General features: G+C 44.7%; 3 protein-coding genes across 10 annotated transcripts; 1 reads left to right on the top strand and 2 right to left on the bottom strand.

Moving 5' to 3' along the window:
* Positions 1-22,803: 22,803 nt before the first annotated feature.
* Positions 22,804-33,813, top strand: DNAJA1 (DnaJ heat shock protein family (Hsp40) member A1). The gene is made up of 9 exons (XM_033857998.2): positions 22,804-22,961; positions 24,063-24,204; positions 24,357-24,534; positions 26,769-26,873; positions 27,859-28,086; positions 30,735-30,849; positions 32,165-32,280; positions 32,578-32,678; positions 33,431-33,813. Exons 2-9 carry the CDS (start codon positions 24,073-24,075, stop codon positions 33,647-33,649), a joined length of 1,194 nt encoding a protein of 397 aa, XP_033713889.1. The 5' UTR covers positions 22,804-22,961; positions 24,063-24,072; the 3' UTR covers positions 33,650-33,813.
* A 5,270-nt stretch (positions 33,814-39,083) lies between these two features.
* Positions 39,084-59,748, bottom strand: SMU1 (SMU1 DNA replication regulator and spliceosomal factor). 3 transcript variants are annotated; one of them, XM_019934941.3, is made up of 12 exons: positions 59,591-59,748; positions 56,311-56,521; positions 54,596-54,748; positions 53,429-53,539; positions 50,244-50,372; positions 48,419-48,538; positions 46,858-46,974; positions 46,102-46,229; positions 45,181-45,307; positions 42,687-42,854; positions 40,902-41,054; positions 39,084-39,601 (listed from the first exon to the last, which is right to left on the bottom strand). In XM_019934941.3, the coding sequence occupies exons 1-12, from the start codon at positions 59,614-59,616 to the stop codon at positions 39,503-39,505; spliced, it is 1,542 nt and encodes a 513-aa protein (XP_019790500.1). In that variant the 5' UTR covers positions 59,617-59,748; the 3' UTR covers positions 39,084-39,502. The 3 variants fall into 3 exon arrangements, with proteins under 3 accessions (XP_019790500.1, XP_033713888.1, XP_019790501.1); XM_019934942.3 differs by having other exon boundaries at positions 39,576-40,348; XM_033857997.2 differs by lacking the exon at positions 56,311-56,521 and having other exon boundaries at positions 59,591-59,702.
* Positions 59,749-67,723: 7,975 nt separating this feature from the next.
* On the bottom strand, positions 67,724-118,451 carry B4GALT1 (beta-1,4-galactosyltransferase 1). Of its 6 annotated transcripts, XM_019934943.2 has the most exons (6): positions 117,801-118,395; positions 90,839-91,074; positions 77,185-77,372; positions 74,581-74,703; positions 70,874-70,978; positions 67,724-70,637 (listed from the first exon to the last, which is right to left on the bottom strand). In XM_019934943.2, exons 1-6 carry the CDS (start codon positions 118,228-118,230, stop codon positions 70,505-70,507), a joined length of 1,215 nt encoding a protein of 404 aa, XP_019790502.1. In that variant the 5' UTR covers positions 118,231-118,395; the 3' UTR covers positions 67,724-70,504. The 6 variants fall into 6 exon arrangements, with proteins under 6 accessions (XP_019790502.1, XP_033713881.1, XP_033713882.1 ...); XM_033857990.2 differs by lacking the exons at positions 67,724-70,637; positions 70,874-70,978; positions 74,581-74,703 and adding an exon at positions 84,631-84,709 and having other exon boundaries at positions 77,191-77,372; positions 117,801-118,433; XM_033857991.2 differs by lacking the exons at positions 67,724-70,637; positions 70,874-70,978; positions 74,581-74,703; positions 77,185-77,372 and adding an exon at positions 84,716-88,815 and having other exon boundaries at positions 117,801-118,448.
* Positions 118,452-124,816: the final 6,365 nt, after the last annotated feature.

The raw sequence follows: 124,816 nt of genomic DNA, 5'->3' as shown, positions 1-124,816 counted from the left end.
GGTATGATGGCGATATCAGAGCTATAAAAACAGAGTGGGAGGATCTTCCAGGAAACACGGAAGGGAGACTTGGCAGTTGTTAGCAGAGAAGATGCAGGTTTATATTAGGGTCACACCAGTAAGTGGAGGAGCACAGGAAGCTTCTCAGCAGCCACGCAGGCCTCATGGCAGTAGAATGTGGTTCACATTGCTCGAGGTAAAGAGTGGGTGTTCTGGTGACCTGACCAGTTATTTCCTCAGAATTAAGCTTCTCTTAGCCTCTACTTCAACCTGACCTGCCTATGTTGTGTCTTGCATTCAAAACTGGATTGGATTATTCTAATTGGATTATTCAACATATATTGTGCAAAATTGGGCAGCCTATTAGGTCTAGTTGGATTATTCAACATATACTGTGCAAAAATGTCCAGCCTATTAGGTCTAGCCATTTCTCTATAGCATACTACCGGCCCAAGAAGCAGGGCCACATGGCATAATGCACGGCTTCGGGGCATGGCAGGCACAAAATTTTCAAGGACTCCAAAGCCAAAGATTTATCACAAACACATATATAGAGATTAATAGAGAATAAGCCTGTGGTATTATCTAATGCAGTAGCCCTCAAAATATAATCCTTAGATCAGTAGGAGTAGCCTCAAAACACTTGGGAACTTGTTAGAAATGCAAATTCTCAGTCCTCACCCCAGGCTTACTGATTCAGAAACTCTGGGGGGCGAGGCCCTGCAATATGTTTAACAAGCCCACCAGGTTATCCTAATATTGTACATGCTTAGATTTGAAATTCATTGATGGAAGGCAAAGGCTTCAAACCACACTGTGATAAATGTGTTTTGTTAGTATACTCAGAGTTTTGGAGTTTTTTTGTTTGGTTTGTTTTTTTCAAATAAAATTTTTTTTTCAATTTTTAATTGTGGCAAAATACAAATAACATAAAACTTACCGTCTTAACTGTTTTTAAGTGTATAGTTCAGTAGTGTTAAGAATATTCACATTGTAGTAAAATCTATCTCCAGAACTTTTTTTTTTGGCTGCATTGGGTCTTTGTTGCAGCGCACAGGCTTTCTCTAGTTGCCGCAAGTGGGGGCTACTCTTCGTTGCAGTGCACGGGCTTCTTATTGCGGTGCCTTCTCTTTTTGCAGAGCACGGGCTCTAGGCACGCGGGCTCAGCAGTTGTGGCGCACGGGCTTAGTTGCTCTGCGGCATGTGGGATCTTCCCGGACCAGGGCTCGAACCCGTGTCCCCTGCACTGGCAGGCGGATTCTTAACAACTGCACCACCAGGGAAGCCTCCCAGAACTTTTTAATCTTGCAAAACCAAAACTCAAACAACTCCCCATTTCCCCCGCCCCCAATCCCTGGCAACCACCACCATTCTACTTTAAGTTACAATGAGTTTGACCACTCCAGATACCTCATGTAAGTGAAATCATACAGTATTTGTCTTTTTGTGACTGGCTTATTTCACTTAGCATAATGTCCTCAAGGTTAATTCACTTGTAAGTGTCAAAACCTCTCTCCTTTTCAAGGCTAAAAAACATTCCATTGCATGTATACACCACACTATTCCTCTGCTTCCACCTTTTGGCTATTATGAATAATGCTGCTGTGAACATCGTTGTACAAGTATCTCTTTGAGATCCTGCCTTCAATTATTTTGTATATATACCCAAAATTGGGATTGCTGATTCATAATTCTGTTTTTAATATTTTAAGGGACCACCTACTGTTTTCCATAGCGGCTGCACCATTTTACATTCCCACCAGCAGTGTACAAGGGTTCCAATTTCTCCACATTCTTGCCAACACTTGTTATTTTCTTATTTCGGTTTTTTTTCTTTTAATAGCAGTCCTCCTAATGGGTGTGAGGTAAGGTGATATCTCACTGTGGCTTTGATGTGCATTTCTCTAATGATTAGCGATGTTGAGCATCTTTCCATGTTTTTTGGCCATTTGTATATCTTCTTCAGAGAAATACCTATTCAAGTCCTTTACCCATTTTTAAATCATGTTATTTTATTGTTGTTGCATTGTAGAAGTTCTTTTAATCTTCTGGATATTAACCCCTTATCACATATATGACTTGCAAATATTTTTTCCCATTTCGTAGGTTGCCTTTTCACTCTGTCAACTGTGCCCTGCACAGAAGTTTTTAATTTATTATTAATATTATTATTATTATTTGGCTGCATTGGGTCTTCGTTGCAGTGCGCAGGCTTCTCATTGCGGTGGCTTCTCTTGTTGTGCAGCACAGGCTCTAGAGGGCAGGCTCAGTAGTTCTGGTGCACAGGCTTAGTTGCTCCGCGGCATGTGGGATCGTCCCAGACCAGGGCTCGAACCCATGTCCCCTGCACTGGCAGGCAGATTCTTAACCACTGCACCACCAGGGAAGCCCCAGAAGTTTTTAATTTTGATCTAGTCCAATTTATCTATATTTATTCTTGCTGCCTATGCTTTTGGTATCATATCCAAGAAATCATTGGACGCTTTTCCCCTATGTGTTACAGTTTTAGGTCTCACATTTAGGTCTTTGATCCATTTTGAGTTTTTTTTTAATATATTGTATAAAGTAAGCATCCAACATCATCCTTTTGCATGTGGATATCCAGTTTTCCCAACACAATTTGTTGAAAACACTGTCTTGCCTCCATTGAATGGTCTTGGAATACTTGTTGAAAATCATTTGACTACATATGCAAGGGTTTACTTCTGGGCTTTCTATTCTATTCCATTGGTCCAGTACCACCCTGTTTTGATTACTGTAGCTTTATAATAACTTTTTAAATCAGGAGGTGTGAGACCTCCAACTTTGTTTTTTTTTTTTTCCTTTTTCTAAGATTGTTTTGGCTATTTTGCTCAGGGGGGGTAATTTTTTTTTAATTATAACAGTTAGAAATTAGAAAATCTTGCATGAAAATCAGGATTCTTGGTCTCTTGGGAAAGAAATCCAGCAAATTCTGGCAACAAACAGCTGGAACTGGAGTGGCTGCCAAGTGCTCTCTAGTTGCCATTGTCTCCACCCACTCATTTACATAATCTGTCCCGTCCCTTAAAGGCCCTTCTTTCTTTGATACTTTGAGACTCCTGGTCTAAGGGTAAGGCTGTTGGAGCCAGAGGACCAACCTGGGGAGGCTGCAGTGGTCTGGTTCAGAGATTTTCTCAAAAGGAAAAATACAGAGTTCTGAGAGAAAATATAGCTAGGAAATTTTGTTTGTTGCAGGAGAGAGGGTAGAGTGGGAGGGGTTGGGGAGGGGTGTCAAGAAAGACCTATCTAAGGAAAGGACAATTAAACTGAGTCCAGAAAGATGAAAATGAAACAGACAAGACTTGGTAGAAGAATATTCTAGGTCTATAATATAGACTGAGGAAAGGGCATGTACAAAAGCCCTACAGTAGGGCTTTTAGCATATTCTTTCAGGCATGACAGAAATCCAGTGGAGCTCAAGAGTAGTTCGTAAGAGGAAAACGGTGATATATGAGCGAGGGTCAGATAGTAAACCATTCAGGAACTGTATGTAAGCTCATCCTATAGTCAATGAAAAAACCCTAAAGAGTTAGCCAGGGAGTGACATTATTTGATTCTCATTTTATGAAGATCACTGTGGCTGCTGTGAAGAAGAACAGATTGGAAGGGAGGATGAGAACAGAAAGGCTGAGAGCAGTTAGGAGTTTACTGATGTAGCACAAAGGATGTTGGCAGCCTGGACAAGAATACAGAAGTGGACTGATTTAAGAGCTATTTTGGAGGCAGTAGCAACTGGATAAGACAAGACATATTCTTCTCTGTAGGCCAACCTAGGTCAGATGGCAAATAACAAAAGTCACTTAGTGGGGATAGGACCAAAACCTAGTGAGCTATACATGTAGTTGCATCCTTCACATATCCAAAAACTTCTCACTGCAAGTACCTACGACTCTGCCTGAAGGCTTCCTCCGGCCCCAAGAGCCTTCTCTGACTGCATACAGGCCAGAAGGGATGGGATTTACACTCCTGGGAGCAGTAGTGAAAATGATGTAAAGAAGTGAATGGGTAAACTTGTTTCCACACCCCTGGGGCAAAACAACTTTGAAGCATACACTACTCTGTCTCCCAGAGGCTCTCCAGCCCCAGTTGTCTAGAGGGGTAACCTGTGCATTAACCCACGGGTACTACTTCCCTCCCATCCCTGTCTCACTTCTCCACTCCCCTACTGATCCTTCCTGCTATCATCTCCTAAACAAACTAATTGCACTCAAATCCTTGCCTTGTGTATGCTTCTGGGGGAATACAACCTATACACTCCTGTTGAATATTTTCTTTTTTTTAATTAATTTGTTTGTTTGTTTGTTTATTTATTTATGGCCGCATTGGGTCTTCATTGCTGCGTGCGGGCTTTTCTCTAGTTGCAGCGAGCAGGGGCTAGTCTTTGTTGCGGTGCGTGGGCTTCTCATTGCAGTGGCTTCTCTTGTTGCAGAGCACAGGCTCTAGGCACGCGGGCTTCAGTAGTTGTGGCACACGGGCTCAGTAGTTGTGGCTCACAGGCTCTAGAGCGCAGGCTCAGTAGTTGTGGTGCACGGGCTTAGTTGCTCCGCGGCATGTGGAATCTTCCCAGACCAAGGCTCGAACCCGTGTCCCCTGCATTGGCAGGTGGATTCTTAACCACTGTGCCACCAGGGAAGTCCCTAAATATTTTCTAATGATATTCTATTTCTCTTTTTTAGGTAAGTTAGTAACTCCTACTGCTTCCCAACTTTTTGATGTCATGGCACAAAGATAAAATTATATATGCGAATCATACTGGGGTCACCTTAAGGTCTATGAGGAACTTGGTTTAAAAAAATCATTATATTTTCTTTATAATTATATGTGATAAAAATTTAAAATAGACCATTTGAGAAAATAACATTGATTCTGGCTAAATATCCAAATAAAATATTTTAAAATTTTTCATGAGAAAATTGACCATGTTTCTGTGAATATTACCTTTTTGACATTAGGTTTCATGGCGAAATAGCTATGTCATTTCTGATTAAGTTTTTAATGATAATCTTTTTAAATTCTTAGAGTCACACCCATAATTGGCGCACCAGTAGAGAAGTTCTGTTCTATATATCACAGAGTAAACATGCTAATGTATCCATAAACTATACCCTGCAATTTACTTTAAAATTTTCCACCTATAATTTACACTTTATTGTTTTCAACTCCTACTTTCAATACTAGTTAACCTCTCCCACTATGTGTTGATTTCATAGCTTAACTCTCTCAAGAATCTAACTTTGCAAGAGTTTAGGGGATCGTCACTGTAATCCCAAGGACTAACATTCATACCATTGATGGTTCCTGTTAGAACTTTCATTTCAATTCATCAATTCTTATTTGTGTAAATTGCAGATGTTGTGGTGGTCTCTTCTGAAATTTCTTATAAACATACTAATTCTAACTTATCCTGCTTACCTTCTATCATCTCTTCATTGCCAGCCTTATATGAGCAATGCTGAACTTCTTACCCTTCCATCCCCTCCTCCTCAGTACTCTAGAGAGATAGATGAACTATCCCTGCTAAGCCCTGGCGCAGCTGTAATACTCTATTGCATTCCTTGATGTTCATGCTATTTCCTCTGGAATGTTCTTCCTTATTTTCTCCCTAATTCACTCCAGCCCCCTCCAATCCATTTACATGCAACTAGAGAAAATATTTCAAAACACAAATCTGACTAAACTCAGTAACTTTTAGTCTTACTTTTGAATGAGATGTTATCTATCCCTCATAATCCTATCTACCACTTTTTCCTTGCCTATCCACATACCCAACACAGGGGGTTTCTTTCAATTTATTGAACCCATTCAGTCAAGGTTCTCTGGTTGGAAGCTGGAAAAGTACTCTAGCTAACTTAAAGACTGATGCAGCTGCCCTTGGTACCATTCCCAAACCATATGAATCCTGTACTATCCAGGCCCTCAACCTCACAATTACACAGAGTTAACAGTAACTCCAGAACAGGAGGGCCTGGGCTCCTGGCACTGTCAAGATCAGTTCTTCCCTCTGGTCAAGTAGGAGGGACATGGATTTAGGAGCCCACATGGACACTTGCATCCCACTAGAGGCCAAGATTCTCCAGGGTCTTGGCCTATAGCCAGATGAAATCAGAGAAGCTCTAGCTTTCCATTGCTTGGTACATTTTTTTCATTCATTCAAGTATTTTTGAGCAGCTTCTACATGTCAGGCATTGTTTTAGGTGCCAGGGCCTATACCACAGTGAACAAAACAAAGCTTCTACTTTCAAGGAGCTTACAATCTAGTGGGGAGAGGCAGGCCATAAAAAAGAAATATATGGATAGGGACTTCCCTGGTAGCGCAGTAGTTAAGAATCCGCCTGCCAATGCACGGGACACTGTTCAATCCCTGGTCCGGGAAGATCCCTCATGCGCAGAGTAACTAAGCCCATGTGGCACAACTACTGAGCCTGCCCTCTAGAATCCATAAGCCACAACTACTGAGCCCACGTGCCACAACTACTGAAGCCCGCGCACCTAGAGCCTGTGTTCCGCAACAAGAGAAGCCACCGCAATGAGAAGCCTGCGCACCGCAACAAAGAGTAGCCCCCTCTCGCCGCAACTAGAGAAAGCCCACGTGCAGCAACGAAGACCCAACGCAGTCAAAAATAAATAAATTTTTTTAAAAAAGAAGAAATATACGAGTCATGTGGGGATAAATGTTATAAAGAAAAAGCAGGATAGAAAGTGATGAGGATACTTTGTTTATTGTTGAAGGCCTTTTTTTGAGTACAGACCTGAAAGAAGGAAGGAAGCCATGTAGATATCTAGGTGGGAAGGGAAGCCATCAAAGGATTTTAATCAGAGGAGTGACTTTTTGAGCCCTGCCACCTCCAACCACCACAGAGTGACATTTTTTTTTTTTAATGCGGTACGCGGGCCTCTCACTGTCGTGGCCTCTCCCGCTGCGGAGCACAGGCTCCGGACGCACAGGCTCAGCGGCCATGGCTCACGGGCCCAGCCGCTCCGCGCCATGTGGGATCTTCCCGGACTGGGACACGAACCCGTGTCCCCTGCATCGGCAGGCAGACTCTCAACCACTGCGCCACCAGGGAAGCCCTGAGTGACATATTTTTTAAAGGGTACATAATTTTTAAAGAGTCATTCTAATTATTTTATGGCACCAGGATCTTAAAGAGAGGGAATGGTTTACAACCTGCAGTTTCTTCAAACCTCAATGTCTATATCCATTCAACAACCGCTTGGAGTGCCTCCTCTGTATTTGGCAGTGAGCTAGGTGTTGAGGACAGAGAAGGCAACAAGCCAGACCCAGCCCCTCCCTTTAAGGAACTTTCAGTGCTGGGAGCTCAGTTCCAGCACACACTCAGCTTTCACAGACTCACTTTTGAGCTCTTCTACTCTCCTGAACTTGTCAGTGCCCTTCAGATACTGACCTACCTGCGATTTCTCCCATTTGTCTTTCTCACTATACTTCAGACTGGATGCCCAGTGGCATTTTCCTGACCGTGGTTTGGCTCCTCTTGACAACCAATTTGTATGTCTATACTTTTACACTATTCAGACAACCCTGGGACCCTCCTACTTTGTCACTCTTTTCACTAGCAAAGATCCAGCTCTGCATATCAAATTAACACAGTTTAATTAAATTTACTTTCTTTCTTCACCATACTTTCAATGAGTAAAACATCTACTTAACATAGAATAATATTGGCCTAAATTATATGGCCTGTAACAGAAGTTTTTAACCACTCTCCAAAGGACTTTTGATACAGAAGAAACCTCACTTCCCACATATGTGACTTCTCCCTGATGTCTCAGAGATAGGGGATATGGCATATGTGATTAAGGAGAAAAAAGGACAAAAAATTTTTTTAGAAAATATAGATTTAGTCTTTCTCTCTATGGTAGTCTATTACTTTTCTAGACCCTATTGATTCTCCCCTCTCAGAATTCTTGCCCTTGTATAGTCCCCTCCCACACTGACTCTGGTCTTGGCCAAGGAACTGGCTTTGGCCAAAGGGATATTAAGAAGTAGGATGTGAGCAGAGCCTTGATAAGTGCTTGCACATTGTGGCCTATCTTTTCGGCGTGCTTCTCTTTAGAACCCAGCTGCCAGGCTGTGAGAAGCCCAACTTAGCCACATGAAGAGATCCTATGAAGGAATACTGGGGTCCTGGTCAACAACCCCAGATAAGCTCCCAGCCAACAGACAGTATGTGAGTGATCCAGCTTGGATGGACCCTCCAGCCCTAGTTGAGGAATCTCAGTAGTCACCACACAGAACAAACATGAGCTATCTCTGATAAACCTTGCTCTAATTGCAGAATTTTGAGCAAATAAATTACTGTTGTTATTTTAAGCCACCAATGTGGGGGGCATTTTGTCATACAGCATGAGATAACAAGAACACTCTTTTTTTAAAAAAAAATAAGAGGTGCTGTTTCTACTGTATGTTGGAATTCTTAAGACTAAAATGCCTGAACCCTGGGTCAAGGTTCAACTTCCGTAATAAGAGAGATGCCGGTGTACAATTATACTGGTGTAACTGTCAGTTTAACGTCTGTGGCCCCATTCATCTGTAAGCTCCATGAGGGTTATGTCTATCATGGTCAACATTGTTTCAATGACCTAGAAAAGACCCTACCACATAGCAGGCACTCAATCAATATTTTAGTAAGTCAATATTATGTTGATTTACTAGCTATATTAGTTCTTCTGTTCGAATAGGACAGTAATACTTGTTATTTTATTATTATTATGAGCAAACATTATTATATAATGTTTACTACATGTAGGCACTGTTCTAAGCAATTTACATGTATCATCAAATTTAGTCCTCACAATAATCCTATGAACTTGGTACCATTATTATCCTTTTTTTACAGATGAGGAAACTGAGGCACAGAAGGAATAAGTAACTTGTTTGTCACGGGGCCAGGATTCAAACCCAGGGAGTCAGCTTCCAGAGCCCATATTGTTTGCCACTGCACTGCCCCTCCCAGTTTCCTGTTCTAGGCCTGGCAGTGCCATTGCTGTTGAAGCAAGAACAAGGAAAGGTTTCACACCAGAAGATGAAGAGTTCCCTCATCATGATGAAGACACCCCTGTGATTATGCAGGTGGAAAGCTGCACAGAGGGACTGCGTTCCTGCTCTAAAACACCTTTAAAACGTCAATGACAACAAGAAGATGACAGACAGGAATGAGAGATGGTGACACACACCAGGAAGAAAAACCCTTATACCAGGGCCTAACCCAAGCCTCTAACTCTGCCAGCTAAAGTGACTGAACTCCAACCCGTGAGCTCAGCTCAATCCCAGTCACCCTACAGGACTATAAGGAGCCCTGAGTCAGGAGCTGCTAACTCAGCGCTGAGTCTCTTTTAATGCCAGTGCCCCTGTGACTTGTTACTGGGTCTTCCTTATGCTCAGCACACAGACCAATGACAAAGGCCCAATGTGGCACCATCACCAACTCTGCCTCTGCTCTGAAGAACAGCCTGGATGTGGGAGTCTGGATCTAAGCCAGTAGCACTGTGAAGGTCACTAGCAAACTGACCTCCCAGTTTGATGAGTACCTTCTTGACCCAAAACTACCACTACCACCACCAGCAAGTGTGTACACCCACACACAAATGGCCCAGCCTCACTCCCATATTTGGAGAAGACATGATAAGTTTAATATTAAAATTGAAATGGCAATTTACCCCAACAGTAGAAGAAATATTTCATAACTGTATCGCTTGATAGCTAAAAAGGGGTGCAGAGTTGGGGAGCAGGATGTTAGGTCTTGGTAATCAGCGGGGTCTTTTAGAGGGAGCCTTTGAACTATGTCTTCTCCATTTGACATTCACTCAACAAATACTTTTTGACACCTGCTATATGCCAATAACTGTACTAGGTGTGAGAAATAAAATGTTGCGAAGCCATGATCACTGAGAGTGCTCCACCTCAGAAAAAGTGCTTTAGCCCATGAATCCCTTTTTGGTGTGCTGCCATCAGGCTGTAAGAGGCATCCTTGTGAACTAGACACCCTGTCAGGGATGCTGTCAAGGGCACTGCTCCTCTTATAACACAATGTTCTCTTCATAAGCATCCCTGGGAGACAGTCCAATCTGATCTCAATTCTGGGAATAGTTTTACTTCTCCAGAGTAACAGGTTTGTTTTTTACCTATGGACACCACGAATTGTAGGACCAATGAGGCTGTCAGCTTAGAGACAAATTCATGGCCCAGCTGTAGCAAATGTGAAAGTCATTCCTATCTGCATTTTTAGCTTTGTCCCTGGCTCTATTTTGTCTCTAGCCATGTTTTTATTTCTTCATTCTCTGCACTTTTAATTTATGGCAGCGTGTGTGTGTGTGTGTGTGTGTGTATATGTGTGTGATTTTTTTGTTTCAGAGATTTTTCTTGTATCCTTGGAAATGTCTATGAACACTTTCTAAAAGAAGACATTGGCATCAATGTTTATAATACATTATATACATTTACATAAATGCTATGATAGAAGTGTATCTACAGGGTGATGTTAGCACACAAGAGGGCTTATAAATCAGTCAAAAGCATTAGAGGAGGGCTTCCCTGGTGGCGCAGTGGTTGAGAGTCCGCCTGCTGATGCAGGGGACACGGGTTCGTGCCCCGGACCGGCAAGATCCCACATGCCGCGGAGCGGCTGGGCCCGTGAGCCATGGCCGCTGAGCCTGCGCATCCGGAGCCAGTGTTCCGCAACGGGAGAGGCCACAACAGTGAGAGGCCCGTGTACCGCAAAAAAAAAAAAAAGCATTAGAGGAGACCTTGCATAGGGGTCATTGCTTGAGTTGAATTCTTATTTTGTATTGTTCTTTGTTTTGTTGAGGATCTTGTAGAGTTTATTCACAATGCAACAATTGTTAAACAAAGTTAAGTTGTTATCTAGTGCAAGACAATAATAAAAATATGGCAGAGTAAATTTTTTACATCATATCATGAGTTCATGGGACACCACAGAAATATTTGACAATAGATTGAGGCTACCTCTACAAGAGTTTCCTTTCATCTATTTTTTTCTGACAAAAAGATCATGGGCAAAAATAATTCATATCTACATCAGAATTTACATGCAGATAAAGAAATTAAGGTGGAATATCAAACTTAAGTTAGAAGATATTTGATAGCAAAGTGAGGTGAAGAATTAAAATAGTTATTTAGAAGACATATGTACACAAAATGTTATCAACTGGATTATTAAAATAAATGAGGGCAAACAGGATTTGGGAGTTTAAATTATCAAGATCAATAGTCTCCATGTGGAAGGGATATTAAAAATCATTTAGTTCAGTTGCATACCTGCGCAGCAGTGTTATTCCTTAATTCTTTATTCCATCTTGCAGGTAGGCCCCCCAGCCTTGGACGGTCCATGGATTGTGTGGTTGCCTGTATGAGAACAGAGTGAGAGAAAGAATAGCTGCTGACGCATTGTTTTATGTGTGCTGGGTCAGCAGATTATTTTTAAATACACTCAATTTGAGCTCTTTTTTCCCCTCTTTTCTTAAAAAAGAGTTCTAGCAATATAAAAACTCATATTGACCAACTGCATATAGAGGACCTGAAGAAATAGGTCAAGATCTCATGGATGAAGCATTTCACAATTTACAAAAAGACAGCAATAAACATGTTTACTGCACATCTTTTCATTTTCAATGGCATGAAAAATTACAACCATCTTTCTTCAGGTTAAAAAGAAAGAAAGAACGAAAAAGTAAACTAGCTATACTCCATGACCTCTTTCAACAATCTATAAGGCCCGGCGCTTTAAAGAGGATACTGTTCTGCCTTGCATTGGGGAAAATTGTTGACTTTTAACTTAGAATGACTAAAGAAAATGCATTGCTATTTCCACCCCCCTCTTCCTTTCTATCAGAATTTTTTTTAAGACTTAAAAGCAAAATTATCTGAAAATTGCTCACTGCTGAGCAGAAAGGCTACTCTGAACTCAGAAATTAGTCACTGACATTTCCTGCAGGAGGGCAGCCCAAGCAGGCAGAAAAACCACTACAGTGCTAGGCTGGATGTTCCATGAGGGCAGGAACCATCTCTGCTTCTTCACAACTATCTACCTGGTGCCTGGCTTAAAGTCTGGCACAATGCATATTCATTCATTCACTCATTCCATAAACTTGTATTGAGTACCTACTCTGTACCAGGCAGTGTTCTATATGCCTGGGATACATCATAAAACAAAACAGACAAAAATCTCTATCTAAATGAAATTTTACTTCTATTGGGAAGAGGGTATAGCGGGAAGAGACAATAGGTAAGTAATCTGTTATGTCATGAGTGTGAAGTGATATAAAAAAGTTAAGGGGGATTGGGAGTGCTAAAGAGGAAGAGCAGATTGTGATTTTGAATAGGGTAGACATTGTAGGCTTCATTGAGAAGGTGATATTTAAACAAAGCCTCGAGGCGGGTGAGATGCTCAATACACACTTGTTGATTACACAAATGAATGAGACCAAAGTTAAGGAAGCAGAAAAGTACAAGGGATGTTCAGGAGGTGGTGAGAAAAGGAGTTGAGAAGGTAGGCTGTTGGAGATGAACTGGGAAGGAGACGGGAGGCTCACTAAGAAGGCTGCAGAGCTAAAGGGTATGAATTTACAAAATTTAGAGTTTACAAAGAACTTTCACTTATAATCCTATTTAATTCTCACATTCCCAGTAAAGTTAGTCTTGTCTCTACCAATAAAGAAACTATACTCAGAGTAGCTTGGTAATTTTCCTAAGATCATACAGAGATACAACTTAAGAGTAAAATTTTATGTACATTTTTTAAATTATACACCCTGTAAAGCAACCAATAGATTGTGAGTGCTCAACAAAAAAATTAAAGAATAGTAAACTAACAGCCTATTTTGAATCATGTGTATGGTATTACTGGCAACAGAAAATATGCAGCTGCAAATCTATTTCTTTCATAAATGCCTCTCTTTTTACTAGTGTAAACTTTTGCAAACTTTTGCTTTCAGATTCAATCCATTTCTCTTACAAACACAATAATACTTTGTGACTTGATTTTCATGAATAAAAATATTTCTCAGTTATACAAGAAATACATGGATACTTTCTTTAAAAGGTTAAAGTTGGGCTTCCCTGGTGGCGCAGTGGTTGAGAGTCCGCCTGCTGATGCAGAGGACACGGGTTCGTGTCCCGGTCTGGGAAGATCCCACATGCCACGGAGCGGCTAGGCCCGTGAGCCATGGCCGCTGAGCCTGCGCATCCGGAGCCTGTGCTCCGCAACGGAAGAGGCCACAACAGTGAGAGGCCCACATACCGCAAAAAAAAAAAAAAAAAAAAAGGTTAAAGTCCCCACCCAGTGGCCACCCTCCACCCTGATCCTCAACATCAGAGATAAGTAAGTACTATCAGTTCTGATTGTATCCTCCTGCTCTTTTTCTATGAATACTTGTATATCCAAGTGTTGCCTGAATATCCACACTCGGTTAATATGTTGAAAACTGAACTCATTATTTTCCCCTCAGAGCTAATCTGGTCCTCTGATTTCCTGTGTCAGTGAATAGTATTACCCCATCAGAAACTTTACATTCCATATTTTATCCACCCACTCACCTATCACATCCAATCATCAACAATCCCTGTAGGTATACCTCTTTAATATCTTGCGTTACCACTATTCTCCAATCCTACTCCCACAGCTTTAATATGGGCCCTCTTTGCCTACTACTTCTACGGCAAGGCCAGATTCATGGCTGTGTGATGTGCAGTCACACAGGGTCTCACGCTTAGAAGAGCCCCATGCTAGGTTTAATGCTCTGCTGTCACTGTCTCGAATTCCTCAATAATCTTTTTTTTGGCTGTGCTGCACGGCTTCCGGGATCTTAGTTCCCCAACCAGGGACTGAACCCGGGCCCTGGCAGTGAGAGCACCAAGACCTAATCACTGGACTGCCAGGGAATTCCCATCTCAATAATTTTTGACAAGGGACCCTATGTTTTCATTTTGCACTGAGTCTTACAAATTATATAGCCAGTCCCATACTACTGTAATAGCATCCTAACTGGTATCCATTTTCCCAGTATGGCCCTGCGGCAACCCACCCTCCACAATTCTGTAGGGAATTAAAAAGAAGACATTCCATTGGAATTGGATCAAGCAATACAGGGCACAGACGTCTCCCCTTTTCAACGCTAAGAAGTCTAAAGTACAACTTTAAATTGAAAAGATGAATTATAGGAGAATGAAAGTTCCATATACGAAGGATCTAACCACATTATCTATAGACACTTTTGTATTACAAGTACTTAGGGAAGATGGCCAAAGTAAATACAAGTCTCTGTGAAGCCAGAATGGTAAAGACCACAGGCTTTGCATTCAGAAAGACGGGGCTCAAATTCCAATTTGACCACTTAATGTGTGACTTTCAGGAAGTTACTCAAATTCATTAATTTTTATTTCATATTGATAAAACAGAGAAAATTATCTGTCAGGACTTTAGTGAGACTCACAAAATAACAGGGAACCAGTTAAGTTCAACAAACACTACTCTGTGCCAGACCATGCCTTCATGCTGATGATATCAAGATGAATACGACTTCCTTCTGAAGCATACAGGATGGAAAAAGGTGGCGGGGGTGGGGGGAGAGTAACTTCACAATATGGAGAAATCTGGCAAATGCTACCTCAGCCAGGTGATCAAGGTCAACATCAACAGTGATGAGTCATGTTCACAGTATGTACCTTGGATATATGATGAAACTAGCACTTTACCTCTGTGGTCTTTCTCCCCAAAACCCATAAACCCAGCCAATCCATGAAAAAAACATGAGACAAACCCATATTGAAGGACAGTCTACAAAACACCTGGCCAGTACTCCTTAAAACTGTCAAGATTATCCAAAATAAGGAAAATCTGAGAAGCTGTCACAGTCAAGAAAAGCCTAAAGAGACATGATGACTAAAAGTAATGTGGTATTCTGGATGGGGTCCTGGAACAGAAAAGGGACATTAAGTAAAAACTAAGGAAATCAGAATAAAGAATGGACTTTAAAAAGGAAAAAAAATTGTAACTTTGTATGGTGATGAATGGTAACTACACTTACTGTGGTGATCATTTTTCAGTGTATACAAATATCAAATCATTCTGTTGTACACCTGAAACTAATATAATATTATATGTCAACTATACTCAATTTAAAAAAAGAATGGGCTTTTGTTAATAATAATGTAACAATTTTAGTTCATCAGTTGTGACAACTGTACCATTTTTATTAAGAAGCTGACAACAAGGAAAACTGGGTGCCAGGTATACAGGAACTCTCTGTACTATTCTTGCAACATTTCTGTAAATGTAGAACTATTCTAAAATTAAAAGTTTACGTAAAAAATAACAGGGCTTCCCTGGTGGCGCAGTGGTTAAGAATCCACCTGCCAATGCAGGGGACACAGGTTCGAGCCCTGGTCCAGGAAAATCCCACATGCCACGTAGCAATTAAGCCTGTGCACCACAACTACTGACCCTGTGCTCCAGAGCCCACGAGCCACAACTACTGAGCCCACAAGCCACAACTACTGAAGACCGGGGGCGCCTAGAGCCCATGCTCCGCAAGAAAAGAAGCCACCACAATGGAAAGCCCGCGCACCACAACCAAAAGTAGCCCCTGCTCACCGCAACTAGAGAAAGCCCGCACACAGCAACGAAGACCCAACGCAGCCAAAAATAAAGAAAGAAAATAAAGAAAATTTTAAAATAAAATAAAAAATAACAACTGGGGGTTGGGGGTTGAAAGGGAGAACAGTTCATAAAAAAGACTGAGACAATGTGTAGTCACAGAGATAAGAGGAGAACCAGAACAAATTGGTGACACTCAAAAAAATATATATTTCAGCTCCAATAGGCCCCACAGTCAATTAAAAACTAAACGTTGCAAGAAATTTAAATTAATTCATACAAGCATTTAAACTAGAATTTTAGCTAGAATTTACTTTCCATTTTGTACTTTCTAATAAAATTTTTCTTTCCTTTTTAAAGAAAAAAACTATAGCAGTAATTCTACACACCCAAAACTCAACTCATCTTTCCTCCCCTCCAACTCTGCCCCCACCACAGCTTCCTCTTCCTCCTCTTTCAGGTCTCCCCATCTCAGGAAGGACATCTCCAACCTCTTGCTCAGGCCAGAAAGCTGGAAGTCAGCCATGACTCCTTCTCCATCAACTCTGCATCCAGTCAACGCAACCTGCAGATTCTACCTCTATACTTATATTTCCCTCCCTCTCCATTTCTACTGTGTAGGCCTTACCAATTATTTTTTTGTTTTGTTTTGGGGTTTTTTTGTTTCTGTTTTTGTTTTTGTGTTTTTGGCCATGCTATGCGGCTTGCGGGATCCTAGTTCCCCGACCAGGGATCAAACCTGTGCCCCCTGCAATGGAAGCATGGAGTCCTAACCACTGGACCACCAGGGAAGTCCTGGCCTTACCAATTCTAATCTAATCTCTCATCATAAAAGCTTCCTATGAATCCATCTTCCACATTAGCACCCAAATGGTTGTTCTAAAATGTAAATATGATCAAATCATCTGTAAAACAAGGTTGATATGATTAAAATATGACATTTATAGAGAGTACCTGACAGGCACTCCTCCCAAAAAAGTCAGCTGTTAGATGTTATATCACCCCATCCCTAAAATCTTCCAGGATCTCTCAAGAGCTTTCAAGATAAAATTCAAGCTCCTAGCATAAGTCTCAAGCCCTTAAGAAATTGGCTCCTACCATGCCTCCAGTCATCTCCAGCTATCTCCATGGATACTTGTAATCTGGCAAGAGTTACAAAGCACACCACTGAAATAAAATATAATGGTAAGAAAAGAGACCATTCGTGATAGAAACAAAAAGACAATGTCTAATAACATCTTTAAGAAGAAATGATCAGGACCTGGTTTAAAACAAAAAGCATACAGTAATCAAAAACAGTTTGGTATTGGTACAAAAACACAGATATGGATCAATGGAACAGAATAGGGAGCCCAGAAATAAATCCACACACCTACAGTCAACAATTCTTTGTTGAAGAATTAATCTTCAACAAAGGAGGCAAGAATATAAAGTGGGAAAAAGTCTCTTCAGCAAGTGGTGCTGGGAAAGTTGGACAGCTGCATGCAAACCAATGAAGTTAGAACACACCCTCACACCATGCACAAAAATAAACTCAAAATGGCTTAAAGACTTAAACATAAGACATGACACCATAAAACTCCTAGAAGAGAGCATAGGTAAAACATCCTCTGACATAAATCTTACAAACGTTTTCTTAGGTCAGTCTCCCAAGGCAATAGAAATAAAAACAAAAATAAACCAATGGGACCTAATCAAACTTACTAGCTTTTGCACAGCAAAAGAAGCCATTAAAAAAAAGACGACCTACAGAATGGGAGAAACTATTTGTAAATGATAAGACAGACAAGGGCTTAATCTCCAAAATATACAAACAGCTCATACAACTCAACAGCAAAAAAACAACCCAATTGAAAAATGGGCAGAAGACCTTAATAGACATTTCTCCAAAGAAGACCTACAGATGGCTCGTAGGCACATGAAAAGATGCTCAACATCGGTCAGAACGGCCATCATTAAAAAATCTACAAATAACAAATGCTGGAGAGGGTGAGGAGAAAAGGGAACACTTTCACACTGTTGGTGGGAATGTAAGTTGGTGCAGCCACTATGGAAAACATTATGGCGGTTCCTTATAAAACTCAAAATAGAATTACCATATGATCCAGCAATTCCACTCCTGGGCATATACCCAGACAAAATTATAATTTAAAAAGATACATGCACCCCTATGTTCATAGCAGCACTATTCACAATAGCCAAAACATGGAAACAACCTAAATGTCCATCAACACATGAATGAAGAAGACGTGGTACATAATATACAATGGAATACTAATCAGCCTTAAAAGAACAAAATAATGCTATTTGCAGCAACATGGACACAACTAGAGATTATCATACCAAATGAAGTAAGTCAGAAAGAGAAAGACAAATAGCATATGATATCACTTATATGTGGAATCTAAAATATGACACAAACTTATCTACAAAACAGAAACAGACTCACAGACATAGAGATCAGACTTGTGGTTGCCAAGAGAGGGGAGGGAGAGTGATGGACGGCGAATTTGGGTTGGTAAATGCAAAATATTACGTGTAGAACAGATAAACAACAAGGTCCTACTGTATAGCACAGGGAACTGTATCCAATCTCCTGCAATAAACCGTAATAGAAAAGAAAATTATAAAAAGAATGTCTCTATGTGTATAACTGAGGCACTTTGCTGTACAGCAGCAATTGGCACAGCATTGTAAATCAACTATACTTCAACTTAAAAAAAGCATAAAACACAATAAAGAAAATGAATATACAGTTATATGCACAATATAACTTGTTTACAGAGAGGACGATTCAACATTATAAACATGCTAGTTCTTCCCAAACTGACTGATATATAAAAGCACTGTAATGACAATAAAAATCATGTCGGGATTTTGGGTAATCTGCCAGAAACATTCTTAAGCTCATCTGGAAGAAGAAAAATACTAGAAAATGCCAGGAAAATTGTAAAAAGAAGGAGCAATGAGGAGAAAGAGGCCTACCAGACATTAAATTTAAGTAAATTTAGTACATAATAAGAGTGGCATCTCACACGAGTTAGGAGAAAGAGTATTAAAATATTTAGACAAACTAGCTCACCATCTGCAGAAAGATAAAGCTCAGTTAATTACAAATAACCCTCAGTCCTTTCACCAAAAGAACTTCTAGGTGGAAAAAAGATTTAAATATGAAAAATTAAACGATGAAAGTGCTAGAAGAACACCTGGGAGAATATATTTACAGTGTTGGATTGGTGAAGTCTTTTAAACATAGCAAATGAAGAAGTAGGAGGGGAAAAGAAGAGAGGAGAAGAAAAGAAATAAGAAGCCAAAATAAAAAGTTGAAACTTACCTACATAAAAATTTAAAACTTTATATGGTCCAAATATATACACATATAGTCAAAAGCTACAAAACACTAGAGAAAATAACTGCAACACACAACACATTAACACCTACTATCTGTCACAGATAAAGGTGCTATTATATATCATTAAAACAGTGGAGGGACACCACAGAAAAATGGTCAAATGAGAGGAATAGACAGGGTGACAGAAGAAGAGTTAGTAAACATTTAAAAGATGCTAACCACACAATTCAAGAAAGTCAAATTAAAACAATAGATATCACTTTTTAACCTTTAAGGTTAGACAAGACAAAAAAAAAAAAGAGAGAACTCACATTGGCAAAGTCCACTCATACACTGCTGACAGGGGTACAAGCTGATATGGAAAGTTATTTATTCAATTTTAAATTTGCATTCACATTGACACAGCAATTTCAGTTCCAGATGTCTGTCTTACAGAAATACTTTCATGAGTGCCCAAAGCTGTTATTTGAGAATATCTCAGCAACATTGTTCATGAAACAGTGGAAACTACCAAAATGCTCAATAGGGGAATGGTTAAATATGGTGCCTGCATGCTATACACTATAAACTCGTTAAAAATAACAAGCTAGACTATTTATCCTAACATAGTAAGATGACAATAAATTAAGCCAAAAGGGCAAATTGCAAACAGCATGTATAATATGATCTTATTTCTGCACCAAAAAAGATCACATTCTAAATTACTTCTAATCTTTTCGCATTTTACGTAAATAATGTTTCTTAAAAGTGTTAACTTCTATTACTGAAAAACCAGAATATTTAGCAGCACATATTTTCAGCACCACTGACATAAGTTTCTATGAAGGAAAAACCGTCAAACAGAACATACGTAATGATGGGGGTTTTTTTGTTTTTTGCGGTACGCGGGCCTCTCACCGCTGTGGCCTCTCCCATTGTGGAGCACAGGCTCCGGACGCGCAGGCTCAGCGGCCATGGCCCACGGGACCAGCCGCTCCGCGGCATGTGGGATCCTCCCCAACCGGGGCACGAACCCGTGTCCCCTGCATCGGCAGGCGGACACTCAACCACTGCGCCACCAGGGAAGCCCCATAATGATGTTTTTTAAGGCAACTAAAAATCACCTAACTTGCTTCTGGAGTGATGATACTAGTTCAAAGCTTGAATTGGGAGGAGGGAATTTTATACATTTTTAAGTTTTTTAAATAAGTACTGCATTCAAATGGATTAAATATTCCAAAATTACAAACAGGTATATCGTGAAATTTCTTCCTCCCATCTGCCTCCCCCCAGCAGCTAGCTCTCTCCACAGGCAACCATATTACTAGTTTTGGGGTATCTTTCTGAAATATTCTACGCATATACAAGCAAATGAGTACATAGTTTTCTTTTTTAACCAAATTTTATGCCCTTTATTTTATTCTTAATAAAGAATTAACTTGTAATAATCTATACTCGAAAATAATCTGAAATATATATATATAACTGGAAAAAAGGAATTAAGCTTAAAGAGCTTGCAGATTTTAAAAGTATTTTCAATATCATATTTCATAGTCTTAATGTTTCAGTCTCAAGACGGTATCTTCATGTTTGTATCACACTTTCACCTTTCTAAAACGTGTGGGAATTTCAGTTGGGTTCCTCAGGTAAAAAGAAACACTAAATATGGTAATACTTGAGAAACACTAGCCATGGTAATATTTATTGTGGAAACTCTCCGTTGAAGTGATTTGATATACACCATACTGATGCTTATTTCATATGCTTAACCAATGTTAGACTCACAAACGCACAGTTCACGTTACACTAAAGTAGGGACTTGAGGACTTCAAAGCCTACATAACACATGGACGATATTTATTAGCTGTTTGTTTACTGTTCTCTTTTAATTGTTCATGTTTTCACAACTGTTGGTCTCTCCGCCTGGGATACTCATCTGGATGGTGCAAGGTTCCCCCTACTTGGCACCCCAATACTCTTTTGTCAACATTTATCCTTGACAGCAAGGAAAACGACTTCTGTGATTTTTATATTATCAAGCCCTAGCTCGCTGCCTGGCAGCATTGGAGTTTTAGTGACTGAAGATTAAGAAAACAAAACAAAACCCTTTACACCTGAGGTGATAATTGAGAAGGTAACATCTAAGATTAGAAACATTAGGTGTGGACTTCCCTAGTGGCACAGTGGTTAAGAATTCACCTGCCAACTCAGGAGACACAGTTTCGAGCCCCGAGTCCAGGAAGACCCCACATGCCATGGATCAACTAAGCCGGTGCACCACAACTACTGAGCCTGCGTTCTAGAGCCCACGAGCCACAACTACTGAAGCCTGCATGCCTAGAGCCCGGGCTCCGCAACAAACCACCGCAGTGAGCAGCCCCTGCTCACCACAAGTAAAGAAAGCCTGCGTGCAGCAATGAAGACCCGACGCAGCAAAAATACATAAATAAAATTTAAAAAAAAAAAAGGTGTTTCTCAGCCGTACCACAAGCACGAACAGGTGAAAAACTGCATTTGGGAAAATGCACAAAGCTACAATTTAAAGAGATAAGGCTGAACTGATAAGTATGGGATGCCTCCAGGGTAAAGTTCAAAATTCTTATTTTAGTAACATACACCAAGAGGTGTTTGCCAACTAGTTCTGAAGCCTCACCTTCCGTCACTCCAGCTTTCAGCTCTAGCTATATTCAAGTACCTGCAATTTCCTAAAAACATATTCTTTCACACCTTAATCATAGCCTTCCCTTGCACTTTGTCCTTGCTGGGAATACTCTTCTTTCTTCACAACTCAGCTCAACTGCCACTTTCCCAGAGAAGCTTTCCCTGTTTCATCAGATTAATAGGGTTCCCCTACAGTTCTTTGGCTTGCCTGTCTCCCTACTAAAGTCTGAGTGAACCAGGCTTTTTCAGCTTTGCATGTCCATCTTCCTTGGTGCTAGGTCCTCCTGTGTTTGTTTTGTTATTGAATAAGGAAGACAGACCCCATCTTCCATTATGTCCTGAACTCAACATTTGAAAGCCTGAAGGACTCATTCTGCAGACTCTAGATCCAGATCCACAGACTAGTAGGACTTACACGTTAGGTCAAATAATTAAAACTATTTGCCAGTTAGCCACTCTTGGTGTTACTGTGCCCCCCGCTAGCCAAACCCGGTGAACGCCTGGCCAGAGAGACTACTGGCCCACGGTTTGCACCATGGTAATGCAAACGTTTCCCCATTGAGCACCGCCTGAGCCCGACGTATGGCAAGGCCCAAAGCAAATAACGTGTGTATACGGGTCTGGACTTGCACTAAGAGCTCTTCCAACTTCGCAGTTTGGTGAATTGCGAGGCCTTGGACCGCATGGGTGATTGCTCTGAGGCCCAGGCCCGTCTTGCTCAGCATTTCGCACTCGGCGGCTTCCCAGAATCTCAAGTCTAAAAAACTAAGCCGGTTAGAGACGCCAAAAGAGGTGAACCAGGCGCCGACGGGGGAAGAGGTGCGGCAAAAAGCTTTGTTCTGAGAGGTTCCTGTTCAGCGCACAGGCCCTGCCCGGGCCCAGTTCTCGAGTCTTCCACGCTCCCGCAAGCGGCGGCGGCCCCACAGATTTGGGAATCCCTTGCCGACCCAAAATCGCAGCGCTCTTAGGTAATCCCAGTTCCCGCTCGAGACTTCTGCACTCTCGCACTCGCTGGGTGGAGGATAGGGCTCCAGAAAGTTCCACAAACGCCAGACCAAGGATTGCGCACAGCCCCTCCCAGCCCGAGCGCCCCCGCGCCGTTGCCCAGGCAACCGCGGGCGGTGGCAGCGGTGGGAAGGGCGGGACTTCCGGTGGGTGACGCGCCTGCGCTCGGCTACAAAAGACAACGGCTGCAGCGCTCCAGGCGGAACTTTCCAGAACGCTCGGTGAAAAGGTGGAAGAGCGGCGGCTGCCCGAGCTGCGCACGGCAACGCGCTCCTTCCCGCTCCCCCATACCGGCATCGGCCCTCTCACCGGTGAGCTTCAGCCTTCGGGCTTGACCTCGTCCCAAGGCCGGCACTGTTGGCTGCGCCGGGAAGCCAGATGGAGCCGCGGTCGTGAGGCGGTTGGCTCCGCGTGGGCGGGAGGGTTGTCGATTCCTGTACCCACGATTCTCCTTCTGGAGGGCTGGTGGGGGTACCCCGGCAACCCTCGCCGGCGCGCAGCGAGTGGGCCCGAGACCCTTCCTGGAGCTTTCTCCATGCCCTATCTATCTAGCCAGGGTTCTCCGAGGACCTGCCGCCTCAGTCTTTTCCTCCGTCCGCGCTCGCTGGCGGGCGGGCTGGGGGGGGGGGGGGGGGGCGACCCTTTGCGCACGCGCAGAAGGAGCTAGGGGGGCGAGGGGCTGCGGGAGGAGCCGGGCGGAGGCTGCGGCGTTCGCTTCTCGGGTCTCTCCTCCTTCGCTTTGTTGGGTGCTGGGCTTCTCCCACCCCTTTCATCCTGGGTGGGAGGGGAAAGGAAGGAACCCCTAACGGTCGGCATTGAGTGCAGGGCAAAACCTAACAGCGTGTAAACTACGCTGGCTTGTGGGGGCGAAAGAGGTTCGGCGGTTGAAGCAGAGGAGCTGTACGTCCTGTGACTGAGAAACAGCCTCAGGATTGAGGGGGAGGGGAGCTTGCTTTCTGGAGCTGGTGTTCTTAGTTTCATAAAACACTGCCTCCCCGCCTTGTGCCCAGATGTCTTTTCTAGGAAGTGTATGATTTATCAGATTTACTAAGAATAATGGTAGTGGATTGAACCTCTTAGTGCTCCTCTTCTTTACTGCCCTCTGTCGCTGGTTGGGAAGGGAAACAGGAAAAATCCAGACAATAGTCGCGTTATTATGGGAGCTTTCAGGTGGGAGAGTGGGAACCAGCTGCTATAGGAGGCTTTTGAATTATCCCCTGATAATTATTAACTTATATTTAGTCTTAGAATTGATAGCTAAATTACCAAAGGAATTGTTACCTTCTCTGTGAAATTTAGGGAAGGTGGTGTTCTTACAATCAGGTTTCTCAGAGAACAGATTTCTATGCCTAAATTTTATTAATTAAAACTACCAGTTGAAAGTCGGCTAAAATTGAACTTTCTTATTTTAGACTGTAGGAAATGGTGAAAGAAACCACTTATTATGATGTTTTGGGGGTCAAACCCAATGCCACCCAAGAAGAATTGAAAAAGGCTTACAGGAAACTGGCCTTGAAGTACCACCCTGATAAGAATCCAAATGAAGGAGAGAAGGCAAGTAGTACACTCATAACATAGCTGAATAGTTCTTGCCAGGTGTACGGTATTTCCATTACAACATGAAATTGAGTATGTCTAATGTAGTGGCTGTGCTTTGTAACAGTTGAGTTTTTTGAGTGAAATTTATCCCCCCTTTTCTGAAACAGTTTAAACAGATTTCTCAAGCTTATGAAGTGCTCTCTGATGCAAAGAAAAGGGAATTATATGACAAAGGAGGAGAGCAGGCAATTAAAGAAGGTGGAGCAGGTGGCGGTTTTGGCTCCCCCATGGACATCTTCGATATGTTTTTTGGAGGAGGAGGCAGGATGCAGAGAGAAAGGAGAGGTAAGAATGACAGTTCACATGTGGCGAATTAAAATTAGCCGTTGGTCAAAGTAAATTCTTGAGAATTCACCTACTAAATGCTTGTTTACTTGTTAGCATAATGTTGTAAACTGATTTATGGTAAGAGTTTAAGAATGAGATTTGATGAGACTAAAAATAGCTAAGCCAATCGAGTGCGAACAAGTGAGTGCTTCTAAAGCACTTGGGGTACATAGGATTTCTGTGATGTTATCAAGCATTAAAGGAATGAAGTATAGGAGCATAATTTTCAAAACCCTTTTCACAGATTTTATTTTATTCTCAATCTGCACACCCCCACCCCTCAGCCTCAATGGGAGGTACAGTGGCCTTACACAGGCGAAAGTGAATTACAGTTCAGAATGGTAAATTTTTGTCAAGGTCATATATTGCTATGCATCAGAGTCTTGATTGGAACACAGGTTCATTGCCTCCAAATAGCATGCTATCTGTTTAATCTTGTTTCAGTTTTATTATGTCAAAATATGTGCCCTTAACATTTAATAGAAATGTGGTTTTCTGGGCTGTGGAAATACTGCTCGTAGAAGTACAGTGTTCTGGTCAGAGTTTATCTTACTTTGTTCCCAGTGTAGTTCATATAAACAAGGACTAATGGGTAGAGCCCATTCTAGAAGGAATGGGCAAACCACTAAATTTTCTTTGAGCTTTTTTGGATTCAGAAGGACTGGAAATTGTTTATTCAGATTTTCTTAAAAGGAGAGGGGGGTGTATTTTATTTATTTTTAAGAAATTTACCTTAAAACAATTTTCAGTCAAGGTCAGTTGGTTGGCAAACTCTACTGTGTGGCTTAGATCAATGCAAGGTCATTTTTTTAGTGTGATATTGGAAAATATTTGCTTAAATTTTAGAAGCTTTATTTCTTCCCTATACTGTAAGCTCTATAAGGCTAAAGTAAGAAGGGCAGTTTTCAGCGTTCCAGAACCAATTACATGGAACAGTATTAGTGATGCAGAACAGAAAAGTGGATCTAGAAACAGGTTATAGTTGAGGGCGCTTCACACTTGATTGGTAACTAAAAATGTTCATTAGACATGTTCTGCAGATAGGAAGTTCAAGAGCTTCTTTCACTTAAGCGTAAGGCAGTATTTCATGGTAGATAAAGTCCTGGGAGAATCACTAGCTAGGAACTTATTACCTATCGGCAGGTGACTACATTTCTGTAACCTCTGTTCTTAGATGATCTCCACCTTCCACTTCCCATTCTTAGCTAGATGAAATAGGTCACTCTTTTGTAGCCACTGGCCACATCAAATTTAGATTACTGCAAAGAAAAATAAAAATTTAGTTACTTAGTCTGCAGTAGCCATAATTTTATGCTCGATAGCCATGTGTGACTGCTGGCTGTTGTGTTGGCTAGCACAAGATACAAAACATCTCCATCACTGTAGAAAGTTCTGTTGGACAGCACTATGGTAAAGGATGAGAAATCTAGCCTTTTTTGGGGAGGAGGCTGCGTTGGATCTTTGTTGCTGTGCGTGCAGGCTTTCTCTAGTTGCAGTGAGCGAGGGCTACTCATCGTTGTGGTGTGCGGCCTTCTCATTGTGGTGGCTTCTCTTGTTGTGGTGTGCGGGCTCAGTAGTTGTGGCTCACGGGCTCTAGAGCGCAGGCTCAGTAGTTGTGGCCCACGGGCTTAGTCACTCCACGGCATGTGGGATCTTCCTGGACCAGGGCTCGAACCTGTGTCCCCTGCATTGGTGGACGGATTCTTAACCACTGTGTCACCAGGGAAGCCCGAGAAATCTAGCCTTTAAACAGTTAGTGCTGAATAAATATGTCAGGTTCCCTGGGCAAACTTGATTAGTTTTTGGAATTTAGTGTGCTGAAGAATTTTTGGATGATGTAATTGGTCATGTTACTCAATATAATAAGTGAACGATTCAAAGAATATATTAGGACAGAAAAGCAGTTTGGGTTAATTTACTGTGAAATGTGTCTATTTAAATAACATGAGTTTTCTCAAGTGATTTTTGCAGTTAACATTTTTGATTGCCGTAAAATGTAGGATGGCCGTAACTACGTCCTTATACAAATTGCTTAACTCTCACTGGATGTTTCTTATTTGAAATTACACCACAGTTAGAGGATTATGTGTGTACCCTTGTAGGGCTCATCTTTCATTATCCTTTACCGTTTTTATAGTGTAGAACACAAGATTCAGCATCTTAGATTTTTAATGTGCAATGTTTTGTTCTAGGTAAAAATGTCGTGCATCAACTCACAGTAACCTTAGAAGATTTATATAATGGTGCAACAAGAAAACTAGCTCTGCAAAAGAATGTGATTTGTGACAAATGTGAAGGTATGTCTTAACATTCATAATATAATTGAAAATGGAACTGAAGCCGTTCTGGATATATAAAACTGACATATTGCACTACCTAATTCTGAAGAGTGCAAGTACGAAAACCACCTGAATCCACCTCCTAGAGAAATATTAGCAAATTATCAGCACTTTTATGTATTTATTTTGAATGCAGGTGGGACTGATCTAATTTGGTGTCTGTTTTTCTCAATACTGTTCAGAGATGAGTCTTTCCTATCCGCTCTAGAACTTCAGAGGCATTCCAGTGGCTTCATAATCTGTAATATGATTTGACAGTATTCTCTTTTGGGGTATCAGCAGCTGTCAAATTATTGGCTATGAATCTCTAAGGTGTTTTTCTAATAAATACAAGTTATTTGTTGGAAATACGGTATTTTCTAAAGAGAATAAACTCTAAAATGTTCTCATCTCACAGTTAAAGTAGCCTTTTAAGAATTGTGCTTTGGGGGCTTCCCTGGTGGCACAGTGGTTAAGAATCCACCTGCCAATGCAGGGGACATGGGTTCGAGCCCTGGTCCGGGAAGATCCCACATGCCACGGAGCAACTAAGCCCATGCGCCACAACTACTGAGCCCACGAGCTGCAGCTACTGAAGCCCGCGCGCCTAGAGCCTGTGCTCCGCAACAAGAGAAGCCACTGCAATGAGGAGCCCGCGCACCGCAACAAAGACCCAACTCAGCCATGAATGAGTGAATGAATGAATTGTGCTTTGGGAGCACATGTTTAAAATCCAGAATTCTGAAATGACTCCTTGGGAAAATAGCAGTCAATATGTTTATAGATAAGCTGATTGTGGCGATATTTTATCAAATAAAAAGGCTGAATTGTAGATTCTTACAGCGGCATTCCATCAGACCTTGAAAATATTAATGAAGTGGAGTGTTTAGGAACTGTCCCATTAAAACGTTCGTCACCATGTGCAGTACTAAATTCAAACATAATTTCTTTTTGAACTATTTAGGCCGAGGTGGTAAGAAAGGAGCAGTAGAGTGCTGTCCCAATTGCCGAGGTACTGGAATGCAAATAAGAATTCATCAGATAGGACCTGGAATGGTTCAGCAAATTCAGTCTGTCTGCATGGAGTGCCAGGGCCATGGGGAGCGGATCAGTCCTAAAGATAGATGTAAAAGCTGCAATGGAAGGAAGATAGTTCGAGAGAAGAAAATTCTAGAAGTTCATATTGACAAAGGTGAGTTCTGAGCCACTTTCTATTTTCAATTCTTGAGTGCTATTGCAAATTATATTAACGTTACATTTTATAGTTGTTTAAAACTACTGTTGGAGTAAGGAATAGGTATATTTTGATTAATTAACTTATTTGTAAGAACTTAGACTATGAATGTTACTTTCTAATAGTTTTTACAGATTATGTAAACATGTCAGTTTCTGCCTCGGGTTATAACTTAAAATTTCCTTTAAATATTATTAGGATTTACTTTATTTTGCCAGTTCCTTAATTTTTTCAGTTTATTTAAAAATGCTTTAAAATGTATTACAGCAGTACAAACTCATTGTAGAAATTTTAGAAATGTGTATAGCCCCAGAATAAATGGTGCTGCTTACTCTGAAATAATCAGCATGGTTGGCTCTTTCAGACTTTGCTGTTTTAAAATGAAACTGTTATTAGAAAATATACATCTACATTAACTTAAGCTCCTGAAATAGTATTCACCCGTGTGAATCATGGTACCTCTCCTCCCTCCATTTTTTCCCCTTAATTGGTCCCTGTTGAGTAGGGTTTGAATTTCTCTCTGGTAAGATTCCCCACTTGTTACCAACAGTATGTACTCAGGAGGGCATTAGTAGTAAGTGAAGCCATTTATGAATGCTGCACTTGTCCGTTTTTTTGGCCACACTGCAGCCTATGGGATCTTAGTTCCCCAACCAGGGATTGAACCCGTGCCCCGTGCAGTGTAAGCGTGGGGTTTTAACCACTGGACCTCCAGGGAAGTCCCTGCCCATACTCTTAACATTAATGGAACAACCAGCAAAACTTAGCTGAGTTTAATTGCTTCACTAGTGTAGTGAGATAGTTACTTTGCCTTGTGAATGATTAAAGACAGATTGTTGGGCTTCCCTGGTGGCACAGTGATTAAAAATCAGCCTGCCAATGCAGGGGGCACAGGTTTGAGCCCTGGTCCTGGAAGATCCCACATGCCACGGAGCAGCTAAGCTCGTGTGCCACGACTACTGAGACTGTGCTCTACAGCCTTCAAGCCACAACTACTGAAGCCCAATTGCCTTGAACCCGTGCTCCGCAACAAGAGAAGCCACACAATGAGAGGCCCGTGCGCCACAACTAGAGAAAGCCCGCGCACAGCAACAAAGACCCAATGCGGCCAAAAATAAATAAAATAAATAAATTTTTAAAAAATGTTTACTTTTGTCGATGTGTAATACTGATATTTTGGTTTAAGTCCTTCTCTTTTTAGAGGTATATATTGAAGTATTTGGGTTAATTGGTATGTCTGGATTTTAATTGAAATATATGCAGGGAATGTGGATGGAGGTGTGTAATACATGAAATAGTAGTCATGACCTGGTAATTACTGGATCTATATTGATGGATATATAGGGACTTCTTGTACTGTTGGCTACTTTATGTAAGTTTAATACTTTCCGTAATAGAAAGTGAGACAAAGTTGCTCTTGTTGGGTGACCTCAGTGATCATTGGTTCAGGAAATCTGGCACTACTGCTGTAGAGAAATCATCTGCAAACACATGAGTTCTGTTTAAAGAGGTGTTAGTTGGCTTAAGTAAGCCCTTACTGAACTAAGGTGTATGGGCCAGAGGGAAGAAATCTCAGTAAAAGTGTTGGCCTTTAAGAAGCGTTGCCTGTTGGATGGACTTCCCTGGTGGCGCAGTGGTTAAGAATCCGCCTGCCAATGCAGGGGACACGGGTTTAAGCCCTGGTCCAGGAAGATACCACCTGCTGCGGAGTAACTAGGCCCATACACCACAACTGCTGAGCCTGCACTCTAGAGCCCACGAGCCACAACTACTGAGCCTGCATGCTGCAACTACTGAAGCCTGTGCCCCTAGAGCCCGTGCTTCGCAACAAGAGAAGCCTGCACACCGCAACAAAGAGTGGCCCCTGCTTGCCACAACTAGAGAAAGCCTGCACAGCAACAAAGGCCCAAAGCAGCCAAAAATAATAATTTTTTTAAAGCATTTGCCTATTGGAAAAACTTCTTTATTTTTGACACTGATAACCACATGGTCAGAAAGTACCCAACTATAATTATCCTCTTTAAAAAAAAAAAGACTAAAATCATTCAATATAAATATTACATATTTTTTAAATTTTTAGATTTTATATTACTGCTAATACAATGGAAGAAAATCTGACTTATGCTTCTGTTAGACTTAATAGAAATGATTTGACTTAAGTTTTTTTTAAAGTGATGAAATAGTTAAAAACATTTATGGTTATAATGTTTGCCAGTCACTGATTTGGTGCCAGCATAGACCTTTTTCTTTAGTCCCCCACAAGAGCCCTGGTGGAGGACATAGGTCTCTGTGGGAAAGTTGATACTTAGGAAGGTTATGCAATTTGCTTCCCTAGGGTAATCTGGCGTAGTAGTAAATAGCAGCTCTGAGATTCGAAGCCTGACTTGTTTGCCTCTAGAATCTGTGTTCTCCACTATGATAGCTTTCTTCAGTAAGAAATTGGACTGATCTAATAAGCATGTGGGCGTTTTTGGTAAATTCTGTAAAACTTCAGCATCCGCAAAGACTTGAACATTTTTTTCATGTACAAACATGCATTTGTGTTTCAGTAGAGATTCTGACCTTACTTAGATGTTAAGAGTATAAAATTAGCCTTTTGTTTTTAGGCATGAAAGATGGCCAGAAGATAACATTCCATGGTGAAGGAGACCAAGAACCAGGACTGGAGCCAGGAGATATTATCATCGTTTTAGATCAGAAGGACCATGCTGTTTTTACTCGGTAAAAATTTTTATCAAATACTCAAACCGACATCTTGCATATTTGGGTTTGTTTTTTTTTCCTCAAATATAAGTGAGCTTTTTCATTACTTGTAGAATACATTTCCTAGAAATAACCTAGAAAAGTATAGCAGAAAAGTTAGACTATATATGTCTTCTATAAATGATTGTTAATCATTGTTTCAATCTTAGAAGAAGCTAAAGACAAAAATCATTGGGTTTTTTGGTCTAAATGTAGGTAAATTGTTGCCTAATTTGGATTTTGAAGGATATACTTCAGTTAGGAGATGTGTTACATAAGTATAAATAGATAGAGTAGGGGAAACATCCCTAGACAAAACTTTGCCTCCAGTTTTTTTTTTATAAGCAGTTGGTTTTGAAATAAGTACCCTAAAGCTTTCACCAGTTTCTTCAATCCTGAGTTCATGGTAAGTTGGGTTGCTTTTAATTTTAAATAAAAGTCTAGAATCATCTGTGTAAGAAGCTGTAATATATTAATTCACGTCTATTAGGAAATAATCTTGTGTTTATGATAAATTTATAGTGACGCACAAGAAAGTTAACAGTGTTAAATAATGTATCAATGGGTAATTTTAAAACATTAGACTGGAGTAGGGTTCCAGTAAGTCTGTTGGGAATGACATCTCAAGGAACAGGTTTTAGATTAATAGTGTCTCAAGAATAATGGGAAATGCTATCGAGCTCAGAATTTTGATGCTATCATTTGAGGTGAATCCTCAACAAGAGTATTTCTGGAGAGTATTCTGCCTGATGAAAAGATGTCAATATGAATTGGAAAAGAAAGTAAGCATGAGGAGGAAGAAGTGGGTTGTTATTAAACATAAAAATAGTGTTCATACTGTGCCAGGCACTATATTACTTAATTCATGTACATCAATAAATTACTTCCCCTTGAAATTGGCCATATGCCTTTTATTTAATTTCATAGACCCTAACTTATCCAGGACCCAGCCTGAGGTTTGTTCCACTGCCTAGAGTGTGTGGAGGGATTCTGAAGCCTTGTCCAGGAAACTGTGCTGGCAGTTTCCATATGTTTGCTGTACCCAGTTCTCAGCTCTTAAGAATGGGGAAGAGGCCTTCCTCACCTTCTGAGATGGCCCACACTCTGGAGTATGTTTCTCTCTAAATAAATCCACTTCGTACCTATCAAAGGAAACAAACAAAAAAGAATGGGGAAGAAAGGGCATCTTTTGAAAGATACCATTTGTTTTTAAGAGAACAGAATTGCCTACTTTGGTAGTTGTAATCATTGCTGGTTTGAAGATCTAAGTATATGCCATACTTACATTGTACAGACGAGGAGAAGACCTTTTCATGTGTATGGACATACAGCTGGTTGAGGCATTGTGTGGCTTCCAAAAGCCAATATCTACTCTTGACAACCGAACCATAGTCATCACTTCTCATCCAGGTACAGTAACTAGATAAGCGTCTGTTTCTATTCTAGTGTTTTCATTGTCTGCTCGTAGCGAGTACAGCCACGGAGGAAAGTGGCATTTAAGTTGCTCGGTACTTGTCTGTCCTTGAGCTGAAATCATGCGTTCTTGGCTCTCTTGTAAGCCCCTAGAAAACCTATAAATGAAAGGTATCAGCATCATTTCATATAAATTTACCTCTATCAATGAGCTAGGACATTGCTCTGTTCTTTATTTTCGCTGCCTCGTAAAAGTGTGATTGTATTTAAGGAATTTGGCTTCAATGTTTTTAGGTCAGATTGTCAAGCATGGAGATATCAAGTGTGTGCTAAATGAAGGCATGCCAATTTATCGTAGACCATATGAAAAGGGTCGCCTAATCATTGAATTTAAGGTAAGCTATACAGTACTGTAGAAATGTTAGAGAATGATTAGTTTATTAAAATCCAGTAGCAGTTAAGTTTCTGAATGGCCAGAAGCCAAGTTTATATTCTCCCTTTTCTAGATCTAATGTTACTCTTGTTATGTTGAACATTTTTTGTTAACAAGTTGGTATTGGTTTGTTTGCATCATTATCGGCTATTTAAAGATGGGGGGTGGTGGCAGGTGGGTAATTTACTAATGAAAGGCTATAACTGGAATCTTAAAGTTCAACAGAAGCATGATAGCTGGTGTGGATTTTTGGCAAAATACTGCAATGCTCTGGTTCTTAAAGTAACCCAACCATTTCCCTCAATCTTAAATTTGAGTAGCCTCAGACCCACAAATTTAACATTTATTAAAAACATCTTTGGGTGGGACTGTCTTTGAGTAACAATAGCTTTGTTTAAATTATCCATTAGAAGGAATGAGAATGTGTTTTAGGATGGGTTCTCCTATTAAAAAATGTATTTGCTGAATAGAAGTGATCATTACAGTGTAGTTTTATTAGGATCTTTTTTTTAAGACCTTACCTTGAACTCTAGTTCAGAATAGTAGATGATATATGCCTTCTTAGAATATGTGTTCTAACCTGGGATTGGCAGATTTACCAAAAGATTGTGTGGTTTCATGTTTTTTTTCTGGGGAAAATGGGTCAATGGTATTTGTCTAAGGAGCTAAGGATGAAGTGTCATTTAAACTTAAAGTAGAAATTTCTTATTATAGGTAAACTTTCCTGAGAATGGCTTTCTCTCCCCGGATAAACTCTCTTTGCTGGAAAAACTCCTACCTGAGAGGAAGGAAGTAGAAGAGACTGATGAAATGGACCAGGTAGAACTAGTGGACTTTGATCCAAATCAGGAAAGACGGCGCCATTACAATGGAGAAGCATATGAGGATGATGAACATCATCCTCGGGGTGGTGTTCAGTGTCAGACCTCCTAATGGGGCCAGGGAATAACACTCACTGCTGGCATTTTATTTGCAGTAGTGATTGAGTGAAGGACTATAATCATAACATGCTCACTACTTGCTATTGTTTGTTTTAATAATCAATTATAGTAGTGTTTTAAAAGTTAAATGAAGAATAAACTCGAATATAAAAGCTCTGACTTTGCCCTGTATGTATGATGACTTCAGTGTGCAAGATAAGTTTAATACTTGTAAAAACTACTTTAAAAAATTTCCCCTAGCAGTTGTTAGGCCATACTTTGTAATTGATTTCAGCTATGTACATGGAATAGCTTAGACTGAAATGCCAGGTATATGTATTGGCTTCAGTGTATGACCCTTAATTGTTAAGCTATGAAGTTAAAATTGTATTTAACTGGCAGTCAGACGAATTTGTAGAGAAGTGTTGGTCTGTATAGTGGTATTAAGTGGGATTCATTGTGATGCCTCTGCATTTATTCTATTGCCTCAACTGTTACTTGAAGATGGCATGCTATATAATTTAGCCTGTGGTATCAGTGATAGAAATGACACCTTTTAAAGAAGGGGTTTATCATATAACATGCTGCTTCTTGAGGGCTTGCGCTTGTAGGATTGCATTCCCTTCTGCTGTGCCATCTTTTTTTAATATATCTAGCTATTGGTCCTGGTTACTTTTTTTTTTTCTTCCTTCTCTTTGGACCACAGTAAGCCTTAGTTTAGAGTAGTCACTTCTGGAGCAGGGTAACTTAGAAGTTAGAGTGATGAGAAGTACTTTGCATGTATGAGTTAGGAAGGTGTTTTGCAGGTATGTTACAGGCTTACTTTAAACCATTTAACTTATGCTCCAAAGTAACTGTAATTTAATGTTAGTAGAATAGCAAATTATGAATAGCTTTAATTGTATGTTTAAAGTCATATGTTCACAAGCTTAAATCTGGATATCAGAATTTAAGCAATTCTTGAAATGTATGAATGTCTCCTTAATATACTGATTCAAAAGCATGTCCAATGTGTCACCACAGGCTTTTTTTTCCCAGGTTGAAGTATTGGCTTTTCACTAATTAAGATACATAATTTTTCATTTAACTAAAGTGAGTAATACCAAAAAATACTATTTAACCATAGTTAAATGTTTAATATTAAACAAGGGTGGGGACTGAAAGTTGAGGGGTGAGTAATGAGCAAAAGAAGGGGGCTTTAAAATCTTTGCAAACGCTGAAGTGAGAATGTGAGAGCTTACTGTTTAATTCTGCTCAGATTCTGTATCTCATTGTAGTCAGGAGGCTTAAAACATTTCTAACCTGGAAGTAACCCACAGCTTAAGTTCCCCTCAGAACACTTGAGTTAAAAAGAAGAGACTGAAACTTGGTGTAAAGTGCATCATTTCCCAAACCTTCAGGTTTCTTGTCATAGTGACAGTTTTAATTGATAGTCTCTCCACATCATTCTTGGGTTCTTTTTAAATTTGTGGCCAGACAGCTACCGTCATATTTGGATAGTGAAGCAGGTGTCCAGGAAAGGAAAACAAATCAAAATACTGAACATAATGGTTCAACAAATTTTAGTTTTCACTGGATTTATATTGAGAGTCTAAATTCTACAATAAACTTATATTGTAACACATTTAAGAATACTTTCAGACATTTTAAAAATTACAAAAATCCTTACATGAGGTTTTCAATATTATTAGTCATGAGGAAAATAAAATGAAAATCACAGTGAGATACAAAACTTCACACCTAGTAGTCCAAAATCTAATCCCAAATGGAAATGAGAATATGGAGAAACTAGAACCCTGTACCTTGTTGGTGAAAATGTAAAACGGTGCAGTTTCTGTAAGCAGCTCCTCAAAAAGCCAAACGTGGAATTCACCATATGACCCAGTAGTTCCATTCCTTGACTCAGGAACATTGTGTGCCAATGTTTATGGTATCATTATTCACAATACCAGAAGAGGAAACAAGCCATGTGTCTTAACAGATGGATAAACAAAATGTGTTATATGACAGAAAAGGACTTCATTTATATGAAATATTTAGGCAAATTCATAGAGGCACAGATTACCAAGGGCTGGGAGGAAGAGGAACGGTAAGTTAGTGCGTGCTTAATTGTTTCTGTTTGGGGTGATGAAAGTTTTGAAAGTGATGGTTGCACCAGAGTTAATATAATTAATGCTACTGAATTGTATACTTAAATGGTTGAGAGTAAGCTTTACTTTTGTTTCACCACAGTAAAAAAAAAAAAATCCTTAAGATAGAAGATGAAAATAGTTACAACCTGGAGAGGCAGAAACTGACAAGTTTGTATTCTGTATTAAAAAAAAAATTCTTGTTAGAACTATGGCGAAGGTCATCACAAAAATACAAGTGCATCCGTGGAAGTGTGTAGTTCCATCACCCCAGCACTAATGCTTTCTTTGTGATGCCTCCCCTATCTGTTCATACTTGGAGGGAATAAAAATAGAAGCTGATTATGTCCATGAGGGTCCTAGTGGAACACGGTGGCAGATCTTCCCTTGTGAAATTAGCATCACATTTTTTCTCCATATAGTACTGCCTCAACCTTGGCTACAACTGAAGTTACCTCGGAAGCTTTAAAACATGATTTGAGTCTCACCCTCTGGGTATTTTGGTGTTGTTGAACTGAGTGTAGCATAAGCAAAAGGATGGTTACATATAGCCAAGGCTCTACACCAGCACCATGGGGACAGTTATATTAATCACCAGAACAGTAACGCCATTGTTAGAATTGGTGCGGAGGGTCAAACAATGGCAGCCCTTAACTACGGCAAGTTTGTTTCAGACCAAGGCTGCTTCCCATCTTAGATAGACACTATGGTAATTTCCTCTCTTTTGAAGTACTATGGGAAAATGAAGCATAGGCTCTAAAAGCACAGTGAATGAAAAATGGTAGCAAGTTATAGCAGTAAAGATGCTCTTTCAAGGGTTTCTGAAGTCTTGTGCCTTTATCACTTAATTTGGTTATCGCAGCAACCTTCTGAGACTAACAGAACAAGAATTGAAACACCTACCTTACAGTTGATGAAAATGACCTCTAGTCTACTTACTGGTTCTCAAATCTGAGCATGCTTGCTGAGCCCCACTGGACTTGGATTCTGTAGGCCTAGGGTAGGACCTGAGAGAGCTGCCATTCAAACAAGTTACCAGGTGACTTGGCCCACGTAAAAGAAATGACAGCAAAGACTGGAATCCAGATTCTTGTCATTCGGTGCTCTTTCTACTCATGTCTGCCTTTGTAGGGTTTTGGTAAGTCTTAACAGAATGTGGAAAAACTCTTTCAAAGAGTCAAGAAATTGAGTTTTAGAATCCCACCTCAGTCAGTTGCGCTCCAGGAGCAAGGTATGGAATCTTGAAATCTGTTTCATGTGATAGGACTCAGAATAGGCTAGAGCTCATAAAGCAGTTCTGAGAATTAAATAACACTGCTTACATAGTAAGGAAGGGCTTAATAAATGTTATTAATGGTAGTAATACAAGCTAAAAAATAACTAGTGGAGAACACACTGAGTTGTACCTGAGACTTGTATTTAAAAGAAAAATTTTTTTTTGGTGTGGAATACCAGGTCATTCAGTGTTTTCCAGAGCCATTCAGCAGCTCAGTGGGGGATGGGACAACTCACAGAGTTAACTTTAATGCCATGTATTTTGGGTTTTAAGTGCTAGAGGAGTATCAGTTAAATAGGTGGGCTGCAGCAACAGAGCAGCTGTCTTAAGAACCAAGGGGGGCAAGGGCCCAGGATGCCTGTCACGTTCCCCTGCTGCACAGCCACACCCAACCGGGCGCACCCCACCCCAGAGTTTGGGCAGCGCACCCTCCACCACCTCTCCTCCTGGAGTGAAAGTGTTGGGCAGTTGCCATGGTGTCCAGGAGCTAGACAGCCCTTCTCCCACCTCCGCCTCTTACCCAGGGGCTCCCCCTGCCTTTTGTACTGGAGATGGCCATGGGGGGCTAAAAGAAAAAAAACTAGGCGTGGAGTAAGGGAAGCTCATTTCCACTTTTAAACAACACAATTTTTAGCTTTGTGCAAAATGAAGTCGTGGACTGATAAACATGGGTGACCTGGGAAAAGCAGAAAATTCATTTTTTCCCCCCATTTCTGTTTACTTGTTACACCAAGGCACTACTTCATTAAAAAAGAAAATATACTTCATGGCTCTCAGTCCAGTCCTCTCCTCTTTGCCTGGTCTCCCCAGATCCTACCATAAGTCTAGCACATGCCTTGCAGCTATGGCACACTGCAGTGCTCCTAGGATCACCAAAGCCCTTTACCTTCTGCTCCTGTTGGTCCTTTTATGGTCAACTCCAGAAAGCCTTTCCTAACCCATTAGGTCTGGATCATCAAAAAAACAACTCCAGATTTTCTGTTATCGCACTATGTTAATTAATCCTGTTAACTTGTTTTTCTCCCCTATCCTGTGACAGAAACTAGTGTTTTTAACCATCCTGAGCACTAGGTGCAGGAGCAGAGGAGTTGTTTGCTGAAAATTCCTAGAATAAGTAAGTGTACATGTGCTGAAAAGATTCTTGCTCTCCATGAGCCTTGGCACAAAGTGTGCATCTCACAACTGCCAGTTCACAAGGTCATGGGCTAAATCAAAACCAGTTTCTTGAAGATTTTTCTAAGGAATTTTAGTATAAGCTCTTTGCACCTTAAACTTTTTTTACTTAAGTGAAAGCCTCTTCACTGGGAGGAATGGCAGACTACATTCATATAGACTCACCGCTATTCAACTCTCAAATCGGCAGCAAATGACATTCTGTGAAAAAGCTGCAGGTTTTGTGGCAGCAAGACAGTTGGGAATATGACTGGGAAAGATGGATTTCATAGTGCTGCTAAGAATTATTCAGCCGATATTAAGCATTTTTATGTGCTAGGCAACAGCTAGCTGATCCCAAATACAGGATCAGGCTATATTTCAAGGGACAAAGGTTTATAAGACTATACAAAACTTTCCCCACTTGTTTGTACCTACTAATTGGGAAAATTAAAAGGGGGCATAAAAGGCCCACACAAGCAAACAAGCTCACTTTCTTGAAATGGTACCTAGCATAGTACCATCACACGTCAACAAAGGCATTCCATATACATCTTTGGTTGAAACAGAAAAGAGACACCCACATGCATTTCCAAATATGCCAAAACTGAATTCTCATATAATGTATCCTGCAACTAGTTCTACCCATTAAATGAAGACGATAATCCCTGGAAAAGTCACTGCTAAGAAAAATGAATGCCTGGGGGAGGGCAGTGAAATGAGAGATCCTATGTGACACCTGACTTTACATTCAGTCTGTCCTACCCAGGAACTGACTTCCGGCTGTACTTAAGATTCAGGAATAATAATGTAGTGTCCCACCCTCTTCATCTGATTCTAAGTAAATATGTTAACTAGATGAGCACTTATCTACATTTAAAAACAAAGCCTCCAGAAAGGTGTAAAGTTTATTAACATCTTTTAAAAAAAAAGATGGGACAGTAAACAGCTACTGAATTTGGGATAGTTCCTTATTTACAAGTTTTACTGCAGGAGGCCCGTTTTAATCAGCATTTCACATAATCAAAGGAGTACAGTTTTTCCCTAGAAATATCAGTATTTCACTCTCCAGGTAAAAGACTATTGAAAACATTGAGTGACTGCCCCAGTTAGAAACGGATAAGCGAATACCTTGAAAATATATAAAAAAGAGTAACTGCTACTTAAACATGAATTTTCACAAAATTATTCTTGTGCCTAATTCAGACAATTTACTTAGAAAAGCTGGCCTAAAAAAAAAAAAGCAACACATGAATATGTCTTCATTTTAAGTACATGCTCTCAAGCTAGTTTAAAAAGAAAAGTTGAATTAGGGTTTCCAGAGTTTTAGGAGTCCATCTTCACTGTAAGTAGCAATCAGGTTCTGATGAGGGTGATGTGCGATACCAATCACATCCTTCTCATGAACCTGGAATAGGTAAAGCACAGGATTAGGGTATACAGGTCTCCAACAAATCACTCTGAAGAAGCTTCCAGAGCTGAGTGGGAGGGAAGAAGAGTGAAGCTCCTACTTCTCACCAAAGGAATCAAGCCCAAGGCAGCCTCAGAGAGTGCTAACCAAACACACAAACCAAAAACTCAAACGAGGCTATCACATGGCTGATGACATTTTCTGTACTTTTCTTCATAATGTATAAATAACACTTTGAGCCAAACCACTCCTGCACTACAGTGGGTCCTAGTCATCATCACCATTTTATAAATATTAAGCCAAGACAGTGGCTGAGACCAAACAATTCCTTCAGCTCAGTGAACTTATTAGTATTTTCCTCAACTAGAGGACACCTTCCACCTCATCTTGTTTTGTTCACATCTTGGATCTATACTGGAGGCTTCACAAGGCAGACGTGCCAACAGTTCACTCAAGAACAGTTTGAGATGAGGTTATTCTCTAACAGAGCTATGTGTATAATTTTTTATACATTCACCAGACCATTTCTTTTTCCTCGACTGCAGACGACTTCATTTTCCCTGCCCAACCACCCCTCTGCATTTGGGCTGTGGGCGGCATGTGACTAATTCTAATCAAAAAAGAATGACAAAGTAATATAAACAAACCACTTCCAGATGTGGGTCTTTAAAACATCCAGTATACCCCTTCAACTATCTTTTCTCCTTCTAAGATCTCAGGGGCCACATATTCCAAATGGCACAGCTAAAAGACAGGAGGACGATGCAATTTATATCACACTGTGACATAGTAAGAAACTTTCACTGTGTTAGACCACTGACATTTAAAGATTGTTTGTTACAGCAGCTAGCATTAATTATTCCTTGTTACTGATTGAGCCCTCTTACAACACAAAGCTGCTTAAAAAACATAATCTGATAGGATAATATACAAGTAACTTGCCTTTGAAAGGACACGGAGAGGACTAGCTATATCTGCCACTCTCCAATCGCCCTGGATAAGGTCTAACCAATCTAGCTGGCTAGACAGGCGTGTTCCCTTCCTCCTCCTCTGCTTTATGTACACCCATCCTATCCACGTGAAGCTGAAGGCTCACTATAAAGGATGACTTTTCCTGATACAGGAGTTAATTCCATACAATTACTTATGGGCCTTTTTTTTATTTAGTGATAACATTTTTACATTTTTTTATACCAAGGTTCACACAGATAGCAGTCTGGAAAAGGTTTACTTCAGAGTTCAGAGAGACATAAGCATTAACAATTTCTGTAGATAGCCGTAAGTCAGTAATACTTACTGTCAAAGTTCTCTCCAGTTTGCCAGTGACTGTGCTGAAACAGTAGAGCACAAAGTCCTCCCCTACACAGTAGATCCATTCACCACGGGGAGAGAGGGCACAGCAAACAAAGTCACCACCTTCTCTCTTACCAGAGCTGAAGCTTCTGACAATCTAGATCATTAACACAGCCCAAGGTAAAAATAAAACACCTGGATTAGCAACAGTTCTACTGCAGCAGTTTAAACTGACATCTTTATGTTATTTTGTACTTTGGTTTACTGTCATTTATAATTAGGTTACCAGTTCCATTCACCATGTCCTGAAATATTCAAAGGATAAGCTATCCTAAGTCAGTGGCAGACAGACATTTACAATTCACTTGTCCCAAGTCACCAATCCTACTCTTTAGTCTACTGAGCCATTTTACCCAGAAGCAAATTCGTTAGCATACACAGTTTCCTAAATCAACATACTACTGGTTCTCAGTGCTCTGTGGACCCATGCTCCCCAGTTTCCTCTTTCTAACAGCATGAGATGCCCTCTCCATTCTTGATGGAACTGTCTCCAAGACCTTGCTTGCTCTATTTTGCATACCATTAAGATCACCATAAATCAATGGAGAGAAACCAATCTCAAAAGGTTAAAAGGCTACATATTGTATGATTCCATTTAATTACTATTCTCAAAATGAAAAACTGTAATAATGGAAAACAGATTAGTGGCCGCCAGGGGCTAGAGCTGTGGGGGAAGGGTTTAACTATGAAAGTGTAGCACAAGGGAGTTTCTTTGGGAGTGATGAAACAGTTCTGTATCTTAATCGTGGTGGTTACATAAATCAACACGAGATGAAATTTCACAGAACTATTCATGTCCCACCTCAAAATGAATGCATGTAAAGACGTAAAATCTAAATAAGGTTTGTATGTGAGCTAACAGTGTTGTACCGATGTCAATTTCCTGGTTCTGACAACTGTACAATGTTTATGTAAGATGTTATCATTGGGGGATGCAGGTCAAGGGTGTACAAGAACTTTTTTTAAGTTTTTAAAAAGCCAAGCAGAAAACTAGGAAGTGGGCAACTATGGCTATTATGCAGTGTCCCAACAGGTACTGCAGACCAGCCATCTCAACCATAGGTTTGTCACTACCAATTTATCATTTATAGGGACTCAAGCAATGGAGAGAGAGTTCCATACACCAGCCCCTGCGTCTTCTCCATGCTCAGCAGGATCCCCAAGTGCCCAGCCCAACATTTCAGTAGCATCACAACACATTCCCAGGGCTTGAGACCTCAACCTTGATACTCCTAATGTCCCTGGTGCTATAAAAGTGAGGTTCCTTGGGAACCAGCAGGTGTTCTGATTATAAATACACATCATAAAGACACTGTTGCCCTTCTCCTATTCGAGTTCCACCTTAGATCACATAGTAGCTAGCAGATGTCCCAAGCTGGTAATCCATACACTGTATCTCCCTCACTCACACAGGGATTGTTATATCAGAATCTTCAGTGAGGTTCTGCAGGAGGCTTAAAGACAGATCAGGGTCTCATTTATCCAAAGGATGCAAAAGAGAACAGTATACAAACATCCTGGGGAAAGTAGATTAACTACTGAGGTGCCAAAAAGATGTTTTGTAGACATAGAATTTAAAATATTAAATATGTGTCTGAAAAACAAATATAGTGTATATGGTTTTCCAAGTGGTGAACACATATTTGGTTACTGAAAGTGCCAGGACCAAGACACGCTGATTTGGGAACAGCCCACAGGGCTTGAGCAAAGGCACTTTCTGAGCACTCACCTGTCCCTGCATGTTCATGATGACCACTGTGTTTGATCTGTTGCAAACCACAAAGTGCTCTGGGTTTTTAGGAAGCAGTATCACACTGTTGACAGTGATGTCTGTCCCTGCAGTGCTGCCCAAGGATTTAAAGGTATTTGAACATTCTGTGGTCTTCATGTTCCAGATCTACAACACAAAAATATAAGGCATAAACATTTGGGGGGCGGAGGAGGAAGGTTAACAATTTCTAATGTTTTGCAGTTGAAAATTATATTACTAAAAAAGAAAAAAATTGACTCAGAAAAAAAAGCTTCTTACAGTCCAAATACCTAGCACTGCCATATACATAAGAGCTCCCCATTTGCTGATTAACTGGTATAAACAAAATAAAAATCAGAAAGTGAAATAATAAAACCCTTTTAAAACTTATGATCTTTTCCTACAAAATTTTCCTTGGCTGACAAGCTACCTATCTTTAATATCAGCTATGTGTCAACACTGCTACTGTCATAAACAACCAGAAAGCTACCCTTCTCTGGACACCAAAATGAAATGAGGGTTTTTTAGATTTACGTGCTCAGGACCCTGAGATTCAGACTTGGTAGGTCTGGAGTGCGATGTAGGTTTGTGCAATTTTTTTAATCTTTTTTTGTTTTTAATTAATTAATTATGTGGCTGCGTTGGGTCTTCGTTGCTGTGCGCGGGCTTTCTCTAGTTGTGAGCAGGGGCTGCTCTTCATCGCGGTGTGATTGCAGTGGCTTATTGCAGTGGCTTCTCTTGTTGCAGAGCACGGGCTCTAGGCATGCAGGCTTCAGTAGCTGCGGCAGGCGGACCCTAGTGCACACGGGCTTCAGTAGTTGTGGTGTGAGAGTTCAGTAGTTGTGGCTCGTGGACTCTAGAGCGAGGATGTGGGATCTTCCCGGACCAAGGATCGAACCCATGTCTCCTGCATCGTCAAGTGGATTCTTAACCACTGCACCACCAGGGAAGTCCCTGTGCATTTTTTAAAAGCTCCACAAGTGATTCTCAGCTTGTACTGAGAACCACTGCAGAAGTCACAATGTTAACAGACACACATGAGGATCCATGAAGCGGAAGCTACTCTTGGCCACTTGTGGGACCTCTCCCAGTCCAACATTTCTTCTGCTAATAGTTCTCCACCCTAATGCTTTTCACCTGGCCCTTCTGAGCTACTATGAACTGAAGTGGTTAAATCAGACATCACAGTTATTAAAATCTGAAATGTGCTTAGAGAAGGGATGGACCAACTATTGCCTGGCATTGTCTGGACAGCACTCACTTCATGAGGTATAAAAACTTCAAAGGCATGGACTATGTTGTGTTTCTTCTGTGCCTTCAAAGGAACCCAGCACAAAACAGATGTTGAATGAATACCTATAGAGAGGAGGAAATAGTTGCCCCACTAGTTGTCCCAGTATTTATTTTCTTAATAAATACTGTATCATCTACCCCAATCTCCTCTCCAAAGCCCAGCAGCCTAGAAAAGAAATGAACATTTCAGGGATCAAGAGTTCTAAGACTTCTAGAGTTTTCTGTCCAAAAGGTCAGTGAGATGCTTTACCCCACTTATTGCAGAACTAAACGAAAAGACCACAAAACAAAGAGACCTACACAAGCCACCTCCCAATGGTATTTTTACAAGTTGTGAGGCCCATATATTGATACATAGCACAAAGAGGGCAAACCGCATGACTAAAGCACTAAGAGCTCTGTGTATTTTGCCACCTATCCTGAGGAAGAGTACATCTCCTACCTTCAGGTTTCTGGTTCAATTCCCAAGCCAGAAGAAGCCACTGCAGAAGGTGGTCTGACTGTTAGGGATTTGTGTTAGAATGTTTAGGTCTTCTGCCACGTAACACTCACTTACATAAGGCAATTTAAAAGCAGATCTAGAATGTAAATGGAGTGTCTCAAAGATCTCTAGCGATTTTCTATTTGGATTTCCCATCTTTTATAGGAAATGAGGCCCTCTGTTGAAATAACTAAATCTCTTAAGGTACCGAAGAGCCACTACTTTCAGATGAGAGCTGAAGGCAATAAATAAGTATCTGAGAGGACTTGGTTCTACTCTATGCCCCTCCTGCTCCTCTTTAAATGCTATTAGAAAGGCCCCAATGTGGAGGCTCGGGGTGGGATGAGGCTGGCCTATTTATTTAGCCACTGAGCTCTTCGTGAACTTGTTGCGGTGGACCGTACCTATGGCAAGATAGAATTTCACCACTGTAAATGGGGGTGGACTTAAGTTTAGAACTCCACACCTTTCCTCTTTTCCTACACATGATAGTGTCTGTAGGTTTGAGATTTGAGGTCCCTAGGCCAATAAGAATTACCACAGAATATTACTACTGTCACAGACTCACCTCAATTATGGCTAAAATACTTAGTAAAGAGGTTTAACCACCACAATTATCACCATTATCACCATTGAAAACTCCTCAAAGGGCAAAAGTGGAACAGACACCCCAAAACAAACCAGTAGCAAATACTTAACCTTCACAGTGCCATCAGAGGATGCACTAATAATATAATGCCCATCCTGTGTAAATGTTGCTTCATTAACGAAGGAGGAATGGCCACGAAATTCCTTCAGGGTTTTTCCAGATTTTAAACCATGAATTCTATCACAAATAAAAGCAAATGAAAAGAACAATTAATATTCTATATATTATGGTTGGGACCAACTGTTGAAAGGATTTTAGATGAATTATAGAAGCTCATGTTAAAATATTAAATGAAGAATGAGGGCTATGCAATTATGTATGCAATATTATTTTCATTATGTCAAACAATCAAACAAAACCACAACAAAAGCTTTGCACAGAGACTGGAAGAAAATATGCCAATAATACCACAAGCTTCTGTTCAGCAACGAATTTCTAGGTCTCTGCCGGGTCCCAGGAATCTGTATTTGTCACATGTCCTCTAAGGTGACTCTGAGGCAGGTGGGTCCATAGACCACACTTTGAGAAATATGAAGTACTGCTATAATCCCTTTCTAATCTCTCTTCTAGGTAAAGACCCAAATGGACAACACAATAGCACTGTGTCAGCTGTACTTTGGGGAAATAAGGTCTCACATACCCTCACTCTCCATATAAAAGCATCCTGGTGAAAACATAAGGAATCACTAGTACCTCCCTGTAAGGCTTCACCATATTAAACCCAAGTGAGGGCAGTTTGGGGATTCTTTTTTTTTTTTTTTTTTTTTTTTTGCAGTACGCGGGCCTCTCACTGTTGTGGCCTCAAGCACAGGCTCCGGACACGCAGGCTCAGAGGCCATGGCTCACGGGCCCAGGCGCTCTGTGGCATATGGGATCTTCCTGGACCAGGGCACGAACCCGTGTCCCCTGCATCGGCAGGCGGACTCTCAACCACTGAGCCACCAGGGAAGCCCCTGGGGATTCTTACTTACCTAATTGTCTGGTCAAATGAGGCACTAAGGATCTGACTGCTATCCTTAGAAAAGCTTAGACAGGTGACACCTTTACTGTGTGCTCTTTCAAATCTCCTTAAACACTGTCCACTCTGAATCTTCCATACCTTTATTAAAAAAAAAGAATAGTGAAAACCTGTAAATACTGTCCCACTCTACTCTGCAGAGCCAAGCAAGATGCAGTGCTCACTAATATGCTAAAAACAGCATTAAAAATGCATGCTAATAGCTGAATATGATATGTCTGGTTCACACAGTACAATGATAACTTGAATCCTTTGAAACTTAAACCTCTTTCCTTTTAAATTATTAAAACAAAAATTCGACTCTAAGTTCCCTTAGCAGAGACCATTTCTGTATTTTATCTAGCCCAGGGGATTTTAACAGCAATTAAATACAAGCCACAGCTAATCAACTGCTAATCACCTGCAGACCACCCCATCCCGTAAGCACAACACACCATAAGGTGAGCCACAGTGGCACAGCAGAAAGGGCACAAGCAGATCTGGACTGAAGTCCCAGATCTGTCACTTACCAACTGTGTGACCTTAAATTATTGGACCTCCCTAGGCAGAGTTATTATTAGGATTAAACAAGAAAAACTAAAGTCACTGGCATAAAGCTGATGCTCCATAAAGAGTAGCTGTTATTAAGCAAAAAACCTATGTAGGACACTAACTCATTACAGAACTCTCAAAATGTCTACATACAAGAGTTCATGCCACTAATTCATACCTTGATTTTTCCATCTTGGGCACCAGTTGCTAACATTTCTGTATCTCTGCTGAAGCACATGCAGAGGACAGCATCATCCATCATCATAAAGTTATCCTGGGCCTGGTACTTAAGATCCTAAAGGAAACAATGATAAGCAGTTATCAAAATAACACAAAAACACCAGTTACCCCAGGTCTCTGCAAACTCACTAAAAGCAGGATAATTGGACTATGCCAACTCTAAATCTGCAAAGCAAATAGTGTCATGCACACTATTCTGATGAACAACTGATAATACTGGGAATAACATTTTTACACAATTCAAGTAACTATTATAAAAAATGCAAACATATTAGCCTACATCTTTTGCTTATGATCCTTTCTAAGCAAAATTTCCCTACAGTACATATTGTACATCTTTAATAAATCTGAATTTATTTGTTTTTAGGGTATGACATGAGAAATTAATGTTTTGTCCATACTGTCAGCTACCTTTCCTAAAACCATGTATTGATTAATCCATTTATTTGTTATTTTTCTTTTATCATCTATTACTGTTCATATTGAACTACATATATATATATATATTTTTACATCTTTATTGGAGTATAATTGCTTTACAATGGTGAGTTAGTTTCTGCTGAAATATATTTTTTCTAAAGTATAGAAAGAGACTGCTTCATGGTTAAAAAAAAAAGGTAAATTATAAAGAAATATACAATGTAGAAAGTGAAAGTCACTCATAAATCCACTAAGCATGGAGTGGAATTTAGTACTCTATGATCAAGATTACATTTTAAATCAGGGGTTAGTCAACAAGTAGCTATTTGGGAAAAAGTTAAGTTGGGTCTACACCAATTTTAGCACCCTAAACAAATGCCAGATGGATCAAAAATTAAACATAAAAAGAAACATAATGAAGGAAGTCCAAAGGTACAAACTTCCAGCTGTAAAATAAGTGCCATGGGGATGTAATGTACAGCATGGTGACTACAGTTAGTAATACTGTATGTATATTTGAAGGTTGCTAAAAGAGTAGATCTTAAAAGTTCTCATCACAAGAAAAAAAAAAGCTTCTAACTATGTGTGATGATGGATGTTAACTAGACTTACTGTGGTGATCATTTTGCAATATACACAAATATTGAATCAGAAGCAATCCAAAAGAGAAATGGGCAAAGGACATGAAAAGACTTCACAGAATAGGAAATACTGGTGGCTTTTCACATATAAAAAGATATTCCACTTCATTCAGAATGAAACACAATTAGTCCTACAATAAGGTTAGAGTGGAAACAATAAGCAACTGCTTACATATACACATAGAATATTCCAGAAAAGTTACATAAGAAACTGGTAACCCTGAGTGGACCAAGGAAGGAAGGGAACTGACTGGCTGAGGGACAAGGTGGGGAACAAGACTCTTTACTGAATAACAGTTCTATTTTATAAAATGTTTTATCAGATTTACATATTACCCATTCAAAAAGTAAATTTAAATTGCAAAACTAACAGATAATTTAAAAACAGTAACAGATAATTCTCCCACTAGAAAAATTAATGTATTTAAAATACTTTACCTTCCTGATTTTTCCAGTCGTAAAATTCCATACTTCAATGAATCCATCAACAGACCCAGTAACCAGATACTGACCATCTGGAGAAAATCGAGCACACTCCACATGTGATTTCTGACCAAACTGTTTCAAATGAAACAATGAAACAGATGCATTTTTATGTAGTGGCCTTAAAACAATTCCCATTTTAAACTTTTGAGAGCTCTGTCCTAGCATAAAGCCATAGCTAGCCTGTATCATGGAGTTTGGGAGGGGTGTTTCTGTACCCAGACACCAAGAGATGCTAGATATATTTTCTCCAAACAGTTTAGCGTCTAGGCTCTCCACTGAAACTAGTTTTTGTTCTTGTTTTTGTTGTTTCTTTTTTTTAAATGAAGTTGGTATTTCCAAAGAAAAGCAAAAAAACTATTTTAGCAAGGGACTTAGAACAAATAATCCTGTTAACTCAAGCAATAAAGTTTTACCAGAATCAGCCACTGTTGGCATGACTTTCACACTCAACTAAATATGGCATATGTTCCTATTTTTTTTTCATCTGGGGGAAAAAATTCTTTTTTCAAAATAAATGGCTATTTTCCTCCACTATTTTTTAAACAAATTTTCTATCACTGCTTCTTTTCATGACCTTCATTTAATCAAGTGATAATGTATGGCTGACTAACTCTAGGAGAACTGATTAGAGCTGACAGATTGTTTGCCTGGGAAATGTATCCTGAGCATTTACCAGCAAAGATGCTTCCATTAACAGATAAAAACTACAGAACGTTAGACAGATGGGAACAGAGAAAAGCTCTATTATGAGTTTCATTTTAAATGCCAAAAAAAGAAGTGTTTATAACAGAAAATCTTAGTCCAGCAGGATAATTATAATGGATTTCTATTTGCCGCAAGGTTTTAACCAGGGTAAATAAAAGTGCTGCCCCAAAATACCTTTACATGCAAATCAAAACATATAATCCAGAAAAGACAAATTCAAAACACTAAGCCAAAGTCAAAGATTTGAGGAATATGAATTATTTTTAAATCTATAAATTCAATCAGAGCACAAACCCAGAAAGAAACTAATAAAAAGGAGATGCTAGGGCTTCCCTGGTGGCGCAGTGGTTGAGAGTCTGCCTGCCAATGCAGGGGACACGGGTTCATGCCCCGGTCCAGGAAGATCTCACATGCCGTGGAGCGGCTGGGCCCGTGAGACATGGCCACTTAGCCTGCGCATCCGGAGCCTGCGCTCCGCAACGGGAGAGGCCACAACAGTGAGAGGCCTGCATACCGCAAAAAAAAAAAAAGGAGATGCTAAAGTAGCAAATATGGTTGTAATTCTGAGGACTGCAACACTTATTTCATTATGCTTTTTCTTAGAAAAGTCAAAAAACAAAACAAAAAACACCAAGAACCAGCCATCAAGGTGATAAAATTATTTTCCTCAAACACCACTCAAGCCCACTTTACAATCCATGCCTGGTACTTTGCCTAACATGTAGCAAGCAAAAACACAAATGTTGAACAGGACAAATTTCATGGTTCTTAGTCCCAGGCTTAACCAAAGAGCTAAGCAGTCTTCCAAATGCAGGATTCCTTGGAGGAAGTCCAAGGGCAGATGATGGGCCAGATGTCCAATGTATGTCCACTCGGTAATACAGTTGAGGTGTGCCACTGCCTGGCTGCAGGGAGACCTCAGTGATCACCGGCAGCAACCATGAACGTTGTCAGAGCTGGAGAATGAGTTCTGCTCCCCAACCCAAGCTCCTGGCACAGGGCCTGGCTAAGCAAGCATACACGGAGTCCCCAACAAATGATTACCGACTGGTTGAGTGTCCAAGGATCCTACCTTAATATGCCTGCTCAGCTGCGTAGGAAACTTTTCTTCTTCCACATCTTTGACAGCTGCTTTGCCTCGGAACAAATCTATGGTCATACCAGGAGGAAGCAATCCCTGGTGCTGCTGCCACTTCAGTGCCTATGAGAAAAGAAATCCACTTGGGTGCTTTTAAGATCTGGTCCTGATTGTTCAGACAAAGCCTGAAACTGTGAGCCATCCAGACCCAACCATCTTTGGCCATCCAAACACAACATAAGCTCGGCTATTCTGTGTCCTAGGAACACAGGCTGATCTCAGGGTAGAAGGGGACTCTGAGAGCCAACAGGGCCATGTTTTTACACCTATTTTCTTATAGGTGTCTCTTATTATAAATAAAATTTGAAAAACAGAAATCTCCCATAGTTCCAACATCCAAACACAGCTACTGTTAGCATTTCATATGTTACCTTGTAGTATTTTTCCCCTGACATATGTTTAATTTATATAGCTGTAATTATACCATATGTAAAATTTTATATTGTTTTCACCTATCATTAGATCATGCTATGACATGACTAACATTTCAATGGCTGTACAATATATCCTATGTAGTAGATGTTTCACAGTTTATTTAATATATTAATGGACATTTATACTGCTTCTAATTTTTGCACTCATCTAAATAATGCTGCAGTGAACACCTTTGGACATAAGGCTTTTTCCATTATGAGCATATTCCCCACTTGCAATAGGTTCCTAGAAGAGGACTTACTGAATCAAGAAAAGAACACAAATGGTTAAGGCTCTTTATATACACTGCCAAAGTGTTTTCCCCAAAAGACACAACTTCAATAGCATTCACGACTGCATTATGGGGAGTAGAAAAACCATGGACTTTGAAGACAAATGGTCCTAGTTTGTCAACTATGCTATTCTGACTCCCAATTTCACCAACTAAATTCAGGGGAAAAGCCTAATTCCTAGAGCTGATGAAAGGATAAAATAAAATAATATATGTAAAGTCTATAACACAGGGACATGATCAATGTTGATTCCTTTTTCCCTTTACTATAGCAAGAAAACAATAATTTTGGATGTCATTTAAAAACTCTAATGAGTGGAAAGTTACGCCCTACTTTAGTCAATTCTCTGATTAGAGTTTGAGCTTTTCTGCATGTTTATTAACTACATATATTTCTTCTGTTAGCTGTTTATTCATGTTCTTTGCTCACTCATCTATTGTGGTCTTACTATTTTTCTTATCAATTTGTGAGCTTTTAATGTGATCAAGACATTGTATTTGTTGTTTATGTTCGCCAAAAAGAATTTTTTTCCCAATCTACCCATTTTTTTTATTATAGCTTTAAAGCTTTCTTTTTATCTTAAGTTAAACTCTCAAGTAATGAAATTTGTTGACCTTTACCTTGGTGTTTACTCCCTACTCACAGGAAATCCTTCTCTATCAAGAGGTTTGATACATTATATCACCACCTAAGTTTTTCTATATTCTTAAAATACATAACTTTCACTCTATCTGAAATTATGCTTATAAAATATGAGAGAAGGCTCTAATCTGACATTTCTCCCCCATTCTAAAGTAGGTGCCCCAACACCATACACTTAATAATTCCTCCCTGTTCCTAGGTTCTGTGACATTCCCATTAACATCTATTGAATTCTTATAAATAACAGGATCAATTTCTTGCACTGCTGTTGCACTGGATGCCAAGTACCAAAATGATTCAAACTATAAACCTGTTAAAAGCTTCACTACTTCTAGGGCTACTGTGCTTTCAACATTCTTCCTTTCCAAAATTTCTTTGATGAATATACTTCCAAGTTTATTTTTTCAAGTGAACACTAGAATTCTTCTGTGAAACAGTTCTAATCCTATTGTGATCTTTATTATAAACTGCCTTAAATCTAAGAAGAACTGGCATCAACATCAGTCTTATCCAGGAAAATCAATGTTTCACCATCTACTCAAATCTTCTTTCATTTCTCTTGAAAGCTTTGAAAGGCTTTTGCTTTTTTAAAAAGTGGAAATAAATCATGTATTACCCACAAAAGTTAATGCTAGAATTCTTACATTGTATGCTGTTGCTATAAACAAAAGCTCTTTTTTTCACTGAATATTCGAACTGGTCAGTGCTGATATGTAGAAATGTAATCAACTTTTGTATATTTTATATCTCACAACTTTACCAAACTTTTAAATTAATTCTATGATTATAGTTTAAATATTTAATGTTTATAAATACTATTAATTTTGTTTATTTCTTTCCAAAATTCATATGTTGCTTATTTTTCATATTTTACTTTAATGACTGGAGAACTTGACCTGTCTCCAATCAACAGGTATTCTCTACAGGCTCTTTACCCTTAGTCTACAGCAACTTCAAATCACTCCCAACTTTAAAAGGAAAAAACAAAAACGAAAACCCCTCTCTACATCACCCCTATCTCCTTCCTTTAACAACCAAGAAAGGAACAACTTGAGAGATGAAAAGGGAAGCCAAGAAGAAAAGGGTTAGAAAAACCAAGAGTGGAGTTTCATGAAGACGAGTGGTTATCATGGTTGAGAGCAACCAAGAGCATGGGGAAGATGAGGTCAGAAAGGAGTCTGTACTCTAGGTCGCATTAAAATTGGAACGACAATGCTAGTAATACTACTACTAAAAAAAAAAAAAAAAAAAAAGAAAAGAAAAGAAAAAAGAAACACCGCCAGCAGCTACCAGTTACTGTGTGTTTACAAGGTGCCAGGCAAAATATAATTGTTTTAAGTACATTTTATCTCATTTAATCCTTACTACAACACCAAGATGAGTAACTGGGATCAAAAAAGTTAGGTAATATGCCCAACACCGCATAGCTGGTAAGTGAGAGAGCTCAGATTCTAACTATGGTAAACATTTGTTCCAATTTGTTTCAGACAGTGTTCCAGCACGATGATCAACAATGCCCTCAAGATTGGATGATAAATTCTATTGTTACCCTAATTCTGTCTCTAGAGTGTATGCCCTTAACCACTAATCTATACTGCCACTCCCAGGAAAGATGAATGTGGCATGGCACAGCTGTTGGTACAAGCAGCTCTACAGGTATTTCCCAGTTCTTAGGATGTCTGATTTCTTTAGCTCATACATAGACTTTATATGGTACAGGAAACACTACCAGGAGTTCAGAGTCATTTCAGTTCCACAGACTGTAATTACCTGACCCAGCAATGCCATGAGACGAGATGGAGGCACCACGCTGACTTCCCCAGCTAAGGCCTGGGCAATCGCTGCTCTTCTCTTCTCTTTGCTACTTCCATCGGGGTATGCCTGAAAAAGGAGCGGCAGTAGCATCATTTCCAAGAAATGGCAAAAGACATAAATGTGCTTATTTTTAAAAAAGTAACAGTAATCAAGCAGAAACATTCAAAAAGGAAAACATAAAAAGTTAAACAGAAGATTAATCAAACCATTTAGTTTTTAAAAACAACTTCTCAATTCTACCCACTTGCATTTCAAAAGTATGAGCTGAGAGAGAACTGAGGTCAGCCAATCCACACCATTATTTCTGAAAAGAGCCTAAGTAAACTATGTCAAAGCCAGAGTTGTTTTTCCAATTTTTGAAAAATCTGCAGAGCCAAGGATTCTTTTATATTCTTTAATAATTTTGTTCAGTCAAATGACTCCCAGCCCAGAAGTTCTTCACCACCTCTAACTTAAATCCTGTCCTGGCAATCTAAACTCCTTCCTTTATCCTCACGGTTTCTGTGAGTTTACTCTAACAACTTCCCATTATCCAGTGCCTATTAAATTCTTCTTCCTCCTATTTAGACAAGCTTCTAGTAAAAGGCTGGGTGAAAAAGAATGAAACTATATATATATATATATATATATATATATATATGGTTTTGGAAGAATAAAAGAATAACAATCATCATGCTCCAGTAAGCATAATCAGCTGAGAAGCAAAAACACAAGCTTTTAAGAACTAAAAGAACCAGGACTTCCCTGGTGGTCCAGTGGTTAAGACTCTGCACTTCCAAAGGGACACAAATGCACAGTGAACATACCAGCAGTAGAGCAGCACTTCTGGGCCAGTTAAGTACGTGGGCTAATGTGGAAATGATACCAAAATAAACTGTCTACTTTTTTACTAATCAACACACAATCCTGTATGATGAGGTGTGTGGGGGAGGGAAGGTCCTCAAATACTAAATTAGATTATTCTCTTTAACATATGCAAATTTCAACCAATGTAAATAAACAAAAAAGTATAATTTTCAAAAATTAAATCAAAAATACGAAAAGTATCCAATAAAATGTTTTAAAAAGATCACATTATTGCTCAAAGTTAACAACAGTTTCTTTTCATTACCACCGTCATACCTCTCGAGGATCGAAATAAGACCTGGCCAAGAGGTTTTCCAGATGAATATACCGTTCTGGCTGTGTTTGTTTTAACATAATCATGGGATCAGTCTGTCTCAGAAGAGATCTGGCAGCACCCAATTCACGGAGCTCTATTAATTCCAAAACAACCTGTATAATTGAAAGAAAATGGCTGTCAATGCATTCGCTTATTAATTTTTCTTTTTCAGTACTATTTCTGACATAGAAATGGCCTATCAAAATGATCTCCAAATCACAAATCAGGAAATGCCCCTTCTCCTTTTCACAAGCAATTTCAGGCAGACAAGTACAGTAATTATAAAGTAATAACTTCAGTCCTTCATTTTTATCTACCAATCTCCTCTCCTCTTAGGTCTCTTACTCAGAATGTAGATGCTAGAGAAAACTAAAGATGGAAATATCTCTATAGGCTCCAGAGAAACCTTTCTCCAATTACCAAAATTTTCTTTAGGGAATTAACTAAACTCACGTGGACTGTAAAGAAACAAACCCATTTCCCTATTTTTACTTCAAACCACATGACATTCTTATTTCCAGAAAATCCACTCTGTTCTGTTATATAATAAGTAATTTTACGATCTATGTCCTGGTTTCCTGGCACACATCTTCTAAAAACCTTGGCATTTCCCCAGTGATAGAAATATCTTTGTTATTCATAAGCCCTCTGCATCACACCTGAGTTAGTGCTAAGGCGATGGCTCAGGACAAGGGCTGGCTATCAAAAGGACCAACCATATGATTAGAGGATTGATGCTCTGAGCCAGCCCAACCCTGCAGAGGGTCAAGGAACTAGAATTTGAATGAAAAATCTCAATGGAGCTTCCTGGTTGGTGAATACTTTAATGTGCCAGGTAAGAGACAAACCCTAACTCCCTGGGGGGAAGGCACTGGAAATTCTGGTTCAGTACCCTCCCAAACTTCACCCTATATGTCTCTTCATTCAGCTGGTACTGATCTTTCCCCTTTATAATAAAACTGCAATCATCAGTATGTCACTTTCCTGAGGTCTGTGTCATTCTAGTGAATTATCAACTCTGAGGGGGTCATGGGGACCTTCAAATTTGTAGCCAGTTGGTCAGAAGTATAGATGGCCCAAAACCCCAAAGTGTGGCTGGTGTGTGAAGTAAAGACAGTCTTGTAGAGGACCGAGCCCTTAACTAGTGGGGTCTCCACTAACTCTGGGTGGTTAGTGTCAGAACTAAATTGCAGCACACTATTTGGTGTCAGAACAGTTGGTGTTAGAATAGATCATTCAATGGTCACTTAAGAAAGAATTTCAATTTGGGAAAATCTTGGCTTTTCCAAGAAGAGAAATAAAAATACAGAGTAGTTGGGCTTCCCTGGTGGCGCAGTGGTTGAGAGTCCACCTGCTGATGCAGGGGACATGGGTTCGTGCCCCAGTCCGGGAAGATCCCACATGCCGCGGAGCGGCTGGGCCCATGAGCCATGGCCGCTGAGCCTGCGCATCCGGAGCCTGTGCTCCGCAACGGGAGAGGCCACAACAGTGAGAGACCCGTGTACCACAGAAAAAAAAAAAAAAAAAAAAAATAGAGTAGCACTCAAGCTTTGACAGTGTAAATTTTAGAGCTGTTAAAGCCCCATAATGCTTGAAGAAATGTTCATGGATGCTTTCCAGTCAGGGGGCCCACAATAAACCAACATACAGGGATCAGCATCACCCCCACTCTTACCTGTTCATAGAGGTCAATGAGGGTTTTGTCTGGCAATTTCAGAGACTGTATAGCCTGTAAAACAGTGTCCCAATGGCCACTATTAATGTCAGCCACAAAACTCTCAATGCTGTCCACAGTATTCAGAGACACAGTAGTCTCTTCCTGCAAGGTGGCTAATGCCCGATGTAAACTGTTCTCCTTTAGGTACTGCATGATAAGACGGATCACACTGAAAGAAGAAAGCAAGTCATTCAGCTCATGGATCCTCACTCACCAAAGAGTTCACAAAATAAATCCCACCCCAGTTTATTTTTCTACACAACCATCCTCCTTTCACTACCTACTTTCCGTTTCTTTATCGTGTGAGTAAAACTTTCCAAAAAAATCACAGAACCTAAGCTACAAGATATCATCCAGTCCTACTTCCAACTCAGAAATAGGAGAACTGGGGTTCAGCGAAGGGAAATAATTTGCCCAATGTCTCACAGTCAGCTAGAAAGCAAGTTAGTACCAAGAAGACTCTCTTACTTCCAAGGTCAGAGATCTTTTTATTATGCCAAGTTTCTTATTAATTCATATGATTACACTGTTGCACACTATAGTAAAATACTTTAAACCAAGTCTAGTCACTGACACAAAATAAATGATTGGATGATTTGGTCCATTTTTCAAATGACAACAAAAAATATGAATTGAGACCTTCTTAAAAGGGATTTGTTGAACACAAATAAGTAGAGCTATACTGTATGTAAAAGCAAAACAAAGCTATGTGTCCTCACTTGCAAAAATAACACCTACCCACTGCCTTTATTACCAAATGTTCAAGACAAGTGAAATAAAAACATGTGGATTCAGTTTCCCAAGGAAAAGAGGACCCAGACAATCTCCAAATACTCAGAGAACAAGCAACGGTTTTCAGCATGTGACACGTCATTTCGAGTTAAATATATATAATTAAAGCTTCTTTTTTTGTTGTTGTTGTTTTGTTTTTTTTGAGGTACGCGGGCCTCTCACTGTTGTGGCCTCTCCCGTTGCGGAGCACAGGCTCCAGACGCGCAGGCTCAGCGGCCATGGCTCAGGGGCCCAGCCGCTCCGCGGCATGTGGGATCCTCCTGGACCGGGGCACGAACCCGTGTCCCCTGCACCGGCAGGTGTACTCTCAACCACTGCGCCACCAGGGAAGCCCGATATAATTAAAGCTTCTTGATCTTCGGCTTAGTGTTAAGGAGTCTAGTGAAGAATGTTGTTCATATAGACAGTAAAAGTTCACTTTACAGGCTATACTACACTGTTCTTCTCTTGCCTTAAAAGTAAATATGTGGCACACAAGATATTTCTACTGGACAGCACTAGTATCAGGGGTCACACTGTCCTGGTTGGAAGGGATTTCAGACTGGAATTTAGTCAATTCTCTTTCCCAGGAGAGAAATAATAAAAAATAATAACCAATGTTTTCTATGTGTTCACTATATATCAGGTACTGTTCTAAGCATTTTGGATTCATTTACTCCTCAAAACAACCCTATGAGGATGGCATTACTCTTACATCCATTTTACAGATGAGAATTTGACCAGGTAACAGAGATAAGTGGAAAAATGAAGATTCAAACTGGCAGCGTGGCAGGTGAACATACACCCTGGACAGGAAAGCAAACACCCTCTTCTTAAAAAGGGCTCCCTTCCTGCAGAAGGGAACTGATTACTGCTACTCACAGTAGTCTTTTCTCTCATGGCCCCTTTAAGAGATACCTGCTGTTCCAGTATCACACTGTCTTCCATAGCACGCTTCCATTTACACTCCCCAAATGAAACACCACACTTCACGCTTGGAAAGAACTCATATTTGACATAGCCAAAATCAAATTCACGTCCTTCAAACACAGTGTAATACATAAAGAGCTAAAAGCTTTGGAGATAGGCTGGGATTTGAGTCAGAGTTCTGTCACTTACTGTGACTATGGACAAGTCAGTTAACATCTCTTTGCCTGTTTCCTCATCTGTTAAGAAAAATAACTACTCTGTAGGGGTTGGTCAAAGAGTTGACCACACTGCTTATAGTGTGACTAGCATGGAAAATACTTAGTAAAAAGCAGCAATTATTGATAAGGAAAACATGCAGCTGGGAGAACGGTTAGCTCCCACTTTGATTCAGGCTCAAAGCATGGAATCCTTTCCAACTCCTGCCCTGACTTAGGTGTCTTCATCGCCAGCACTCTCCATCACCCTTCTTTGCTTTACTTTTCTCCAAAACACTTACCACCATTTGCTAAGCCTATTTTACTTACTGCTTTTGCCTGCTGTTTGCCTTCCTCAATAACAATGTACTTTCTATAAGGGCACGGATTTTTGTTTGCTTCGTTCACTACTATATTCCCAGGGTCTAATACAAGTACACAGCAGACTTCAATATTTGTTGAATGAATAAACCTCCCTTCTTCCTATGGCAGACCTTGAGGACAAGTCCTCTCTCCCTTACACTCAGGACACAAATGATACGTCTGCTGATTTAATTATTAAGTGTTGGCAAGAGCAAGGTAGAGGATGGAATCCTGGAAAAGTTCACTAAAGACCTTCAGTCACTCATTAGCCCCCCTCTCCCCCAAGTCTATCATTCTCCTGGCCCAATTTCCACATTCTGTCCCTCCTTTGGGCTACACAGAGCTCACAGACTAACCAAAATTCAGCGCCACGTGGAACTTCATAAAATAGCTAGTCGCTCATTCATTCCAAAGACAATCACTCATTCATTCCAAAGACAATCATTGAGCCTCGACGATGTGCTAGGAACTGGGACTGTAATGAAAAGGAGCCCCTAGACGCCTACACAGGCTAGTAGGGTGGACAAACGGTGACAATACTGGATTAAGTGCTGGGCAGAAAAAAGCAGAGGGCCCTGTAAGCACAGGGGAGGAAACAAACAACACTGCTCACTGGGGGCGGGAAGAGAAAGAAGGCCGCGAGTGCGGCCCCCTTGTGCAGATTAGACCGGAGTCCAGATTGGATGGCTAATTTGCTCAGTCACAGATACCCGGAGTCGGCGAGGGCTAGAACTCAGGTCTTCCAGGCATGTCTTACCCCCAACCCCGCGCCGCCTCCCACCGGGCTTTGGGCTTCCCGTCCGCTACTTTCTTGTGGGCCCGCCTCCGAGGTAGCCAGATCCAAGAAGCTTCTTTGAGGGAAAGGAAATGCCCCTCCACTCCCCAGCCTCTCGAACGCCTCCCCCGAGCAGCTCCTACGACCCCACCCTTCGCCTGCCGGCCCCCGCAACCTCGCGAGCATCCACCACCACGGGACTCACTCCGAGGACTCGATTTCGATCGACATAGCGCTATCTTCCCTGGCGCAGAGGCCACTCCACTCTCAGGCCCAGTAGCGGACCGCACCAGCGACACCTCCGGCGGCCCCCGTACGTCACTTCCGCTCGACGTCCGACGCCCGCTCTGGAGGCGGTCTGTACGGAAGAGGGGCGTGGAGTGCGTGAGGAGCGGGGTTTTGAGAGGCGGAGCTTCGAGGGGCCGTCAAAAGTCGGAACCTGGGCGCCTGCTGCAGAGAATTTTCCGTTCTCCTCCCTAGAGGAAAAGTTGCCTTTAAAGGACTAGTTTTTTTGTTTGTTTTTTCTGCGGTGCGCGGGCTTCTCACTGTTGTGGCCTTTCTGTTGCGGAGCACAGGCTCCGGACGCGCAGGCCCAGCGGCCATGGCTCACGGGCCCAGCCGCTCCGCGGCATGTGCGATCTTCCCGGACCGGGGCACGAATCTGTGTCCCCTGCATCGGCAGGCGGACTCTCAACCACTGCGCCACCAGGGAAGCCCTAAATTTTGCTTTTTAAATTTTTAATTAGTTGACTAGATTTAAAGGTAGGGTTGATTAATACATTGGAAACCAGTGGGCCACTAGGCAACATTTGCAGGAAAATTCCTTGAGTGTTAAATAAATAAATGAAAGATTTTGAAGCCAAAACACAGTTTAATTAATCTAATTATGAAAAGTTGGGGACTCAGGATTTGCATACTCAATTCTTGGAACGAGCTAAATTACTTGTAACGTTTCCAACTAAGTATTTAGTTGAAAATGGTTTCACAGCAGTGGTACAATTACTGGAAAAACAATGAAACCAAATGCATATGTGTAAAGGGCGATTTGAGACGTCCTTTAATAGACTTTAAACCATACATTATTAAATTAGTAGAGACAAATGTAAAGATATCAATGAATTTCATAAAGATTATTTTTTAAAAATATTTTATTGCCATCCTATATAAATTTTAAAAAATATTTGCAGCACAATGATAAGAAATCTCTGCTGTGAAAATTACATATTGAAATGATTTATTTGGAGAGTTCCTATTGGCTGTCAGTCTTATCTGATGCCACCAGAGACCCTGGGGACAAGTTTTGTGTTTCACCTTGTGAGCTGAACTTTGTGTTCTTGCAGCTTCAGTCCAGGTGATAAAGCAGACGGAAGAAGGAAAAGCAAGAGACTGTCATACAGGGTGAAGTAAGTCAGAAAGAGAAAAACGAATACTGTATGCTAACACACATATATGTAATCTAAAAAATAAAAAAAAGGTAGGGGCAGGACAGGTATAAAGACGCAGACGTAGAGAATGGACTTGAGGACACAGGGAGGGGGAAGGGTAAGCTGGGACGAAGTGGGAGAGTGGCATTGACATATATACACTACCAAATGTAAAACAGATAGCTAGTGGGAAGAAAAAATAGCTATAAAAAAGAAAAAGCTAGCTATCTTTTTTTTTTTAACTTTTGGCTGTGTTGGGTCTTTGTTGCTGCGCGAGGGCTTTTACAGCGAGCAGGGGCTACTCTTCGTTGCGGTGGCTTTTCTTGTTGCGGACCACGGGCTCTAGGCACGCGGGCTCAGTAGTTGTGGCTCATGGGCTTATTTGCTCCGCAGCATGTGGGATCTTCCCAGACCAGGGCTCGAACTCACGTCCCCTGTGTTGGGAGGGGGATTCTTAACCACTGCGCCACCAGGGAAGCATGGAACAGGGAGATCAGCTCGGTGCTTTGCAACCACCTAGAGGGGTGGGATAGGGAGGGTGGGAGGGAGACACAAGGAGGGGATATGGGAATATATGTATATGTATAGCTGATTCACTTTGTTATCAAGCAGAAACTAACACACCATTGTAAAGCAATTATACTCCAATAAAGATGTTAAAAAAGAAGGAAAAGCAATAGAGCTCTCCAGGAAGGCTTGCAGCAAAGGCTCATTCCCTTTGGACTCTGGACCATGCCCCTGGGAGTGCCTCGGGACTGCCCGGAGCTTCCCTTCCTTCCACCCTCCCCCTCCCTGGTTTCCAGGATTGACAAAGAGAACTTTTGTTTCTGGCCTTGAGTCCTAGTTTAAGTGCCCTAGCAGCAACCTCAAACAGGCAGAGGGGCCAGGCGGAATAAAGCACCCTAAAGAGTTTTCCTAGAACCACAAGCTGGCAGCCCCAGCAGGCTTTCACAGCCTCCCCACCCAGTTTCTGGATGGGGATCAGAGATAATCTGGTCTTGGTCACCTAGCCAGTCAACACTGGTCTTCCAGTCCAGGGCTTCCTCAGGTTTCTCTCCTGCCTTCATCCTCCCAAAGCCAGGCACCCCCAGCAGTGTGCTAGGATGTGTGCTCACCTCAGGGTTGGTGGAGGACCAGGGAAAGACCTAGCAGGCCTTGTTTCCTATGAAGAAAAGCTCTGGAAAGGTCTTCTGGAGAGTGTGGGCAGTGAACCTGCAAGACAGGGCAGACCCAAGGTGGCGAGAGTACCCACAGGCCCCACGGAGCCAGCAGGGCCAACGTCATTAGCCAAGCCCACCAGGTACCAAGCCCAGGGCCTGCGAGAGACGAAGTTGAGCCCTAGCACCTGAGTCAGAGACAGAGTGTTCTGAGCTGGCAGGCAGGGCCCAGGCTAGCATCTGAGAGACATTGCCCAACAAATTGGTCACGGTGGAGATTTCTTCCTTCCTCAGCATCAGATGGTCAGTTCTCCTCATTCCATGTCTCATTGTGGCTGGGTCAGCTTCCATCCAGAGCAAACCGCATAAAACATAAATCACTGAGGTCTGGAGTCTGATGAAGTTAAACCCAGCAGAGCTTTTTAGAACTCTTGATTCAGCCTGTCTAAAAACCATGAATCATCAGACACAGCCCCCGGTTTCATTTAGGAAAACGCCATTGGCTAAGAAGGTTTGGGAGGATTGGGAATGGTGCTGCGCTGCCCTCCTTTGGGGAGAGGGTGCACGGGGAGGGGGGAGAAGAGGTGCCTAGAAGGAAAAGGGAGAGCTGAGCAGGAGTCCAGGCCTCAGCAGAGCTGCCTGTCTCTCTGTCCTCCCCATGTCCCCAGCAGCCTTGGGACAATACTGTGCCAAGCTCCCCTGGACACCAAGTGTCAGCCCAGGGAAGGGACAGGACTGAGCACTGCAATGAAGCAGCTGTACTGTCTGTGAACCAGGGGCTGCTTCTCGCCTCACAGAGCGACGCTTCCACAGGCAAAAAGGAGCCCAGCTTCTTCTTCAGGTCTACGTGGGTCCTCAGCTCTCAGGGGTCTCCCTTCCTCCCTGTACCCATGATCCAGGCCCCCTGCATCCTGGTGGATTATTTCAGTGTTTGCCACTCCCATGTGTCTCCCAGATGGAGGCCGCACTAATGTCCCTGGTATAGGGAGCTGCTGCCACAAAGTATGCCAGATTCCCAAGTGCTCACAAACTGTAAAAGGAAAACCAAACAAAACCCAAACAACACAAAACAGAAACCAGGTCTTGGTTCTAGCCCCCTGTCTACACTGCACTTCTCTTGGCAATGCTGCTGAGGCCAGGCTCGAAGCGAGGGCTGTGTCTTCTGGCTGAGGCTGGGCACCACTCGGCCTCAGGCCTCCAGCTCTCACACTGTTTTGTGGAGGGAGAGCAGCTGAGGCTGGATGAGTGGCTGGATCATGTTCTGTGGCCAGAACCCCGGGCTGGGACTCCTGGATCAGACACTAACTCTATGTGACCTTGTGCAAGTCACATGACCTCCCTGAACGTATGATTCTCATGATGGGGATTACTGTAATGAGCAACGCAGTGCAAAAAGGGCCAGGTGTGCTCATAAGGGGAGAAGCCGTGTGAGGGATCACAGTGGTGCAGCAGTTCGCCAACTCCTCCTGTTCCCTCCCTCATTACAGACGTGCCTTTGGTGAAGTGGGGAACCAGAGAGCTGGGGCCTGGGAGCTGGCCTGTCTCCTGCGCTGCTGTCATCAGGGGAAAGCAAAGTCGCTGAACACAAAGCAACAGGACATTTCACAGAAAGGGAATACTCTGAAGGCCCCACCAATGGCCCAAGTCCCCGGCTGGATAACTGCTGGTGGCCCACCCTGACCAAGGCTCTCAGTGCAGGAAGCTCCAGCTGTCTGGGCCCCCGTGGAGATGAGCGAGGGGGTGGGGTGCAGGGCTCGGCACCCAGCTCTTGGCACCCCACCAGAGAGAGCGTCAAAGATAGTGGCGTGCACTCTTATTGGTCACAACCTGCTACCCTCCCTCCTGTGGCACATGCCTCCCAGGCAGGGACAAGGTCAAGGAGGACGTGCCAATTGTCTGGCACTCACATCTGGCCCGGAAATGAATCTACGATAGCTGCAGGCTTGGGTCTGTGTCAAAATCCAGATGTCAGGGCCTCCCTCAGCAGCAGGACACCTGGATTCCAGGGCCAGAGATCCACAGGCAGTGGGATCGCCCCGGCTTCCTGCTGGGTTCATAGTCCTCCCAGGGCCCTGATCAGGTGCCTCAGGCCAATCTTGCCCCTCCAGAGCCAGGGCACAGTGCCCCCATCCCCGCCATTTTTTCTGTTGGTTAACATTTTTATTACCCAAGTATAACAGGCACGAATATTTAATGGAACTCAGGAAAGAGTGGCAAAACTGTCCTAACTTTATTTTTCTAAATCCGAGAGAATTGCTAGAAGCTCTCTGGCGGGAATTGATCCCGTCCAGCCTCCATGAACATCCCCAGAGCATGCCACGTCCCCCCTCAATGTGAATAGGGCACAGACCTCCATCATTCCCCCCATAGGAGGAAGCCCCCGTCTCTCTTCCAAGTCTGGGCACTTTCATGGAATGCAACTCCCCTGGGGAGCAACCCAGCTTATTCTCTCAATGGGGCTAGTACTTGTTAAAGGCCTCGGCCCTCAGGCAGCCCCCAAAACACTAAAGGTTGTTACCCCAGAATGGGAGCCTGGCCACACTGTCTGTGCGGAGAAGGGAGATCATCTCTTCATTTTATCGCTCGTGCATCTGCTCCCACAAACAACTGCAGAATAATCTCTGCACTAAATTATTCAGACATTTTCCTGCCATATGTGCAAATACCATTCTGTAGTTTGCTTTTTTCCCTCAGACCTCTTTCTAATCAATAAGTATAGATCCACTTCATCATTCTCAGTGGTCGCCTAGTACTTCATTGTTTGGATGATCCTCATTTTACTCAGCACAGTCCCCCACTGATGGTGGCTTCTAGGTTTTCAGTGTTACGAGGAATGGCAGGGTGAACACTGCTGCATGCAACAAACACTCCCTCCTGTGCTTCTCCCTCAGGGTCGATGGGATAATCAGGAAGCCTGAGTTTGGAAAACCTAAGGGGGAGCAGGTGAAAGGAGTCTGCCGGAGCTTGGAGGGGACTGGCAGAAGAGGGAGATGGCAAAGCCACAGCATCTCAGCCTGCCCCACCAGGTAGAGCTTTAGCAGATTATCCTGTGATGCTCAAGGCCTTCCTGGGAAAGGAGAGGGGGAAGGCAGGGGTGATCCTGCTATTTTTACAAATAAAGACTCAGATAAAATGACTTTCTTCAAGGCAGTATGAAGGATGAGCCTCAGGGACAAGGGGAAACCCAAGACCACGACACTTCCTTCTGGCAGGAGAGACCAGAGGTGGATTCATAAAACAGAAGAGCAAACTGAGGCTCAGAGAGGGGAGTGGACTTGCCCAGAGTGACACAGCAAATGGGAAAGCAGAGAGCCAGACATAATGACCATTGTTTGTATGGCTTCTTCTGGCCCTCTTCCCGGGCCCCCTCCCTAGTGACCTGGCACACAACTTGCTCAAGGGCAGCTTTCTTGGCAATGCCACGGTCCTCTGGTTTCTGGTCCATTGACCCTATCACTTCGCATGACATCCATACACCACCGGTTCCTCTGCCTCCCAGCCTGGGTACAGGTCCTGGAGCCCAGATGAAGGCAGCAGCCACGTTCCCTGCCCGGGGACTGTGCCAGAGAAGGAAATGAGGCTTGTCTGGCACAACCGGCTCAGCCAGGCAAACCTCATTTCCTTTCTGATGGGGGAAGAAGTTCCAGTTCTAAGAAGAAATTAGCCTCTAGGAATGTCCGAACTCCCACCTCCTGGAAGAAACAGGAGGAGAGTGTGTCTGGGAGTGTGGTGGAGACTTGCCAACCTAGAACTCAGTCATCTTCTCATTTCCTCAACCTCTCCCCCATCCTTCCCACACACAGCTTCCCTCTGTCACCAGCAGCAAACGCTCCTGCCTGGGGAGGTTTTACTCATATATCAATACCTGCATGGGCACCCACCCGCCTGGACACCACAGCCCTGCTTCCAAAGGACATTAGTGATTAGGCATCCAGGTCACATTCTCCCATGGAAAAGAGATACTATACTGGGTGGGGGGTGGGGGGTGGGGGGGGTCTGGTGTCCACCAAATCCACACCCACGGCTACTGGGCTCTGCCTGGCTCAGACTTGGTTTGGTTCTCAGGTGAAGTGGGAGACTAAAGGCACTTTTCAAGGAAATGGCAACCCCAAAAGCCTGGCCCTGGCCCCCTTCCTCCCTGGCACCTTGGAGCCCACCAAGGCGGGGTTCAAGCCCCCCTCCATCACCAAGGCCGCCAGTCCAAACACCTTCACTCAGGGGAGGCAGGAAGGGGTGAGGAAGCAGCACTGGTGAGGTCCTGGGTGTCTCCAGAAGAGGAGCGGTCACTTGCCCTGAGATCCACTCACCCATCTGCCACAGACACGTGCCCTAGAAGAGGAAAAAAGGAAGATCCCCAGCACACCTGGTGTGTGCATGTGTATATGTGGGTAATGTGTGCACAGCAGTCTCTATGTATATCTCAGCACGTGTGTTCACCTGCACTTTCAAAAATTTAACAAATATTTGTAACATGTATAATGCTTATTATGAGCCAGTCTGAGTGCTTTATAAGATTAATTTACTTGACAATCCTATGAAAGAAGTACTGTTATCCCCATTACACAGATGAACAAAGCGAGGCACAGAGAGGCTAAATCACTCACTCAAGGTCGTGGAACCAGGAAGAAGGAGCAATAGGATTTGAACCCGAGCATTCTGGCCTCTCCTAGGCACATGTCAGCATATATGCATCTGCGTGGATATGTGCATCTTTAGGGAGGGAAGGGTGCCCCACTTAACCCGGACCTTACAGTTTGGAAAGCCCTGTAAGGCAGCACTTTGTCCAAAGGAGTCTCCTGGCTGGAAAGTCAGATCTGAGTACCAGCCACCTCTGCTCAAGCCTGAGGCCACTAGGGCTCCTTCCAGCAGTCACAGGGATGGGTGGAGACAGCCAGATGGCCCTGATGGGGCTACAAGGGGCTGCCCTTCCTGCTCTGTTTCCCAACCGGTCCCACAAGCACAGCTCCATCCCAGCAGGGCCTGAAGCCCCCTCAGCCTGGACGGCGGGAGTGACCTCTCCTGCACACTGGTTTCCTCCGGCCCATTTCTTCCAGATGCCAATTCAATCGAAGCAGCATGTCAGAGGCTGCTGATGCCTGACCCCAGGGGCGCTGCAGAGGAGGAGCAGGTGGTGCCCAGGGTACTTACTGTCTCAAGTCCTTGGATCACAGCTAAGACCTTTGAGAGCGTCTGGTTAAATTTCCTGGGGCTGACAAGAAAGCTTATTTATCTAAGCTACCCTGTGAACACCTTGTGTAAGTGGCTCTGAGAACTATCTCAGAACCATGCTGGCATTGGTGGAAAACAGCAGAATGTGGCCGGAGAACTGCTAGGGAAACTTCTACTCTGAAGTGGCACCAGCTGCTGCATAGTGAGTACCTGTGAGGTGTCAGTCATTGTGTTTCAGACACATCATCCCTTTTAAGCCTCAAAAAGTCTCTACGTGTTATTATTCCCATTTTACAGATATGAATATGAGGCTCAGATGGGGGAACGGCTGATCCCAGTGAGGTGCGTGCACCCTGTGTGATCCCAGTGAGGTGCGTGCACCCTGTGTGATCCCAGGCAGGGCTGTGGAGCGTGGCCAGGTGAGGCGCCACCTCCTCCCCCCACCCAATCCCCCAGCCTCCCACATGAGGCAGGCACAGGAGGCAGACCTCTGCTTTCCTCACATCCTCCCAGCAGGCAGCCCCAGTCACTGCCCTCCAGCTCTGGGAGAACCCAAACCCCTTACATCAGAAGAGAAACCACCTGCCGTTACAAAGATAGGGTCATTTATTCACGTTATATTACTGGCTTTTAAAGGCAAAAATACAGTTCTGTTTTGAACACCAAGGTCACACATTCCTCCACTTACAATGGTAAATACATACATTTGCATACACGGGAAATCGAAATACACAGCACAACAGGTCTCTAGGACAGGGACGCTCCCCTCCCAGCCATGTGGGGTGCCCCACATCCAGCCCTCAGGTCAGCAGAGATCCTGCCCAGGCTGAGTCAGCACCAGCATTTCCTTTACCCTCTTATGCCACCTCTGCCCTCCGATCTTTCCCAAAGGCCACTTTACAGGGTCACCAGCAACAGAATGGACAGAAATAGAGAAAGTCACAGCACATGACAACTTCATGGTGACAACTTCCAGGTGAAGGAAATGGTCCCTGAACCCTCAGCCCTGAACTCCCCAGTGAGGAAACAGGACCTGCAGCATCTCATGAACCAGGCAAGGTCCAGGCCTAACCTTGGGACTCCATTAGCGCACCGGAAGATCAGCAAATGGGGAAGAGGTGCAGCAGGATTTCCCTTGGTCCTGAGAATGAACCACATACTTGACTATTACAATGGAACATGAAAGAAAATGCAATAGGAAAACAAAAAAGAAAAAAAAGTCAGAATTTTGTTTTAAGAGTAAAGTAAGTAACAAAGAGGTTACCACCCAGGATATTTGTCTCCTCTCTTCTAAGGCACTTTGGAAAAGTCAGGATCTGGGGATAGAAAAAGAGGCCTTCATTCTTTGCACTTCCCAAAACTCCCTGACAGTACATTCCTGGCTTTATCAACATCACTGTTAAGGAGTGGGGAACTGACAGAAGGAACACTCTTTGCATAGCCCAGCTGCTTCTGCAGTGGAAAATAATTTGTAACCAATACAAAGGCTTCTGGAAAAAGAACCACATTAGCATCTGAGATGCTCAAAGTGATAAAGGCACAGGTTCAGACTGGGGCCAGGCATCAGCTCAGCCTCTACACTGAGGGCTGGTTTCCAGGCTGCCACCAGCTGTAAGGTCCACTCTGAGGTTAGAAAGCTGAATTTTAAGCCCTCAGCCCAGGCTGGACCCAGCAAGGGCACCCAGTGGCAGGAACTGCCTTGTGCATCTCAACCCAGGCCGGCTAAAACCTCTGGCAGCAGAGGTGGGCTTGGGGAAGATACCGCTGTGGGTCAGCCTCCCAGAAGTGGGAGCACCTGCTAAAAACCTGAGGGGGAATGGGAGGCTTTAGGCACCAGAGTGGTCGTGGGGGACTGTGGGTGGTTTCAGCCGAACTTCTTTCTAGATCTCTAATGAAAAGGCACATTCACGCTGGAGAATGAATGTTTGACCCTGAGCGCCACAGGCCAGTTTTAGGGAACAGGCAAGAGGCAAAGGAACAAAAAGGGGGAGGGAGGGAAGAGAGAGGCAGCAGAAGGGAGGAAGGAGAAAGAGGAAGGAGAACCGGTCCTGCAAGGTGGGCCAGGCAGCGTGGCCATCAGAGCCCAGGAGGCAGCACCCAGGGGCCAGAGGGAGGCTTCCTCCTCCTGCCTTGGCTAAGGGCCAGTGAACAACCTCATGGCTGTCATTTACAGCTCCACAGCCTAGGGCCCTAGCGGGAGGTCTTGGGGTCAGTCTGAGGAGGTGAGGGTTCCCTCAGCCCTGCCCACCGGGGGGAGGGGAGGGAGGTGGAGAGGTCAGCCAGGCAGGCCGAGGCTTCTGTCTCTCCCAGGAGTCCAGCTCAGTAGTGCTGATGTGGAGGCCTAGCTCTCATCAAGGGGCCCAAAGATGACTCTGCTCTTCAGAAAACCTGGCCTGCCAGCTACATCAGGGCCCATGTGTGGCCACTATAGCATACATCATTTTTTCCCTTAAAAAATGCTCAGTCCCCTCCCCACATTTAAAACACCACAATAAAAATACATGGGAAGTTCAAGTTTATATAGCATGCTCAGAAAAATAAATTGCCACGGCTAAACACTATGCAATTCTGGATCAACACAAAATCAAGCTAGCTCGTAATTAGAACCTGATTTGTTCCTTCTTTAAAATACTACAAACTGCTATTTAAAAAAAGGATTTACATTCAGGAATCAGACAATCTGGAGAAAGGCCACTGAATGTGAGAACACCCAAGGCTTTTGCTCTGGTGGCTAAAGTCGCCTTGGAATTTACACGTTAGCAGGGTGAAAGGTCCAAGGCTCAAGTTTTAAAATTCTTTTGCTAAGGAAAGACACACACACACACAGTGATTGTAACAGTTGCATACCACGGAAAGAGGGTGGGGAGAAGGGGGTAAAATGAGAATGGTTGAAATCGTGTGTTTTTCTGTTATAATGTGACTCCGAATAAACATCACACCAATCCAATTTCAGCAGCACTCTCCAATTTTTCATAAAGTAATAATACCACAATTTAAAGCAAAATTCTTACCTATATCACAACAAATTAGCAGTTTTTCACAGGGAATGAGTCCCACAGTCACCAAATTTGGGGCTGTGTATAGCTCTGATTCTTTGGGGTGACACTGTGATCATGTTGAGAACCCCCCAAAGGCTGACAGTTGCTATGCTTACGTACACCTCGTGGGGCTAAGAAGTCACATGCCGAGCCAAGTTGGGGGCAAAATATCCCACTCGTCCTGGTCATCTGGAAAGGCGTCTGAATGATGAGCCGAGAGGGTCTATCACTCTGATTGGTAAGAATGAGAGGGACCAGCCCAGCAGGTTGGCAGAGACACACAGCAGAGGTCCCTGGCCATTTTCAGGTCTCTTATCATTGCACCAAAATGCTAGCTCGGTGTCCCGATGTCCACTGTGATTTTGGTATACAACGGGTATCTCTGCACGTCCAACACCAGGTAGGTGAGTGTGTTCAAACCGTCGGAGAGCATTGTCTCCTTTGTGTGTGCAATTCGGTCGAACCTACAAGGAACAAACGGGCAAAAGGTTGAAGCCAAAACAAAAATCTTAAAAAGAAAAAAAACTTTAAACATTTGTACTTTTTGGCCCCTCCTCCCCACTCCTACTCCAATCCTGTCCCGTGGATTGAACCCTCAAGGCATGAAGCCCATTCCAGAGCTTCATTCCTACAGCCTGCCCCACCTGAAAGGGGAAAGAAGGAAACACACACAGGGGAGAGAATAAAACACAGAACACACCTCTGAGGATTAGGTTCATTTTTCTTGTCTCTTGAGTGGCGGATCATCCGACACTTGCCGATCACAGCACTTGGGCGAGATACAGACATGCCTTTAAAAGCTAATCTGTAAGGCATAAAGAGACAAGTCGTCATTACAGAGCTTCCATAAGGCTCGGGTCCCACAGTCCCAGCTGCAAGACTCTTGTCCTGTCCACCATCCTGTCAGCTGTTCTCACCCAGCCCACGGCCCAGCCCAGTGTACAGGCATTGCTTAAAACTCACATGCCTTTCCCATAACATTTTACCACTGGTTCTAGATCGTGTTGGTGACCACCCTGTGCCAAGCACTGGGGGTGTCTGCCCTCACGGACTTTATAATGTGGGTGTGCTTAGAACACAGGGCCATCGGTGACAGTACGGAGGGGACAAGGGAAGGGTGGCGATGCGCGCAACAGAGGGAGAAGCAACCGACTCTACCTGAACAAGACTAGGCACAGCCAAATCTTGAAGATGAGTGGGTGCTTTTGCCAGAGCATTTCGGGCAGTCAGGACAGCACAGGCAAAGGCAGGGAGGCGAGAGCAAGCACAGTGCCCTCAGGGAGTACCACAAGCTTCTGGGGACTGGTGAACAGGGTCTGGGGTAGGAAGTGGCCGGAGATGAAGCCGGAAGGAAGGGCAAAGACGACATCATGGAGGCCTCCTTAGAGCTTTTAGCATCCCCTAGAACAGTGCCAGTGTCGGACAGGGATATAACAGTCATCCCTCGGTATCCGCGGGGGACTGGTTCCAGGAAAACACCCCCCCTTCACAGTGGATGCTCAAGTCCCTTATATAAAATGGTGTAGCATTTGCATATAACCTATGCACATCCTCACCCTCCCATATACTTTTCTTTAAGCCTTATGTATTTATTTAATTTTTATTGGGGTATAGCTCCCATATACTTTAAATCACCTCTAGATTACTTATAATACCTAACACAGGGAATTATCTGGCGGCGCAGTGGTTAAGAATCTGCCTGGCAATGCAGGGGACATGGGTTTGAGCCCTGGTCCGGGAAGATCCCACATGCCGCAGAGCAACTAAGCCCGTGCACCACAACTACTGAGCCCACGTGCCACAACTACTGAAGTCTGCACACCTAGAGCCCGTGCTCCACAACAAGAGAAGCCACCACAATGAGAAGCCCGTGCACCACAACCAAGAGTAGCCCTGCTCACTGCAACTAGAGAAAACCGGCGTGCGGCAACGAAGACCCAACGCAGCCAACAATAAATTAATTAATTAATTAATTAAAAATAAAACCTAATACTATGTAAATGATATGTAGCTAGTTGTAAATACAATGTAAATGTTATGCGAATAGTCGCGCGTGCACAACAAATCCAAGTTTTGCTTTTTAGAACTTTCTGGAATCTTTTCTCCCAAATATTTTCGATTGAAGGGTGGTTGAATCTGTGGATGTGGAATCCACAGATATGGAGAGGTGACGGTATACAGTGTTTCCCAAAGGTTTTGGGCCAAAGGGAAGTCTCTGATAAGCAGTATCAGAATGGAGAGCTGGGAACAAGACTAGAGGCAGCCAGAACGGGGTGCAAGATTCTGTGTAGGTTCTGGGGGAGAAAGGAATGAGGACCAAAACCAAAGCCTTGACAGCAGGAATACAAAAGTAAGCTAAGAGGCAGGAATGGCCAGTCCTAGATGACTTCAAGGTTCCCAGCCTGGCCTCCCTCAGTGCTGAACTAGTGCCTGGCACACAGCCAGTTGGTACACAGTAGGAGTTAGGTTCCTTATCTTTCAGGAAAGCTGCTCCACGGGGAGGAGCAAGATAGGGGTAGGGGATTAAGAGGTAGAAACTACTATGTATGAAATAAATAAGCTACAAGGATATACTGTACAGCACAGGGAATATAGCCAATATTTTATAGGAACTATACATGGAGTTTAACCTTTAAAAATTGTGAATCAGGGGCTTCCCTGGTGGCGCAGTGGTTGAGAGTCTGCCTGCCGATGCAGGGGACACGGGTTCGTGCCCCGGTCCGGGAAGATCCCACGTGCCGCGGAGCGGCTGGGCCCGTGAGCCATGGCCACTGAGCCTGCGCGTCCGGAGCCTGTGCTCCGCAATGGGAGAGGCCACAACAGTGAGAGGCCCGCATACCGAAAAAAAAGAAAAAAAATTGTGAATCACTATGGTACACCTGAAACATATACACTGTACATCAACTATACCTCAACTTAAAAAATAAAAAAAACTGAAAAAGGGAGAGAAGAAAGCTCCCCCACAGACCACTCATCTTCTAGTCCCTCCACCCTCGGAAGTCCGTCCTCGGGGCTCGCTCCTGCCAGCCTTTCTGATCACTCAGGTCTGTGCATCACAGCAGCCCTGTACACCATCATACGAGCCCAGCTGCCAGGTGTGGTGCTGTGAAAGCAGGTTTGTTTCTGTCTGGACTCCCTGCTCAGGGCTTCAGTGTCCTCCTCCTCACTGGGCCTTCCTGGCCCAGTGCTCTGCGTACTGATAACAAATCTGGACACTCCAAAACGTTTTCTTCAAGGCCTGTATTAAAGACTTGGGTTGATGTCAAGTTCCCACACGAAGCTAACCTTAAATGACTTTGGGTGCTGCTCTGACAGACACCTTCCGTTAATTATCCAATTAACATACTCCAATTCAGAAAGGCACTAGGGTGTATTCTGATATCAAACTCAGTGACAAGTTCAGACTGGCTCCCAGAGGGAGAAGGTGCTTTCTGCCTGCAGCCAGCAGGGTTGAAAATTCCATTGCCAGGAAGAAGTGAGCAGAATGTGGTTTCAAATGCCACGGACAAATGGTTTTTTACCATCTGTGACGACAACTCACATGATAAAGGTTTACCAGCTTACAAAGAGGCCCAGGGTGTGGACGGCCATATAGCATGAGTCAAAGTAAATTCACCCCTTCACATGGTTCTTATTGTACATTTTCCAAAAGGGTAATGCAAAAATCACAGAAGCTACTTTTCCTAAAGACACTTTTTCAATTTATTTTGGCTGCGTTGGGTTTTCATTGCTGGGCGTGAGCTTTCTCTAATTGCGGAGAGCAGGGGCTACTCTTCGTTGCGGTGCGCAGGCTTCTCATTACGGTGGCTTCCCTTGTTGTGGAGCACAGGCTCTAGGCACGCGGGCTTCAGTAGTTGTGGCTCGCAGGCTCTAGAGCGCAGGCTCAATAGTTGTGGTGCACGGGCTTAGTTGCTCCGCGGCATGTGGGATCTTCCCGAACCAAGGCTCGAACCCGTGTTCCCTGCATTGGCAGGCGGATTTTTTTTTTTTTTTTTTTGCGGTACGCGGGCCTCTCACTGTTGTGGCCTCTCCCGTCGAGGAGCACAGGCTCCAGACGCGCAGGCTCAGCGGCCATGGCTCACGGGCCCAGCCGCTCTGCGGCATGTGGGATCCTCCTGGACTGGGGCACAAACCCGCGTCCCCTGCATCGGCAGGCGGACTCTCAACCACTGCGCCACCAGGGAAGCCCAGCAGGCAGATTCTTAACCACTGCGCCACCAGGGAAGTCCCACCTAAAGACACTCTTTATCACCTATAGCACCTAGAGCAGGGCACACCTAAGAATTTGGGCTGGGTGGGAGCTGCATTCCTCCTGAGGGTCAATCCTTGCAGAATAACCAAGCACTGGTAGAGAGACCAGAAGTGAAGGGAGACACGGAAGAAAGAGATCTAATTCGTGACCATTACCTGTTAAAAATGTCATCATCTTCACCTCCCCAGCCCCAGTAGTTATTAGGAAATCCATTGATGGTGAGAAACTGTTGTTTACTTAGAGCAGAGACACCTCCAAAATACTGCACATAAGGTAGGCTGGGGGAAAAAAACAAAAACCAAAACACACACACACACACACACACACACACACACACACACACACACGCACACACACACACACACACACACACACGACCAGTGGTTAGTAAGTTTTGACTTTTTGAAATAAAGCTTGTTCAAAATAGAAACACTTCTAAAGTTATTTTTATTCTCTGGAACTTTTAAATTAGGGATTTATGCGGGTTCTCCTTGTTTGCTTTGTTTTCAGATCAGACTCAAGATTATCTTAGAGAAGACACAGATACCAGAAAGTAGAATCTTGCTCTTTCTAAGAACATTGTGTTGCCCCTGTGGTTATCTAGAAAATCAGTCTGTGACAAGAACATAAGCCCAGTTCTGTTGCACCACTCAGGAACCTGCTTCCCATGTGTCTTGCTTGCTCCTGCACAGGAAATCCTTGTCCAGAAGGTCCTAGAAACTGCAACTGCTTTAGAGTCTCCTGTGCCCACCCTGCCAACCCCCGCTTTCCACCCCCAGCCCATCTACAGTCTAGCTTTCATTCTTCCAGAGATATACTGGCTTCAACACTGACCCCAACAGTCAAGACAGCATTTCTGAAAATTTGCTAAAATAAAATTTTCTTGGAAAATTCTACCATATCCTGACTTAGCAAAATGTATAATGGTGAATCTATTTTGACACATTTTCAAGGAGTAGGGCATCTGGGCTCTCATCCTTCCAAACCTTTTTGTATTTCAATGTTTTAGTGGTTATGAATTGTGGACTCCTGAGGGACGCAGAGGAAGAACTGACAAGAAATGTTAAGAACCTGGACATGCCTAGAGGCCAAGCAAAGGCCTTCCTGTGGGTCTTTTAAAGCTTGCTGTTTTGTGACAACCCTGTGTGCAGCTCCAAACCACACTTGGGCTCTTACTGTAATCCAAAGAGACCAAAACCCATCACACTAATGAAGGAAAACTCTAACTCAGACTTTGAGGGGGAAGTCAGCCAAACCATATAGAACATATGAAAAAAAGATGCAATTATTATTTTCAAATATATTCCGGAATTCTGACTGTAAGCATACACAAGCAAAGATCCCTGGGAGCCTGCTTTAACAAATCAAAAATAATCTACTTGTAAATAGGTGTCATCATTTAAGTGCCAAGTCATCCCCCTTTGGCATACCGCACATTACAGTCTGCACTTGTAATGTGAGGGTTTGAACCAGAGGTAGCCAGGCCATTAAGGCTTCTTCATAATCAGCGTTCTTATAGAAATGGACTCTTAGCCACTTCAAGGGGGAAGTATATGCTATTTTGACAAGATTTGGTTTTCTTGTCTCTGCTGCTTTCTCTTATCTACCTGCCCCGTCTCCCAAGCCTAACTAGTTCTGGGTAAAACAAACACGATGCTGTGGTAAAGAATTAGGTAAGCACCACCACGCTTCAAGGGAGGAACTCAGAAGAGCTGGTGTATCTCAAAGGGAAGAAGATACACAAACAGGGAGGGAGAGAGGGAAGATAGGAGGGTACAGAGTGCCGTTTGTAGTCAAATTTCCCCCCTTTAAGACAGTAAGTTTATGGTCTGAATGCCTTTAATTTGGAGGAAGGACTTCAGAGCATACCTACATTCATCTCACAGCTCTCATGCTCCCAGCAAGGGAGGACAGAAAGGAACGATGAGAATAAATGAGTCTGAAAGAAGTTGTTGTATCTAAACCAAGGCATTGCTGGGTGGCAGAGGCCCGCCACACTGCGGTAGTCAGCCAAGGCCAGGGATGCCTAGCACACGGGTACCCACAGCGCAGCTTCCCAGAGCTCCCGTGTTGACTCAGAACAGGGAGGGAGAGCTCAGGGTTCTCAACTGACAGGTGACTTAAAACAATTTTGTGTTGATACAAACGTGGCTAAATTACGGAACAAAACGCAAATTTCTTTTTTAAGATTAAAAAAAAAAAATGGACTACCAGGCTATTTTCCACCTGTGACAATGTGCTTTAGATAACACTGCTGCTCCTGGGGACAGGCTTCAGCCAGCTTCCTCACAAGAGGCATTTTGGTGGAGAAGTTTGAGCCCCAGTGTTTGAGCAGAAGCCTGTGCTTTGCAGGGACACCAAACCATGTTCCTTCTTAAAGTGCCAAGGAACATCTACTGAAGTATCCAAGCCCAAGAATTTACTGGGGGAAGATGATTCCAATTTGTTTCCCAAACTGTGTGGGGAAGGGGAGAGAAGAAAGTGAGGTAATACAGCTGCTGTTTGGAGCCTAAAGACGAACACCATCCCAAATATAAAAACTCTTCTTGCCTGGATGTGCAGAGGTATGGGCGTTTCTGGACTCCATTTTCCTCCTTAAATAATAACTGACTATGGGCTTAAAAAGCACCCAGTTCTCAGAGGAGGCATTCTCCTCCAGAGCCTAAGAGGCACTCCTCCTGGGCTGGAGGAATTGCGTTCCCTAGTTGTCACATAAGAGACAAATGTGTTTTCTGCAGATTCCGGTGAACATCTCTTACCTAAATCCAAACTTATCCATTGCTACAGAAATGTGCCGTGGCTGTGAAAAACACCTGTAGGTGTTATGGTCGTTCATTGGAATGAGGTCCACGTCACTAAACACAAAGCAGTTGTAGCCATAGTCCTTCAAGGCCTCTTTAAAGCCAACGTTGAGGAGCTTCGCACGGTTGAACATGGATTCTCCAGCCTGGTGCAGAAACAAAAAAAGTGGTATCAGATGCTATAAGGCCTTTGAGCAGAACGCTCATGGGGACTGGTGACTTGTCCACTCCACGTGGTCATTAGACCAATCTTGGGCCTCATTTTCTGCCCTCACTTTACAACTCAATACCGAATGGCATTCCCTGAATCAGCAATCCCACTTCTAGGAGTTATCCTGTAGGACTTGCAAGTGTGCAAATGACAGATGAACGTGTTCACTCTGTTCATCACACGTTCACCAACACAAAAGATTGCAAGCAATGACGTAAGCATGACCAGGAAACTGCTTAAATAAACCATGGTACAGCCATACAATGGAATAGAGCTGTTTACAAAAAATAAGGAGGCTCTAAAAGGAAATGATCATCAAGATGGTATTGTTAGGTGAAAGGCATTTAAAGATACATGTCATTTATTCATATAGTATATAGAAGCTAATTGTGGGTCACTCAGGTAACTGGTGACCATGGGACTTTTTCACTTCTACCTGCTTTGTGTGGTTGACTATGGTTTGATCACCACATTGTGTGCCTTCCAGATGTTTGTCACTAAACTAGGTACCAGAGAAATACGGCAAACCCAAATCAATCTCTGCCCTCGCAGTGCTCAAAGTGTAGAGTGGGGAGCAGTGTGATCCTCGGCACGATAGACACAGTGTGTACGAGCGAGGAGGACACCTGCTTCAGGGTGCCAACCATCGGGTCCCCCAGAATCAAGTGTGTTGGTGCAAAGGTACTTCACATTTTATTTAATTCTCTTGTTTATTTCCAGTCTCCCCCTACTAGAACATAAGGTCAATGAAGGCTGGAATTTTTTACTTTTTATTCACCCACTGCCTAGAATACTGCCTGGCATAGAATAATATCTCAGTAAATAACCACTGGATGGATGGATGGATGGGTGGATGGACGGATGGATGAGTAGACCAAAGATGGACTTCAACATACAATGGCAGATGGCAATCCTTTTGGGAGACTCCGACCTAAGGGGCCCCTCAGGGTCACCACCATGGGTCTCTGTGCTCTTACCAATTACCAATTCCCATGACCCCAGGTTAGTAAGGATAGTAACAGCATCGACACAGCCACCCTTACACTTAGTTCACAAGCCCTTCCATACCCATGCTCTCATCCTGGCCAGAATTCTCCCAATGTTGCCATGAAGAAACTAAGGCCACATAAATGACACAGCTGGTGCTGGAGCCCAACACCCTGGAATCCTCACTGAGTGCTCGTTCCCAATATCTCTTGGGATCAACAAGATCAGGGCCCTCTACTTTGGGGAAAAAATGTGCCCCAGAAGGGCCTGCAGTAGCTATACAGTCTCAAAGGTAGAATGCTGAATATCCTCTCTCCAGGACTCCACCAGGCTGCCTGTGTGAGTACGGAGAGCACAGACAGTGCCACAGCCCCCTGTCTCAGGAGGGTGACTCAGGGAAACAAACCACTTGAGAAAGACAAGTACCAGAAAGTCAGAAAAAGCAGCCCAGAAGAGTAAATGAAACATCTTACACAAGAGCTCCTTTCTTAAGTCTGTGACAAAGCTTTCTCACCATGCGTGGTAAAGGGAGAAGGCTGTGCCCTGTGGCACTCAGGGTGTTCTCTGGCTGCCTCACCAGTTAAGAATCATTTAGAATTCTGCCTTCAGCTAATTCTGTGTAAGTCATGAGGTCAAAAAAAAAAAAAAAAAAAAAAAAAAAAACAGCCGAAGTTTAGGAAGTGCATATGAAGAATATGAAGTTGTTGGAATTATTACAATAACACATTGCTAATATTCTCTGGGGGATATGATACACCAGGCACAGGTAAGTACTTTTCAAGCATGGTGCATCACTTAATCATCTCAACAGTCTTGTAACAACCTTCATCCCAAATCAGATTAACTTCATTCCTCCCACACCCTTCTACCTCCCAGTGAGGGGAGAGAGGCCTGTACCATCTTCCTCCTCCTGCCCCATAAAGACTCTAAAAGAGATAGCGTTCTCTAACATTGTGAGATAAAATTCAGCCCCATTGAACATTCTTCCAACAAGTGAAAAGGCAATATTCCAGCAAAGCCTTTTCCCAGCTGTGTAGCAGGGCCCCAAGGGTGGCTGCCCAACGCTCCCTTCTCTTGGTCCACTCCCCAATAACAGGAGCAGGGTGTTGGTGGCCATGTCTGAACCACAGGACCTGGCCTACTGGCCACGACTGTTTGATCTAAGCAGATGCCTGAATGAGACTACGCTAAGCATTCTCCTCTCTCGGGAACTAGAAATATGGAACTATGAGTGGGCACCTCTGGTGCCAAACCCCAAGACCAGTGGAAGCCTGGAAGAGAAACCTAAGGAGCAGACCTGTTCTACCCCTTTCCACGTGTGTGGCGTAACAACTCCTTCAGCTCAATAAGGTGCTGCAGTGTCTGGCCCACACTTACAACTAGTGAGGCAGTTTTCCAAAATACCCAAAACTATACATCATTCCTCCCATCCTCCCTCTTAGCCTAGCCTCACCTGTGGGATCCTGGGAGCTGGAAAGGGCAGGGTACACTTTTGCAGGTGTACCTACCAGGGCCCCTAGGAACACCAGAGCAGCAGAACGGTAGATTAGGAAAGTGTGTGTGTGTGTGTGTGTGTGTTTCTCTTCCTCCCCTGGGATTATAGAAAAGTCAGTTCTAGGCTTCTTTGGATGAAATGGTACAACACCTTGGGTAACTTTCTGGATAAGAAAGGCCCTGGGCAGTCTGCCAATCACCACGATTAACAGGAGGTTCTCGTTCCTCTCCAGGGAACAGGAAGACACCCAGCTCTCATTCCTGCCCCTCTTCATCGGGCACATTCATCCAGCGCAGCCACTACTTTATGCACTCAGGGAAACACTGGTCAAGCACCTACTGTCTGGCAAAGCCAAATACACAATTGTGACAGACACATGCACTCTTATCCCAGGAATGCCAGCTTCTTCACTTATTAGCTATATGACTTTGGGACTAGGCCTCCATTTCCTCATTTGGGCACAGGGATGAAAACAGATGAGTTGTGTTCAAAGGGACAATGCATGAAAAGGCTTTAGCACACTGCCTGGCAATGAACGAATGGCAGCTACTCTCATTATCACCGGAGTAGGTTTTCCCATCCACCTTGAACAGTCAGACCTTTTCAGATCCAACCTGGAGACTCCTCCTTCTCTCATGTTTGTATGTGTCCCTCCTAATCAGCTTTAAGATTCCTCCCAAATCCTGCTTCTCTGATGGGGGAATGGGTTTTTAAAAAGGATTAAGGCTCAAGTGAGTTAGCCTGTGGCTCATATGATCAGGACCTCTATAGCAGCAGAAAAAAGTCAGAGAGACCTTGAGAGATGTGTGATAAGCTTGGGAAGTCATACTCAGCATAGAGAAGTTGGTGCACTGGGAGCAGGTGTCCCTCTGAAAGGCCGAGCTTTTTAAGTGCAGGCTTCATCTTACACTGATAGACAAGAGTTAGTTATACTTATCCATTCCTTCTAGGAATGGCCCTGCTTAACAGAGGGAGAGAACAGGGAGAAAGAAGAAAGGCCAAAAAACAATATGACGTTCCCACAGCTGGACAGGGCAACTATCTCACTGACCAAAGCGCGCAGAAAAGCCTGTAAACTGTTTATGACGGGGCACACAATCCTGAGAGTGGGTGTATCAGTCAAGCGAAGCCAACAACGATCAATCCAGAGAGGACAGAAGCCTGGGCCTGGTCAGGCGTGCTGGCCTGGGGTAGAGGGAGGAGGCGTGAGGTGGGAAGCCTGGCAGGGTCTACACCCTTAGACTCTTCACGCAGCAAACCCAGTGCCCTTCTGGCACATCTGGGCGGCAGGGACAAATGTCTTAAAAAACATCAGATGGGGCTTCCCTGTTGGCACAGTGCTTAAGAATCTGCCTGCCAATGCAGGGGACAGGGGTTCGAGCCCTGGTCCGGGAAGATCCACATGCCACGGAGCAACAAAGCTCGTGCGCCACAACCACTGAGCCTGTGCTCTGGAGCCCCTGAGCCACAACTACTGAAGCCCACGCGCCTAGAGCCCGCGCTCCGCAACAAGGGAAGCCACCACAATGAGAAGCCCACGCACCGCAACGAAGAGTAGCCCCCCCTCGCCGCAACTAGAGAAAGCCCGTGCGCAGCAACGAAGACCCAACAAAGCCAAAAATAAATAAATAAATAAATTTTTAAAAAGCATCAGATGGCTCTCCAGGGCATTAAAACCTTTTTCTAGAGCCCTCATTTATACTAAACATAAGGGAAGGCAAGTAGTATGTCCACTGAAAACAGAATCCTCATACACTGCTAGTGGGAATATAAAATGGTGCCGCCATCTTGGAAAACAGTCTGGAGTTCCTCAGATGGATAAACAAAGAGTCACCATATGATCCAGCAATTCTACTCCCAGGTATATACCCAAGAGAAATGAAAACACATCCACCAAAAAATTTTAAACACCATGCTAAGTGAAAAAAACCAGTCACGAAGGATCACATATAAGATTCCATTTATATGAAATGTCCACAACGGGCAAATCCATAGAGACAGAATGTAGATTAGTGGCCACTAGGGCTGGAAGGAATGGAGGAATTGGTAGCTAAGAAGTACAGGGTGTTTTTTTTTTTCTTTTTGGCTTAATGAAAATGTTCTAAAACTGATTGTGGTGACAGATGCACAACTCTGAGTATACTAAAAAGCCGCTGAGTTATATACTTTAAATAGGTAAATTGTATGGTATATCTCAATTAAGTGATTGTCAAAAAAGAAAGAAAAGCCAGCTCCAGAGACAGGAGAGGACCAGAGGGTCCTGTTTCTCCCTCTTTCTCATATATCATTCTTGTCATTTATTGGGTGTCTAGTCCATGCTTAGCAGTAGGGAGACAGAAAAAGAAAAGACACAAGCCTTGCTTTCAAGGAGTTCCAAATTAAACAGGCAATTGTTATGGGGCGATGAGCTCTTTAGGGTGGACAGTTACCCGGGAGGGAAGAGAAGGAGCTCTGAAGCCCGGCACATATGGAGAAGTGGAGGTGGAAACACAAACCCAATTCTAGAAAATCAGAGAAGGCCTCGAAGAAGTTAGCCAAGTTTAGTTGGGTGGCATGAGAAGAATATTCCTAGAAGAGCGAGCAGCATTTGTAAAGGCTGTTAGGAAAACAGAGCATTCAAGGAACTACAAGAAATACAGACTGGGAAAGCCAGAATAAGACACGAAGGTGGACGTGGACCAAAACATGGTGGGGGAGAGGGAGGCGGGGAACTCTGCTAAAATACTCAAGGTTTCATCTTTTATTCAGGAGCCCTTGAGGTTTTAAACAAGAATTATGCTTTGTGCGTCAAGGAGGGATTTGTGCCCTACTCCCCAAATGAGGGCAGTTTGGAAGCTGTTGCATGATTCATGTGAGAGACATCGGAGACGAGGCAATGGCATTGGGCAAGCAGAGAACGCCTCCCCGGAAGGGCTAAGGCAAGGATTCCACTTCCCCATTTCATGCCTCATCTGCTCCCTCGGCCTGTGTACTGCACCTGCAAGCAGCCTTTGTGGGGCTTTCAGAAAAGGTACCAGAATCTGGTCTAATCCCCAGGCAAATCCTGTGGTTATGGCAAGAGCAGCCTTTCCCTGATTGCAACAGGGGACAGATGACCAACTACAGAAAACCACAGCCCCAGTTGTACAAGTTCTAACAGTCTCTAGAAGATCCACCAAACCACCCTGGCTTCCCTGGATGTCAGGCCCCAGTGTGTACACCAGCACACATATCCCCCGACCATGATGGCTTGGGGGCTGACTATACCTGGCCCCTCCTCCACCAAGAGACACAGCAGCAGTGAGGTTGGAAACATCAACCGGAAGCCCAGGGTCTCAAAGAATCAGAATTTCTATGTGATGGGAGAGACAATTTTGCTGCTGTACACGTGCCCTGCCCATCACAAAGCCACCCCCGACAGTAACCCACAGGCTCTCAAGCCCACAGATCCAGAGGCAGGTCTGCAGGCAGTGCAAATGTTTGCAGAAATACCCTCTTTCATACTTTTCTGTGCCCACTCAGATGCCAAAAGGAAAGACCTAGGCCCAATGGGTGGTAGGAAAGCAGAGGAAGCTCTGGCTGGGCAGCCCTGCGGCAGGACTGACCTGCAGGCCTTGGGATGGTAGACAGGCTGGCTGAGAGGTGATCTCCAGAGAATTACTGGGATTATACAAATGCTGAGTTTGTGGAGGGCAAATATCCACTCACCCAGGATTTCACAACAGTTGGGTCTCAGGCTTTGAACCATAATAATATGGTAGCCCTGAGCTTGGACAGGGCCCTCAGTAAAACCTGATCTGAGACTTAAGCCCTTCTCCCAGCAAGTGAAGGAAACGGGCCCTTTCAGGTTCAGGGTGCTGAGGAGGTGGTTCTCTGTTTGCCAAAGTAATTAGTCCCAAGAGTGAGCACACCCTTGGCCTCTCCTAGACTAGGACACACGTCAGAGCCATAAGGTACCTTCAGAGAGAACTGAGCTAATAGAACAGCTTAGCAGGGATTCTGGGCAAGGTAAACACAGAGAACAGTTTTAAAACCCCAGCTCAACAGCAGCCACAGCAGGATGCCTGCCTCTCTCCCAGGGCGCAAGGCACTGAGATGATATTTTCTGCAGAAAAACACTTAGAAAATAAAGACTTCTTTTTCAGAAAGCAATTTGACCACTTATGTTACGAACCAGAAAAATGTTTAAACCATTTCTGAACCCATAGTCTCGTATCTGAAATCTAGCCTGGGGAAATGAATCTAAATGTGGAAGAAGCAAACACAGAATAAGCTGCAGACTGAAAGATGTTCATTACAGTATTATTTACACTAGTGAGAAAGTGGAAATTATCTAAATGTCTTCTAATATAGGAATGTCTATGTTAATTATGGTAGCACTACATGTTCAACTACTATGACGGCATGGAAAGTGATGATTATGAAGACTATGAAATAACATGGGAAGATGCTGATGATACAGAATTTAAGAAAAAGAGCAAGATACAAAAGTATATACACATACAGTATGAGCACAACTGTGGCTTGATTTTAAGGCAAAGTCTCTTCGACCTCTGCACAACAGGCTGGCTCCCACCAGCCTCAGCATTTCTGAGTGAGCCCACAGAGGCCGTGGCCTTGCCCGGGAGACCCCAGGGCTCGAGACGGCATCCTCTCAGGATTATTTACACAGCTTCCCCCTGACCAGCAGGGCCTGGGCTCTGGGTTGGATTTGGGGGCATGTGGACATTACCAGGGTGGCAGCAGTGGTGGCAGCAGCAGCAGCAGTCACAGCAGTAGTTAGGTCGGCATTCCTCTCTTTCTTTCTCTCTCTAGGAGGTGAAGGGCACAGAAGAGGAAGTAGGTGGAGAGCAAGAAGCAGATCACAGAGAGGAGGTCCTCCTTCAGCTTGCTTTGCTACAAACAGGATTAACAAATAAAAGCAAAAGGCCCCCACTAGAAGGAAAAAAAAAGAAAAAGAACAAAGAGACAAAGATGGCTGCAAGGGAGAGACGCAAGGAGGAGAGGCAAACGTCTAGGCTGTGACCACCCTTGTTCCAGGGCAAAGGCAAATTCCTAATAAGCTGTCATTCCCTGTCACGAAGTCAACGGTGAACAGAGAAAATGACATTTCCCAGAACAATGCCCAGGGAGGCAATTCCCCAGCTCTGCCGAGTACCTGAAAGTGCTTCTACACATTCCCCAGGAGACTGGAGCGAGCCACAGGACAGAGAGAGGGGAAAAAAACACAGCAAAGGAAACGACCAATCACTGGGGCAGCACGCAAGCAGGTAGGGTACAGATATCCGCAGCAGGGGGTGCTACAGAACAGGACTGGCCTCACCCCTCCCGAGCCCCACTCCTGCACACATCAATCTGGGTGCTACCAGCTCGGGCAGGAAATGGAAGGGGTGATGGTAAATAGACACAGTCAAGATGAAACCAAACCAGGGGGGCCTCAGGACCAGGCAGCTGTCCTCACGAGCCTGCTTCACTCTAATTCGTCTTGGCCTCATTTAGGAACCAGCTGCCTGGCCCAGTGACAGAGGTAAGCTGCTGAGGGGTGGTGACAGATGCTCTCACTCACTGAGCGTGCAAAGGGTGGTCTCCAAACCTGCCCAAACCTGGTCTCAGACGAGCAGCCTAGAATCACCTCACGACTGTGTACAGATGAAAAGGAAGAGGGAAAAAATTCCAAAGCTAGACGGAGACTCCTCAGGTGCGAGCTGGGGCTCCCTTTCAGGCCAGGTTTTACCTGTAAGCATGACAATTGCACAAGCCTTCCAGAAGGTTCTGAGGCTGCTACTCCAAAGCTGCTGCCCCCCCTCTCGTGACCCAGTGGCACTCATGGGGGCATTGCCAAGTGGACGTGGAGCTGTTCCCCAGTGAGGGGAACACACGTGGCAAGGTGAGGCATTCCTTAGGCCTCGGGTGATTTCTGTCCAAATCTTAGCTCTGCCACCCAGCCATCACGGGACCCCCAGCAACCTGCTCACCTCCGAAGCCTTCCCTCAGCAGGGACGGTGGGGGTACCCAAAGACCACAAAGTTTTATGACCATCAAATACCACAGGGCTTAGAGTAGGTTCTCTGCATTTTTCCTGAAAAGGGAGGTCACCCCTGGTCCACTAGGGAAAGGAAGCTTTGGGGAGAGGCCCGGGGGAGGGAGCAGAGGGAGAAGGCTGTGCAGGTTCCCAAGGGTCATGACCTGGCCTGGAGGGGAAAGGAGGCTTGACTTCTAAGAGACACAGACCTCTCCAGAGAACCCAGAGCAAGGGGTCCTGAGAGCAGGTGTAAGTAAAAGGGCAGGAGCCATAGGAAGCAACTCCGTGCTCCAAACCCTGACCCTGCAGTGGACCGTGCATGGAGCTGTGTGGTCAGGGAGACGAGCAAGTCAGACCTGAGTCTAGGGGCTGCTGGGTGGGGAGAGCATGCACACAGGGAATCATCCCTCCACTCTCCCCGCCTCACTAGAAAGCACAACGTGGCCTGGGACAGCTCGGATGGAGAAGTCTTCTCCACTCCAGGCCTTCACAGAGCTAATAAGGCTGGGGAGGGCCTCCCATAGTGGCCAGAAAGAGAGCAACCAGAGGAGGGAAGGGGAGGCATGCAGGGGGAAGGTGGACGGTGCAGCATAAGCAAAGGGGCAGGAGGGCAGCTGGGCGTGTCTCGGGGATGGTGGCGAGTCCAGCGTGGCTGTGGCCTAAAGGTGTGAAGGAGGCCTGAGAGGAGGTGGCCGGAGGTCGGTCAGGGTGGGCTGCAGAGGGCCTCCCTCAGATGCCAAGCTCAGGCCTTCAGGCCCTTTAGACCCTCGCCTGTGGACAGCAGGGACATACTAAAGAGTTTAGAGAGGGCATGACACGGCCGGAACTAGAAAAATTGTAGGTAGCTGAGTGAGATCAGAGGCACCAGGGGATATACAAACAGAATCAGAGAGACAGATCCTGGGCACTGCTTCTGGGGCAAAGGGCTGCCATGGTTATTACGAGCCCACCTGGTCAGCTGGCCTGCATTCCTCACCTGTTTGTTAATTCCCATGGCAGCTAATCCCACAAACATCCTGTATTTCTTATTTAGGGCTAGTGCTGCCATGGTGGCAACCTGCCTTCCCCTTACCTTTGGTGGTTTTATGGTTTCCTTTCCCAATTAAAGTATGAAGGAGTGTAGTGTGCACCCCACCTCCCATCTGCTACGACGTCTTGATGTCCTCCTCCGCACCAAGGTCCCAGTGCTGGACCTTGGGCAGGACACCTGTGCCTCAGAGAAGCACCCTTGGCTCCGAGAGGCTGGACCTGCCAGAACGCTAATGGGATGTTCAGATGCCAGCCGGCTAGGGCAGGAAGAGAGCTGGACACAGAACCAACAGCAATGCTGCTGCTTCTCCAGGTTTACTCAACCGGTAAAGCACACCACCCACCTCTACCCCGCTTATTGTGAGATGGAAGTTATTACGGTGATTGCAGGGGACTAAGCCAAACGAAAGTGGTTAATAGCTTAGTACGGACAGGGTAGGAGCCACAAAAGCCCATGAAAGCTCACCCTGTGTGTGGAGCTTGAGACACAACCCTCTCTGAAGAAGCTGGTGGGCTTGCCGTGGTCCCTAAGTCCATTATCTGAGCCCACGGAGGCCACACAAGTGGGAGGGAGGGTCTCAACGCTGGTATTGAGTGGGGGTGAAGCAGGAGGCGGGGAGAGAGCAGTAAAGAGTTTATCACCACAGTCCTGGGCAGAGAAAATAGGCAGGAAGAAGGGGACAGGATGGGGCGGGGGGGGGAGAAGGAACTCAAATCAGCTAATGTTTACCAAGGGTTCACTGTGTGCCAGGTACGTCACAGCCCTGTGTGCTAAGGACTAAAACCTTGCCTTCCCACTACTGAGGAAACCAAGGTGTGAAGGACTCAAGCCCAAGGTCACTGAGCTGGCAAGGAGCAGAGCCGGAACCCAGGCAGCCTGAGCCTGGTGCTCACTCCCAGCCCTGGACACCCAGCTTTGAGAAGGAGGGACTAAATGGCCTGGAGGAGGGAGTTAGTGCTGATGCACTGAGAGGGCACTAGGAGACGGGGACTGGCCTCTGAGCTGCAGCCCTACTGTGGCTTATGTGGCTTCCTACCCGTCACTTCCCCTCTCTGAGCCTCAGTTTCCTCACCTGCAAAATAGAACAGTTTTCACACTATCTGGCCTCAGGGGTACACATGAATCCCAGCAAAGACTGAAGGGGAAGTCAGGGGACAGAGATGGGGACATGGCCCCCACTTCAAGTAGAATAGCACCATTGTGACCCACTGTGGATGGGGGCTGTGGAGGATTTTAAAGTGGCAGGAAGAGGTTTTGTTCTTAAAAACCTGTCTGAGAAGCCCTGGACTAGATGTCTCAGGGCTCCCTCCTATTTTAAGCACTTTCTCATCTTAAATGGGGTATGTGTTGGGGGTGGTGGTGAATGAAGCATCAAAGTGACAGCAGGGTGTCTGAGACAGGAAGACGCTGAGAAGCCTATTTGCTCAACAAATGGTACACAAAGCCCAAGCCAGATGCTATGAACTCCCTTTCCCTTACTATAACAGTAAAACAGAGAACACAGGAAGGTCCTAATTTGTAGATGGGGCACGCTCCAAATGTTTCCCCTCCCACCTCTTTCTTTTCAAGGCTTAGGGTTCTTTATACAAAGATATTCTTCACTGGAAAGGCAGAGCAGACTTCAAGTTTCTTTATGACTTGGTTACCTGGAAGTCAGATCATATTTTCCCCAAGAAATAATCAGGGCGGAGCTGGAGCAGAAGAAATTAGATTAACTGGGGGAGAGGGAGATAAAGAGGAAATTATTCACCAAAGGTGAAAAGTTAACCCTTGGAAGAGAAGGAAAAGATGAAGAAGCAAAAAGACATGCACTGGGGCAGGGGTAGGGGGGATGGGGTGGGGGAGAGATGACAATACAGACAAGACTAAAGGAAAAAAAGAAGTAAATGTTACAATGCTTTTCTCTTGTAAAAATAAAATACAGTGTGTGTGTGAAAAATAATAATAAAGTTAGATGTTGACAAAACTAAACTCTTTTGTTAGGGATGCATGCAGGTTAAAGGAAATGATTGTCAAGAAGTGAGGATGGTGTTTAACCGGGAAGAGGGAAGGAGCTTGTGATGAGAAAAGGAGATGGGAGGTTTTTAAGATGCTGACAAGTATCAATACTTTCAGATTCGAGTAGTGGTTATGTAAGTATCCTCTTTTTATTTGTTACATTGACAGTTTTGTTCTGTGCACTTCTCAGTAGGCATATCGTATTTTACAATTAAAAACCTGCATAAAGAAGAAGAAGAAAAAAAAGACGTAAATGTTTGAAAAACGAAAAATAAAATACTTCCGATGCTGAGATACATGTGGGAAAAGATAGGAATTGGGGGTGTTTCTCAGTGTCCTAGGGAAAGTAAGAAGGTGGGAGGGGAGGAGGTGTTAATGTAGGCCTGCTTTCCCCAACGTTCAATTCACGGAACACTCTTCGCTTGAGATGGTTTTTGGAAAACAGCTCTCCAGTCAGATGAGCTCAGGAAACACTATGTGTGGAGTCCTTCTGGAGGCTGTAATGTACACCAGTACACTGAAGGCTCTGCAGGAATGAAACCTGCTTCATGTTGTTCAGTCCAGCATTCCTCAGATGCACTTGGCCTCAGATCTCCATTTCGGAAAGCACACTTTGGGAGAAGCCCCATCTTAGGCAGTGTCCAGTGTCAGCCGGCACAGCGGGGCCACTGGTCCAAGCTGGCTTGCTTAGTTGTTCTGCCAGCTTGGACTGGGGCGGGCAGGAGCAAAGAGCTGGTATAGGACATTTGGAAATCTGTTATTGGAAACGTGGGGAATATCTATATAAGCATGTCATAGGAATTTAAGATAGTGGCTAAATTTCACTGGTCCAATATTTGTTTTGACTTCATAATCGAAGGGAAATCTCACATTCACCTAAAATACAAGCTTTCTATAGATACGCATTCTCCCCCCGGGCGCCCACACCAAGTCTTCCTTGACCACAATCACCTAAATTCAAAAACTTGGCATCATCACTAACTATCTTTTACACTCTTTACCCAAGTATATATTTTAATCTAGTTTATATGCCATCCAGACCACAGCTGTCTCTCCTCTGCTCAGGCAGATTTGTGGGAGGCCACCAGATGCCTTGATGAATAAGATCTGACACGGTGTCTACAGTGTATCATTCATCTACTGGTAAAACAACTGTCAAAGAGGGAAAGGAGATGCAGCTGGCGTGGCCTGTTCCTCGTAATCTCTGCTGGCCCCTGGTGCTGGTGGCTTCCTCTCCCAGGCGCTCACTGCCGTTGCTTTAATAATGGGCTCCTGAATCTTGCCATGGTCAACACGTGCTCACTGGCATCAGACAAGTGTTCCTTGATGGCAGGGTTTTTCTTAAGCAAGTCTTCTGGTCCAAGGAAGGCCCACCAAGTCCCTCAACTTTGATGGAAGCTGTCAACTGCTAGTAATCTTACTACTCAAGCTAACTTACTACAAGCAGACCCAGAGTTTAACTTGAAATGAAATGGACACTGGACCTTTTAGAAATGGAAATGCATCCTGTCTCTTCAGATGAATTTCAAGGGAATTTGGTATACAGATAAGTTAGATGTGTTATTCCAACTGGGAGGTTATAGTCTAAAGATAGGAATTTAGGTATTCAGGATAAACTTGAAACACCAAAGTTATACTCTTGGGAAAAAACAAAACAAAACAACACTGTATGGCATTTAGCTCATTTGCACCAAGATAAGGAGGGGGGTGGGGTGGTAGTGGAGTTGCAAAATGCCAGATGTCTAAAAAATCACTTCCATTCCTTCACCCCTCATTACTCACATATTTGAGTACACAAGCACGTGCATGCACACGTGCACACACACACGCACGCACATGCACACACGTGTACACTCCTTCCCTTCCTCCCTCCACCTTCCCAGACCTCACCTGGTTGATAACATAGATGCCATAGTCCAACTGCTGACGCTGTAGGATTGGGTGCAAATAATACAGCCAGTACTTGAGATGTTCCTGCCGGTTGCGGAACGGAATGATGATGGCCACCTTGTGAGGAGAGATGCAGTCCTTGGGGGTATAGCGACCACCCACCTTCACCTTCGGGTTCTGTTCCTCCACAAGCTTCAGGTCCACAGCTTTGTTAAACTCAATCAGCATGGGGCCAACTAGAGAGGTGGAGGGAAGGAGAAGATATCAGGCCACGGGACTCTGCAGGTGGCCAGGCCGCTACCGCTGGAAGCATCTCCTCCTGGGAGGCAGTGTGGCTGTGGAAAAGGCACTCAGGCCCAGCACTGGGTACCATGTCCAGAACTAGCATGACTGACCATCCCAGGAAACCCTTCAGTATCAGGCAAACCCAGACAGCTGGTCACCCTGAAGCACTTCACCTTCCTAGGACCCACTCCTCTCAGACTATGTTGCTCAACTGAAAAATGGAAATGGAGTAATTCCTGCTCAGACTTCCTGACAAGCTGTAGTAAGGATCAGAAAGCATGGCTGAGAAAGCACTTTGTCAGAAATCCTGAGGTTGAAACTCTGCCACCTCCCAGCTGTGTGGCCTTGGACAAATGACTTACATCATCTCTCTGAACCTAACCTAGTCGGGGGAAAGTGTGCGTGTGTGTTGGGGAGGTCCCTGTGGAGGAAATGAGCCTGAAATTACAAGGCGGCAGAGAGTGGCATGAGTAACCCAGGTCTCAGGAAGGGAAGTGATGCACAGATGAAACAAACTCGACGGGTAGGGACTGGAGGAACTAAGGGGAAGCAGAGAGAAGAAACAGCCAGAACAAACATCAAAGAAGAGTGCTTAGAATCAGCAGGGGATGAGGAAGGGAGGAAAAGTCAGGGGCAACTCCAAAGTTTCTGGCCTAGAAGAACATGGCTCCAAATGAGAGAACTAAGTTAGTAAGAGAGCTCTGGGCTCAGAAGACAAATTGATGAGATGTGGGTGGTGGCTTGTGAGGTAGTGGCAGGTTAGGAGTAGAGGAAAAGGCAAGGGTGAAGATCCAGATACAGGCATGAAAGTCCCCGTCTCCTAAGTAGAAACAGGTGGAGCTGAGAGAAGACCTCACTCCTCCAAGTCTGACAACCACCCCTGCCACAGCACACATGGGGAGGGCAGGAGAAAGATGACTAGCCTAGGGACACACAGGGAATTGGGAACAGAGTCAACACTTGAACCCAGGTCCCCAGTATTCCCTGTAGGCCAGACTTTCTCAAAGTGGGTTCCAGGAAACACTAGTCCCAGTGAGATGCTCAATGGAAGAACACATCCCCTGGTCAAATAAGTTTGGGAACGCTGCATACTAAATCTTGCTTCTGGGAAGTCATAATGCATACCAAAAGCTCTGAGAAGCTGTGCAGTCAAGAAGTTCACTTTATCTATCTCACCACTTCCTAAACTTATTTGGCCATAGAATCATTTTATCAGGGAGCATACTTTAGGAACCGTTACTCTAGCATAACCAGCTTTACCTATGGAGTGAACTATCCACAGGAACAAAGGAAGGAACCTAAACATTACAGAACAGAAGCCAGACCCAGGCCACAAACTCAGAGCAAGTTCACCTGAAACATGCTGGTGAGAACCACCCAGGGTCCAGTGTGCAGCCCTCTGTCGCCCTGTTTGTTTGTCAACAGTATGTAGCTCTCCAAGCACCTCTTGTCTTCAGGGATCACTCACCCTCCTGAAATGAGGCAGCCCAAGAAAAGGAAGCTGTGACTCTCGCTCCCCTTGCCTGTCAGCAGGTATGGACCTGCATCTCCTCCTCTTCTCCCCTCTCCTGGACCCCCAGGACTCCTCACACCTTCCCTCCCACTGACGCTGACCCAGTTCTATCATCACAGCACCCGCTCACGTTAGTTCATTTTCTTCTGAGACACAGCTCTGATCCTATCACTTTCCTGCTAAAACCCTCTGATGGCTCTAAGGCTATAGCCTTGGACAAGGTAGGGCTAAGCCTCTTAGCTTGGCAACAAGGCCCTTCAGTCTCAGCTCTACCCTCCTTCCCGTTCCAATAAACTGTGCCTCTGCCCACACTTCTCCCTTTGCCAGAAACGCTCTTCCCTCTTCCCTCTAACATCATTGAGAGACTAGGATCTTAAAATCAAAGCCCCAGTCTGGCCTTGTCCTTTTGCTCTCCTCATTCCCACAGAGCTCAGACGGCAGACCCCGTGCGGCAGGAAGGGGGGTCTTCAGGGATCAAAAGCCCTAGTCTCTGCCTGGCCGTGCACCTCGGTCTCTGGAGGAACAGAGGCCTCACAGATCAGTCCCTCACATGACTGCCCGCTGACCCAGCTCCAACCTCCCAGGGTGCCCTCAGGTGAGTAGGTACTATGTCCCAGAACCAAGTAAGGGGTCAGCCTGGCCATTGTCTCTACAGAAAAATGTGAGGAGTGTGAACACATTCTATCATCAGAATCATGTGAAGTCATCAGTAAAAATATGGACTCTCAGGCCTCTCCCCTAGAGAACCTGACTCGGTAGATCTTGGGAAGGACCCACGTAAATAACAAGGAGCCCAAGGGATTCTTATTGGGCAAGATGGGCAGAGGGGAGCCGGACCGCCCATCTTCACAAGCCTTGGGGCTTTCATGGAGGGAGCCCTTTCCCACAGGGTCCAGCAGGCCTGGGCTGCTCTACTCCCCAACCTTGGGCAAAGCCTTTTGGGAGACCCTGCTGCACAGGGTGCTTGTGAAAAACATGAAAAGAAGACCTGTCATTGGGCTCTTCTCACTTCAGAAGGCCCCACGACATCTGCACCCCATCCCCGGCCTGCCCCACCTTTGGTTCTGAAGATGCTGCTAAACATAGCTCCATTTTGGGGAACCCAAGAGGCATCTGGACTGTCACCCCACCAAACTTCTCACAACTTCTGAAACCAACCCAGAAAACAGGAATTCACACTTGGTCTGCCCACCCTCCCTGGAGCAGACACCTGCAGGCTAGAAGCGTCTTAATTTCGCCCCTTCAGCAGTTCCAGAAAGATGGTCCTGAGGTAGTTTCCTGGTCAGGAAAAAGGCTGCCTGGGTCCTAGTTCAGCTCTACAAGTGACTCGTTGGATGATCTTCGGGCGACTACCAGCCAGCCACTCTCAGGATACTGGCTTCCATTTGCAAACTGCAGGGATTGGAACTCACATGAACACTTATTTAACCTCACCACCACCACCACCACCACCACCTATGGTCAATCCGCTTCTGCTCCAGAGTTCCTTCAGCAACTGATAACACTGTCTACCCAATTATGGGAGCTGATAACCTGGGTGGTCCATCTTCTATCCCCCTCCTCTTCCTTCAGCCCCTGCATAGGGGTTAACAGCATGTGACCGTCCATCCACGGGAGCCTACTCAACCATCAAGCCAGAAGAGTTTGTTTAACATAAACGTTTTCTGTGGTGTGTCAAGGCCACTTTCAATTCGTTTCGATCAATACTTTCTGGACACCTACTGTGTGCCAGGTCAGGGAGGTGGGAGGAGATGGGATGGACAGGACAGTTCCTGACTTCAAGGAGCCCCCTGCTGAGCGTGGCAGGACCCACGTGAAAACCACCCTGGTTCAAGGCTGTCCGAGGGACTTGCTGCCCCAGGGGCTCCATGCAGAGCTTGATCACCAAACAGCCTCTTTCTCACTCCCCTCCTCCTCCCTGTGCCCTCTCACAACCCTGCCCTGTCTCCCACACATCTAGAGCACCCTGACCCCCATCTTGCCCTTCTGGCCCAACCTGGCAATTCTTTTCCCTGCCTTCTCCCCTTGAAGCTGCCACCGCTCTGAGAACCGCCCCTCCCTGTTCATACCCCTGAGATGGGTCAGCGCTTGGCAGCTGTGGTGGCTCCAGATCCGGGGCTGAATGTTTTCCTGGAGCCGGCGCTAGCCGGGAGGCCACCCTGCATGCCCAGCACACCTCCTGCCACGAGGCAGGGGACGTCCTTCATGGCACACCTGGCTTTGCCCTAATTAGAAAGTCCAAAGAGCTCAGACTCCAAGAGGGCAGTGACCAGCTCTGCCTAGAACCACACTGACCTGCCAGCAGGTCTCAGAGCCACCGCAGGGACCTCGGGAGAGGCATGGGGGAGGAAGCAGAGGGCTGAGGCTTCCTGACGGTCCTCGGGCGAGCCAAGGCCCCCTTGCTGTGCAGCGCGTGGCGCGTGCTACCACAAGCCCTCGGCCCTGCTGGGCCGGCTTGTGTGTTTTCTTGGCTCTAAGAGCTGGGAAGCAGGGTTACGTAAGCAGATGAGCAGATGTGAGCCTGTCCTCGGCTCCCCCCACTAAAGCCCTGCCACGTGGGCCTCTCAGCTGGGAGTCTAGGTCACAGCCTTGCATGTAAGTCGCTCAATAACTTCAATGTGTGAACTCAACTCAGACAGATTCCACTGCTCCCTCGCCCAGCACGGCAAACCCAAACACACATATGCCCCTCCATCAAAAGCCCTGTGAATCCAGAGCCAGCCCAGCACAGACTCCCTGCCTCACTTCCAGGCTGGCTGAACCACTCGTTCATTCCTCTAGCCTCAGCCAAAGAGGCTGGAACGTCTAGCCACTGCTTCCCAACTGACCAGCCAATGGGTCAAGACAGTCCTTGGCCTGTTGTGGAGTGGTGACAATGTTTCATGAGCCTGAGACAAAATGGTCAAAGATAATGTAAGTGGTCCTTCATTAAGCTCAATGTAATCAATATATCAGAATGCCCATTCTTCCAAGATGAAGTGCTTCTTACTCTTTAAATGTTAAAATCCCCTTTCTTTTATGAAATGATCACAGTGGATTTTGATGCTGGATTGATCTTTTTTAATTTAATTTTTTAAAAAACCCTTACTTGCAGCCATGGGTCAGGCCTCCAAGTTTAAAAACAATTTTTTTCTTGAGCAATGAAATTCACTGATTTGGGAACTAGCTTTGTGGTTCAACAAGCTGAGATGTTGGAATCTCTTCCTTGGTCAAGCCTCAGACCTAACAGTATGGCGTAGCCCCCCTTCAAGCCATTCCTCCCACTGCCCACCCCTCAGCCCCACTACAGTGTTGTTCCTCAGGCTCCTGTGGGTGAGCCATTTTTCTCTGTACCAGTCTTCCGGCGGCCAGATGTATGCTGGAAGCAAAGGCAGGCACTACTAAATCCCCAGATTTGGGAATGACAGTTGTCTGCAGTGGTCCCACCAACTCATGATGCCCCTTGTAACCCCTTACACTGAAAATGAGAAGCACTGTCTACTGCATGGGGCTCATTCCAAATCTTCTCCCCAGTCCTTCAGGGAAGAGAAGCTCTCCAGAATTCTCCAAGGACTTCCTTATCACCAATCCAACAGCTGCCTGGCCTCAGCTCAAACATCACCTCCCCTAGGAAGCCTTCTCAGACCACTCAAGGTTGGTTCTTACTTTTCCTCCGCCTTTAAACACCCATAGCACCACATCCATTCAACCATGCACCTGGTTAGCACACACCACATGCCAGTTGGTGCCAGGCATGCAGCAGTGGGGCTGGGTTAAGAAGAGGTCTTTGCCCTTGGCAGGGGGGAGACCAGCAAAGCAAACAATGACGGTGAGGGTGACAGTGGTGAGAACAGCTGAAATGGCACAACGGAAGGGGAGTCAGCTCCGGGGCCAGGGAACAGAGTCAAGAAAAGCTTTGCAGAGAAGCAGCTGACTCCACTGGGCCCCTCAGCTCCTCTCTGGGAGAAGAGTTGTGAGTGTCCACTTGGCTGCCATGGACACGGAGTACGCCAACAACTCTGAGCTGAGTGAATGGTGCACAGCTATTCTCCCTGCCACCAATGCAAGCAACCAAGAGGATTTCAATAAACCTCAAGAAAACCTGATGGAGGAGCACAGGACAGAGGGCCACCAGATGGGACTGCTCAAGGCTCACGTTAACCATGTCTTATTGGGTTTTAAAATCTAAATCACAAAGGCTTCAAAAGTACTGGAAATGATTTATTTCTTAAACCAGATGTTCAGGGTATTTTTCTTTATACCTTTTGGTATATCTTTAAAATTGAACAATAAATATTTAAAAATATAACCCAAGGACAACAATTGTGACCCCTCCTTCATCCCTTTCTCAATAAAGAAGTGGCTTCCAAAATAAAGACTTCAAAACATACAACTCCGTGACCAGAAAACAGGAATAATCTACTCCAAAGGCTGATTTGATATGTCTTGGGCACAGTGCGTGCAGAATACAATTTCAACACCCACTGTTCTTTCTGCCAACTCACCATCCAAGCCACTATTAGACCCTGGGGGGAAAAACACTTTTTCAACAGGAAGCAGAGCACATTTGTGGTCTCAGAACCCTGCATTTGGGGGCACAGAGAAAAACAAAATATTTGTTCAAAAAATAAAAGATCCTGCCAGAGGAAGGCTGCAGAGCAGAACCCAGGTGGCCAAGGGGAAGCTGGGCCAATAGGGCATAGTGGGGCCAGCTGCTCCTTCATCCACCTCTGCGCTGAGGCGTGGCCCTGCCGTGTGCCTGGACTGCCACACTGTGTAGGTCTTCCAAAATATGACCTGCAAGTGACCCGGCGAGGGATGAACCTTTTCTTTTTTTTTTTTTTTTTGCAGTACACGGGCCTCTCACCGCTGTGGCCTCTCCCGCTGCGGAGCACTGGCTCCGGACGCACAGGCTCAGCGGCCATGGCCCACGGGCCCAGCCGCTCCGCGGCACGTGGGATCCTCCCCGACCAGGGCACGAACCCGTGTCCCCTGCATCGGCAGGCGGACTCTCAACCACTGCGACACCAGGGAAGCCCGAACTGCCTTTTCTTGTGCACTACTCTCGCTCCCATTAAATTCTCACCCAGCCTTCAAACAAGGGCCAAGCACCCTCACTCGCTTTATTGCATTTGCTTTCAAGATACTGTTGAGGTTTCCATCTATTGCAGAGGTTCTCAAATTGTGCAGTACACAAAGAATCATCTGGGGAAGCGTGTAAAACTGCAGATTCTTGGATCCTCCTCCCCAGAGCTTTTGATGTGCAAAGTCTGGGGCTGGGGTCCCGGACTCTGCCTTCTTACAAGTACTCTATGTAGCTTTAATGCAGGTCCCTAGAGTATATTTTGAGAAACGCTGGTTTACAGGCTCACCTGTTCACCACCACCTCCCTCCCACCCCCATGAAGCTCTTTAAGAGTGAGCCACCAAGAAAAACAACTTACTGTGTATGGCTGCTCTCTGACGATGTTTCACTTTTGGCTTTTGCAAAGGGACAGATGTAATAGCTATTCTGGGCTGCAGAGCCTGAACATCTACATTTTAACTCTTCCCGAATCTTAACTTTTTAAGCCACATTTTCGCTTTCTCTTGTTTTAATTTATTTATGTTGACCCTTTTTATGGTGTGTATTCTTATAAGTTACCTCAAAAACCTTTGTGAAGTAGGTAAGGGAACAGTCCTTCAAAGTTCAAACTTTGAACTTCAAAGCTTTCCCCAACTCCCTCAGGCCAACTGGTACCTGCTCCAGATGCCTACAAACACCCTTTACGTACCAACATCACAACCTTCACAAGCACGCATCCAAGCCCCCACCCCCGCCAGGGGGCGGGTGCCAGTCTACCTCCCTGCTTCTTCCAGCAGACCCTCGTCTCCTTGAGGGCAGGAGTTGTACACCATTCCTTTTTGTACTTGGGACAGTTTCTGGCAGAACAGGCTGCACAAACGTGTGGTGACCCCACAGCACTTATTCAACTACGAGGTAAGAATGTGAACTAGCAGAGTAGGAAACCATCTTGCCTATGTGATGCTTGAGAATCTAGAGTGCTGTCCTAAGTACACACCTACACCCAAGGCGACCAAGGGCAAGAACACTCTCCTTTCCGGGCTCCAAAGATGCCTTTGGTTTCCAGGTATAGCACCTGATTCATGATCTACAGGCACATCTCCTGCCCTCAATTTTAAATGAGTTTCCTCCAGATTCTAGACCTATAATTTGAGACTGTGTGGCAGTGGACAGCCTAACCTCCTAATGAAAATGTTGCTATTTCCTCACCTAAACCTCACACTGCCAGAGCAAACAGGCATTTCACCAAATACCACTTGTTCCCTGAGAGAATAACCCCAAAGCTCAAAGTCTAATATGGGTCATTAAGATCACCAGAAAAGCCTTGGGTGGTCACTCAGTCCAGGATCCTGTTACCAAGGGTACCAAGGCCTAAACCTAAGGGAGCAAAGTCAAGGTCAGATTCAATCACCTCGAAGGGTCAGGATCCACCTTGAAACAGACCTGTGGATAATCCTGTCAGACCAGGGCTGGAGTGACCTCGAGAATTATATTTCAACCCCCGCATTACACATAAGGGAAACTGAAGGCCAGAGAGACTAACAGCCTTCCTCAAGGACACTCTTGGATTTGCAAAAAAGCCATCCTTATCTTTTCCTTATTAATCCTTTAGGGTTCTGATGTTCATGGATGCATCTACACAGCAGACAACAGATTACAGCTCATGTGCCCCTCCACTGTGCCCATGGGGATTCTATCTCAGAATCCTAGGGTTCAGAATCCGTGGGGATTCCAGCAAGCCACCAACTGATCCAAGGAGCCTAAAAGTGAACCTGATGTGACATCACTGATCTAAACTCTTCTCAAGTGCATTTCTATACATACATGGTCATGGCTCAGAATTCAAGGGGGCAGTAGAAACAAGGATAGAGCACTGGGAAACCCTGGGAGACCCCAGAACTCGGGGCATAACAGTACACGTCTGTCCTGGGGTGACCCAAGGAGGTTTCCACCAGCAGTGGAACCACAGAGATGCAAGGCCTGAGGTCAAGAAGCAGTGCCCAGGGATCAAGGCTTTTAAAGCCCAGTAAACAGGCTTCCCAGTGTTTGTCCTCTGGGGAAAAACTGTCCCAGGAGGAATTTCTGCTTTGTTTGGTTCCGGCCCAAACGCAGATTTCCTCCTCACCCAGCACTTCTCCTGACTGGCTGCCCTCCCTCCACTGGAATTTGTGAAAACTGCGCCTGCCCACAGTTATCACTACCAGGAAAGGCTCGGGAGGCCAACTTGCCTGGAAATTAGCCCCAGGATGATCGTGCTGTATCTCTCGCCCCTTAGAACTAGAGCACTTCTGGAAAGGACGATTTGAGCTTCTCAGGAAGGATTAGATGATACAGGCCTGGGCGTTATTTAAAGACCTTCCTCTGCAGGCTGAGGCAGCGTCGCAGTCTCCTCCGGGTCTTGCACTCTCAGCCTGGGGTCAGTCACCAGCAGGTAGGCCCCGGGCCTGCCAGGCCCAGGATGGCCAGAGCCACATTTACCTCCATTCCCTTCCTGATTTTCCCCTCCTCAGGATGCTGTGGGAGAACACTTTGCTCTGCACCTTCTTAGGCCATTTGTTAGAAAAGATGTAGAATTTTGACACACAGTTCTACAGGAACCAAATGCAATTTGCAAGGGAAGCAGCATGGTAGGAAAGGTCACAGACCAGGATTCAAATCCCGGCTCCACCTCTGAAAAGCCACAGGCACGTTTCATAACCTCTAAACCTTGTCTGTAATATAGCACAGTGCCTAACACACAGTAGGTCTACAACATGTATTTGCTGAGTAAATATATGAATAATACTTGCGTGCGGGCCTTACACTCTAAGAGACAAAGTCATTCTTAATAGAATTTAATAGAGGCTAAAAGTCATAAGACACACTGCTGAGGAGAATCAGTAGAGTTAAATTATACCAGCACATTTAAAATGCAGAGGGACTAAGGGTATTAACATAGTTACAGAAAAAGAGTACTGGTGAGAGAATGCACAAAACAATGGGGAAAAGTCTTCTGTTCAAACAAAAGATAGCGTGGGCAAAGCAAACAGAGAGCTGACAGATTGAGAGAAGAGGTCTGCAGTGTCTGAGACCCGCAAGGGATTAGTATCCAGGATGTATAAGGAAACCTTCCATGTCATCAAGAAAAATATGAGTCCCTGTGAAAAAACAGCCAAAGAATTATTACGAATAAACAATTTACCAAAGAAGAATCCCAAAGGCCATCAAGCATATGAAAAGATGCTCCAGCTCATTTGAAATCAGAGAAAACCACGTTAAAACAAGAGCTTACCCAGGGACTTCCCTGGTGGTCCAGTGGTTAAGAATCTGCCTTCCCATGCAGGGAACACAGGTTTGATCCCTGGTCGGGGAACTAAGATCCCACATGCCGCTGGGCAACTAAGCCCGCGCACTCTAGAGCCCGCGTGCCACAACTAGAGAGAGAGACCTGCGCACCGCAATGAAAGATCCTGTGTGCTGCAACTAAGACTCAACGCAGTCAAGTAAATTAATTAATTAATTAATTAATTATTTTAAAAAAGAGCTCACCCATTGTACCTACGCGTTTGGCAAAAATTAGGAAGTTGGTTAATGCCAAGTATTTGTAGAGTCGCTCTTGCTCTGCTGGTGGAAACATAAATGGGGGCAGCCATTCTGGACCCATATCTGGCACCCTCGAAGCAGCATAAATACACACATAGGTCCATAAAGGACATGTAGAAGGCCATTCCTTACAGCATTATGTGTGAAGGCAGTGTTGAAGGCAGTGTGGGAGTCTACCATTAATGGAGAGAGAAAATTGGTATGAACACCACAGACACTAGATTACACACAGCAATGTGGATGGACCTTATAATCAAGGGTGAGCATCTGCAGCCCATCTCTTAGTTTCTAAATACCATTATCTACTAAAAAGAAATAGTGCTCATCGGAGAAGTGGCTGATTCCAGGGCTGGGTCAGAGAATTAACAAGAGGAGCCTGGAACATCTTGATTTGCCTAAAAGAAAGGAAATGCTCAAAGAATGAAGGGATATGCCAAAATGACACAGAAGCCAGCTCGAAGGGGATCTCATTGGCCAAAGCTGGGACAGTCTGAGCATCAAAATAAATAATGTGAGTAAAGGATTATGAACTATTGAATAAAGTAAGAATCCACAACTCTGTGCTAATATATGAAAATAGGGAAATAGGAAAACTCTTCCTCACAGGAAAATGCCAACTAATAAATGTAGAAGCAATGATAGATCACCAACCACCATGATAATAATAATTCAGGTAAGAATCATCAATAGGCACTAAAAATCAATGGATGAAAGTATGAGGAATAACAAGGTATTTACATAATCTCAAAGTAAATGCCCATAAGACACATTTTAATTAAAAGGGGTAAAACAGGGCTTCCCTGGTGGCGCAGTGGTTGAGAGTCTGCCTGCCGATGCAGGGGACGCGGGTTCATGCCCCGGTCCAGGGGGATCCCGCATGCCGCAGAGCGGCTGGGCCCGTGAGCCATGGCTGCTGGGCCTGCGCGTCTGGAGCCTGTGCTCTGCAACGAGAGAGGCCACAGCAGTGAGAGGCCCGTGTACCGCAAAAAAAAAAAAAAAAAAAAGGGGGGGGGGTAAAATAGCAAACTTGATAATGGAGAAACAGCAGGCACCACCATAATGAAATGATCAAAGTTCACATGGCCAGTAAGGAACGAATTAACAGCATGTGCCTCCAGATATTATGTACCGAGAAGAACTCAGCATTGTTCACTGGTATTCTTATTCAGGGCATAACCTGAACCTCATCACAAGGAAACATCAGACAGACTCAGACTGAGGGGCCTTTACAGAACAACTGGCCCACACTCTTCAATATTTTCAGTGTCGTGTAATACAAAGAAGTGTCAGGCATTGTTCCAGATTAAGAGCCGAAAGAGACATGATGACTGAATAAAATGCGTGCTCTTCAATTTTCTTTTACTACAAGGACATTCTTGGGACAACTGACAAAATCTTCATAAGGTCTGTAGATGAGATAATAGAAAATTTTCAATGTTGATTTCCTGATTTGATCATTATACTATGGTTATATAAAAAAATCCTTGTTTTTAGGAAATACATACTGAATAATTAGGGGTAAAGGGGCATGATTTGGAATATCACACAGGCACAACCGTGGAGCGAGAGAAGAAAAAGCAAATATAGTAAAATGTTAACGTTTTGGGAATTTAGGGGGATCCAGGGATATCCAGAAACTCTTTGTATAATTCTAGCAACTTTTCTGTAAGTTTGCAGTTATGTCAAATTTTTTAAAAATTGAAAAAAAAGAAAAAGCAGATCTGGTTTAAAAAAATAGAATCAAAATGAGCTATAAAAAATACCATTTACATAAGTTAAGAATACGTATATACATATACTGTATGATCCATTTATATGGCCTTCTCAAAAAGACAAAACAACAGTAATGATCAGTGGTTAACAGGGGTGAAGGGTGAGAGGAAAATGTGACTACAGGGGGATTTTGGGGGGTGACAGAACTATTCTGCATCTGGATTGTGGCGGTAGTTTTATATATATGTATATATACACACATATATATAAATTCATAGAACCAAAAAAGGGCCAATTTTACTGTATGTTAATCTAAAAAATTGAATTTAAATTAAAAATTGCATATATATGAAGCAGTGGCTCCCATTTAGCAAGAGCAAAAACAGATACACATTAAACACTTTAGAATCGCTGCCCATGGTGGGGTTGGGAAATGGAAGGGGGAATGAGGATAAAATAAAACAAGAAAATAAGGCAAGAGAGTCCTTGATGATAATAGGCATGAAATAAAAAGTTGGATGGCTGGATGGAAAGGAAGAAAAGAAGGAAGAAAGTACACAAGGAAATAAATAGAGGAGTGGTGGAGGCTGGAGCTGGATGTGTCCTTCCAGGGGTGTACAAGGGAGAAAGGAACCCTGACCTCTGGATCAGACCAAGGTCCCTGAAGGAGTTCTGCAACACTGTGGGGATGGGTTCATCAGCCGGACAGCCTGACACCATCCAACATTAGAGTACAACTCACCTCCCTGCTGTGACTTCTGACTTAGCAGCTGCCCTGATTATACTATGGCTTCCCTTATAGTGCTGCCAGCAGCCAGAGAATTCTAAGCCACCTGACAGTTCCAATCTTGCACTAGTGCAGAGATTTAGCATTCCAGCATGTAAATAAGTTTTATTACTGAGTCAGCTGACCCTCTGATCAGTTTTGGAGCCCTGACTGCATTTCTGGATCTGCAATGCTGGTTCCAAGTACATCCTTCTCTCTCCCACTAGACCCAGACCTTGCACTGTGGAAAGCCTGCTGCCCTATAGGCCACCTGGGCAGTCAGCCAGCCATGCACTCCTAGCAATACCTCTCTGGCATCAAGACCTCTTTAAATGCAGCCAGTTCCAATTTCTTCCTCTAAGGACTGGAGATAATAATGTGTTCTCTTTACATGGTAAATGAGATAACACATATACATTCCTATCACAGTACTTAGCACTAACAGATGTTCAAGAAGCATTACGTTGTACTAATAGATGTTCAATAAATATTACTCCGCCTTCTCCCCTGATTCCCTAGAACTTCAAAGCCTACAGATTATTACAACTCTATAATCACAAGAGCTAAAATTTCACATTTCTATTCTAAGCCACCAGCGTAAGTGATAGATTTGGAAAAAGAGTCCGGGACCTCAAAGGGTCCTGTGGGTATGATACAAGTCTTCTTACAACATATGAGGGTTGAACAGTGATTCTGTTCATCTTTTACTGTCAGGGACAAGTACTAAAATGTTAAAGAACCAGCTTAGAAAAGAATACAGGGCTTTCCTGGTGGCGCAGTGGTTAAGAATCTGCCTGCCAACACAGGGGACACGGGTTCGAGCCCTGGTCCGGGAAGATCCCACATGCCATGGAGCAACTAAGCCCGTGCGTCATAACTACTGAGCCTGCGCTCTAGAACCCATGGGCCACAACTACTGAAGCTCACACGCTTAGAGCCTGTGCTCCACAACAAGAGAAGCTACCGTGATGAGAAGCCCGCACACCACAATGAAGAGTAGCCCCTGTTCACCGCAACTAGAGAAAGCCCGCGCACAGAAACGAAGACCCAACGCAGCCAAAAATAAATAAATTTTTTTTAAAAAAAGAAAAGAATATAAAAGAAAATTTTTACAATCTTGGGATCATGAAGACCTCCCTAAGTGCAAAACAACCTGAAGTCATAAAGGAAAAGACAGACTTAAATACATAAAACTTTTGTATGATCGAAGATACCAGAGGTAAAATTAAAAGACACGTGACACATGGAGATCATATTTGCAAATGATATATAATAAGGGAGTAATATCCATAGTATTAAAAACTCCTATAAACTTATTTCAAAAAATAATAGAAAAATGGGTAAAAATATTAACAAGTAATTTACAGAAGAAATACGAATGGCCAACTAACACATGAAATTTGCTCAACACCATCAGTAGTCAGAGAAACAAACTAAAACAAGATGCCACATTTGACCATCATATTGACAAATGTAAAAAGACTGATAACATCCTGTGTGGGAAACAGGCACCTCTCATACACTGCTGATGAGGCTAAATTGAAGTGCAATTTGACAGTATGTATTAAAATGTTAAAAGTATGTGATCTTTAGATCCCAAATCAATAACCTGACCTTCCACCTTAAAAAGGGTTTTAAGAAAAAGAAAAGCAAACTACACCCAAAGCTAAAGCAAAACAGAAGGAAGAAGATAATAAAGATTAGAGCAGAAATTAATGAAATAGAGAACAGAAAAATAATAGAGAAAATCCACAAACCCTAAGTTGGTTCTTTGAAAAGATCAACAAAAATGCCATACTTTTGGCTAGACTGACCAAGGAAAAAAAAAGAGAGAAGACCAAATTATCAAAGTTGGGAATGAAAGCAGAAATATTCCTAACAACCTTAGAGTAATAAAAAGGATTATAGGGAATACTATGAATAACTGTATGCCAACAAATTCGATGACTTAGATGAAGTAGACAAATTCCTAGGAAAACACAAACTACCAAAACTGACTTAAGAATAAAAAGAAAATCTGAATAGACCTGTAACAAATAAAGAAATTGAATCAGTAATCAAAAAGCTTCCCACAAATAAAAGCCCAGGCCCAGATGGTCTCACTAGTGAATTCTACCAGAAATTTAAAGAAAAATTAATACAACCCTCACAAACTCTCCCCAAAACTGAAGAGGAGGGAACACATCCCTACTTATTCTGTGAGGCTGTGTTACCTTGATACCAAATTCAGACGAAGACATCATGAGAAGGATGAGAAGGAAAACTACAGATTTATTTGCCAATTATACCTCAATAAAACCAGAAAAAAATCCCTATAGATCAATGTCTCTTACGAATAAGAATTCTCAAAAAAAATATTAGGAAACTGAAGCAAGCAGCATAGAAAAAGGATGACACACCACAACCAAGTGGGATTTATCCCAGGGATTCAAGTGTGATGTATACCTGAGAAACACCGTATCAACAGAATGACAAATGACAAAAACCACATGACCATCTCAACAGACACAGAAAAGCATGTGACAAAACACATCAACACCTATGCATGATAAAAAAAACACTCAACAAACTAGGAACAGAAGGGAACTTCCTCACCTGATAAAGAGCATCTGCAAAAATCCCACTGCTAACATCATACTTAAAGACTGAATGTGAAAGACTGAATGTTTTCCCCCTAAGATCAGAAACAAGACAAGGATGTCCTCTCTTACTGCATCTATTCAACAATGTGCTGGAAGGTCTAACCAGGTCAATTAGGCAAGAAAAAGTGTTGCTGTGAGAGTTACTGAAAATAATGCATATGTAGTACTTTTCCCACACTTGGCATGTCAGTAAGTGCTGAGTAAGCATTACCTGTTGTGGGAGTGGTTGGTATGATTATTGCTGGAGCCTAGAACCCAAGATTCACAGCAGCTCCCACTGATTGGGTTTTCAAGCTGACCAATTTACTTGTGACTTGGGGCCTAGAAACTGGAATTGCTGGAAGGGTCAGCTGGGTGTGGATTTGTCCAGTAACTGACTCAATCCTGGCTCAGGGTGCACTGACAGTCACCCAGCTCTACACGGCTGGCCCACCTGCGGCCAAGACATTAAGCTGTATTAGGCAGGAGTACAAGGCTACATCAGAATTCCCAGGCAGGAAGAGACTCCAGAGAATATCCAGGCCAACCCCCTCATCTCGTTTTATAGATGCGCAAAGTGAGGCCCAGTGAGAGAACATGACTTCTTTCAGATCACTCAGTAGGTTGATGTCAAAACTGAACTTCAGGGCTTGGCATCCTGGCTTCCATCACCAGCCCCTGGGTAGAGTAAAGACAGGTGATCTACAGGCCTGTGTCTTAGGTTTTCTAACAACACCGGTATAGGCCACTGGGCAGCCCAGCCTAAGCCCACCTATGTCCAGCCCTCATTTTTTTTTTTTTAACACAGCCCTTTTCTTACCCCCTGAGACTCCATCAAATATCCAATGCTCCCTCCAGCTCCTCTCCCCGACCACTCAGCTACATATAATCTGTGATGGCCTCTCCCCAGGACGCTGACGAACAATGGCCACATGGAGAAGGGAAGGCTCTGGACGACCACAGAATCCTGGCATGCCTAAGACACAGCAACCTGCACTCCAAGTTCCCAGTGTTGTGGATTCAACAAGATGGAGGCTTCTCCTTGTGGCCTGGGGTCTGCTCAGATAAGCCAGGCCAATATCTCTACCAAACTATGGCTCCAGGCTAAATCCTGTCCCTAAACTGTGGTTACAGTCTCAGACCTCTTCCTCCTCCTCTTCACTGCCCCAGGGCAGCGGGGGGAAAAAACTTCCTTTGAAAAAACTTTTACCCTGCAGTCTACTGTATTGAATGTATACCTTTGCTGCCCAAGGGGATGCATTGATCAAAAGACAAAGTACTGCCATTACCAAGTACCTCATCTCGTCCAATCCTCTTATCAAACCTCTGAGGTAGGAATTACCTCTCCACTTTACACAGGAAGGAATTCTTGCCCTGGGTCCCCCAGGAGCAAGATGCTTCTTGACAGCAGCTCTGGCCTAGCTCCAAATGGACCCCTGAGAGTACCCTGTTAAGTCACAGCTGATTGCTGAGGAATGCAGCAGAAGAGAGGACACGTGGAGGGGCCACAAGATGAATAGAGCAGCTGTCACAGGTTGAATGCACTCCGTCTATTGAGTCTGTAAACCTTTGGTCACTGAAATCACTAGCTCTAAAGCCATTCCTACATTTATGCAAGTAGCAGGCTCCTGTGTGTCTACAAAAGAGGCATGTGCATGGGGTGTGGCTACAGGGACAGAAACGGCAATTCATGCTTGCAGACCTTGGGCTACTGATCAACTTATTTATACCCAATATAATTTAAAGGCCTTTCTTCATTTGGGCCCCATGTCTGGAACCCATAAACCAGGGCTGTCAGATCAGAGTTCGTCCGCATGGGGTAAATGGTCAGGTGCCCAGGCTAACCCATTAGAGTCAAACATGGGTTCTGCATGCAGTGTTTCCAGCAACCAACCTGCAAAGTTTTAGATCAACAACATTTTAAAGCCAGGCTTTTAAAGCTAGGATCTGTCCACAATCTACAGGTTTGACTCCACAAATAAAGGAAGAAGGAAAGGTCCTTATGCTGTGTAAATCAACATTTGGGGCAAAGGTGTGTGTGTGAAGTGTAGAAAGAGCCACCAGTAAGGCTCCTTTGTGGATACCCAGTAACCTCAGCAGGAACTGCCCAGAAGCAATGGCTTGTAGGAAAAGCCTCATGTCCAGAGCAGGTGCAGTGTCCTACACAGGGAACTTCACACACGCTCACACACAGAGAGCTGAGAGTATAAGGGTGAAACTCCAGATAAATCTGACTCTCTCTTGGAATCTACACTCTTTAAAAGCCCATACCCCTGTCCCTGGAATTTACAGTTTAGGGCCTGTGGATTATTCCAGCCCTCCAGGAAAGCAAAGTGGCAGTGTGAACCAGTGTCCTAAAGATGACCATATCCTCTGGCCTGGAAATTCCCCTCTAGGAATTTATCCCCAGGAAATAATTCAACTGAAGCAAGGAGCTACATGCAGCAAAGATGTTCAAGATGATCTGTGACGGTGAAACGTGATGTTGAGCGCTAAGGGAATAGCCATAAGGATTTTAGACAGCAGCTACTAAAGATAATTCTGACAATTATAAGCAACATAACAGTTTATAAGATAATGTTGAACAAATATAGCAGAAGGCAAAATAGTTCACACTATGGTTGCAACAGTGTAAAACATGTATGCATTTGGAAAGTAATGGCAAGTTTTGTTACAGTGATAGATGCATGTTTTGTTACAATGGTAGGGAGTAAAATGATACATTTTTAAACATTTAATGTGGTGACATTGCATTTTCAATGGAAGAAGAAGAAATCCTACAAAGCAAATGCCAAAATCTTCACAAATAAGAACTATTAGTACTACCAATAAAAGACAACATATATTTGGAGCTTATTCTGTGTTAGGCACTGTTTCAGGCCCTTTTGTGCCTATTAACTTCACAACATCTATGAGGTACTTTTATTATCCTCATTTTACAGGTGAGAGCAGTGAGGCACGGGGAGGATAACAGCTTTCCCAAATCACACAGCTAGTCAGCATGATAGAAAGAAACACTACCCACGCCATTTCAAAGGTCACCCACCTAAAAATCTTTATGCCTGCTTAAACAGAGACGACAAAATCTTCAGCAGAAGCCTCACCACGAGACCCCTGAAATGGGTAGTGGGTAACGAGCCTCACAGGAACTCTCAGAGGGCTTTAACGTTGCAGATATGACCAGGATTTCCCTCCACCCCAGCCTAGACTCCAGGAGGAACAAGAGGAAGGGCACTAAAGACCAACAGGTTTAGCATGACTCAAACTTCAGAGAGGGGAGAAGGGACCAAGGCAGTCGGGGTTTGCCCTAAATGATATAATGAGCTAGAACCAGAATTCAGAATCCTCGCTCCAGAGGCCCTCAAGGCTCGCCCCCATGCTCTGCAGACCACAAGCACCTCCTTCTGACCTCTTCCCTTCTCCTTCCTCCCTTTGGTCCCTCAGTCTAGCTATCCTCGGCCTTCCCTCGTCCAGCACAGTCCCAGCTACACCATCTCTCTCTTTTATCATCTTTCCTTCACGCCGCCTCTACTTCCTGTCCTCTCCTGCCCTGCCGGCAACTGCATGCAACAGCTGGGACTTCAGTTATGGCAGTCTCCCCATGTAACAGCAACTAGAGGAAATGACAGGCAGTAGACCCCTGCCCCTCCCAACCAGGGAGACTGTTCAAACATGCTGAGAGACAGGGATGCTAAAAATCAGTGCTTGGAAGAAAGGCCCTTCATTTTGACTCTGGCCCTGACCCAGACCACCCATCCAGCTCCCTGTACCTCCTTAGTGCCCTGGGAACACCCATGCTTCGTCCTCTCTTTGCCAGGATCTGCCCACCGCTGAGGGGCTCCCCGGGAGTGGGCGCCAGCCCTTGGTCATGTCTGTCTCCTATGCTTCATATACCATAGTTACCCAGAAAAGTTTGCTGAATGAGCAAATGAGTCCCCATTCATCCTCTTCCTCAGGGGCGAGTGCCCTTCTGACTTTGGAGGGAAGATTCAAGTCTACCCATTCTCAGCCAGGGGGGCACCCTGCCCAGGCTGCCTGAAGCAATCATCTGAATGACAGGAGCTACCTAACACCTCCATGCCAAGTGTCTGAGTTCCTATATTGCAAATACCAGTTTCCCTAGGTCCACCCTAACTGGGAGTCCTTTCCTGTTTTTTCAAGCTGGTGGTGTCCTGAAACACAACGACAGCCCTGCAGTTCAGTTTCAGGAACGTCAAAGGCAAAAGGACATTATGCAAAACAGGAAGAAACTTTTAAAGAAATGTTTAAAGGCATTTTCAGAATGCAACCTGTCATGAGGCCAGGTAGTTACTGAAACCCCTGCCAGGGCCCCTCCCCAGGACCTGGAGACCCACGTGGTGAGGCAGGAAGGAGCCTGACCTCACACCCTACTCGTCACGCTGGTCTGACATACCCTGCCCCTTCCCACAGTGCAGCCTCCCCCTTGACCCACAGCCTCTGGGCCAGTGACCCTCGGCAGAGTCCCAAATCCAAAGTGCCCCTCAGAAGAGGTGAATTTAGCTCCAGTGAGGACAAAGTGGCATAACTTCAAAACAGGCGTCTTGTGAAGAGCCTGAGTGCCAGCTCTGATGGTCTCTGAGGCTTCTCCTGAAAGGAATTCCCAGAAACCTACAGGTTCTCACCTCCTGGCCCTTCTCCAGATCTCCGGACCCTCTGGAGGTAGGAGAACTGTGCTGTATGTTTCAGAACCTGGTTTGCTAGCTTGTTCCCACACCTCCTGTGGACACGGTCACATCTCAGTCACATCACCAGCACTGGGTTAGCACTGGTGCTCACCCAGCACCATGGCCCCAGGGCCATGCACATAAGCCCGGCCCAGGGACTTGGCTGCTAAGGAGACAAACGGAGCAATTCCTGAGGAAGCTGACTCCTAGGGCATCACCCCCGCTGCACAGTCCGTCCTGCAGCCTGGCCCTCTGCCCCTGCCCCAATCGCTTCCTGCACCTAGTTGTTTTTTGTTTTTTTTTTTTTTTTTTTGCAGTACGCAGGCCTCTCACCGTCGCGGCCTCTCCCGTTGCAGAGCACAGGCTCCGGACGCACAGGCTCAGCGGCCATGGCTCAGGGGCCCAGACGCCCCGCGGCACGCGGGATCCCCCCAGACCGGGGCATGAACCCGCGCCCCCCGCGTTGGCAGGCGGACTCCCAACCACTGTGCCACCAGGGAAACCACTGCACCACCAGGGAAGCCCCTGCACCTAGTTTTTAATCAGAATTCTAGACACATCTTTTATTCAGCAATAAATGATGTTCATCTGCCACCACTAAGCAAACCTGAAATTTTCAATGAGTCTATCCTTTAGTAAGACTGGTTTAAAAACCAAGCCCTTCTCAAAAAGCATTCATCCCTTTTCTTCCTTTTTAGAAAACTCTACTACGGAAACAATCCAAAAAGTACCTAAAGCTTTAGGCGTGAGCCTCACTGGACCACTAACAAGAAAACAAAAACTATCTGTATGTGTTCAGCAACAGCTGAATAATAAAAGTTATACCCTTTGTTGTTTTTAAAGGTGTAGGACCAAGCCTGTGACAGAATCTTAAGGGAAAAATCCTGGACACCAGGCTATCTATATCTATATCTAACTATACCAATCTATCTATCCATTTATAAAGATATCAACTAAATTCTGAAACATGTACAAGAAAAAAGACTAGCAGGAAATTTGCCAACATGCGTCCTCTAGGTGATAGGAATATAGATGTGCTTTTCAACCTCTTTTAACTTCTCAAACGGTTTTCAATGAGCCTGCATTACTTTTTACAAAAAGGAGGAAGAGATTACCTACTCCTTAAAAAAACAGGCAAAAGCAAAGACCCACAACCCTGGCCTCCCTGGCATCCCAGGGAGACAAATCCTCCTCCTCTCTCTCAGGGCTTTGTGAGGGGCTTGGAGAGGCGGCAGGGGGAAAGAGAAGCAGCTACATTACACACCCAGACCAGACATTAAAATCACTGCCCAAGAATTCAGCAACAGCCAATAATACAGCCCCTGGCCTTCATTTGTGCAAGGAAGGGGCGGGCTGAGCCAGGCTGAAAAGTAGAACCTGAAACACTGAGAGTGTGACTCAGCCCTTCTGCCTCCTAAGGACGAATCCCCTTAGGCCACGTTCTCCCAGAACCAGCTCCCCGCCAGACCCTGTCCCCTACCCGCCAAGCCACCACAACCTTCCAACCTGGAGGTCTCTGACCTTTAGAAAAGTATCCAAGATCTCTCCCCCAAGCCGGCGACCTGCGTAGGCCCAGGTAAACACAGAGGGCCTCACAACTGAGACTTTTGCAATCACAGCCACAGTCTGGCTCTCAGGATCCCTCGCCAAGTTAAGGGACAGGAGGGACCCTGTGGAGATCACCGAATCCAATCTCATGCCTTGCTAACTCCCCAGGAGTCAGGGTCTGTCTTACAGTGACCTCATCACCTGGGCCACATGGGCAGTACCAGAGGCAAAGGTAAAATGGCCACAGCGGAAGCCCTCAAGGGAGTTAGACTATCTGTCCTAAAACAACTGGACTGCTGCTTAACCAGATAAGAATAACTGGAATTTCCAGGTGGACATGGATTCAAGCAGAATTTCAGTCTCTGCTTCTTATCAAGTACAGGCAAGGAACACTGAGGAGGGAATAAGGCATAGGAGGCACTGGGTAAACGGTCAGTGAAGAAATCACCAGGTTTGGCTTGGCCCCAGGATGCCTGGGCCCCTTTCACACACATCCAGAGCCCAGCTGAGCCCGAAGGGTATGAGCCTCCTGGCCCTGCCCCCAAAGTCTGGAAGGTCCCCAGGGTGGAATCCACGGAAGGGCTGGGACTACCTGGGCATTAACTGTCCCGTCTTTCCCAAACCATAAATTAGTCTAGCCCCAGCCTGGAAACCCCTACTCTGCTGCTATCCAAAGACCGTAATACCCAACCATATGGCTGCTGATGTATCATTATAGTCATTATAAAGCAGCAAGTTAAAGATTACCCCCAGAGCTAATGCACGGCTTCAGAAATTAGAGGAACATTTTCACACAATCAGATAAAACCGGAACTGGAGAACTTTAACACCAACTCTGGGTTTCTGAATAAGGGAAAGAAAGAAGGAAGAAAGGAAGGGAAGGGGATGGCTAGGGAGGCAGAGACTAAACATACACACACACACACACACACACACACACACACACACACACTCTGGCTTCCCTAAATGACATCGGCATGGTTTAATTATGCCTCCTCTGCCTAAACTGTGAGTTCCAAAAGAGAAGGCATTTTGTCATCTCCCTCTCTGTAGCTCTAGCGCCCAGACTAGGACAAGCATATTGTTGAATCCAGGAAAGCTGTCACGTTATCAGACCTCTCAGATGGACCCACAGACACACCTAGCAGGGATCTTCCCAAACTTAGTGCCACATTAGGCCACCCTGAGCCTCTGCACTAAGTGTCTACTGGGCAATAACTTTAAGGAAAAGCATTAGACTGGGAAAAAGGAGACCTGGTTTTTCCAGCCCCAGCTGGCTACTGCCTGGCTGTATGGCCTGAGGCAAGACCCTTCCCCTCTAGCACAATGTGGGATGGGGGCCAGGGAACTGCAGAGACCCATCCTGGGATGCTGTGGTTCCAAGATGCTGCGGTTTGACTCCAATCTCACATGTGGCTCTTGCAACCTGTAACCCAAGGAACTTGCACCTGGTTCATCAGGTGGAGGCCCCCGTGCTTGCTCAGAGTCTGGGACAAATTACAACAGGCAGGAGACACTTCTGCGACCATCAGGCTGAGTGGAAAAAAGTGAGCCAAATAGTCATGGAGGGTATTTCTCCACCTCAGACTGTTAGACAAGAAGGCATGTCAGTGTGTAGGTCAAGAAATTATCTTCCCCAGGAAAAGCAACAGGACAAAACTGGTTTAAAAAACTAGTTACCTAACGTCCCAAAGCTTAAAGATCTGGACACAGGGGAGGCTCCTGGTGCCTCCCCAACCCCCAGGATGAGGCTCCACCGCAAGCCAGAAGGTGATGAGGCTCTAGGACTCATCCCAAAGAAGAGAGAGAGCCCCTTCCGGAGCTGAGGCCAAGACAGATGTCCTCAAAGTACACTATGTCCCAGGCAGCGTGCTTGTGTCCACATGTGTGCATATGGGGGAAGGGGGAGAAGCGGGAACAGTGTGCTGGTGGAGAAACACCTGACAGCCGAGAGCCCAGCAGACACCCAGCAAGTGCTCTGTCTTGCCAAGGGTACAAACCATGGCAGAGGCTCGGCTGACACCCCCCATGAAACCTGGGGAAAACGGCTCACGGATAAGTGCTCTCCCAGGGCCCTGGCTACCTGTGGCTGTTTGCTGGCCCAGGTGCCCATGACTCTCTAGTGCCCGTGACTCTCTGGTGTCCACCTCTAGATCAGAGTCCTTTTCTGAACAAAGGAAGAGGCTCTCTTCAAAGCATAGCTGGGCAAGAGCGGCCTCAGGTTTAGGCAGTCTTATACTCACCACCACCCGCCTCCCACCCATAGACTGTACCAACTGTCCAGGTCAGCCCAGCCTCCCCTAACCAGTCCTACCTGAGGTACTGACCCCGCCCCGCCCCCAGCCAGCCCCCCTCTGGGCGGGCAGCGCCAGTGCTAGTCAAGTCACGTGGAGCTGCCGCCAAATCTAAGCACAGATAAACATTCATTCCGGGAAAAGTAACTCAACGCAAGGCTGCTGCTCCTCCCAGGCTGACTACATCTCAGGCAAACACCCAGGCTGCCAGAAAGGGAGCCTCACTGCCATGGTCAGTGAGATGCCGCACAGCCCGAGGGCCAAGACGACAGCGCCTACAGGCCTGGACTCCCCGGGAGAACTCCCTGGGGAACTTGCAGGAATCCTCAGGAAAGACCCATCTTTCCCCTGCAGCCCTCATTCCTGAAAGCCTCACAGCAGCCCAGCAGGTGTCCCGGGGCAGAGCCTACTATGGCTTCAAACACTGCAACCTGCCCTAATGCACAGTATAGACACAGGCAGGATTCAAACCCAAGTCTATCTGAAGTCTATCCTGAGGCTCTAACAGCCCAGGACAGATCCAACAGTGACCCGTCGGCAGCCCAGTCTGGTGCCTGGCTCCTGCAGGGAAGGGCATGCCCGTTACCCACCACCTACCCGCCCGGAGGGATCACAGCATCTGGCATAGACCCTTGGACACCAGAAAGTACAGCCCAGTTGTGGAAAGGAACTGCAAGTAGTGAAAAAGCCACAGCTTTAAACCCCACGGATGCTTTCTCCCACCAACCTTGAAACCAACACGTAATGGCTTTGGCTGACACCTGCCCAGCTGAACAGATGGGCTTGACTCCCCCAGCCCACACACTCCCCGGGAGACTTTCAGCTTTCTCAAGGCTCTCTTCTACCCAGGAGCCTCCACTTAGAGAGCACCCAAACCTCAAACCCAAGGGCTCAATAAAAGTGAAGAAAAACACTCCACCCTCACCTTCCGGGGCTACCTCCGCAGCAGCTGAAACGTCACGGTCCCATGCATGTCACACAAAGGCGGACAAGCTACAGAAAGCCTAGGGCCTCTCCCCTTACCCTCCAAAACTGTATCTCTCAGGAAGTCTGTTCGTGCCACCAGTTCAGAGTCAACGCAGAAACAGCAGTAACTCGTCACCCAGTCACTGGGCAACACCAAGGTGGGTCACCACTGCCTCTCATGATTCATTGAGAAGATCCTACACCTCAAACACCAATCTAATGAACTTTGGGGTACTTTCCTTTAACTTGCTAATTAATTTCTCTTTCCTTCTACATAATATCCAGGCAACAATTAAAAACAAAAGATCAAAATCTGGCCTCTCTGGGGTCTGAGAACTCACCAACCCTCTTCCTCCTTCTCTGCTGTTCACAGCCATCTCCAGAGTCTGAGAAAAATGAAACTTCAAGTCCCAGGTCCTATTTGCCATGTACTTAACATACACAATCTCATTTAGTCCTGAAAATAACTCTGTGAGTTAAGCATGGACAACCCCATTTTACACAAGAGAAAGAGACTCTGAGGAACTCAGAGTCTGAGTTCTAACATGCCTGAGGTCAGACACTTAGCAGTATGGCAAAGATTCCATTTCATTTTACAGGACCAGTCTGCTTCCCAGACTAACCATCAAGTCCAAAAGAATTCAAGTTTCTGCTTTAAAAAAAAAAAAGTCCCCTTTATTACCACAATTCATGTCTGACCAGTTCCAGGAGCATCCTCCCAAACTTGATATGAAAATATTGAAGTAATTATTGGAGAAATTGAGCAAGAGTGGGTAGGAGGCCTGCTCTGTCTGGGCTCTGTGAAAAAGTGACAGAGTTCCCACTGGCAGGATGCCTGCTCTCCTGCCAGGGCCCCTCACTCAGAACAACATTCTCTACACCCTGGCATTGAAACTGAGCAGCCACCTGTCTGGTAACCTTGGGAGCAACCTGTGGCTGCCTTGGGCCTGACTGCCTGTGGATTACAGGTCAAGGGGAGGTCCCGGTGGGCATGGGCTCAGCCTCCTCGTGACATAAGGAATGCAAACCCACCGACCCAAGCTCTCTGCTTGTGCTGAAACAGAGGCTGGAGTTCCGGTTCAAAACATCTGGGCAAGATACCTGAGACTCCAGGCTGCTGCTATCAGGAAAGGACAACTTGGTGCTAACTGATTATATTTTAGCCCTCCAGCCCCCAGGGTACACACATTATACTGGTACAAATACCCTCGGCCCCTGGGAGGGCCCTACTCTTGGGAAGCTACAAGGGCAGGAAGCAGGGTAGGAGGGCCCCAGGGCAGGGATCTAAGCAGAGGAGGAACTGAACACAATAGTGACAATTTACTGAGGGGTTACCCTCATCCTTGTAAATGCTTGTTTACACTGTTTGGTCTAATCTTCCAAAACACCCCCCTCAAACAGGCACCACTTATTATTCCCATTTAATAGATAAAAAACCAGAGGTTTAGGGACAAGTCACTTGCACAAAAGCTTAGGAAAAGGGTTAACCCACACTCAGGAGACAGTGGTTCTATGTGAAGACAGGAGATGTGACCTGGGAGGTCTGCTCCCTTCCCTCCTGGAGGCCTCATCATCAGCGTTCCAAACTAGAGAGAGCGGGTTACTCTGAGCTGCCTCGTAGTCCCTACCAGAGTTAGCAGAGCGAAGGCTGCTCCGAGTTCTAAGCAGACTCAAACTCCCAAAACTTCTTGAGGCTTGGGCCAGAGCAGGGAAGTCTCCAAGGCCTTCTCTGGTTCTGGGATCGGGGGTGGGTGGGTGGCGGTGGCTACGGCTTACTTAAACCGTCCCCGACCCAGTCTCCAGCATGAATCCGAAGGGACTCACCTCCCAACCTCTCACCCCCATCCAGCCCGGAACCTGTTTGGGATTAGGGGCTCTGATCCGGAATAGGGAGACTGACTGGCTGTCGAGGAAGAGGGCATGGGCGAACGCGCATGGTACCTTACCGAGCAGCGGGGACTCCTCAGGGCATGCGGGCAGCGACAGTGCTGTGGCGGGGGGCACTGGGGCCGAAGTCAAGTTGCTCCCGAGGCCGGGGCCGGGGCCGGGGCCGGGGCGAGAGTCCGCGTCGGGGTTGGAGGCGCCACCCAAGCGCGGCTTGGAAGAGGTGCGCGAAGGCGGTGGCGGTGCGGCCCCTCGGGGCTGGAGCTCCCCAGAGGGCTGCCCGATGGCGGCGGCGCCGTTAGAGCTGCCCTGCAGCGGTGTGGGGACTCCGACCAGCTGAGGCAAGCGGCTCAGGTCGCGGCCGACCAGGTAGTAGACGAGGGTGACGCCAAGATGCAGCGCGCAGACAGCCACGAGCAGGCGGCAGGCCCGTTGCAGGGACGCGCCCGGCATCGCGGCGCTGCCGCCCAAGAGCGGCTCCCGAAATCTCATCTTCCCGCCGCCGCTTTAAGAGGGGGGGTGAGCTACCGCGGGGAGGGCGGCCCGCCCGCGGGCCTCCGGCCAGACACTGCCACAAGACTGCGACTGGGGGACGGATCGGGGGAGGGGGCGAGGGAGCGGCGCCGGCGGGCAGGCGGCGGAACTCAGACTCTGGCCGACTCAGCAGCCCAGCAAGCAAAGTGCAGACTAGGGGCTGGCGCGGACGGGGGCGGGGCCGAGGCCGAGGCCGCCGGCGGAGCGGGGGCAGGGCCGCCCGTAGGAGCCGCGTTTTCGGGACAGGAGCTGGGGGCGGGGCCGGTATGGGGCGTGGCCGAGTGCGGGGCGGGGCCTGTGGAGGGTGGGCCGCAGGGGCAGAGCCGTTCGGGGCGGCAGTTGGCAGCCCGCAGCCTTGGAGCTGAGCTCTCAGGTCCTCACGCCGCCCTCCTCCGCAGCCTGCCCCATGGGGCTTCGGTCCCTACTAAGCCACTCTTCCTCCTCCTCCTCCTCTTCCTCCGAGCTGCCCCCGAGAGGAGCCGCCACTTCCTGCGGTGCTGAAGGGCTGGGTTATGCGCCTGGGCCTGCAGCGCGGCGTCAGAGAGGAGGGAGGAGAACAGAGCAGACTGGTCGTGGTCTTGAGGGGTCGGGGACCGCGGCGGCTTTCCTGACGGTGGACCTCGGTAGACCTGGGAGGAGGGTCAGGAAGAGGGGCGGAGAAGGGTTGCCCAGCAAACGGCCTCGACGCACAGCCCGAGGTAGGACAGCGGAAGAGGGAGTCTCTGGGGCGTTCGGAACCCCCTCCCTTTCCCGAGCTAGGCCCCTCAACCGAGGTGGGGGCCCAGCAACTAGGCGCGGCTCATCCGGCGCCCTGCGGAAAAGAAAGTGGACGAGTCTCCACCTCTCTGAGCTCACTGTCCTACAGCGCAGGTTAGGGGATCCCAGAGACCCGCCCAGCTAGGTTGTGGGGATGCGTGGGAGGGTGTCAAAGAGCCCCAGTGACTCCCACGCCGCCATGCAGGAGGAGATCAGCCGGCTTTATTTACAGTCCGCGCGGGCCTGGACACAATGTCATGAAGTAGGAATTGTTCCCATTTTATAGATAGAATTCAAGGCTCAGGAAGGTTAAGAAGCTTGCTTAGGATCCCATAGCTGGTGAGAGGCAGAGGCAGAATTCTGGCTCTAAAACCTTTATTTACCACTTGTTGATTTGCAAGTAAGGGCTGGAAGCTGTGTGGGTGAGAGGTTTAGGCACTGAAGTCACTTGGTTCAAATTTGACCCAGAGGCCACTCGTCAGGCCCACCTGGTTGCCTGAGTGAGCAGGAACACTTCATTTCTGAGAAGGACTCATGGAGGTGCTGTCACTTATGTGGATGGGGAAGCTGAGGGCTGTGGCAGCCTACTCTGAAGTGGAGGAAATAATAACAATGCTACCATAGGCTGAGAGTTTCCTATATACCAGTCAGACACAAGTGTTAACTGCTTTACATACATTGCCTCAATCCTAACAACACCATGAAGTGGGCAGTTGTTACTCTCACCATTTCATGGATGAGAAAACTGAGGCTCAGGAGTTGACATGTGGTTGTGATCACACAGAATCTACTTTCTTCACTTGGCTTCCTGGACATCAGGCTTTTCTGATCTTCCTCATTTCACTGGCCACTCCTCTGTCTCTTTTCTGGGCTTCTCTTTTTCCTGGTTGTTGAAGGCCCCAGGCCATAGTCCATCATGCTCTTTTCTGTCTACACAGAAAAGAGTGTGATTTATATTCAGTAATACCTGTATGCTGATGACTGCAAAATTTTCCATCTCCAGCCCTGACCAAGCAACTCATATTCCACTCCCTCTTACTGGCATCTCAAACTCAGCACCTACGCCCTACACTCCACTCCCATTCTTACTTACCTCAGAGAATGGCACTGTTGTTCATCCATTTCCCCCAAGCCCCGAACCTAAAAGGTGTCCTCAATGTGCTTTTCTTATTCTTAAATGCCATTTCCAATCCCTCAGCAAGTCTTGTCAGTGCTGCCTTCAAATTATCAGAATTAACCACTTGCTAATTCTGCTCTAACTGTCCTGGACCAAGCCACCATCATGTTGACCTGGGTTATAAGGTAGCCTCCTACTTGGTCACCCTGCTTCTACCTCCACCATGCCCCCTCCCCAGTCTATTCTCCAAACAGCAGCTAGGGAGATCTTTGTAAGCGTAAATCAATTCATGCCATTTTATTGAGAACGAACTCCAACTTCGTAGAAGCCCCGTCTAATCTGGTTTCTATCTCTATTCCCCACCCTCTTCTCTTATCACCCTCTACCACGCTCTATGTACTTTAGCCACACTGACCTAACTGCTGCTATTCCTTGAACTTGCCCTGTTACTTCCTGCCTCAGGACCTTTTTACTTGCTGTTCACTTAGCCTGAAACACTTATGAAATACTTAGCCCCATACTTCATTCAGATCTCTCAAATGTCACCTTATGAGAGAGGTCTTCTCAGACTACACTATGTAGAATAGTCCCCCAACCAAAGCTGCTTAACCTGCTTGATTTTTTTCAGAGTAGGTATCACTACCCAGAATTATACATTTAATTTATTGTTTGTTGTCTGTCTGTCTCAATAGAAGATCAGCTGCATGAGTGCAAGAACTTTCTCTCTTGTTCACTACTATATCCTCAGCTCCTAGAAATGAACCGGACACGTAGTTGGCACTGAATAGATATTTGTTAAAATACTTGTTAATGAATGCTTATGATCATCTTGATAATGTGGGAAGGGAAGAGGGGAAGAACTATTGTAGTTAGAACACAAATTCAAGAGTCGTTCACCAGGGAACTGGTGAGGGTGAAGCTGGCCCCAACAGTCTATGCCTAGACTGTCATACAGAATGAAGTAAGTCAGAAAGAGAAAAACAATGTGGAATCTAGAAAAATGGTACAGATGAACCAGTTTGCAAGGCAGAAATAGAGACACAGATGTAGAGAACAAATGTATGGACACCAATGGGGGGAAGGGGAGACTGGGATGAATTGGGAGATTGGGATAGACATAGATACACTAATATGTATAAAACAGATAACTAATAAGAACCTGCTGTATAGCACAGGGAACTCCACTTCGCTGTACAGTAGAAACTAACACAACATTGTAAAACAACTATATCCCAATTTAAAAAAATTATAAAAGGAACAGAAAAAAAAAAGCAATTCACTGCCATTTAAAAATGAAAGAATAAAAAAAGAGTTACATATAAAAAAAAAGAAAGAGAGGGCTTCCCTGGTGGCGCAGTGGTTGAGAGTCCGCCTGCCGATGCAGGGGACACGGGTTTGTGCCCCGGTCCGGGAAGATCCCACATGCCGCGAAGCGGCTGGGCCCGTGAGCCATGGCCGCTGAGCCTGCGCGTCCGGAGCCTGTGCTCCACAACGGGAGAGGCCACAACAGTGAGAGGCCCGCGTACTGAGAAAAAAAAAAAAGAGAAAAACAAATATCATATGTTAACGCATATATGTGGAATCTAGAAAAATGGTATAAATGATCTTATTTGCAAAATAGAGACACAGATGTAGAGAACAAATGAATGGACACCAAGGGAGGAAGTGGGTAGATGGGATGAATTGGGAGATTGGGATTGACGTATACACACTATTGACACTATGTGTAAAATAGATAATTAATGAGAAACTACTGTATAGCTCAGAGAACTCTACTCAGTGTTCTGTGGTAACCTAAACGGGAAGGGAATCCAAAAAAGAGGGAATATATGTATACATATAGCTGATTCACTTTGCTGTACATTAGAAACTAACACAACATTGTAGAGCAACCATACTCCAATAAAAATTAATTAAAAAAAAATAAAAGTATTTGCCCTGTTGGGCCATCACACACACAAAAAAAGATGATAGTAACATATAATGTTTATTTATTTTGATGATTGTGGTTATGTTGGAAATATGTACACAAGGTTTTGGGTAATGTGGCATCATGTCAGAAATTTACTCTCAAAGAGTCCAAAAAAGTATTTGTACTAAACTTGCAACTTTCCTGTAAGTTATCTTTTCCCGTACAGATCCAACATACAATGGGAAGACAGAGACAGGAAAATCATAATAGAAACTCCCACTTAAAAAGGGGTAATAAAAGGTACATAGCGGTCCTTAGGTCTTTAGGAAATCTGAGATCCAATAGCGCAAATGTCACCAATTCCCCCTGCTCCAAGAGCAGGGAATGTGATTCTCTGTGGCTCTTCACCCTCCGGGCTCTTGGCTCCATCCTCTGGGTCATTCCTCCTTTCCCTTGTTTGCAGCAGAGTAATTTGTTCAGTCTGCTTCGCTAAGTGCCCAGTGTCCTCATTTCATTTGAACTGTCTTTGCCTATTTTAGTCCAAGCTAGTGGTACTTATGCTGGTACAATTCTCTTGGAGGGGAAGAAAATAAACAAAAATATTGTGCATTTCCCATGAACCTTATTGAGTTTCACTCCATTAGACAAAAACTATATCCCCAAATCTTAAGATAAGTTCCTACCTTCTTTAGGCTGTGAGTCGGGGTACTATGGGACAAATCCTTAAGATTCTTAGAAGCACTTTTGTCTAGCTGAGAGGTCTATAAGACACTGCTTGAAATCTATGAGATCGTAAAGAGTCACAGTCACATTCTTGACTTTATCCAAACTTTACTGGGAGTGCCCTAGAATTAATCTTTTCTCTAGGTTTTAGTTTACTTTGAGTAAGCTGGGGGTTTTTTTTGTTGTTTTTTTTTTTGCAGTACGCGGGCCTCTCACTGCTGTGACCTCTCCCGTTGCGGAGCACAGGCTCCGGACGCGCCGGCTCAGTGGCCATGGCTCACGGGCCCAGCCACTCGGCAGCATGTGGGATCCTCTTGGCCCGGGGCACGAACCCGTGTCCCCTGCATCGGCAGGCGGACTCTCAACCACTGCGCCACCAAGGAAACCCGAGTAAGCTGTTTTTGCAGTCAAAAACCTTGATTGGGGTTTCTTAGAAAAACTAGGTGGTTTTCTGCTTCATATAGTGTCAGCTGGGGTAATAGAATGTCTGGAAGTTATAGATGGCCTCATTCACATGGCTAAAAGTTAGTGCTGGTTGCTGTCTGGGTGTTTAGCTGGAACCCTTAGCCAAAGGTCTCAGTTTTCCTCCATGTGGACCTCTCCACATGACTGCTTGGGCTTCCTAACAGCATGGCAGCTAGACTCTAAGAAGGCATATTCCAAATGCATAGGAGGGAGTGGAAGATCTGTTAAGGTCAAGTCTTGGAAGTTATTCAGTGACACATTCTATCATTCATATGCCACATTCTATCAGTCAGAACAAGTCACAGAGCCAGCCCAGATACAAGAGGAGGGGAAATAGACTTCACCTCTTGATGAGAGATGTGGTAAAGAATTTGTGGTCATCTTTAATCCACCACAACACAAACTGTTTCTCAGGATGGTACTCCCATCCACACTTTCTTTTGAGTGTCCAGCTGGACTTCTTCCCATGACCTGAAGTGAGGTTGGCTTCCTCCTCTCACTCTTTACCCCAAACCCACAAAGTGCCTCCAGCACTGGGTCTGTGCCCCACAAAGTGACCTTGGCCATCCATTCCCAGCAACATCTATACTCAGGACAGGATATACCCACAATCTGTTGGGATGAGTTCCTTCCCTCAAGTGCTACTTCCTCAGATCCTAGAAAGGCCAGCAGAAGCCTGAGAACTGCCTTCAATACTGTATCTGAAAGTCTGTTAGAATGTCCGATCTGTCTTATTGCCATAATGATGCTACATAGCAAATAACCACCAAATCTAAGTGCTATACAACAATAAAGCATTTATTTCTCTCTCATGTGTCCATGTGTTAGCTGGGGCAGCTCTGCTTAAAGCTATAGGTCTGTAAGTTGGCTAGATGAGTCTACTCCATGTGTCTCTATTCTGTGATACCTACCAAGGGCATGTTTTTCACATGGTAATGGCAAAAGCACAAGATGGGTGAGCAAAAAATCCATTGCCTCTTAGAGACTATGCTTGGAGTGGTCACTTCTACACTCCGTGAGCCAAAGCAAATCACTTGGCCAACCCAACATTAGCAGGACAAGAAAGTGTATTCTGTCTCTAGTGGGAGGGACTTCAAAGTCACATGGCAAAGGGATTGGGTACAGGGAGTGGTGAAGAATTCAGAATAATGCAATCTTCCATTCCTTTTTTTTTTTAATAACTCACAATTTGTAATTCCTCTGGTCTCCCCACCTCCAGTTTCCTGCCCTTCCCAACCTGTCCTATGGACTTGATCAGATTTAAGAATTGGAGAGAAGTTGGAAGGACACCAACTCTTCCTTCACCCCCACACAGTAGGATCCCCCAACACAATATACTCTCTGAGAGTTCATCCAGTTTTGTGTGCACACCTCCAGCGACAGTGAACTCACTATATTATGAGGCAGCCTGCTCTGTTGTGGATATCACAGACCCAACAATTAAACCCTTCTCATTTTAAGCTGAAACTCACTAGTAGCAGTGATGCTAGCTATGTTCCATGGAGCCACAGAGGATAAACTGAATCCTCTTTCACTTGATGGTCTTTATTTTTATTTTATTTTTTTCTGCG

Source organism: Tursiops truncatus, chromosome 6 (genome assembly GCF_011762595.2).
Source record: "Tursiops truncatus isolate mTurTru1 chromosome 6, mTurTru1.mat.Y, whole genome shotgun sequence".
Classification (NCBI taxonomy): domain Eukaryota; kingdom Metazoa; phylum Chordata; class Mammalia; order Artiodactyla; family Delphinidae; genus Tursiops; species Tursiops truncatus.
This window is presented reverse-complemented; position numbering and strand designations above follow the sequence as displayed.

Excerpts from the sequence above, each read along its gene's own strand:
- SMU1 (XM_019934941.3), bottom strand. The coding sequence starts at position 59,616 with ATGTCGATCGAAATCGAGTCCTCGGA. Across the intron at positions 50,373-53,428 it reads TCATGGCATTGCTGGGTCAG|GCACTGAAGTGGCAGCAGCA; the intron begins GTAATTACAGTC and ends CTTTTCTCATAG. Across the intron at positions 42,855-45,180 it reads CCTCTGATGGCACTGTGAAG|ATCTGGAACATGAAGACCAC; the intron begins GTTAAGTATTTG and ends TTTGTGTTGTAG.
- B4GALT1 (XM_019934943.2), bottom strand. The coding sequence starts at position 118,230 with ATGAGATTTCGGGAGCCGCTCTTGGGCGGCAGCGCCGCGATGCCGGGC. Across the intron at positions 74,704-77,184 it reads ATGGATAAGTTTGGATTTAG|CCTACCTTATGTGCAGTATT; the intron begins GTAAGAGATGTT and ends TTTTTCCCCCAG. Across the intron at positions 70,979-74,580 it reads GATGATGACATTTTTAACAG|ATTAGCTTTTAAAGGCATGT; the intron begins GTAATGGTCACG and ends TATGCCTTACAG.
- DNAJA1 (XM_033857998.2), top strand. The coding sequence starts at position 24,073 with ATGGTGAAAGAAACCACTTATTATGATGTTTTGGGGGTCAAACCCAAT. Across the intron at positions 24,535-26,768 it reads GATGCAGAGAGAAAGGAGAG|GTAAAAATGTCGTGCATCAA; the intron begins GTAAGAATGACA and ends GTTTTGTTCTAG. Across the intron at positions 28,087-30,734 it reads AGAAGTTCATATTGACAAAG|GCATGAAAGATGGCCAGAAG; the intron begins GTGAGTTCTGAG and ends TTTTGTTTTTAG.